Source organism: Carassius auratus, chromosome 21 (genome assembly GCF_003368295.1).
Source record: "Carassius auratus strain Wakin chromosome 21, ASM336829v1, whole genome shotgun sequence".
Taxonomy (NCBI): domain Eukaryota; kingdom Metazoa; phylum Chordata; class Actinopteri; order Cypriniformes; family Cyprinidae; genus Carassius; species Carassius auratus.
The window spans coordinates 18,607,086-18,720,421 of NC_039263.1; the positions used below are offsets into that span (position 1 = coordinate 18,607,086).

A 113,336-nucleotide genomic window follows, 5' to 3' on the forward strand; every position below is an offset into this window, starting at 1 on the left:
GAGCCAGGTCTAAGAGGGACTCCTGGACCAACTGGGAAGCCTGGACCACCAGTAAGTATGTGAGGGATCAAGTATTAACATTTGAGATTATTTCTTATTTTAAATTTTGACATTTTTTTGTCAATTCAGTGGATAAATGTAGTTTGGTTTCCACTGCTGTAACACTGTAAATTGCAATGTTGGGATGACTAATATTCCCAAACTTAATTTAGGGTCCCCCTGGTCCAGTAGGAGAAAAGGGACCACCAGGACCCCAGGTATATACAGTAACACTTCTTCAAAAAAATATTAGGTCCTGGCCTTACTAGTTCAGTGGAGTTTGATTTACCATAAAGCAGTGCTGGAATATAAAGTGCAAAATGTTTTCCCTTCAATTGAAAACCATGGGTTACATCTCTGCAGGGCCGTCAAGGAGATCCTGGGCATCGGGGAACAGATGGGCCATGTGTGAGCACACAATCAGCCCTTTCATTTACATTATATCACTATTTGGCTTATCATTTTTAAACACTTATTTGTTCTGACTGATTGTCTAATATAGGGTCCTCCAGGACTTCATGGGGTCAGTGGGGTCATTGGAAAACAAGGACCTCATGGAAGTAAAGGACCCCCAGGGGACCCTGGGCCAAATGGTCCCCCAGGTACTCCAGTAAGTGATAATTCTCCCTACCATACTTGATGAAAAGCTTTGTGACATGAAGATCATCAAGTTGAAATTGCTACAAATCTTTCTTCAGGGTCCACAGGGAGCAAATGGACTGCCAGGTATAGATGGGGAGAAAGGAGAAAAGGTGATTGAAGTGAATTACGAGATTTAGAGTATCACAAATTGTGCTACCTTGTGAAATTAATAAAAATGTCTGTAATTGCACAGGGAATGATGGGCCAACCTGGTGATGCCGGGCCTCTTGGACTGGAAGGGCCACAGGTTAGATTGCCATCTAGCTGCATAACTATTTGGTCTTTGTTCAGATGTCTTTGTTAGAGGCCATGCATTAAAGAGATTTTGTGGTTTTGTAGTATTTAAATGAAAAACGATAATACAACATAGTTATAGCTTTAAGAAACTGGTGGCAGCAGAGATGTGATGTAAGTTCTGTGACCTCTGCAGGGTACATCTGGTCCGGCAGGTTTGGAGGGGCCTTCTGGAAGAAAAGGTGATAAGGTATGGAGAAATAATTCTAGAATTATATTTCCTTGACACAGTAACATTTATAAAGGATTTTTTACCTTTTAACGTTTTGTTTTTTATTCTTAATTCAATGTAATGACAGGGGGACAGAGGTCCCTTTGGAAAGCCTGGTATTCAAGGACCAAAAGGAGACATTGGCCCTCCAGGTGCTAAAGGTCCAATGGGTCCACCAGGCCCAGCAGGCAGTGAGGTGTAGAGATCAATTTCTTAATGTTGGAACAACTGTGCAATTTAACCGTAAAGTCAGCTGTCTCAAAAACAACCAGTCTCACTGTCCCTGTAAGAGTAATATTGGGGTTTTCTCCTGTTGAAGGGGGATGCTGGTCCAGTTGGCGTTGCTGGTGGTGCTGGCTCTGAAGGACAGAAGGTCATTTATCTTTTATGGCTAGTGTCGTTTCACATGTGAAGATGTTGTTGTACTATATTTCATTGTTTTCCTCAGGGTGATATTGGCCCACGAGGATTTACTGGTTTAGAGGGGCCGTGGGGGGTTGTGGGGGAGAAGGGAGAGAGGGGGCTCAAGGGAGACAAGGGCCAGATAGGACTCCAGGTAAGTGCAAATCAGCTTTTCACATTATGTTTAATTAATATTTTTTGCCATTTGATTAACTACCATTCAAAGGTTTAAAAGAAATTATTACTTTTATTCAGTAAGGATGCATTAAGTTTATCAAAAGTGATAGTAAAGACACGTTGCCAATGAATTTTTTTACAATAATGTGATCAGTCATCATTGCCTTTGCAGGAATACATTACGTTTTAAAATATATTAAAATAGAAAATACAAATGCTGACAATTCAGCTTTGCCTTTCTGCCATGAAAGGAATAAATTATATTTTAAAATATTTTAAAATAATAAACATACATTGAAGTCATTTAAATTTATATTACTGTTTTGGTGTATATTTGATCAAATAAATGAAGCCTTGGTGAGCAAGAAACTTAAGAGCATAAGAGAAAACCCCAGAAATGTATAATGGTAGTGTAGGTATTTTTTCCAAATTTAAACGCTAAAATAAATGGTATTTTGTTTATGCTTGTTTTTGCCAATTTGTTTGTAATTATGTTTGAACGTTGGCTGTTTTTATGTTAGGGTGAGTCAGGCCTCATGGGTGGTGTTGGACCTCCTGGCCTAAAAGGTGTAGAGGTGAGTGTTGACCTGAGAATAATTGGCCCCTATATTCATATGTGATATGGCAACATAGTTAACGTTACTAATAAACAGTTCCTGTTTTCTTTCAGGGTGGACCAGGCCATCCAGGATTGGTGGGGCCCGATGGACCTCCGGGAAGCAAGGTAGCATGTTTGATTCTTAACTTAGAGCATTTTAGGATTATTTTATTTATTTTATGGTCTAAAATTAGGCTTCTCTTTTAGGGAGAGGTTGGGCCGAATGGTTTACTTGGTGAGCCAGGAGATACTGGACCTGAGGTTCTGATCAACTTGTAAACATATAACTGTATATGCGCATAACATGTAACATTTTTTACATTGAATTGGAATTCTTTGGATGTCAAAAGAATTGCTGATTTATTACTTATATCTGTGCTTCAGGGAATTGCCGGTCCCAAAGGCGTGCGAGGTGATGCAGGAAAAGCTGGGACACAGGTAAAGATAATTTCTTTGCATTTATATTCCTCCTCCAAATAATCTGTTCTAGGGAAACCGGGAAAAAACATATAAATTTTCTATCTCAAGAGTAACTCATTAATTTTCATATCTCGGCCTACAGGGAGGTGTTGGCTCAGTAGGTCCCCAAGGTCTTTTGGGCCCTAAAGGTCTCCCAGGGCCTGAAGGGGAGAAAGGAGACTCAGGAGATAAAGGAGAACCAGGGGTGGAAGTGAGTTTGTAATGAACTCCACTAAGATGGAAATTCATGATTGCTTCTTTAAATTGCCTGTAAATCCACTACATGTTCAAAATGAAGTCATTTCTTCCCTTTAGGGTCCAGACGGCCTACAAGGTATTCAAGGACCACCGGGACTGCCTGGTTTGGAGGTACAGACCACTAAATCAGAATATTTAACTTGTTTAACAAGGTGGTGTGGCGCTTTAGTCTTGTCTGTTTATATACAGGTACATCCCAATAAATTAGAATGTTGAGATGTTGTTAAATGTGAGCCAAAATCATCACAATTAAAAGAACCAAAGACTTAAACTACTTTAGCCTGTGTGCAGTGAATTTATTTAATACACACGTTTCTCAATTTGAGTTGAATTACTGAAATAAATGAACTTTTCCAATGATTAATCCAGTTATATCTATTTAAAACTCTGTTAGGGTCCCCAAGGTGAGGCAGGGGGACGTGGCTCACCAGGTCTGCCAGGAGCTCAGGTCAGTGAGATAAAATATTTAAGCAAAGAGAAAACAAATAGATTAACCTTATCTTAATTCTACCTTTGTTTTAACTCTGCTCCATCATCAAGGCCCTTAAAAAGTTTTGAATGTTGCAGGGCCGCATGGGTAACCCAGGACCTGAAGGAAGAGAAGGCATGAAAGGAGAGAAGGTAAGGTCACAATGTTCTTTTCTATGTCTTAATCCCTGCCTGCTATCTAAAATAAAAGTTCTCGCTCTTTGCCTTTGTCCTTGCTGTCAGATATGAGAACTGTGTTTGAGAATACAGATTTTATAGGACGCTTATCTGCAATTTCATTTTAAATTTGAATTTGCTTCTGGTTGCATTTTAGGGGAATCAAGGCAAAGATGGATCTCCTGGAAAAATGGGTCACATTGGACGGAGGGTAAGATGTGATCTTCTAGTACCCTCTTTGACTATTAAATGTTTCAAAATCTCAGTTAAAAGGAAAAGAATTTTAGCAACATTTTTGTGCAATGAATGTCCTATGGTTATTTTATACTCATGTATGTAATAATGCAGGGCAATCATTTGGAATATGGTGGTGATTATGATAACATGTTTTTTTGCTGCTTTACATCTAAAGGGTAAAAGAGGCAAGGCAGGGTTGAGGGGAACCAGAGGACCAAGAGGAGAAAAGGTCAGAGTTCAGAGATGATGTCAACAATGACAACATGGCATTAAATACAAGATGAGTCTAATTCTTGATTTTCAATTGGCCACATTATGTATTTCCTTTTTGGCTTCTCCTTGTCCAATAGGGAGAGAGGGGGGATGTAGGAGAGAAAGGACTTCCTGGATGGGGAGGAAGTATGGTAAGCTTGATACACTTGATATGCCCGGTCAGAACAATCAATATCATAGTTATCGTATACCTTGAATTAAAAAACATTGGTGGAATTGATAAAATGGAGAACCATTAACACAGTTCGAAATCATAATCATGTATTTTGTATGATTGACAGGGAATCCAAGGACTGAGAGGAGATCCTGGGGAGCAAGGTGTCAAAGGAGCAGAGGTGCTTTTAAAGTTTTACTCAGACAGGATTCTTTTAATGTAGAGACCTTAGAAATGCATGATTACTATTGATACTTTAACTTGTCCATAACAGGGTGAGAAAGGAGATCAGGGACCACTTGGTCCACCAGGGAAAGATGGCTTGAAGGTATAGTGTGTATCAACCACATTTAATGATTCTGCAGCCTATTCAGTACTCTTTTAAAAGTATTTATTTGTTCTTTTTAGGGGAGTATAGGACCTATTGGTCCTCCTGGACCCCCAGGACCAAAAGGAGATCAGGTAAAGTCAAAATATCTAATTAAACGTATTATTTTGCTTTTTGCCTTCACAGTAGTTATTGTAAGACAATGCTTATAATATTAATAATAATAAATATAAAATACAAAAATCTATTTTTACGTTTCATATTGACAGATGTACATATGTATTGCAGAACTGTCAATATTGATAAATCCTCCCAAATAATCTTCTTTTCCTTCACTTGCTTTGGTTGAAAGCATCTTCTGAATTATTAAATATTAAATGTGTTTGCCCTTTCCTTAAGGGAAATATTGGTCCTGCTGGGCCTAGAGGGGCACCTGGAATACCTGGACTACCGGTGAATGTCTTTTTTTTAATGTTTCATCATTTAAACTAATAGCAAGCTGTGCCTAATAAACTGTAGCCCAATTTGCATTAAACATCTGCTGCAGATGCATTTACATGTGCTCTGTCCTGTCAAGATATGAAAGCCTGGTTAGTTAATTCATTTTTAATGACAAAAGCAAGGACAGTGAAGCGCTTTATCGCAAGCACAGCCTGATTTTCTTCTTCTTCTTCTTCTTCGAAAGAGCATGAAGATAATTTATAATTTCTTTCTCTTTTATCTCTTACACCTTGCAGGGCTTGTTTGGAGACAAGGTATGAATTTTAATTTTCAAAGCTTTCTTTAGTCAGGTTAAAAGGAAATGTTGAATATTGATCAAAATAAAAATACATAAAATAATTTTATATTCAAGTTAACATTAATTAAGATTTGTTATTAAATATCTCTTTCACTTTGATCCTAGGGACTAAAGGGATTTCAGGGCCCTCCTGGACCCCCTGGAAGGAGGGGTTTGCCAGTAAGTTGACATCTTTTTTAGTAACAATATAAGAACTAATTTGTTTATTTATAATGTACTTTCTAATTTTAGGGTCCACCCGGGCCACCAGGGCCTGCTGGTGTTTCTGTGAACCTGACCCTGAGCCAGATCAAGGCAAGTTGTTTAAAGTCTTAGTGATGCTTTTACTCTGATTTGCTGTGCTGATCATTTAATAGCAAACATCACATGATTATGGTCAAAATTCACACACTAGCAAAAGTCACATAGTTCAATTTTGGGGTAAAAGTGAACAAAAATGTGTATATTCAGACACAACTGGACATATTACTGCGCATTTTCCACATTCTGAAACAATTGAAAAAGAACTGAAATTAGATTATTCAAACTAAGTAGTCTCAACTAAACCCACCAAGGATTTATAAAAATCAGATTTTCGTTGTGTGCATTTCTGTGTACATACAATTTTCTTTTTGTGTGATCAGTGCCCATTTTACTTTTTTCTGTCTTTGTTCATACTCTTTTATTTAAATGAAGAATAAAATTTGAAAGAAGGAATCAGATTTGTGTGTATTGAAATCATAGTAGAACTAAAATATGTGCTGAATAAGTGGCAGAACATCACAAAATCGAACTCTCTTATTCTTGGATCCTAACTGAAATTCAGATCACAAAAAAAGCAAATCAGTTTGGCTTACTTTTTCTTTTCCAACAGGATCTGATGTACAGTTCAGACAAGCCCAATTACCCTCTGATTCAAACACTGCTGGACTCTTTATACCATGACCTCCGGCTGCTGGTGGACCCTCCAGACGGTAGCAAGCAGCACCCAGCCTCTACCTGTCTGGAGCTGTGGCTGTGCCATCCCAACTACACCAGCGGTCAGAGCCCTATCTTTCATCTTTTCCACCTTACAAAGACATATCTTTTTGTTCTTGTTCCTTTTTGTCTTTGTGCTATCTTTGAGAAATCTTTCCGTTACAGTTGCATTTTTTTCTCTAAGACAGGGATTCCCAAAGTGTGGTGCGCGCACCCCCAGGGGTACGCGAGCTGCCACCAGGGGGTGTGCGAGATGAAAAATTTAATGGCGGTCTGTTTTTTTAAGTGGGATTTTTCCATACAATAAAAAACATGAACAGTAAACATTTACTTTGTAATCGCTTTTATTTTAAATAAAAAACTATAATTTATTAGTTTTCAATGGAAACTCACTGTTCTTCTTTTATGTACTGCCGGCTAGGCTATTTGCATGCCAACTCGTTTCATTCATTCCATAATATATATTATAAATATGCTTAACTGGCTGAAATCAGGGAAACTGTCAAGTGGGACATCTTATGATAGAGTTGTTAGTCAGGAGAAGAGGGGTCCAGAGATGTTTTGCCACATTTCTTCAATTAAGGATGATTGCTACGTAATATATGGTGTTTCCATTTGCTTGAACTTCAAGTAAGTTGCGGGGCAAACCGAAAATCCAACACTCTCCTTCACTACTGATACTGCGACTGATTCTTTTTCCTATGTGTTAATTCGCTGGCATTTTCCACCTTTCTTTTCTTTTTCTCCCTTAAAAACAAATTTGTCCATTCTGATTCTCAATTTTACCGAACTATAATGGCTGTTGATGACTCTTTGAATTGAATTCTGCCAAAGCGGGCACTTGTATGTGTTCGTTAAATGCGTAATGTTATGTGAGTAGGTCTGTCTGCCCATGTCTGAAAATAAATATACAGTACCTGTATGAAACAAAAAATAATTGAACATAAAAAACATTAGGCTATAGCTTATATTTCTTAAGTACATTTTTAAATTAATGTAAAAAAAAAAAAAAAAATATATATATATATATATATATATAATTAATTAATTGTGTTCAGCATGGTGGGCCGCATTTGAATTCGTGACAGGCTGCGGGTTGAGATGATGCTGCTGCTCGCTCCATCATCATTTAATAGGCCTAGCCTATTGCTGCAATGTTTCTTTTACGCGGCTGAAAATAACCGTGCTTTCTGTTACTGAGCCTGTGTCTGTCACTCGTCCTCTTAAAAGTGGAAGCTTGTGCTTAGCTTTGTTGCATTATATTGAAACTTTGTTGATGTTTTTATTGTCATGCGTGTTCTGGTTATTTGCGCATGATTAAACATGACTCTTTATATGGCGATAAAAGAAAGCTTTGTTGCGTTTTTTTAAAAAGTGGGGATTGGGGGTGCGCCAACCCGGTGGGGACATAGAAAGGGGTGCGCAAGAAAAAAAAGTTTGGGAACCGCTGCTCTAAGACACATACGCATAAGTTTCCTCTAAAACACACCCCGTTACATTAACCCCATTTTCACATGGCATTAAGATCTGTCTCAAGAGATAAAATCTAAGGTGAACAGCAATAAGGTGTATATGAGATCCAATTTTTTTTTGTACTTTAGAAGGTTAGTTAATATATCTGCTTAACTAAAAGAACCAAGTGTGTGAATTATTAAATATATTTGAACTGTATGTTGTTTTGGAAAAAATTACTTTTGTAACTTTTGCAGGATTCTACTATATTGACCCAAACCAAGGCAGTCCTTTAGATGCTCTTTTGGCCTACTGTAACTTCTCAGAGTCAGGAGCAGAGACCTGCCTTCACCCCAGAGATGCACATGTAATATCCTACTTAAAACCTTGCTACTGTGTTTCTTTAATCTAAAAAAATAATAATAATCGCTCATCCAATTTCCACAGCTTCCCATAAGGACTTGGCTGAATGACTCAGGGAATAACAGCAAGTTCTACTGGTTCAGTTCACTAGAGGGAGGTTTTCAAGTAAGTAGAACTGTTGGCTATTTTTTATTTCCTGTTGAATCAAAGTTTGAAACTTTTAGATTTTACTGAACTGTCCCTTTAATGCTTTAACATCTTTAATTCATTGTCCAGGTTAATAGCTGCTAATAATGTTGCTCTTATTACCCATAAAATTGTTGCTCTTTATTATTTGATGTTCAGTGTTAAGCCCTGTTGTTGTAGACGGTAAACTGTGTCCTTCAAATTTATCTATCAAACCCCATCTGTCTGTCTTCGGTCAGTTTGAGTATCCAGCCCTCAGTGTGGTTCAGCTGCGGTTCCTGCGACTCCAGAGCAACAGAGCAGAACAGAGGGTGACGTACTCCTGTTACCCTGGACAGCGACTGGGCCAGACACAGCGACAGGTCCAGTTCCTCACAGACTCCGGGAAGCAGAGCTATTTAGGAGAACTGCAGGATTGTGTGGTATGTGGATTCTAACACCACTAGTAATAAAATGTGTTATCAAATTTGTATTCGAATACGGTTCATTCATTGCTGTGGTGAGCCAATTTATTGCAATATGCACTACTGATCAAAAGCTTGGGGTCAATTGAATGAAGTCTCTTTTGGTCACCAGTGCTGCACTTATTTGATCAAAAATACAGTAAAAACTTTTTAACAAAATTTTAAACAAAAGCTGTTTCTATTTAAATGTATTTTAAAAATGTATTTGATTTCATTCTTGGGATGGCAAAGCTGAATTTACTTCTCAGAAACATTTCTTATCAAGGTTTCAAACAATTGCGCTTTACCTTTAACAAGCCTTTATGTTTGTGTTTGTTGTACCAGTCTGCAAAGGAAGTGGATCCCGGACCACGCGAGTCTGTGTTTCAGTTCGAGGACATGGACCTGCTTCCTCTACGTGACATAGGATTCTTGGGCAACAGCAGCTACGAGTTTGGCTTCACCATCGGCCCTGTGTGTTTCAGCTAGAGACACCCTGAATGATAACAATACATCCTGTGCATTTAACCTTAAAAACAAGCAACAAAGAGAAGATAACAGGACACTCTGAAGACACATGCGGCTTCTTCGGATCGTGGTAAAGGAAATACTCCAGACAGTGTCCTGTCTATCCCGGTGCTGCCAGACAAACGGACAATATCCTTTTTTGTTTACAGGGACTTTTGGCTTTGTTATTGATGTACTATTTTTATAATAATTTTATTTGTTTCAGCAATGTTTTTAATCACTAGCTGGTCTTGTAATAACATTGTAGATAAAGCTTGGATCGTATCAAGTGTAATGACAGGGTTCTGACGTGACCACTATGTGGTTGCATGGTCCACATTTCAGCTGTTTATGTACAAACGGTTGCCATGGATTAACCAGTTATTATTATAAAACTTTACATTATTAGGCTAGAGTATGAATGACAGTTCTTCCCCTCTCGTTTAAATGTCTAACTTGAATTGTAGGACTGATATAAACAAAGCGTCCCAGTGAGGACACAGCTAACCTTCCAATGAGGTTTGGATATCAGGAAGTCTGTGCTACCTTTGTTTTCTCTGTTCATGTCATGATTTGATTTCAGAAATGGTCTTAAATTTGTATGTTAAATAATGTATGGGTGCAAATATTTACAATACAGCAGTAAGAGTCGTTTCAGAAAGAGAAGAGTAATACAAACTGCAGCAAAGCTGGTTATTAATAGTGCAAGCAGTGATCTAATGTTGATATGAGACTGAAATTCAGTACACATGAATAAAGTCATAGAGACAGTGTCCTTTATTTCACATTTACTGTATGTAGGTCTCAGGGAAGCACTTACAAATTAGAAAATACACTCATGATATTGGAAATAGGTTAATTCATAGAATATGTTGAATGATATTAATCAAGCAAAGCCAAATTTAAGTGTTGTTCATCATTGTTTTAAAGCATTTATCATTAAAAACTTTTTAAATCACATAGAATTTAGGCACAGGTGCTTTGTTTTGATAAATGTTTTTGTTCGGTACATTTTGTAATGTAAATTGTGTTTTCTATGTATTTGTGGTGACATCAGAAATCACATGCTGGTCATCTGTTTCAGTATCAGCTATAAAATGTGCATTAATGTATCATTTAAATCGTGTTGGACAATTGTGTATATCATTGTGTGAAACACGAACGTTTCTTAAAAATGCTCTGTGAAGTTGCGTTTTCTTCTGTTCAAACAGCCGAACATGGCAATGAGCAAAACTGAAACCCAGCTAGAATTCAGAATTTAATTTTGCACAATGTGCCATAGATGTGCCCCCATTTGCCTGTATTTATTTTCAAAATGCAGTCGTTCATGTTTTGTGGTCTGTGTGGAAGGAGACGAAGTGGGAAATCTACTGCACACTGCATACCTGAAACTGCCATTTTCAGATCTGGTCACTGGGAATGCAAGGTGCCAGACTTTTAAGGATGTCATCCTGTATGTACAAATGTAGCTGAATTCTGCATTGTGCATTGTATTTATTTCACATATATACACTATTTTATTATACCATACATATATATATTATATATATCCTGATTAATCACATCCAAAATAAAAGTGAAAGTGACGTGACATACAGCCAAGTATGGTGACCCATACTCAGAATTCGTGCTCTGCATTTAACCCATCCAAAGTGCACACACCCAGAGCAGTGTGCAGCCATTTATGCTGCAGCACCCAGGGAGCTCAAGGGCAGCTCAGTCATGATATTGCATGATATTGCTAACCCACAACCTTAGGGTTAGGAGTTAAACTCTCTAACCACTAGGCCACGACTTCCCTCAAGATTCTGTTTACATAATATATGTGTACTGTTTATATTTATTATTCATATATAAATACACATGCATTTATATATTTCATTTTTTTTTATGTTTATATATTAAACATATATATTTATTATATAAATATATTAATATAGACGGAAATATTTTCAAAATGTGTACTGTATGTGTGTGTATTTAAATATACACAGAACACACACAATACATATTATGTAATTAAAAACAGTTACTTTGTATGAAATTTATCGTTTGAGAGCACTTATATATGCGTTTTTTCTGTTAGGCCTAAGTGCAAATCTTATGTTTAAGTGTATTAAAATACATAATATATAATATTAATATATAATATTATATTTACATACAATAAAATTTGGCTCCATTATGGGTGGATGGATGGGATTTATGCATATATTTAATGTATTATTTATTTTAGTTCTATATTTATAAACTATGTGCGTGTGGATAGGTTCCAATATATTATTTATACATACGTTTATACAGTATTAAAGCCAATTCAACTCTTATATTTAAGTGCATTAAAATTATTAATTTATAAAATATAATGATAAGTATATTACTGCCATTTTTATTTGGTTGTATGTAGCAGAATTCTACATGGGACGTTCACAGTTTCCAAATGTAGCTCTGTTTATTTGTGGTAACGTTGATTAATAACCAAGCGCTATAAAAATATAAAAACATTAAGTTGATAAACCACGCTATAATCAGTATAATTATGTCCTCTGGCATTTTTTTTATGCCTTAGTAAGGGAAGATCAGTTGTAAGGTGATGAACGTGTTAATAAAAGAGGGCGGAGTCCGAGCGAATGACGCGTGTGCGTGAGGATCACGTGAGTACGGAGCTGTCACATAAACATTTCCCTTCACACAGCTGTTTGATTATTAACAGCGGTTATGCTTATTTTTCGACTGATTGACACATTACGAATAGACTGCATATCAGCCTAAATGAGAATGAGCGTTTTGTGGGAGGAACACGCGGTTTGTAGGAGAGCAGCGTGATAGAGGTGAGATAGAGATCTGATAGCCACTCCTGCTGTCACCTACACACTGAGTGTACACTGTTACTAACCTACTCGCACAGTGGATGGGATGCATTGCATGGGCTGTGACCTGCTCCTCTTCATGCATATAGATCCTCCTCCTAACCAGGAGCAGCACGTTGTTCATAATAAGGTAAAACGAAAATACGTTTGGAGGCCACTTACTCCCTTACCTGAGCAGATGGGTTAAGCAGTTAATATAGAATCAGTGCATTGTTCTCTTTCTTTTTCATTTACTGTGCTTTATTGGTCTGACTACAAACGTTACATTTGTATTGCCAAAGCATTTGAAGCACAGCTGTGTACAATAAGAAATCGACCAATGTAATATAAAAATAGCTAGTATTGGTCCAGCACCATATATTCAAGTATTTTCTAAAGTGACTTTCTGTCAGTGATGAGGATTATAATTAAAAATAGATTTAGAAGCCATAAGTATAATTTTTTACTATACAAAAGCTTATGATTTTTGACCAATTTGGGCGCTGTCACCAAATGGAAATGATATTGTCAAGAAAATAAAAATGGGTATTGCATATGGCCCAAACTTTTCAGTTACCTCAGAAGATGCAGCCACATTTTATGACAAAATGTATAATGGCTGACAGCTTAAATGACTGACTTATGATTTTAGGCCAAAGTTTAAAGGTTCAAAATATATCAAAGTATATAAAAATATCAAGGTCAATGTTAATGTTGTAAATGTAAAAATAGTGGAATAGAGTTGGGTGAAAATTTTAAGCTGTCATATGACTCAACATAACCCACAGAATCCGATCAGATTTTCTATTCAGATCAGATTCTATTGATTGATTGATTGACAATGTTGTATTCTAAGAGTTTTCTTTGAATAGAAATTTACTGGTGTAGTATAAAACTAATGGCTAATGTGTAATTCAAAAGTTGTTTTGAGTTGATTCTTTTTAGTGAATCATTTGACTGGTTCACAGATCATTTGGAGCGATTCATTAAAGGCACAATAAGATTTTTTCTTTAATTAAAATATGCAAAATACACTAGAAAAGTGTTATATATTTTGCTTACTTGTGTACATGCATTATCCCAAATGTTTCGAAGAATGTTTAAATCCAGAGAAAAAAGCATTTTTAACTAGTGACACAGACCGTGTCAATGGTCTCATTGTGTCGCCTGCCGATGACATCACACACCCTCGATTTCCGGTTTTGTCTTGTAGAAAACATGGAAAGGTGCTTTAATATGGCATGTGTTTTATTAGACAGGTGACGACCGCACAGGGTAACAGTATAACAGAGCTTTCAAACGTATCTAGTATGATAAAACAGCACTGCTTTTTTCCCACATCCGCACAACCGGAAGGAGCGGAAGCAGTCGAATGTGGCATGATAAAAGCTCCGCTGCTTTCGAGCCATGCGTCGCGCTCATTCAGTGGCCCCGTTTTGCTCTGATGTCTATCAACTTCACCCTGCTTCATTCTACTACGTTAATAAATCATTAGCTCATCCATGAACATGATTTCTGCCCGAGTCTCCTCTGATTGCATCGGCTGTGAGGATGAAGACAACTCCTAATGATTCCACACTCAGTCCAGCCATCAACAAACTACGTTTGTTTGTTTGTTTCAAATACGCAACCTCTAGTGGAGAAAAAAAAACATTTAAGAAATTAAATCTTAAATCAATCTTTTTTTTTTAAAGAAATATTCAAATCCAGCAACAGGAAAGTCGTGGAAATGGTTTAAGAGTGTGGGAACCTTGTCTCAAACAGAGCTTGAAGCTCATTGCATACTAAAGTTACACACTCAGGGAATTTTGCTTGTAATTTGCATTTGGGACAACCTGCATTCAACCTTTTCCTGTATAAGCAGCATATGTGTGTCATCTTGGCAGGCCAGTGTCTTTAAATCTATTCCATCCCATAAGCTCAGGTTGGTACTGTATGATAGAAACCAGATGGATTTAGGCTAATGTTCCTAATCCCCTCTTACATGGCTCTCATGGCCCCGGGACAACAAGGTGAACGGCTCCGTCTCATGGTGCTGTTCTCAGATCAGATGGATGCCAGTGTGCTTCCCCCTGCCTTGATTTAGTCCAGAATTAGTCTGGTGGTAATTAATCTTCTGAACAGATCTGTATTTTACACCTTGATTCTCCTCAGGGACCTGCAAAGATCAGTGTCACTGGAACAACAGACCAGCTCATGTTTTGAAAAGTGATTTGTGGGAAAATCACTTGATATCTGTGTCATTCCTGTCTTTTTTTTTCCTCCCTCACCTATTTGATTCAGTGTTTTTGAGTGGTGGCTGTGTTCGAGATGTATTCGCCACAGAGGAAGGACTTTGTCTCTCTGACGCTGGGAGACCAGCACAGCCGCGGCTACACCAACGGCAAGCACCGGAGACAGTCCTGCTGGAGGGTTAGTGCCTGGGCATTTTCTTCTTAAAATGGCATCTAAACTCTTTACCTGGTTTTTGCAGGACAAAAATATGAAGCATTATGTATTTTTTATTCATTAACGGTGATGTTTGAAGGCTGATGGCTTCTGCCTCCTTTATTTGTTTGTGTTAATAAGTGCCATTTTCCTGTCTGCAAGATATCTTGAAATCTATTTAATATTCAGAGAACAGAATGCTGGCACTGCAGGTGTCGTGTTCAGTCTTAGGTGTCAAAACCCTAGATTTTTTTCACCCTCTTTTATTTAATCTACTAATTTGTATATAATCAATTATCTCCAAAAAGCAGACGTGTGCTCCCTGCTTAGCCCAAGCACATGTGTTTAGCTTTAATTCAAAATAAAATTCATATATTATATGAAATGCTGCTTAAGCATCAAATCGGCATATTAAAATGATTTCTGAAGAATCATGTGACACTCAAAAGTGAAGTAATGTCAAGTGAAAGTTTAGATTTGATATTATAAATGGCATTTCAAAATACAATGGTTCTTTTAACTTATAATATTTCACAATATAACTGTTTTTACTGTATTTTTTCATCAAATAAATGCAGTCTTGGTGAGCTTAAGAGACTTTCTTTTGAAAAACATTAAAAAGTCTAACTTACCCCAAACTTTTGAAAGGTATTGTATTTAATTTTTTTGTTCAAAGAAGATAGAAAATAACAATATGTGGGCGAGGAAACTAATAGATTTTTAAGACAATTATCCCTTTAATGTCTCCCATCATCTGAGATTCACGTCGAATGAATTAGTTCGGTTGATTAAATTATAAAGAGGTCTGTACTGAGAGAGAACCTGAGGGATAAATCATATTTTTGTTTCCATGCAGATGTATTTTTAGTACTGTATATTTGGCAGTCATTGCAGTTGCAAGCCATCAAATATAAAATTGCTGCACTTTCCTCCAATTGTCCTTGAATTTTTTGTTTGTTGTGGCAGAAATGGAAGCAGTTGTCTCGGCTTCAGCGTAGTCTGATTCTTTTCCTGCTGGCCTTCCTGTTCATCTGTGGGATTCTTTCTTATCCCAGCCTGACGGATCAATGGAGAGGTACTTCATACATTCACCTCTAATGATATTTCACTGGATATGAAAGGGGAAAACACAAAAGTTGGATGATTGGTGCAACCTCTGCCCATTTATATTAGCTACTGGGTGAAGATGTTTTATTAAACATCGCATTAATAATTCACATATTATGTATTTGTGTCTGTTTATTCTCCAGGACTCTCTGATAGATCATTGAAGGAGGACTGGGTTGAAATGGATAACGGAGGTCTCAGGCCCATTCCTCCTGGCCTCATCCAAAAGATCCCACCAGGAGTTGTCCCGGGGGTCCAGGACATCCCACCAGAAGTGATGCCAGAGATTCAAAGACCAAGCATTCCATTACTTCCCAAACCTCCAGCTATGGTTAGTAGGAATTAGGGTTGCAAAAAGGTGGAACATTTTCCAGTAAATTTCGGAAACATTCCAGAAATTTTGGAAACTTTCAAGAATTTATTTTGGAATATTCCAGGGATTTTTGGAAAGTTTCAGAAAATCTTCCACCCCTTTGCAACCCTAGTGGGTATACTTCTCAGATGTTACTGATACGCAAAATAGTATATTGTTCACTTTATCATTTCTTTACTCATTTGCAAAGGTTTTTTACAGCTCTGACTAAAAAGAGCAGAATTTTACTGTAAGTTTCTTAATTCAGTATTTAATATATTAATTATATTAATAAATTAAAATATACCAAAATTACAATTGCTTCTAAATTCCAAATAAAAGCTTTAAAAGTAATTTAAAAATAATTTAATATGAATATTTAATCATCTAAAAAGATACAAAAAGGTACAATTATTTTTAAATACAAAATTAAAGCATTATAAATAAATAAATTAATGAGCAAATATTAACAGTAATAAAGAAAGTGTACCAAAATTTGCTAGAATTTCTAAATTCTAAAAAAACAAGGGTTGAAGATTTTTTTAAATCAGTGCATTCACATTAATTGCCCTTCCTCATAAGATACTAGATTCTTCACCTACTCTTTTTATGTTGGGTGGTATGAATCTGCAGAGGAAGCCCCCTAGCAAGCGTGGTCCTCCAGTCCTACAGAAGCGAGGGAATGTGTCAGACTGGCAGGTGAAAGATGGAGAAGAAGCCATGGTCAAGAGAGATGAAGACGGAGGGAAAGAAGCAAAAACAGTCATTAGGTTTGGCTTATTACATTCAAGAAATTAGCCCATTTTCTGTGAGAGTTTTGAGAATGATGATTCGCCTGGGATTAGACATTGACATTTATTTGTTATTGGCTTAGTATTTTATATTAGTATAACCTTTTAATTAAGTAGAGGTATTAAAGCTCAGACTGTAATTATGAGTTTTATTGGCACTTATTGTAATTAGTCTCACTCTCATGCTTGGAGCTCCTTACAGTGACAGAAAGTGTGCTAAAAATATCACATTTTTTGTTTTATAAAAAGAAGGAATGTTAGAGTGAGTAAAAAATAACAGGATTTTCATTTTAGGATGACCTCTCTTTTTTAGAAAGAGCAGAGAAATAGACAACAGGAGCTGAAGATAAACACTCCTGTGGAGTGCTAGAGCTCTAGGGAAGAGTTTATTAACAGTTGAGCTGGTAACACAGCGGGTTTGAAGTGAGTTGTGATGAGCTTTCAGTTCCTCCAGCTGTGTCCTGTTACAGAACTCCATCTCCCGATCGTGTGTAATTGCGTTTTTTAATTGTGATGAGTGTGGGAGGAAGTGGTGCGATTACGGGTGTTGAATCTCTGGGTTGGATCTTCGATAAACTGCTGTCATAACTGATGCCAGTTTTTGGATTCCTAGCTGGCGTGGGGCGATGATCGAGGCGGAGCAGGGGACGGAGCTTCAGTCCACCGCCCATGGAAAAGAAGGAACCGTGGCTGATGTCGAGAAAGCTGCCAGCTTAACACCAGGTATCAGAATTGATCCTGTAATTTGAGGCATTTGTCCATGCCAAAGTTTGGCTTGTCTGTGATGGCTGATCTTTAACACGTGATCATCTGAATGTGTTTCTGTGACAGTCACAGTGAAGGCTGTGGATCGTGTGGAGGCGGTGAGGGAGGCCTTCAGGCACGCATGGAAGGGCTATAAGGCCTTTGCGTGGGGTCATGATGAACTGAAGCCCATGTCTAAGACCCATGGAGAGTGGTTCGGCCTGGGCCTAACTCTCATTGATGCACTGGACACCATGTGGATCCTGGGTCTGAAAGACGGTGAGTCGTATAATCACAGCTTCTGTCTGTTCCATGATCACTGTGCTCAGATTTCAGATGTATTCTTTTTTTCTTTCCTATTGTCAACATGAGGGTGTTTCTTCAGCCACAGGCACTTTTTAATTTCCCAGATGCTGATTTTTATTAAAACTGACCATTTTTCATTTTGTAATAGAAAGCCAGGCCACTGTAAATCTGAGTTGTATTTATTATTTATTTATTTTTGCGACCTTTCAAATGGCTTTCATGTATAGATTTTATAAAGAAGAATCAAGATAAACATAAAATGACTTTATTTTTTAAATATTTTTTTGTATGTAGTGTGTTCCAGTCAAGCTGCAATTTTGTCAATTACAATATGCAAATGAATTATTTATTTTTTTAATGAAAAAAAAAAAAATATGTATGTATTTGTATATATGTGTGTATGTATTTATGTATATGTATGTGTATATTAAGCAATAAAAACTTCAAATAATAATGGAAAAATAATATATTTTCCCTTTTCCCCCCTCTTTCTCTAATTCTTCCTGTAATAGAGTTTGAAGAGGCCAGGAAGTGGGTTGAGACAGAATTAGCCTTTTCCAAGAATGTGGATGTGAATCTTTTTGAGAGTACCATCCGTATATTGGGAGGTCTCTTGAGCACATACCACCTGACCGGAGACACTCTCTTCCTGGATAAAGCTGTGAGTACTTCATATCTTAGTAGCATCTCCATTATCATTCAGTTTTGTCCTAGTAAATGTAAAGTATAGCTTTAAAGGTTTATTTCAATGGACCACAGAACTCAATACATGTTGTGTCTCTTTTCTCACAGAAAGACATTGGATTCAGATTAATGCCTGCTTTCAAAACCCCATCTAAAATCCCCTACTCTGACGTGAACATCGGTAAAGGAACCGCTCATCCTCCACGATGGACCACTGACAGCACAGTCGCAGAGGTGACCAGCATTCAGCTGGAGTTCAGAGAGCTCAGCCGACTCACACAGGACCCACAGTACCAGGTACTATCTTTTCAACAACAACAAAAAAAAGTATTATTATTTTACTTTTTTATTTAAATGTGTGTGTGTGTGTATATATAATATATATATATATTTTTTTTGTTAATTCATTTCTTCTTTTTCACTAATATTTAAAAGCTTTTTTCTGTTTTTTTTTTTTTTTTTTTTAATTATTAATTATTAATTATTATTTTTTGCCCTCTGTTTTTAGAATGCAGTGGAGGAGGTGACCAGACAGGTTCACCGATTGGAGGGAAAGCGTGACGGTCTGGTTCCCATGTTCATCAACACAAACAGTGGGAAATTCACACGTCGAGGGGCCTTTACGCTGGGGGCCCGTGCGGACAGCTACTATGAGTACCTGCTCAAACAGTGGTTACAGGGTGGCAAGAAGGAGACTGAGTGAGTTAACAGCAGATTCAAATGCAGCTTTGGCTGATTTCAGTTCATAAATTCAGTGCTTGGACCGAGTGTCAATAGCCCATTGGTGCTTTTAGCTAATGGGTCCCAGGGAATTGACGATGCTCACTGAGCCTAATGTACTGAGGTTATGATTCTGGTCACACATGGGCTGATATGATTGATTAACATTGTCAGTCACTGAAAGGGTGAATTGCACCAGAAAAGTATATATATATAAAAAAAAAAAAGACTCGGAGCACGTTTTAATCATTACATAAGGACAGTTTTTTGAAAAGCGTAGACATGCTACTTAGCCTTGACAGTGATAAAGGTACAGGCATTGGAGAAACCTGGAGAGGACTTCAGTGCATTCACTATTGGAACATTTTATTCTGATGTTGGTGGAATTAGTTTTAAGAGGTCTTAAATTATATTTTGTATTTCAGGTGATTTTCTGTTTGAATGTCACCGTCTGCATTCTAGCACTTAAAAACCTCTTGTGAATTAGAATAAAGTTGAAGAGTGTAATTTGTGCACATCTAAGAACATCAAACAGTCACAAAAATAATCCTTCTTTTAAAAACAGACTTTCTGAACAACCATTGGATAATCAAACTGATTATATATATATATATATATATATATATATATATATATATATATATATATATATATATATATATATATATATATATAAACTGGTATACTAATGCAATATTTTTAACTGGATTTCCAGCATCACTATTACTCATACTTATTTAGTAGGAATCCACTTCATGCATTTTATGTATTTAATTCTTTTTTATTTAATTATTCTTTTTATTTTTTTATTATGGTCAGTCAATATTTTATTGAATGTTTCTTTCCTTTATTTTACATTTAATTTACCTGCTTTACACTCAAAAGGCAATTACTCATAATTTTAAAAAGGAAGAAAAAATAAATACATATATTATATTATATTATATACGCAATATGTATTATACTGATCAATATCAGTTGGACACTATTGGATATTTACTTCTGTATGCTTATTTTATCTATTATTACATTTAGATGACCTTTGCCATCATTTAATGCTTGAAATTAATTTAATAAAAATGCATTCTTTAGCAAATTTAAACAATGAATATCCATCTTTTAATGCCATTTTACTTTTGGAAATGTATACTATTTTTATACCATACATTATAATATTATGATGCCTAAAATCACTTGGCTTTTTTGAGGTGAGGTGTGCTATTACTTTTCTAACCAGTTGAACTGAAGTTTTGTTGTCTTATTGACAGTAAATGGGTGAAAAAGCCCCTGCAAGACACCAGCATTATGACAACAACTGTCACAGGCACGTTTTGCACATGTCCACCATTAGGGTTGGTGCCAAGGTGCCTTCGCTCCTGGGGAAATGCGACATCAGCCATTCTCTGCTTTTGACAGGATGTTATTCTGTCTTCCTGTTCTTTCTGCCGGAGCTTGACGAGTCATTGTCATTCACGTCAGTGCTTCTGCTCACACCTGAGTCTCGTTAGACTCCCGCTGTGTTGACATCACTTAAACTCGCTCCACAGTACTTTTTTCATAGGGTTCCGTTTTGAATAATTCAATAAAAAGGTGTCCACTGGGGTTCAGTAGACACTGACTCTTAATGACTATAGTCATTGATGTGGAAGCTGGTTCTTTTAAATGACCTCTGTATCCCGATTCCTGTCTGTGTAATCTCACAAAGACCTTAATGGGGTTGAAGTGAAGCTCTTTCTATATGTTTGGTTTTATGTATTATTGTACAGTTGCAATGCAGTAGCTCATTTTGCCTCTAGGGGGCAAACTTAATCACTTCAAATGCAGAGTGTGATGCATCTATATCTTTTCAGGCTGCTAGAGGACTATCTTCAGGCTATAGAGGGTGTCAGAAAGAATCTCTTGAGACAGACTTCTCCTAGTAAACTGACCTTCGTTGGGGAGCTGTCCAATGGCCATCTCAATCCTAAAATGGTGTGTCATAACTTCACCTCATTTTTGCTTCCAAGTGTCATTCTTAATGAATTGTTCATTGAAAAAAATGAAAAGAATGTTATTATTTGCTCACTCTCATGCTGTTCCAAACTTGTATGCTGTGTTTTTTCCCGTACAACAGAAACTTGGAAATGGCAAAAAAATATATACTTTCCACATTGAATAATAAAAAGATTCCACATGGAAAAATAACAGTATACGGATTTGGAAAAATTGTGATTTTTTTTTTTTTTTCTTTGGGATTATTATTTTTTTTTCATGGGGTTACACTATTAATAGCTTTAATCTGTACCACGCAGCACAGCATCTGATCCTATAATATCTAGGATTAAATCTTACTACAAATCTTAAATCTTAAAAAAAACTGTATCATATTTAATACATCAGGTTTTTATGACTCATGTAGTATAATATATAATAAAATATGGAACTCATCCTCAAGGAGAAAAAGAACAACAACACGCTTTTAATTCAGAGACCCAAACTGAGCACAAATATGCAATTTGATGTAGCTGCTAATATTTATGTGGTCAAAAAATAAAATACAATTCTAATAACTTTTAATGAAACACAATAAGATCTTTATAATAGTATCGCAGAAAATGTACATACAGTAAAATGCATATAAAGAAAATGCATATAGACGCTGTCTACCAATAATAAAAGTCTTAGTAAGCTATTTAATTCTTAGTTTTATCATCTAACCTCTTTAGTTTTAATTGTGCATATAATGCTATTTAATATACCATATTTTTCGGACTATGAGTCGCACCTAAGTATAAGTCACATCAGTCCAAAAATACGTCATGACGAGGAAAAAAACATAAGTCACACTGGACTATAAATCGCATTTATTTCGAACCAAGCACCAGGAGAAGCATTACCGTCTACAGCCGCCAGAGGGCGCTCTATGCTGCTCAGTGTAGATTACAGGAGCACTTTGGAGCAGCATAGAGCGCCCTCTGGCGGCTGTAGATGGCAATGTTTTATCTTGGTCCATTTCTCTCGGGGTTCATGTCAAATTAATTTTGATAAATAAGTTGCACCTGACTATAAGTCGCAGGACCAGCCAAACTATGTAAAAAAAGGTGCAACTTATAGTCCGGAAAATACGGTATATAAGAAACCTATGTACTATGAAACAGACACCTGGAGTTATGTAGAAGATTGTGTACATCAGGTTTCTCAGCAAAGTTTTGATCATGTTGATAATTTTCAGACATACGTTTTCGTATCAAATATGATACAATAGTCTTTGCAGGATTAAACTCTTTCTCCATCACAACACTCTCTCCATCTGATCCAGGATCATTTGGTGTGTTTTCTTCCTGGCACGCTGGCTCTCGGTGCTCACAACGGTCTGCCCGCTGATCACATGGACCTGGCTCTGCAGTTGATGGAGACGTGTCATCAGATGTATGCACAGATGGAGACGGGCCTGAGCCCAGAGATCGCTCACTTTAACCTGCAGTCCAACAACGGACGGGACATCGATGTGAAGGTACATTAACATGTACAGTCACCACTCATTTCTGACAATAAACTCCTTGGGCGGTTGGAGCCGTGGCCTTATACTGCTGATGCAGGCTTTTAGAATGGAGCCATCATTCATTTACTTTTCTTCATCTAGAAATGAAATGGTAATAAGCCCCCCAAATATTGGAGAAACTGTGTTCAGACTGTCCAATCAAGGCCTTTGTGTTTATCTTTTCTAGTATCTGTTCTGAAGAACATCTTTTCTGCACTCAGCACTGATGAGGATGACTTTTATAAAAATGTGGTGCCCTTTCACATGAACAGATATTTAACTCTCCCAGTATGTGTGTGCAGCCTGCAGACAGACACAACTTGCTGAGACCCGAGACCGTTGAGAGTCTGTTCTACATGTACAGATTCACCAAGGACAGCAAATACAGGGACTGGGGCTGGGACATACTGCAAAGTTTCAACAAGTACACCAGAGTGAGTAAGAACTACAAAATATTGTATGTATATTATGTATGTATATTTATGTATGTATGTAATGCATATGTGTGTTTGTGTGTATTTTATTTTTTACTGTAATTGTTATTTTAGTATTTTATATACCGTTATTATTTTTATTGATATTTTGAAGAGCTTTTATTTTTACTATTTCATCTTTAGTTCAACTCATTATATTCTAGTTTATTTTTCTTTAAGTTTTTTTTTTATTTTCTTAAGTTTTTTTTATATATATTTAGATATTTTATATACTAGTCTAACATTTCAAGTTTTTCTTTAAATTTGACTTTTTCATTGAATATTTATTTTATTTCATTTCAGCTTTATTTCAATTAATTAAAATGTGTTTTAATAGTTTTACATGTTTAATAATTAGATATATCATAGGTTTATATCAAATATTTTATGTCAGAGTTAAATATAACCTTAGGCAAACTTCAAAATTGATGCTTCAATTCACTTTTTAGTTTTTAGGGGATTTAAAATATTATAGAATTTTAATCTCATCCACTTATCTGTAATCAGCCATAAAATGACAGTAATTTTTAGTAAGTAATTTGACTTGTTGGTCCCATTCAGAAACATTTCATAGCCCAATGAACACAAACTTGACTTGCTTCTTACTTGCTTCCTGTCCCAGGTCCCCAGCGGGGGCTACACCTCCATAGGTAACGTCCGTGACCCCGTGAACCCCGTGCCCAGAGATAAGATGGAGAGTTTCTTCCTGGGCGAGACGCTGAAGTATCTCTTCCTCCTGTTCTCTGACGACAGCGAGCTGATCAGTCTGGATAAGTACGTGTTCAACACGGAGGCCCATCCACTGCCAATATGGCCCTCCACCTCATGAGGGTGAAGGCCAGAATTATGCTAATCCTCACTTGGTGTTGGCTTCAACCGGAAATGATGCAGGCTTCCACAGGAAGTGGCCCCTCAGAGTTTCTCTGTGGGAATGTTTCTGGTCTGAGGTGGCGTGTTCCACACCAATCTTTAACTGTGCACTTTAAATGTTTATTTAAATGTGGTGAGACCCAGAAGAACAGATTCTCTGGCAGTTTTACACATTATGGGTGGTGAAATACCACAAATATTGTTTCCTTACTTTTGAGCTCATGGAGTGCCTGCAAAGTGTGACACTCTTGCATGTTGGACAAAGCCATTCAGCTGCCGCAGTATTTAGATGTTCCATCTGCCATATTTGGGACAGAAACATTAGTGCCCGAGCGCCGTAAATCACACGGCAGGCACTTTGTAAAATAAAGACTTCTTTTTTTTGTTAACATCATTATTTCTGTGTGCACAGATGGATGCTCTCGATGTGAGTGGCTCGCCTTTATTTTTGAAGGCTGTTACAAAAAGACTCTACATGTCAATTTCTAAATGTTTCCCTTTTGTGCAAGTCAGGATGCATTAGGTAACATACTGAGTACTTTATCTTGAGATTTATTTGGGAACCCTCTGGGATTGTGTGTGTTTCGGTTATTCATGTTGATTTTAGTGTGTGTACTTCAGAGAACGCTAATGATTTGATGTAGTGGGTGCCACCCGGAGCCCTGCTAAGCTTTCCATCGATGTATGGTTTATTAGGATCGGACAATATTTGGCTGAGATATAACTATTTGAATACCTATCTGGAATCTGATGGTGCAAAAAAATCTAAATACTGCTGTCCAAATGAATTCTTAGCAATGATAAAGCTACAGAGTTTCCATGTCATATTAGAGCACAGTGGTAATCTATATCCACATGCTGCCATCCGTTTCAATATGTTTGATGATTGTAAGCATTAAATGATTCATTCACCCAGGAATGAAATGAAAACATCATTTACTTAACACAAACCTAAATTACATTCTTCACGGTCAATTAATTTCTTCTTTCTACGTTTCAAGAAAGAAAGTGTTACAGGTTTGGAATGACATGAGGGTGAATAAATAATCACAGACTATTTTTCAACATTTTTAGCTGCCCTGTTACTTTAAGATTGATAAATGTAGTCTGATATTTGCACAACTTCATTTCACATATAACTCCTAGTGCGTATCACCTGTTGAGTTTGTCTGTGCCGTCAAGTCTTTGTTTCTCCTGTCATCTCATGTGTCTTTGGTCAAACAGCAATCATCCATAGAAAACCTTCAGGCTTTCAGAAGGCGTCAGACAAGCACAAAATAATCCTTCATCTGAAACCATCCATTTTCAGGGTGATTGACATTTGCATTACATTGCATGTCTGTTCTGTGTCACATTCCTCTTGCTGCTTCTGGTGATACAGCATCAAAATCTGCATCGCTTGTGCCTTTCGATTTATAGTATACAGAGTGATCGCATGATAATGAGAGATTTCTCCCTGATTGCTTCTCTTGTCTCTTTGCTGCAATCAGCGGTTTGTGATTACCGTTTGTGCTCGCGAGCGAGTGTTAAATGAAGGAGCCCGGAGTGGACACGGATCTGATGAGGGTTTGTGAAGGTCAGGTTGTGTTCGATGTATTAATATCCAGCACAGCTGCACTGGTTTTCATAATGGTAAAGATACGAGGAGGTCTTTGAGGTTGTTGACATTTGTAAAGCATAACTAAAATAAGTTAATTGTTAAAGCAATAGTTTCCCCAAAAAATTATTCACCCTCAGGCATTCCAAGTTGTAATTGAGTTTGTTTCTTCATAAGAAAAGCTTTGGAGGAATTTAGCTTTAGATCACTTGCTCATCAGTGGATCCTCTGCAGTGAATGGGTGCTGTCAGAATGGGAGTGTGAATAGCTGATAAAACCATCACAATAATCCATAAGTTATCCACAGAACTCCAGGCCATCATAAAGATATGTTAACCTTAAACCATTGCTCTCGGATAAAATGAGTGCTCTTTACATAAAGAGTGAAAATCAGAAGAGAAATATGCACAGATCAAGTACTGTTCACAAGCCAACCGTTCTAAACAAATCTGTCTCTGGATTTTGATGTCAGAGGACGGAGGAAGCAATATTATAGATTATAGGCTCATGTTTTAGCCAGAAGCAATGGATTCCAGTTAAAATGCATTATTGATGGATTTTATAGCGGTTTCTGTAACTTTCATTCTGATGGCACCCATTCACTTCAGAGGATCCATTGGTCAGCAAGTGATGTGATGCAAAATGTCTTTAAATCTGTTCTACTGAAGACACAAACTCTTGGAGGCCTGAGAGTGAGTTAGTTTTCTGCAAATTGTCTGCATTTTTGGGCAAACTATTCCTTTAATAGCAATTGTCACACGTTTTTGTTGTTGATTTGTTTGGGGTTCTTTTGTGTTTTACGTGCCTTAATAATTTGATTTAGTTTTATTTAAAATAATATTTTAATGCATCACATTTTTATGTACTGAAATGAAAATTCAATCACCCTAATCACCCTTTGAGATTTCATATTATACAATGTGCTTTTCTACGGTTTATTTACAAAAGGGAGCTCATTCTTGTCTAGTGTGATTATGCATGCTTTTTCATATTTATTAAATCATGCATAATATTACATATTCATAATTTAAAATCCATGACAAAAAATGCTATCCTGCCAAATGACCCCTCTGATATTGAATATTGTAAACATTGTCCTTGTAAATACCTGTGGAAAAAACATGCCTTGCTGTATTGCAGAAACGTTCAGCAACAGTATCCTTAAAACAAGATCGATTTTTATTGGTAAGCAATACTGCTTGTATTAAAGTTTCTTGCACTGTTAAATGTGATGGGTCGATGCTGCGAGAACAAACTAAATATCAAAAAATAAAAATAAAGTTCATTCAAAATATATTCTTGTAAAACAAGTCAACACATTGTAATTTGTTGAAAGCATTACACATACCGTACAGTAGCAATTTTGCTTATCAAGTAAGTTCTTGTTTTAAGGATGTTTAAATATTTACTTTTTTTGTTGTTGTATTTGCACTACAGTTGGAAGTACAACTTTTTTTTCTGTGTATCGTCTTGAACTTATTCCTACATTAACAGCGTATAACAAAAATAAAATAAAATCGACAAGCAGAAGTTGTCTGTTCTTTTTTTTTTTTTTTTTATTGTCTGTGTTCTTTCTAACGAATGCAGAGATTTGTTTCCGCTGACAAACTTCAAATCATTGCAAGCAGTACAGCGCTTGCCATCGACTCAGATCTGTACCTCAGCCATGTACACGTTATCTCTGATCCCAGTCGGATGCCCATCGCAACCAGGGCAGAAACAGCACTGTGAGAATTTCCAATTTCCGCTGTGAACATTTTCTGTTGCTGACTTGTATGAGGGTTTTCAGTCATGCACTTTCTTGGTTGCCGATGCGAGGAAAATCGGACTCCTCTGACCTGTCTGCAGAATGTCAATGTCATGTTCACTCATGCATTTATGATAGAGAACTGCTGCCCAGAACTACTTTACATCACAACTTCCTATCATTTGAGAGCTTCAGAGCAAAAAGAACCATGTTTAATCCATCCAGTTGTGTTCAGTGTTTTTGTTGTGTAAAAGTGTCTAAACATCCTTTAAATTACAAGTTTTATCTGAGCAAAATTACATGGATTGTTTTATTTATTCTGTTTTAATATGATTTTAACATTAAATTCATTATTGATGGTTCAATTTCAAAGCTCAAAGTACACAAACATTTGGTTTTGAGAGCCAATGGTCTATATCCCAAAGCCGAGTTGGGAATTACCCAACTCAAATTCATCCACTTGCTTTGCTATAAGGTAGTTGGTCCAGCTGTGGAATACTGGCCTGATCTGGTTAAATTTGTTTCCAGAGTTCACAGTTTGAGCATGGCCAATTTTCTGCATGACGGTGAAGTGTGACAGGCCTGCAGCCGCTAGCTCTCCAGTGTTGAGAAACCGCTGTATAATTGCTTCCCTTCTCATCAGGAATGTTCCTGCTTCTTCAAACATCGTGGCATCTGTTGGTTCCACTGAGAAAAGGGCACCAAATTAAAGGAAGATGACATTTGTCTTGTAAGTTCAGCCAAATGAATTGAGTGAATGCTTGAGCTTTAATTGGATGTAGTCTTTTTTCCTAACATGGTTGACATCTCTTATGTGTTTGTTTGTTTTGTTGTGTCAAATTCATTCAAATTCATTCATTCCAGTTCTGATTTGGACTAGTTTTGCTTATAAACTGTGCATGATTTGTGTATATTTCTCTCCCGAATTAGACAAGGTGACTTTTTAATGGAGAAACCAATTTTTTTGTATAAAGGGCGGAAGGGTGTGAAGTTAAAAAGTATGCTATTTTTCACTTTACAAGTGGACTAAATGGACTGTGGATTACTCGTTATCGTCTCATTCTGATGGCACCCATTCATTTCAGAGAATGCATTCATGAGTAAGACATTTAATGCTAAATATCTACAATTGTGTTCAGATGAAGAAACCAACTCATTTACCTCTTAGATGGGCTGAGGGTGACTCAATTATCATTTTTATGTGATCCATTCCTTTAAAATAACTTTATCGATTTTGTTAGATTTGAATCACAAATTAAACTACAGCATGATAAAACGTATGTAATCAAATAAACAAAGGTTAAATATAAAACTATTAAAGTATAGTAACTAATTATATAGTCAAAAAATAAAAACAATTTAAGTTATTGTATACTTTTTAATGATAAATAAAACAATAGATTTGACAGACGGATGGATAGGAAATGTGATTATGCGCTCTGGGTTAACTTCACCTGAGTGGAACACAGGCACTTAATCAGGAAAGGGAATTCTTTGGAATTCTAATGGTTTGTCCCTTAATAGTGACAGCTAAATGTCCTCATTAAAGTGAGAAATGGCCACTGTTAGCCAGAAGTTTACAGCTGTTTGGGTGTGATGAGAGGGAGTTAAATAGACCCTCGGGTGCGGTTATGGGGTAAACACAAAATTCTGCCAGTATTCCAGCTTGTTTGGATACTGGGAAATCTGTGTGGAGCTGAGGGTGAAACGAGGGACACATTAGTAAAAGCTTCCAAACTGTCTGAAAGCCCTTGGCTAAAAGAGCAGCTGAACTTTGAAGGATCCTTTTTAAACGTCAAGGAAGGAGTAGATGGACTGGTAGCCCGGAAGTCAAGTTTACAGTGTATTTAAGTTGTTCTCTTTGACAGTCTCTCTATTGTGCTGAGTGAGAAATAGCTGTAAAGAGCTCAAAAAGAAGATCTGTCTGTATAACCAAAGTTGACGGTAGCCATTGACTTCAATATTATGAAAAATACAGGTTAACAGCATTTTTTTAAATATAGAAGAAGAAAGAAACCCTTTGATTTCAGACCCACTTCACATCCCTGCTACACAAAACTCAAAATACCTTTTTATTGTGAGTTCAGAAGTACAAGCACTAATTAGAAGGTTTCCATTCCAGTAAATTTGTAAGGAACAATTAAACAGAAGGATAAAGATGATAAAGACATTTTGGTGTCCTTCTGGGAGTGAGCGTTAATGGGCAACTAGCACTCATAAAGTCGGACTAAAAGGGTTTTGGGTATTGAAATGGGAATCTTCCAGACAGAGGAAGGAGGAGGTGATTTCAGACTTCAAGGTGAATGGAGAGAAGGACAGAATTAGAATCGGAGACTGACAGCAAGACGGAGAGAGATGTATTCACCTGCCGTATAAGGAGGTGGAAATGACTCTAAAAATCAGCTCACTCATGCAGTGAAGCACCGACTTCCTCCTCCTGCTGCAGGTACAGGGTTTGTCTGAAGAGGCCTTTGGTGCGTGGGCGTAATGCGTCACATACGGTCCCCGGTGGTCTGACAGCAGCTCCACAGGGACGGCCTGTCGGACTGACGATTATAAACTAAGGATAAACACAGCCACTCTCAGCTGAGCTGGGGAGCACGCGCTTAAATGAGCTGACAGGTGCGTGCGTGGTGCGTGCTCTTTGAAAGAGCTCCAGCTAGACCCGTAAGACAAAGACGCAGAATGACATGCATAATAAAAGGAAAGTTCAGCAGCAGATTAGAGTGGCTTAGACGATACCAAGAGCAGCATCAGTATGCCCGGCCGGTGCACATTATTTTGGCTAGAACACTCTCTTGCTGACAAAAAGAAGCCTGTCGACTTCATAAATTCAGCGGCTTATTAAAAGTTTGAGCTGTGAAAGCTATTTGAAATTTGTTTTGCTCCATATCTACTACGAATTTTGCCTTTAACGTGTGTGCAAAATTGCGTCACGCTCTGTCTGAGTGGAGCAGGGACAGAGTTTTCTGGAGAGGCTGTTGTGTAAATGAATATTGATCGACCTTTCTTGCCTTGTCAAAAATAATACTTTTTTTCTAATTTATGTTTTCTCATACTCAGGTGATCTCAGATTGTTTCTTAAAATAGACTTTGATATGATTAACAACCCATAATTATATTTTCCATAACTTGGCAATATTGGAAACGAATGGAACTAATCATGCAGAGCCATCTTAAGGTACTGCCTCTGATATTTGATTAATGATTCGTTTTTATTGACTTAAATAGCCTAATACGGCTTAATTTGCATATTCATTCAATTATGCAACAGGTTCTGAAAGTAAATAAAGTGGCAAGCAATTACAAATAAATTCATCACTACATTTATTTTACATTTATAACAAGTCATTTATTACTTTGTTCATATGATTAATTGATTGATTTATTGAGTTATTAATTGATTAACTGATTGGTCCTCCATATCAAATAGACTTTGATTGGACAAATACATCACGTATCGAGCGTGACGTGTTAACTGCCTGTCCATAGGTGAAAATATTGCGACGTTGATCAGCCAAGTCTTGTTTATTTCTCCAGTTTTCGTGTGTTTTTGCTGTTCTATGTTTTTAACAGTTTCCCTCAGATTTGACACTATAAAGTTCATGAATAGTTAAAAGCTAATGAAGGTCAGCACTGAGGTAGTTTGTAATTGGTTGTTTGTTGCGAAATATAATTAGCCTTAACGTTCACCGAGTCATTTGGCGCCACATTTTAAAACAAATTAACCAGTTTAATCCATGATTAAAAACGGGCTTTACGCGGTGTTAAAATAAATAAATAAATAAAAATACTCTAAGTAAAGGTTGTGTTTAATATCCTAAGTCATATAGTAGAAGAGACGAGTGCAGTGATATTCGGTTTATTAATTGTTGAATGTAGGCTACTGCATATTAATAGACTGATTGAAAACAAATAATTATTGCTTTCTTAAAAAAAAAAATAGAATATGTTTTTATACACCCACTTGAGTAGAGCCTGACAATCATGATAATATTTTCAAATCACATTTTCATGATTCAAAAAATATTATTATACAACTTTGATAATTCTGCTCATTTTCACATGGGACTCATTAATTGTTGCCTTGTGCATAACAAAAAACCTTAATAAGTGCTGCGAGTGCATTCCAACAAGTTGTTTCCCTGTCCCTATTAAATTTCATGCCATGTGGCAAGTTCCAAATTGAGCATCTTGCCTATTTGTTATTTCAGTGAATGCTTTTTAAAAGGGAGCAAAGCAAAGGTCACTTTAGCCAAATAGCCCAAAGCCATTTGTCTGAGAGGCAGCGGTTGGGACGGTACGGTTCATGTGCAGACAGCAGCCCTGCAGCTGTAAATAACAGTGTGCATGTAAAAATACTCACACAGGCTCTTAACATATGTATGCGTGCATATGCGTGAAAGAGCAACCCACGCTAATGGAGCCCCACTGAAGAATTTAAAGGTTCTAACCCTTGTTGCCATTTCCATATGGTACATGCTGGAAAACACAGAGATGGGGAAATGGTAGGTGCTACCTGCTAACCTGTACTCACACAATAAAAAAGATAGAGGGCTGTGTGGATCAAAGTGTGTTTTAACAATGCAGACAGATTCCAGGTTCATAAATTCCTATTGTTTTGGGCCATTTTTGTGGCATATCTGAATTTTGCAGAATTAGATTTAGGGGTGGGAGAAAAACCAAGTTTTCCTTATTTTATACTCAAAGCACTTTTTGTTTATTGATTGCAATGTGTTTCATTCTTACATTGTATTACTTCATATTTCCATGTTTTAAATCTATACTTAGTTAATAACTCTTAATTCTTAGTCAATTGTTTTGATTTATTATTAATTAATAATTATTTCAAAGTATATGAATGTAATTATTTCAGTGTATCATATCACTTCTGAAACATTTTAGTTGGACTTTCGTTTAATCCTTAAATCTAAAGTTTACTGTTCAAGACTCAGAATTACTCAGACTTGTAAATATTAAGATATATAAAAAGAAACAAAAATATTAAGAACAATAAAAAAAATCATGTGAATGTGGTAAATGGTTTTACAAACACAATGAAGCTGATGAATTTCTGTGAGTTGGCTAAAGATTCTCACCCCTACTGTACCTTTATGAAGCTTTAAAGCACCTTGGGAGACATGCCCTTAAGTTTAATAAGAACAGAAATGGTACAGACAGCCAGAATGAGGCAAACTAGTAAAGGTCAAGGGTGTTGCAAGAGAAAAGTGGTCACTGGATAGCTGCTAAGGTGGTCATCCTTGGCCATTTGGCTGTTTTTGCTGCAAATTGCTGTCTCTACTGAGAATTAGACATGCAGAGTCCCCACATAACCCTCTGCTGAGTACACAGTGTTGGATCGCTGCCATATTTGTGATGCCGATCATTTGTTTTATAAAGTGATAATGTTTATGTCCCACAATATGGTGGTGGTTTAAAGCCATTAAAGAGAGCTGATTACACTTTTTCTGAACAAAAGTGAAGACACAGCACAAGCAATCAATTCTTGTCATTATGGCTTTAATGGTATTTGTTACCACAAACTGTTAGATCAATACAAATGAAGAGACTTCCTGACATATTATATACAACCCATAATGTGAAATTGCTTTGCTGCAAGGATTCACTTCAAGATGGGATGAAATGAAAGCTTCGTGTTTGTTGAAACTGTAGAGACGCATTCATAATATGACATATTGTTTTTTCCCCTTCCCAGGTCAACCATGTTTTATGGACTGAGCATTATCCCGAAGCTTCATGTCAGGCTATGGCAAGAAAATATATGAGTAAGGGCACTGTTTGTAAGAATGACGATGAAATATAACATAATAGTGGTGCAACATATAACAAAGAGAATGGCACTAACAGCTGGGAGCTGTGGCAGGTCTCCCCGATGCTACAGTAAATAATGAACAATAAATATAACAGGTAATAAACATAAACAGTTATGAATATAATGCTAAAATGAAATATTGCAGGGCACATTGAGTGCAGTTCAAAATGATAAATGCACAAGCTGCTTCTTGAGGCGGGACATATGCTTAAATCTAGTCTTTATCTATTTATCTGCCCAGATCTTGTGTTAATCTATCTACAGTATTTTTAAAGAATAAATTGTATGTATTTATTTATTGCATAAATTAACTTTCCTTTCAACTTCACCTAAATAGCTCAGATTAAAGTTCATTTTCAGGACAATTAGTTATGTGTTTCTTGTTTTAAGGATGTTTAGATATTAATACTATACGAATAAACTGATTCAAAATTGTATTTAAACTATATTTTTGCCTATAAGCGGCATAATGTATACAATCTTGTCCTTAAAAGAGGTTTTACACAAGACAACTACATCTTTCAGATTAATTGTACCAAGTGACGCTTTATATTAAGATATTGACTTTTAATACTGTATATCAAAAAGTTCCTTGTTTATCCTAAACTGCCTGGAGGACAAAGCTAATATGGTTGAAAATTAGAGACAGTGCCAAAGAAATAGATCAGTTTATTGAAACCATCTATCTCTCTGTAAGGCCAAAGAATATGGATTATAATTTACATTAGCATTAAAAGTGGGGACTTTCACGTTCCTTCTCAGACCTCACCGGTTTCCAAGATCTGGCAGTGGAGGCAAATTGCCCTTGTAATTCAATGACATTACCTGAGCTGCTTGAACAAGTGAGTGACCGGCAGACAAATGAGATCCATATTGAGAAGCCTCATCTCCTTCAATCTCACAGATACATATTTACAGCCCACTTATCTCAAAGTCCTTATCTCTTCAGTATTTTTAGACCTGCCATTTACGGCTTTTAAAAGCAAACACTGTATTCTGCCTGGGTGTTTTTTTTTTTTTGTTTTGTTTTTTTTTTAGCAGAGTGTTTAGTTCCAACATCCACCAGCAGGGGCTGATGATAACCAGCCAACAGTACCTACAGGCCTACTAAAGGCTAACCAACTGTGTAACATTAATTTGGTGGTAAATAATGGCTTATAAATTAAAGGAATAGCTCACCAAAAAAAAAACAAAATTTAGCATGACAACACTTGCCTGATAAAAACAACACAGTAATCCATGAGAAATCCACACAATGGACTCCATTTCATTCTGTGTGTTTGTACTAAACAGATCCATCAAGTCAAATTAAACCAATATGTGGGTGAACACTGATGTGAGAGGACTAAAGGGTATGGACTTTTTCATTGAAGAAAGCATTATTAGGGATTATAGACTCATATTTTGGCCAGAAATGATGGTTTTAAGTTAAAACACCTTGAATTGTTTCTTACTGACAGGTAGTTTTATATTTCACAAGGTGTTGATGGACTGGAGTTTTACTATTCCATTAAGGTTGGATTAGGCTAAACTGTGACTATCGTAATTGCCTTTATCCACTTGATCAAGAGCTGCATGAAAGATGCAGTTGTTTATTAAGTATGAACACCAAAAATCGGTTTCTCTGGGGTCTTGAATAGTGTCTGTGTCAGAACTGTTCAAAGGACGAATCCATTCACGCTCTTCACCGGTACCTCCAGGTTGCTCTGAGTCACTCTTTCCTAAGCCTATTACATAATGTACTTAGCAGCTTTTTCTCAAAACAGAGATTAATACAGTCAGCCGGTGCAAAGATAAAACTCCCTGGTTTGACTGTGTATATATAAACAAATTCCAAGCGTCACCTGTGAATTTTCTTGTGCACATGCCCCTTATTAGTTCCCTGTCAAACTGACTATAGTGTTATTGTACGGTGCTTTATTCCTCAAGACATTTTTCAGCTTTGGCATGTGCAATAAGGTGCTGTTGTCTGCACTATAAATTGAAAATCAAATAGATAGCCAAAGTCATTAGCAGTGCTGATTCAGGCAGGGGGGTAGGGAGAGTTAATTAGATCTTTTTTCCAGTGCCTACCAAGCTGGAATTTAGCTCATTGTTACTCTGTCTATGTCCAGATCGGAGGCACGGCAGAGTAATCGTGTTTACCTTGCCACCTTGTCGCTTATACTTGGTAACTGCTTTAATTACGCCCATCAATCATTCACTGTCACCCTGTCCCTCCCTCCCTGACCTGTGTGTGTTGCTAAGCTCTGAGAAAATGACTAGACACCTCTTTATCTGATACAGGTGGACTAGGAATGTCTGATTAGTGCCTTTCCATGGGAATCGCGTGTTCAAAGCTCAGCTGGGTTGAGATTCTGACAAGGTATATCCAGCCATCATCTCTTGATGCACGTCACCATCGACACCTGTGCCAGTACTGGCCAGAAACCCATTCGGCTTTGGATGTGTGAATGCTGACTCAGATCTGTGCCAGGATTTCAGTGTTCTGCTTTATGGGATCAGTTTTGAATGCTGTAAAGGATTTTGATTTAAAGGCTTTCCATCATGTACTCTAGTAATGTGAACCGTACTAATGTGGCCGGAACTGTAAATGTTTATAGAGAAGTAAAACATGATTGAAGGATGCATCTAAAACCCTTGAGGGACATTGACTTTAGAGTATTAACCTGGTTTCTTGATTTACTAGTAGGTTATGTGTTTCTGTTTTAACCATTGTTTCTCTTGTTGAATTCATAGGTCAACTGCAACACCAACACACAATCAAAGCAAATGTGGAAGCAGATTGTTACAATTCAGATGAAGAATGGAGGAGATTAAAGTTGCATGAGCAATGCTATTTAGTAAAATGTTAGTAATGTGTTTATGCTGATTCGTGATAGTTTGCCTACTATAGAGTTATAACTGATAGATAGATAGATAGATAGATAGATTTACAAGATATTTACAAATTTGTTTAATTTATTCATTTAATATGAATAAAATAAAAAAACAATCTTTTTTATGACAAAAACGCAACAAAATTACTAAAAATGAAGTAAAGTTGAAATGAAAACGGAAAATACAACAATTGAAGCGAATTCAATAGTAATAATAAAAAAGCGACGATGGCTAGCGTTATCTCAGTGAAACTAAATAGCGTGGCTCTTAAAATAAGCAGATGGACTTGCAAGTCCTGCGCGTACCCGCCTCACTCGTGTGTTGTTGGTTACTAAGCAACTTACGCGCGCCACATAAGCTGCGTCATTTCCTGTGCAGGGACGCGTTGGAGAGAGCCAGTTCAGTCGATCCGCTTGCTCCTACTGAAGGCTAGACAACGAAGACAGCCGGTCTCCGTGCCGTTTTACTTTGTTTCTGTGCGCACTTACGCAACTAAGAACTTTCCTACCTGTTAGATTTTTTTTTCTGTCTATGGAATACACCTGGGGCACTTTCCAAAGGACTAAAGCGCGTTTCAACTTTATGTTATGAGCGTGTCTAAGGATATCAACTTCGCGTTTTAGTTTGGGTGCCATATCCTCCAAATACTGGACGAGTGGATTAAAACCGAACGCAAACCGGGGCTCTACTTTTAAAACTAATCAGCAGGAACACATTCATGTGATTATGGTGGTTGTAAAGCTCTGGATTTATGGGCAAAGATCCTAAACTCCCTCATAAGGGATTCACTGGTGACGACAGAGATATTGGAGAAGACACTGGCCACTTGACCCGTTCTCGCGAGCGCGAGACGCACCGGAGCGCGCTGCTTTCTGTCGGTGTTATTTGGAAGGTGTACATTCCTGTCTAATATATAGATTTAATTACGTTTTTAGGTTCTTTCTAAAGTTCTGGAGTTTAAAGTTTATAGAAATTTTATATTTCTATAAATTTAAAATGATGATGGGGTGGAATTTTGATTTTGATTGTATCATTAAATTCATATTCGTATGCCATTATGTCATGTAATGTTAATATTCAAACTTATCTGAAACTCAATTCCATTTGTCTGTCACTAAACTTTCGATATAGCCTACTACTAATAATATATCTGGAAACATTGAATGTTGATTTAAGTAAAAATAATGAATGAAAAATTATATTGTTTCATAAGAGTGAGAGATCACAGTGTTATCGATTCAGTTAACACATGACGTTAAATTCATGCAGCAAACATTAACTACACAACACAAAATGTAAAACATATGTAAAAACAGAATGCTACTTATAACAAACAAAATAAATTTAACCAGATTGTAACTAGACATTGACATTCAATTTTTAATTCCAAACTTTTTATTTATTTATTATTTTTTCTTTAGGACAATGGCCTAAATTGAATGTATTTGTTTGGTTTTGTAGGTCCTCTGTGACCCGTTTGGTCTATTATTAAGTATGACAGTGAACATCAAGGCATCGCAGTGCCATGCGCCGCTCCGCAGGCTCCTGTAGACTCGGTTCCGGTGCTACTGCAATGCTCGCCGGACCCCACCGCTTCCGTGAGGCTCTGTGATCCAGGCAAAGGGCGCGAGGATGAGCACAGATCTGGAGCGCCTGTCGCTCAACTCTTCCTCGGGCAACTCCGTTGCGTCTAGCGCGCGTACCCTTTCCGCCAACGTGAAGAAGCTTCACAACGCGCTCAACCTGCTGCTCAGCGACCTCGAGAGAGAGCAGTTCATCCACTGCCTCAACGTTTACCACTCCAAGCGCAATGTGTACGACCTGGTCCAGACGCTTAAAGTCATACTGAACGTTCCGAGCAAGCGTCAGCTTCTGCCCATGTTGCGGCTGGTTATCCCGCGCTCGGACCAGCTTCTGTTCGATCAGTACACATCAGAAGGGCTCTATTTGAAATCCGATGGTCTTGCGCGCAATGGTGACCAAGACGGTTCCCACGAGGCTGCTAATTCGAGTCCAACACACGGGGCTCACTTCTCACCTCCTTCCGCCTCTCAAGCCGCTCTGCGCGGGTCTCCTGACAATATCAGCACCAGCAGCGATGGGACAGCGACTCTTATTCCTTTACTGGGAAGAAATTTCTTACCGGAGCCCCCAGGAGAGATCCGACAGGTGACCCTCAAGCGTCACAAGAGCAACGAGGGTTTGGGATTTAGCATCCGGGGAGGATCCGAGCATGGAGTTGGGATCTACGTGTCACTGGTAGAACCGGGATCACTGGCTGAAAAGGAGGGTTTGAGAATTGGAGATCAGATAATGAAAGTTAATGACAAAGTGTTTGACCGGGTCACACATGCAGAGGCAGTTAAGGTAAGCAACCCCCCCCCCCCCCTTTTGTTTATAAATATATTTCTACGGTTAATTGAGTGTGACTAATATATGTGATAATTAAAAAAAATGTATTTAATTATTCCTTGACTGATTCATTCACACATGCTGTTGTTGATATGGGAACCAGTTTTTCTCTTTCCTTCTCTTAAAAACCAAATATTACTTCACCCACAGATTGCACCTACAGATTTCGTAGCCACATTTAGATCACCTGATTCTGACCAGTCATTTGACCACAGGGAACAGACTGCACTCCTTCTTTCTTAATTGATTATTAATGCAAGACAAGCAGCTGAAAGTGTCCCTTGAAGAATCAAAATGATAAATGCTCACTTTTATTGAGATGTGTTAGCCAGAAAAGCCTTTACAAATTGATGTTATTGATCAGTGTGTATATGGTTAAGCTATACTTAAACAATTGCATGTGGCTTATCAATTTTGTATCAGTAACATTTGTTGTTACATGAAGGTTTCTAGATATAACCAGTATTTCAGTCTAAAGGCATTTCATTGGGCTCATGTCATTAAAAAGAAGAGCTGACTTTGCCTAATCCTTCATCTAGTCACTAATCAAAATTTATACGAAACAATGCACAATGTTGGGCTACACGTGTGTTATTAATGAGAGTTTGTTCGCTGTCCATGGTGCTGAAACCAGAATTGTTCTAAATTACAATTTAGGTTTTTCCCAAGAATCGTATGGTTTGTCAGTTGTATTAAGACCACCCATCTTCATGTGCCACAGCACAGACACCGGTGGACCTCTCAGGAGAAACTCCAAGCACCATTTCTAAAAGGGCAATTCTCTGAAGTACCCATTAGTTCATACTAGAAATCTAAACAGTGCCAATAATAATAATAAGCAACAAGCTTTGATGCACTTAAAAAGCATATTGAAGTTCCTTAAGTGCACTTTGAGGCATCTTCAACAAGTGCTTAGACTTTCTCCAAAGGTTTCCACCAGTTTGTCAATCTTGGGAACCTCAAATGAGGCCTTAATTTTTGCAGTAATCATATTTTCGACGACATTACAAAACATGAAAGCATCTGAAAGTGAAGATAAGGCACATCCCAAGCATATTTCAAAGTACTGGCACATAGCCATTCCACTGATACTGCTTGTTTGACTCTCTCATATCCCCGTGTTTGGGAGTCTCTGTAGAGTTGTGTGCCAAGAGAAAATTATTAACATGAACAGTTTGCCGCCTTTCTGTATCATTGTTTCCCTCTTTCGCTGGGGGAAAACTGGCACAATTGAGCAGCAGGGTATAAATTCCTGCCATGCTTCCTTTCTTAAACAGAAGCTGGCAGAGGCGGGAGGCTGCTTCCACCCAGTTAATCATATTGATCTGCATGAGTAAATGGACGAGCCTCTCCCCCAGGCTGAACATGACCTTCCGCTTGTCTTGATGCTCTTGTGCTCATGTAATGCAGACATAGCCTGGGTAAAGACACTACAACTGTTTGAGCAGCCAGAACGGAGAGAGATAGATGGGGGTTTTGCTAGGTGCAGATAATTTCATCACAGTGTACATTTGATCGGTGTCTTCCTATGCTCCTTGAATTCTAGCAGGCATAGTTATCTCTTATTTTACTAGCCGAAGTAAGGACTTCTATTTTAGTTACAGTGAGGATTTCCTCTGGGCTCTGTTGACCTTTGTGATGTGTAAATGATCCCTGAACATTATCCGTTTTGCTTTTTCTTTCTTGGATTATTTTGGTGTTCTCAGACATAACCAACAAAATAATTCATCTTTTTTTATAGAAGTTGATGTGTAAATGAACCCTGAACATTATCCATTTTGCTTTTTCTTTCTTGGATTATTTTGGTGTTCTCAGACACAACCAACAAAATAATTCACCGTTTTTTATAGAAGTTGTGACAACTTCCAATGGAGCTAAAATTCTAGTTGGTGGGACTCATTGGTAAAAGTAACAGTATCTGTGTCGGAAATTGCATACTCTCTTCAGTGGGTGCTTCTTTTAAATAAGTAATTGCTTTGTGACCAATAAAAAGGTTCTTTATAGTATGAATGTAGTCTAATCATACAACATTCATCATGTTGTCATTATCATTTGACCTACCAGCTGGCATAACAGTAGGTATGCCATTCATAAATCCTCTCCCATGGCCTCACGGTATAGTGAAGTTTCCATTAAATGCACACTTGCAAGAATCTCACCAGAAGTTGGTCATCTGGTTACTTTTAGCCTACTGTTTGCCTGTGAAGTTCATACTAATCTTTTTGAACATGCTAACCTTTTTACATATGCTTACAGGTTTTTTTTTTCCCTCACTGCCTTTTAAAAATAAAGGATCTTTATTGGTATCAGTGGTTCCATGAAGAACTTTTGACATTCATGGAAACTTTACATCTTACAAAATCTCACTGAGAAACTGATAAGCACTGAGCCGATGCAAAATGGTTCTACTACCCCCACTGTGGAACCTTAATTTTTTTAAGAGTGTACTTATGCTATGTATAGGGAAGTATGCATATTTGGATGCAGTCACTGTTCCAACCTGTTGTCTTTCCATACAAGAAAACAAAAGAGCTGTGAGATCCAGCACAATTACAGCCAATCAGACCTAATTTTAGCAAGATTTTAGGCAAATGCGATTTCAGAATTGGTGGAGATATCCAGTCCAGTGCCAATGGCTGGTTAGAATTTTAAAAAATAATATCGCTGTATCATTTTGTATCTGGTAAGGAGGTTTGCTGAGGTTTGTGACCACAATGTTTTGATATGAGGAAGAAGCACTCTTGCAGGTGGTTGAGCTGGATGGACTGACATCATTATTTCTCTGCCTGTGCCTTCTAAACCTTTCTTTTTAGTATGTCTAGTTGTCTGTCTGACCAGCTGTCTCCATCTCTCTCTGTGGATCTTCAGACTCAGTGATGAGGATGAATTTTACATGCTGTAGGTGACCTGTCTTCATCATCTTTATAGTCTAAACTGAATGCGTGTGATGCCCTTTGGCACCTCATGATTGGTTGGTCTATCCACATGGCCTTCAGTGTTTGTTCACAGGGCTGCTATGACAGCCCATATGATCAATGATCTTTCCTCAGCTCCTGTTTCAAGGGTGACCTCATATAGGAGCACCAGATAAGTCGAGTTGATTGAATTTTAACGCTGTGACTGCCAGGGTGCCTGTGGCTCAAACTTAGAGGAGGCTGCTTCTTGCCTTTGTCTTGACACTGAGAGATGATTAAGACAGAACTGTTTACCAGCTAACAGTCAAATGCTGCTTTGCAATCTCAGTCAGAGCCAGGCTAGAAGATTCATCACTAGACCAATGCCTCTAAGTGTACGTGTCCACTTGTGTGGAGCTGAGTGAGCATTTTCAATTTGTTCATGGGAGCTGAGCAGCAAGTTCATTCAGGGCATTGAGAAACGGACAGCAGAGCGGTACATGCAGTGATAGAATCAGAAAGTTGAAAAATACTTAATGTTATGCAAATGAGAGGCGAAAAATGGAGGGTGGCCGTCACTGTGAGAAGGCGGCAGTGGCATCTGTAATAATTTTTTTAAGTGCATAGTGGATTTAGTGCATAAATCACATTGTTGCATAATACTGTATTAAATCAGATGTCAAATGCTGTTTACATGCTTTCATTGATTTTTAGTTATGTCACTTAAGTCTCACTTAAAAGTATAGTCCACTGAAACATAAACATTCTGCAATAATTTACTCACCCTCAACTCTTTCCAAAACTTTATGAGTTTCTTCTGCGCAACATAATAGAAGATATTTGAAAAATGTTGGTTACAAAACAGTTTAGTAGCTTTTGACATCCATTATTTTTCACCCTACAGTCAAGTTCTTGTAAAATAGGCCAGTCATTTACAAATGTCTGAATTTCATTGCATTAGATTCAAAATATCAAACCAAGTGTCATCTGATGCTAGATCTTTTCTATTATTCTTGTTTTGATAATTTGTTATGTAAAGCAAATACATTTATCACTTTCATGGCTAAAGCGTCCAAATATAGAGCTGTAATATTAATGCTTGTGAATGATACTTGTATTTTTGTGCATTTTTGTTTTTGTACTGTGGAAAGCTGTAAAGGGAAAGTTCACCCAAAAATTTGGTCATTGATCATTTCAAACCCGTAAGACCTTTATTCATCTTCAGAACACAAATTAAGATATTTTTTATGAAATCCGAGAGCTTTCTGAACCTGCATGGACAGCAATGTAATTACCACATTCAAGGCTCAGAAAGGTAGTAAGGACATTGTTAAAATAGTCCATGTGATATCAGTTGTCCAACCTTAATTTTATGAAACCATGTGAATACTTTTTGTGCACAAAGAAAACTAAAATAATGACTATATTCAGCAATTTCTTCTCTTTCATTTCAGTCTTCGATGCATGATCAGGTAAGTACCACGATGCATGTTATATTAGTTTTTTTGCACACAAAAAGTATTATTGTCTCAGATTAGGTGGAACACTTTTTTTAGTCCGTGCTCACTTGATCTCTTGTTCATTACATGGGTTTAGAGCAGGTGACTGACTGTCCCTTGTATTCTTCATCTTGATTTAGCCTCACCATAAAATGGAGAATATACACTGCCTTTCTCTGACAGACCTCATCAATTTGAGGCAGGGCAGGATTGATGCTCACTCATTACACCCTGTTGGGGACCTGTTGATATATGGCTGACTGACTGCAGATCATTGGCCCGCATTTCTGTGATTTTAAGACCACCCTCTCACAGCATGTGATATCTTTGATATACGGATCCCAGATTTGTCGCTTTTGTGTTTGTGAAATGACGCTGATAAATCACATGCCTGTTGGTGTTAAGGCTCTGTAGGTATGATCCTGGTAAGGGGTCGCATTTAGCAAATTCTTTGTGACTTACAAGGTTGTAGTTTATCAGTATGTGTATTTGTCAAATGTATTTGGTTTTGACTTTAAAAAGCTGCTGAATATCTGATAAATATATCCGCATTCAATATGTCTGGCATGTTGCACGTGAAAGCACAGTGCAGTAAAATTATAGTTTTTCACTTGCCAAAATACTCTCTAGACATTTTTATGGCTCTTAAGCCATTTTTGCTTTTTAAATTATTATACATATAAAGCAATTTTAGATGAATGAACCCCTCACTCTCTTCTCCTGTTTTCTAGCACTATCTTTCACATTCCCTCGCTCGCACACATACACAAGTGCTGAATTATTCTGTGAAGGGAAAAAGCGACGCCTGGACTTGACGTGGCAGTCTTTCTTTCATGCTGCAGAGAACTCGGGCTGGTTTTATTTATTTATTTATATTCAGACTAATGTAGTGAAAAACATACAGCATGAAATCCTCCACAAAAACCACACCAGGAAATGAGTTTGAGCTTTAGTCTGGTTACACAATCCTAATGTAGATTGAAATAATCGGTTGTTCTTATCAACTGTATTCTAAAGTCAGTTTGGATAAAAGATGAGGAACATATTGAGAATTTGATGGTTCCTAGTGAAAACATATGTATCAAAGTAATATGTATATTTAGGCTTTTATCCAAAACAGGCTGCATTGCATTCATATTTTAAAAAAAAAATATATATATATATATTATGTACTTGCTTACTGTCTGGATCACTCTTACCTTGTTACACAGTGTTTAAAACCAACCTCTGCTCACAAGTGACTTGTTCCTCTGTGTTTTGTGGTAGCAATATAATTAGCAATTCGAGCAGGAGAAGAAGCTTATAGCTAATTAATTGGACTCTCCACCCTGTTTTTGCCTTACATCTCCTCTGTCCTCGTTTGAGCCTTAAAGGAAGACCTAAGCATGTCATTTAATACATTTGAGCCTGACCCCTCCCCCACGTCCCATACCCAGCTTCCCATTGTCCTGTCTGGACCCAGACCATCTGTTGCACAAGCTCTTGTATCTGCAGCATGACTCGCCGCCTCTTATGAGAGGGAATAGATGAAGACATGAATTTCGCTGTGTCCACATTTCTAATGAGGCAGTGCAGTATTGATGATATGTGCGATCTTTTCCCATTGGCTGATCTCTTGGTTTTTACCTCTTATTGGCTGACGACTCTGTCATGGACTCCTGTTGGTAAATAATTAAAGAAGCTCCACCTTGTCTCAACAGACAGGAAAAGAGAGGAATGTGATGTGGATACTCTTGTAGAAAACTGTATTTAACTGGATTATTATAATTATTTAATTATTTTTATACAAACTAAAAATAAACATTACACATACACACACACACACAAACCCACGCACACACAGATATATATACTGTTTATATACACATGCATAATACATACACACACACACACACACACATAAAATGTGTATGTTTATGTAAATAATTTTATATGTAAAAATATTTTTACATATTTTAAAATGTATTTAAAAACCACAAAATTATAAATATATTGAATCATTTTCTCTCTCCTCCTCCTGATTTTTTCCCCCACTTGGTTAGTGTTTTACCTGTATACATGCCTTGAATGCTAAATGGAGTTTTCTGCATTATTTTCCCTGCTCATCTTTAGAAGCATGGTAACGTGTACATGCACACTCCATTTAAACTCGGGCCCATCCATGTAAGTATATAGTTTTTTTTATAGAAGATTTTTATTGATCCAAATGACATTTGTTAGGACATTCACACAGCGCCGCGGGCAAACCTACATCATGGGCCTGGATTTTTTTGCGCATATGTACTTGGATTTGTGTGCATGATTGCTGGCAAGAGCACAGGAAATTATCAAGCACAGCATGAACAGTCAGCATGTGGGTTTGTTTTGTTTGTTCCATCTGGTTTTTAGTGTCACGTGACTCTCTAATGACTGGTCTTTAGTGTTTGTTGAATATAGCAGCAACAGTAACAGTATGAGCTTTGCTGCTGAGACCGTCTGCTGGGTAAAAAACCATTAAATGACTAAATGGCCATCACTCTCTGAGTGAAGTTCACACTGAGCCTTAGTCAATGTGCATGTGACTCCTCTACAGACGTGAAACGCTCTTAACCAGAGTGACTGTACATGCTAATTTTCGCCAGGCTGCGTGTGAGTATTGACCTACGAAGGTTACTTTCATGCAGTTTTCTCTTTTATCTTTGTGCTTTTCAGCCTCTGTCACTGTCATCTGCCCCAGATTAATCATCAGTTCTATCGATCTGGAGTTTATTGGCAGAGGACATCATTCCTGATTTGCTCGATGGGTTTATAGCTGGCACTGTTCTATGGTTTGTTTTCATGCTAGGTCGGGTCACTGGGCCCATGGGCACCAGCTCACTGCCCTGTTTGTCAACTCACAGCATTAAAATGCCACATCACACAATCCTCATGGAGACCGTGTGTGGTGCTTTTTGTATTGATGTGTATTTGAGGTGTTTTGTTTACTTGTACAGTTCCATGCCATTCTGTATGCCCAGTTTTGTGGTTCAGAAAAGAAATATCTATATGCATGAACTAAAACAATGTTAAATATGAAAAGAATTTATATTATTAAAATAAAATGTTAATTATGCATTTTAATAATGTTTTTTAATTAATGCACATTTTAATAAATGTTTTAAATATGTTTAAAAGTTATGAAAGTTCCGATAAGTGTAAAATTAAAATGTAATAAAAACTACCTAGTTTGTCTGTTTGTGTTGGATATTTAATTGTACAATTGAATGTAAATTTTACCCTATTTCACATTTAAATGGTCTTTACATCTTAAAAATTCAGTTTAAAATACTAATAATGTAATAATAATGTTAAATGCAATCTTTATCAGATAAAAATCAATATTTATTTTTATTATATTTTGATGCCCAAATTCAGCTGTAGCATTAAAACACATATTATTATTATTTATTATTATTATTATTATTATGCATGTTTGACTGAAGACCTCTGCAGTATAGATCAAGACTTTTCTGATTCATGTGTAGAAAAAAAAACACAATTATAATCTAAAATAAACGACATATTTTGTATCATCGGTTGATCCTCCTGAATTTTCACACATGCCATGCCTTAAAGCAAAGTCCAGTTCTCTGCATTATCATCTTTAAATTATCATTTAAATTTTAGTTCTAGCATTTAAAACAATTATTAAAACAACAGATTTTATTTTTAATTTATTTTAAGAATTTTAAGTTTGGTGCACCAAAATGTGTAGAATTGTAATATTTTATGACACAATATTAACATTTAAACAAATGTATTCTATAAATGTATTTATAATGTGTTTTATTGGACTCTTTCCCAGCCCCCTGTTTGAAATTGCTCTCAAGTGTTGATGCATGTGATTATAACTGTGATGGGTTGAATGTTCAGTCAGATTTAAGGAATATATCCTTTTTAATCCATTGACGTTCTGGGACTCTGTTATAGAATAGTGCTTAAAACTGTCCTCCCAGAAGGATCAGGTCTGCTATCTTACTGAATAGAAATTGGCAGATTTAAAAGCACACACATATATTCAGATGAGAGGAATGACACATTGTTTGGTCACTGAGGATTTAGATTTAGAAAGATAATTAAGATGTTTCGGTCAGATTATTAAAATCACTTTTTAGCGAAGATGTGCCTTCAAAAGGACTAAAAGAAAAGAATTTAATTCCCCAAACATGGACTGTTTTCCCCTCTGATATGAGGAAATGAATAAGCGGAAAAGGGGTCAGAGGCATATGGAGATATTAATTCTGCACAGATGTGTGCAGGGTCATGAAGGGGCTCTATGTTTTATTATAACTCCCCTGGATTATGATGGAACGGCAGAAGCTGCTGTACCAGAGGACTTCAGTCAGCACCAGGTCCAGATAATTGATTTCAATCTGAGATTTATGTTTCAGCGAATGTCCGGAAAAAATGAGTTCTGTTCGTGGAAATGATGTCTAGCCTTCAGATCAGTGTCAGGGGTAGATATCCTTCATCCCATCCTGGAGGAGTTCAGACAGAATGCTGCATCCGAACCATGGACACAGGCTGATGAGTTTTTCCTTGTGGACCGCTGCCAGTGGAAGCTCATCTCCACAGGCTGGCTGGACCTTAAAGGCCTTACATCAGGGAAAAAAACTGCATCTGGGGAATTTTCTGCCTAGAGGAGGATGGGGGCGACAGGTTGTTGAGATTTATGATTGAAGGGCGCTATAATGAGAGGGCATGGATTTGATAGGTGATATAATTGTTCTGCCACTCAGGATCAGTAGACGACCTGCTCATACGTTCTTCATACAGACGGCTCACGCCTGATAATACAGTGCTCTGACTGATCTAGTCAATCTGACATGTGTCACATGTGGTGGATAAAGAGGTTTTGTAGTTTTGCACACAGATTTTTTTCTCTATCGTTTCTTTTCTATCTTATGCCACTAATTTTTCCCAAGGGTGGAGTGGCGGAGTGGATAAAGCTTAGAGTGTGTAATCAAACAATAGTTGGTTCGATTCCCACAAGTAGTAAGCCGTAAGCTTTCACAGTTTTGTCCTTGAGCAAAACACTTGACCTCAAGTTGCTTGAAGGGAAATGATTCCAGCTGCTACCTTTTTAGAGTTTCCTACATGTGTAAAATTCACTGCAATGATGCTAGGATGTTCTAGGGTGTGGAGATTTAATACAAATAAATGCAGGTAAATTGTCTTTTTTAATGTTTCAAAGATCTTTTCGCCATTCAGCATAACAGATAAAGATAAAATAAGCAGATCTTCTTATTTCTTTTACCCATTTTACCTAAGCAAATACTAAAGTGTTACTAACTAATTCCTTTGAAAGCTGTAAATGTTGACTAATATCACTGTCCTCTTGAAATGCAAGTCTAGAGCTCTGTGTTTTGTCCCTTTTCACGTTTCTTTTTTTACTCCCTGTTTGACATTGGGCAGGAGGCCCAGTGATGTTAATTTAGATCTAGCCCTTAGTTCTGACCCACATTAACCCACCCGCATAAGTTCAGACAGGATGGTGTGCTGACTGCTGAGTGAGCAAAATCTCCTTTCTCGTTCTTCCTGAAACACTGAAAGAATCAAAGGTTCGCTCCACAAGGGACGGAAGCGTTTGCACAGCAGTTAGCCACCTGTTTCTAATATCTCTCTATTATATGTACTTTCGCGATGAATTGCGCTTTGAGGAATGCTGGCAAGACACCAGAGCATATTTATCCCTCTCAATTTTCCTCCATATTATTCCACCCCAGCTGTTTACAGATCCAAGGCACATGCATGCAGTATTAAGGATTTTGGCCATGCTTTCTCGCAGCTTTTTCTGGAAGCAGATATTAACTCATGCCAATCAAAAAAATGCCGGCTCATGGTCTCATGCTTTTGCCATTTGGCTCTAGAGGATTGTTACCCAAGCCAAGCTTTTAGGCAGCATTTCTCAGTTTTTAATATTAAACTTCCAGCTTGTAATCTATTAAAATATGTTTTTCCTTAAATATGAAATTATATAGATGTAACTATGATTGTAATTAGTTTAATTTTATAATGTAATGCTTTTGAGCAAAAACCTCAAAGTCAGTTCTAAACTTCCAAAAACATGATCAGCAGTGATAATTATTGTAGATAAAAACCAACCCTTTTATTATTATATTAATTTTTTTTTTGTCATGACTTTTTTCTCTTGTGAGCACAAAGGGACTTATTATTTTTGCATATAATCAAAATGCATGGTGATGACTAATTGTCAACTTCAGATACAATTTTGCTTGGGTTATTAAACACATATAAACATTAAATTATTATAATAGAACAATATATTGTATAAATAACTACTATTTATTGCAAATTTTTTTGGCTCATTTCATGATACCTCTGGTGAGGTCACAAGGTCTTTTTTCTAATAGTGGTTTTAATGCAGATGTAAGCTTAGCCTATGTCTGTGTTCTCTAAAATAACATGACATCGCTCACTACTGTGTTTTTCTTCTGATTTGAACCTTTGTGTCAAGGGCTGTGCTGTTATGATGTAAACACTCTGACTTTACAGAGAGCTATGGTTAGCTTGTCCCTGATGGCCATCCTGCTGTGTGTCAGTGTTTCTGTGTGACAGGACGTTTCCTAGCAAAGGTGGGAACAGCTGTGTAGCAGGACTCAGGTAGACGCCACTTAATACAACTCCACCAGCTTAAATGATGCTCTAGAGAACAGAAGGGGAAAGACTTAAACATAAACAGCAAAGCAGGAAGTGAAGCTAAAGAGTTACAATTTGTTTCTTTCTTTTTTAGATTTCTTCCTTTCACTTTGTTTCTTAGCCTTGTCAAAAATGTATTTAAAATAGTAATGCACTGACGTTTAGGCAATTGAAAAAAAACAGTATTTAGCATTTCTTTAATGGCATGTTTTAACTGTCTGTTTCATGTATAGCTCCAACAGTTAAACACCAGTAGTCCTGGGTTGACAAAATACTTGTAAATCTTTATTTTAATAATTTTTAGTTTATGCTGATTTTAACTAATTCATGAACAAAATGTTCATACAAATATGGAAAATCCCCAAAAAAGATTACACAACAGAAACTTGCAGTCTTTATTTATTATTTCATGTTTAGTGCATTTATAAACCACACACATTTCAGGCCATGCAATATCTTTCTCAGTGTTGGAAATATTACTAATATCTCTTTAAGATCTCTTGTCCGATACATCAGTAAGATCATCTTTATATGGATAGATAATTATCATTGAAAAACCCAGACAAGCAAAAATTTGTTTTTGAAACCTGTTTTATTGTTTTAATCAATATTGATTTATAAATCAGCTTCCCAAGAAGAATCTTCATGGATGGTCATTGCTCTCTTACTCTCAGTCCTTCTTGTTTTCTTGGCTTCTTTATCGTAGCTCTCAATCTCAAGGCCAACAGGAACATTATAAGAGGGTGTGATGGATGAGACAATAGGAAAATGGAGGGAGAGATGGATATTAGGAAGATCACAAGCTCCTCTCACAAAGAACATTGGAGGATGAATCAGGAAAGAAGAGGGAGTGTGATGGACTGCTGATTAGAAAGAGGAATTAATGAGAGGGAATGGCTGGAGATTTATAAAACCACTAGATGGAGCGTAGCAGAACTGAACATAGGATAGAACACAGTTTTCTTTTTTATGTCTCAGTCTATCATGATTGAAAGTGTATTATGTGATTAAAGAATACTAATCTTACAGATGATGATATTCTCATTCACTAATAATTGCGTCCAAGTTGTAAGCTTTTTCAGTTTTAAATTCATGTTTTATAAAGTTCTGAGACATTTAAAACACAGAAGGGTGCAATGCATTGTGTACTTGAAATGCATCTAGACCGCTTCATGCTGTTTTCTTGCTGTGTTCAACATTCTGCTGGGCAGGAGGACCGTTGATGTTAAAGTAGATCTCGCCCTTGGCTCTGACCCACATTAACCCACCCGCATGGGCCTGAAGTAGGAGACGTGCTGAGTAAGCGTAACCTTCTCTCTCCCTCTTAGTCAAAACTTGAAAATAAAACAGTGGCACTCCATAAGAGAGGGAATGTTTGCACGGCAGTTAACAACCTTTATACATTGCAGGGGTGTCAAAGGCCTGTAGTAGTTTTTTATTCAGTAGCAGTTTCCATTTATACACACACAGTGTGTGTGTTTGTGTGTATACACTGACTGAATTTTCTGAAGACTGGAGTAACTGTGTAATGGAGTAATGATGCTGAAAATTCAGCTTTCACATCAGAAATAAACCACATTTTAAAATGTTAAAATAAAAAGAAGTTATATTTTAATATTTGCATGAGTCTTGTCATACAGGAATTTCTTTAAAAAATGCATGGCATATAAACACAATTAATTTTTAATTTTGAAGTTCGCAGTGCTCAAGGCTATGATGGCAGTAAAAATAGTAATTGTAATAAATAATTGAATTTCTCTATTGTTTCATTAATGTTATATTAATAGGATTGTAATTTAAAGTAGTCATTCCTATTTTCAACCTAACCTTGAGCTGAAGTTATTGAGCAGTAAATATTTTTATGTTTTAATAAATTGAACCTTTTTGATTCCATAAAGTCTGAAAATACTAAACTCATTGTGTTTTCCCACAATTTTTGTTATTAAATCACTCAAACGCATAAAAAGGGATTTGTTAGCTCCAGAAAAGCATGCATTGTGTGTTTTCCACTAGTACAGCAAGGCATATAAATTGCTGTTTTAGTGCTTGACACTCCGGGTCTCACTCATTGTGCATTTAGACCAGTCATTTAAAAATAGCACAGATGAACTGCTTGATCTGTATGCTGTTATTACAATTTTAACACCTGCATTTTTATATGTATGTGCGTGGTTATAGATTTAACTGCCAAAAGCTATTTCTGTAGTCTATAGTTATTTTTTTCCACAAGCAGAGAGGGTGAGACCCTAAATATTATCTTTTCTCCGTGAAGAACTTTCAGTGCTGCTCATTGAAATTGAAATCCCGGCGTTGCGGAGGCCAGGTCTGTTGATCCCTGAATACCGCTCTCATTGTCACATGGGCAGGCAGAGTGGTGCATGCTGGGAAGAAAGGTGCAGTGGAGGGGTTAAGAGGCACTTTGAGTCACACGGCTGCCTGCGTGAAGAGCTCTGAGCTACAATAGAAATATTCACAGCAGGTGCACTCAACAAACCTAAGGAGAACACGGAGGAAAGGAGAGGGTAGACGGAGCTTTTAAAATGGCATACCATGCGATTTGTCATTCCTCCTTCTTGTCTGGCTGGCTTTGATGAAACGCTGGGGGATTTTTTGTTAATTAAACAGGATTAGGTATAACCTAGAGATCAGGCTGTTCAATTATCATCCTCGCTGTTTTTTATTTCCTACAACCTCGCTCTTTGCTCCCACTTTGTAGGAAAAGATGTGTTGGCTTTTAATGATTTGCTGCATTTCATCTCAAAACCTAGAAGTGCTGCACTGGACAGCAGGAAGCACACGATATGCACAGGAAGAACAATGTCCCATTCGGTAATCAGCTTAACCCTGCACACACACGCTCTAAAAAAATACTCATTAGCTTCAATTAAGTTATCCAAGTATACAGGGGAGTAACTAATTAAAAGCTGCAAAACTGCTGCAAAACAGTGTAGCTTTTCCAGCACTTTGTTTTTAACAACTAGAAGTAATTATATGGCGCAAGACATATGCATTCTACAGAAGCTTTACATTCTTCTACTGAACACCAAAGATGATATTTAGAAGAACTGTTTTAGTCAATAAAATGTTCAAAATATATTTTATGTTCTACAGAAGCAAGAAAGTCAGAGTAGTTTGGGATGTTTATCCAGTAGTTCACCCAAAAATGAAAGTTCTGTCATCATTTACTCACCTTACTCACAAGTTGTTCCAAACCTCTATGAGTTTCTTTCTTTTATTGAACACAAAAGAAGATATTTAGAAGAAAACACAGCATGAAAGACAATGGGGTCCATTCTTTAATTATCTTTTTTATTATTATTCTCAGCAGAAAGAGAATTCTCTTTTTTTTTCATGGACTATCCCTTTAACAAAAGGTCAAACCAAAATGCAGAAAGTGAAATTGATTTCGCAGGCTGAATTTAAAGATAAATGATTAACACTTGAGGGCCTTATGAAAATATCCTGGGCCCGGTAGATTAAGAGCCCTGGAATAGAGTAAAATATTCTGAGATCAGTATTCATATTGATTATGTGATTCATGGGTTGTTATCTCTGTTTGGTCATTGTAGTGTGTTATATTTTGAGGAAGGAAGGGAAAGGCTTCAGAATTGAAAGATACAGTGGAGTGAGGGCAAAGAGGAAAAGCAGAAAACAGAGAGAAGCTCTTATTGGGCAGCTGTGTGACCAGCCATGCCACTCTACCACATCAAGTTCCTGTTCTCCCCCAAAAATATCTTCCCCTCTCTTCCTCTCTTCACATCACTTCACAAACCTCTATTCATAGCTTAATTTTTCTGTCTATTCCTCCATCCATCCATTCGTTTGTCTATCGTCCATCGGTCTGTCTATCCATCCATCCATCCATCCATCTGTCTACAAAGCTCTCTAACTATTCCACCATCTGTCTATTTTATCATCTATGCTTCTATCTTTTTGTTCCTGTCTGTATGTCTCTGTCTTTCTCTATCAGTCAATCTCTTTATCGTTTATCAATATGTCTGTCATTCTGTCTATCCATCCATTTGTCTCTGCTTGTATATGTATCCATGTCTGTCTGTCCATCTGTATCTAACATCCCTAGTGAAAAATAAATATACTTAATTGTATTTAAAATATATTTATTTCATGATAAGTATAGTAAAAATAGATTGACATCTATACTAACTGAAAATACACTCTAAATGTACTTCTTAGTGCACTACAAATTAATTTGTAAAATACTATACTTTTTACAAATGCATTTGGGGAAGGATGAAATATATTAATTCTTAATACGTTCTTAATTCCATCTACAACATGTGTAAAAAAGTGATTTTCATAATGGTGTTCTCTGAGCACAAAAATAAATAAATAATGAACACTTTAAATATGAACTACACACACCCATATACACCAACTGGATGAAACTTTTGAAAGAGGATGCTCACTTCATAACCCCATAATGGAATTTTAATATATGTCTGAGGGGATTGTTTGTACTGTATGTTGTCCGATAATTAAGGCTGCTGTATGAGTTCTCACCTAAAGGCCTGTTCACACCAAGCATGATAACTATAAAGATAACGCTAAAGATATAGTTCTAAAAATCGTTCTCAATATTAAAGAATAGCAGAGTCCACACTACAACTATAACGATAAAGGCATAGAGAAACGGTTTCGTTGGAATCATTTTCAGAATGATTTTTTTCCAGCTGATGAACGATACAAACATTGACATCCAATCAGAATCCACCCTGCTATAACGAGCTCGAGGATTTAAAGCGGCAGACGCACGTGCGCTCAGAATAAACAGACGATATCGTTCGCTGGTGTGGACGCTAATATCGTTATCTTTATGGTTGTCTTTATAGTTATCGTTCTTGGTGTGAATGGGGCTTTACACAAAAGACTATATCACATTCTGTGTATTGATATGTGTTTGTTCCTTCTCTCCTTAAAAGTGTCTTAAGTAATGTGATTTCACCATCAACCTAAATATAAGCTACATTGTGGTCAGTGAAGGGGGCTTGATAAGTTAGTTTCTCCTCACCTAACTTTCACAAGCTGTGAAATTCACCAACAATCGATTTTTGCTGTACTTTTGCTAATCATCTGAACTCGGTAGAGTGCACACTATTGGGAATCTGTGTTGCAGACTTGGCACATTTTTCTGAAGAAACCTTTGTTTAGAGTCTAGAAACTTGTTCCAGCTAAAGACAAAAGTCTCAACATGTATATAAAATTTGAGAACTTTTTGAGACTTTCTTTTTGGGCAAATCAAAGAAAACTTCCAAATGTAACTTTTGCCTACAGCACAAATGTTACAATGAGCAATTTGCAAATAAATATTTCATTGATTAAATATTGACGTAATACTTTAGTAATTTATGTTTTATTGACTCCTCTGTTGACCTGATATGATTAATAATACACTGTATTTAAGTTCTACTTGAGTATAAAAATAGTATAGATAAAAATAAATGTTCTGAGTTGCAAATAATTATAATTCATAACCATGCATTTTTATAATTATGACCTTTACCTTTTTTTAATAATTTTACCAAACTTCATATTTAGTGCTTTTCACAATTTTGCATGGTTGCAAAGCAGCTTTACATACATACAGAAAGTAGTTACAAAAGTAAAGTCGGTTTGAAATAATGAAAGACATCCACGTACTTGATCAGGGGGTTTATTTTAGTATATTACTAATACACTCCACTACACCAGTACCAACACGTTTTTTCTCCATTAATGGCTATTTAATGTCCCATACAGACAATGGCAACATTGCACTTTGAAATGTGAACTGCAGGACTTTTGACCTGTCAACATATTATGAATTACTAAACAAATTATTACAAATGATCCTGACCAGTCCTTAAAATTACACAAAAAATAAAATGTCAAATAACTTCAGAGACGTTAACTGCATGAAAAGTAACAATGTAAAATGTATGAAAATAATTTAGATTAATGCGTCACATTTAAATCCGCAGCATACTGCAAGACCGCCAAATCCTTTCCCTCGTGCAGTGCATTGAAAGTTGAAGCGTGCAGAGACAATGTTACGGATGGTTTTACTCCATCTGCATTCAATGAAACCTAAGCAGTTCTGCAAGATCACATTCTTCCACCACCTAACGAAACTGTGCCGCTTACTGTGCCTATATTAAGACTACTCAGCAACACACAGTCTTTAAATCCATATAGTTTGTGCTTTCATCAATGGAAAATGTCTGTTTTCTTGTAGTAGTACTTAGTAGTACAGTATAAAAACAACACAAATTAACCACAGTTCTGCCAAGAACTGCTTTGGTGGGGCATCTAATACATTGAGTGCACTTGTGTCACAGTTACCCGAGTTTGAATCCAGTCCATATAGTGTTTCCTGCTTTCATTGATCAAATGTCGGTGACGGAGTTAGCTGGTATGCTGGGAATGTCAGTAAAAGACAAATTGTAATGTGGTGCTGTAATTTATAAAAATGCATTATTTGTATTAAAAGCACAGAGGAATGTAATGTAATGCAATAACTAATGTTATTAGTAGAGTTGTTCCGATTCCGATACTAGTATCGGAAATATCTCCGATACCACAACAAATTCTGGCATCGGCATCGGCGAGTACATGAACCCATATACCGATCCGATACCATTTTCTTAAAAAAGACCTAGTTATGACCGCAAGCTTTGCCTAACCGCTGCACGGTTCTTCTTCGCTGCTCAAAATGCATTGAAAACACAGGAAGTTGTGCTGTGTTGCCACAAGCAACCCCTGTTTAGAGCAGCGAAGAAGAAATGAAAACGCGTTAGCAGCCCTGATCTATATATGACTGGATCACTCATCACATTCTAAACTGCCAAAACACAGTGAAGCCGCTACTATATTATAGATCAGTGGTTAGCAGTATGTCTCTGTAGTACCGGTAGTTACAGACTCTCGAGTATATTCAGTACCGGCAGCTGCGTTCAGTCGCTTCCGTGTAAGTCAAAGCGCAGGGCTCCAGACAGTAGCCGAATATATACTAGTGTCTGTGAATATTAAACTGCAAAATACTATTTAAATATTACTCCCGCAAAATCTACATCTCTGTGGGTGACTGGCACAGATGCGCGAGAGCTCGCTGTTTTGTAGTCTCTGCTGTGTGTCATGAGGACACGAACGCATAAACCGTTACTTCATGAGAATTTACCGTTTCATTTGAGAATACTGTCATATCATAAACACAGACACTCAAAGATCTTCATGGCAGCCCATTAAAATAAATGTTTGGTTTACATGAGTAAATTGACAATATATAAAGCTACTGTTGTAGCCTACAGTAATAATAATACGTCTCTATAATAATAATAATTATGCCTAGATGGTTGCTTGTTTTTTACTTGTTTTGTTGTAAAGAGATTATCTGATTAATAGATCTTTTTTGTTGCAGTTTTTTTATACAGTTATATTGTAAAACTTAAATACCTTTTTTAGTTTGCGGTGTTAGATTTTTGGCTGCATTTGAAGTTCTTTTTTGCATAAGAAAATAAATAATACTGTCAAATTCATGTTAGATAATAAAAATACTGTAATAAATACAGTAGTTCACCATGTATTTGTTCATGTTTTATTGAGGGATCTGTCTGAAGCACACCATAAAAAAATTCTAGCAATTTACACAGGGCTAGTAGTATATACAGCTGTATATACAGATATACACCCAGGTATCGGATCAGTACTCGGTATCGGCCGATACCCTGAGCCCAGGTATCGGAATCGGTATCGGGAAGAGAAAAAGGGTATCGGAACATCTCTAGTTATTAGCACACTTGAGATTTACTTTGAATGCATTTGCAGAGCATTTAAAAGTTACTAAAATTAAAGGATTGTATAACCTCAGTTATTAGTAAAATATTAATGCACGTTCAACACTCTTAAAGTCTAATTTTAATGTCAACAAAATAAATTTGAAGTTTATGCTGAATGAATTCTGCATTTAAAAACTTAATTATAAGAAGTGATATTTAAGTGTACTTAAGTGTACTTTAATAGTTCCACTTTAGCACAAATAAGTATATTTATTACAACTTCAGTTGTACTTAAGCACTGCTTTGGCACAACTAAATATGTTGTTCCAATTTAACAGACTTTAAATAAACCAATTTATAGTGTTCCACAAATACATTTAGTTATACTAAAGTGCATACGAATAAATAGTGCTTAAGTATACTATTTTTTTCACTAGGGTTTATCAATCTTTCTATCTATAGATCATCTATCTGTCTCTCTAAAATTCTTTAAATAATTTCATCTATTCCACTATCTTTCTATAGCTACCTCTCTCTATATTTATCTATCTGTCTCTCTTTGTCGTTTGTTGCGTCGCTCTGTCTGTCGGGGGAAGTCATAGCCTAATGGTTAGCGAGTCAGATTCGTAATCCAAAGGTTGGGAGTTTGAGTCTCAGATCTTTGACCTATGTGATCTAACTATTCTGTCTGTCTTTTTATTTTAGATATTTGCACATCCATCCATCCCCCCACTTTCCTATCTGTCAGTCCAGGAGTGCTTATTTTATGCCTTTGTAATTATGCACTCTGTCTCTCTATAATATCATGTATTAGCAAAAGCAACCTCCTTTAATGGAATCCAGCAGACATCGGACTAGCATACATGAAACCTGTTTTCATTCATTGTAATTCAGCTGTAAACTAGCCTTTAACGTACAAAAGCACATATATCTACTTCTTAAATTCCATTTGAGATTGGAGAAATTACAATTTGGATGGTAAAAGTTTTTTTAAAAATCTTTTTAAATCTAATTCTAAGACTATGAATGTCATTTAAAAAAAATATTTCTCCTGTAATTATGAGTGCCTGTAAAACAAATTTTTTGCTACTTTCCCAGTCAGATTACAGGACCAAACCTCACTATTGTATAAGCTTTGCACAACAGCAAAACCTGACTCCTAATTTTGTATCACTAAAACTTGATAGAGAGTGACAGAACACTTCCCTTTTCTCCTCCTCTCGTGTGTGTTGCAAGCCACCAGTGTATTTAGTAATGGATTGAGATGAAAGAATGGATGCTTTAAAATGATTATCGGTCCCCTGATGTCCTCAGCATAAATGGCTGTTAAGTCGTTCTCTGCAGGGGCTTATTGTACAAGCCTTGTTTATTGGTTTCTCATAGTCCAGTCATTACTTAATGACTTCCTCATAGGCTTTATGCTTAATGAACTTGCCTCGTGTAATTTAGCTCTGTGCCGAACAGAAAGGAACAAGAAAAACTCATTGGCTGTACAGTATGTGTGCCATGTCTTGTCACTTTTAGGTGCAGTTGGCTGATATGTTAATCAATGCTGGTGTGTTTGTGGATTCAGTATTTGTAATTAGGAAATCAGCCTTTGCTGTGAATTTCCTGCTATTTTTCTTGGCCGAGCGAAAATGTGGGGTTGGAAATATTGACCCGGCCTTCCGCCTTAGAAAATTGGCTCGCATTAGCCTAGACGAAACAACAACTAAAAAATGGCCCCTAAATGGATATTGATTTATTTTGTTGTAGAAGCCAGTGACTGCTTTTCTGCAGCTATAATATTGTGTACTTCTGAGGAGAGCTGTGTTTTTCATGAGAGTGCTTTCCCACTACAATGCAATCGGTCATTTAAGTGCCATGTGATCAACTTGTCATGCTGGAGATTTTCCATTGACTTCTATTGTTTATATATTGAGATAAATATACTATTTATCTGCTAAAAATACCCCTAAACATGTCCTAACCAGGGATGAAAAAGGTTGTTTCTGCATCATTGAGCTATTTAGTCCTGCCCACCATGAAATCTCATTGGTCCACCTCAACATAGCTGTTTATTGAACATTAAATATGTTGCTTTATTGTGAACAGGCAAATTTTTCTCTGGTTGGTCCCCATAATGCATATTCACCCTTATGGGGACATTTGGTCCCCACAATGTTGGCAAAACCTGGACTATACACACACACACTCCTGGAATGCTGTATTGTTAAAGCAAATGATACCTACGGACTGAAACTATTTAAGGTGCACACTTTTCCTATGCATTTAAATTAACCTTGGGAAATTGTCCTTTTCATAATTCTGAGAGAATGAATATGCTTTCAGATCATTCCTCACTCTGCTCAAAAGCCAGAACCTTTCATTCTCTGGACTGTAAGCCTTCAGACTGGGTTACTGTGACGTAAACCCTTCAGAACTCTGCCGTCTTACTCCATCCAACAGGCATAGTATTTGCTTTGTGCAAAATAAAAAAGTAGTTTTACTGTCATGATATGCATTTCCTTTCATATGGATCATTTTGATAGGACTGTGCATTTATGTGCACCAGTGCTGGGGACCAACTAACTAAATGTTGTAATGAAAATAAGTTACTTACTATATTTTTCACTAGCATGACAGTAGCAGTAGCTGAGCTGTTTTATAATGTGACGTTCCTGGAAAATCAAGCTGGGCCATTTCATATCAAATCAACAATATTTCAGAAACTTATATTTTAATTTTGAAGAAAGATATGCATAAATGGTGATGAAACCAAAATATGAAATGCCATGTGTGAATAATTGCCAAGTAATCAACTGTTTTGTAAAGGGGTCAAAATGACAATGTTCACCTTTGATTTGGAGCCAAATCAACTTTAGAAAACATTAGAAATTTTTTTTTGAAAACATCATTATTTTATTTTCATTAGATTGGTGGGTCTGTTAGTAAAATGTTTACTTTAGCAATCCTTGTTGCATTATATGCTAAAGCTGAACATTCAGAAATCCTTGTAACTCAAGAAGTATTAAAGATATGTTAATATCTCAGTTCTTTACTTTTCTTTTGGCATCTTAATTTTTAAGGTCTTTTATGATTCAGTTCCAGAGATATGGAGATCTATTAGTAAACTGACTGTTTGCAAAGACCTGCCCTCCTTAGTTACTTTTGCTGTCCCTGACAAACAATGCAGGTCTCACAATACACATCATGTTCTCACACAGTCACAAATACATCACGGAGCAATGAGGAAACTGACAGCACACTGACAGTGAAGACAGAGCCGGTTACTTCTGATATGAAACATGTCTCAGGAATCTTCGCTTTCAAATTTTGTCATTTTAAATGCAATTCATGTTCAAACACGTGAACCGATCGTCTTTTCATATTTACATAAAGCACGAAATGAACATGAATAAACATCAGAAAGTGTTCTATTTCATTCGCGGAACACACCAATATTCAAGTTTCAAGTTAAGCCTACCGAAGTTAATCTACTCTCCTGTCTGATTTGTGGTTAAGGCTAGAAGGGATACAGCTGTGGCTACTGGGCATGCACACTTACATATTTTCAGAACCAACAATATAATGTGAAACCTATGAAAATGGTTTTAAAAAGCACATTATTTCACAAAGTTTTTATCTCTTTAGAGTGTCATGGTGACCCTCTTTTTTCAGTAGAGGACCTGTAGTTTAATGAATGGGAAGAGGACATGAAGCAATAAGAAGTTAGCTGCATTGAATGAGCGCACATGTGCATATACAGCTCCCGATCCGTCCACAGAATAATAAGAGCACACATTTTAACCTATTATTTTCGAATTTAACACTCAGTATTTTAACTTCAGTGCTGCAAGCCATGCATACAGTGCCGGACATGACAGATTTTCTGGTATGCAAAACAAGTACTTAGCTTGTTCCTTAGTTTATTGCCGTTACTGTGACAGCCAAAAGCAGCACAGTTTAACCGTCTGCACGTTTATCCTTAGTTATACTGAAAAAGTGTTAATTCAGTCGATCTTTTACACCATTTCTATATGGATTTCTATGGAGACAGGCTGTTGCTGTCGGGCAATATGGTGGATCACAGCGACGGCAATCACGGCACATAATGACACAGTAACATAATAAAGCTACATTGCTATTTGTTATGTCACAATATGTTGCACATACAGAATTACAGTCCAGGAGATTGTTGCATCACATACACTTTCATGAACTATCTTTATTTTCATATTATGTGCAGTTCATATTCAAGTGTGTTTAGCCCAAACGGCAACTTCCCGCTCTCTCTCGTAAAGCCAACATGAAGTTAAACTGTAATTCGTTGACTGGCCGCTAGAGGCTGGCTTCTAAAGGGAGTCCATCCCGTAGACTCCCCATGTTAAAATGGCCAACTTTACAGCAGAAAAAAAAAAACACTTACAGCTTTGTTCAAAAAATTATTTTGGTCTATATAGCTAATAATGCCTTTCATGAGAACTGTAAGGGGGTTAATTATTTATAACTCATCCGTTTAAATTATACTAAACCTTAAAGTTCATCATAATTAAGGGCATGGCCACTTGAGTGACAGGTGGATTGCCGTTTGCTAACACTGCCATCGCGCTAGGTGGGCGTGGCTTCAGCAACCAGCTCCCGCTTTTTTGACATTTTCGATTATTTTTTGTTTTTTGGTAAATGTAATCAAAAGTCAAAGTACTTTTTAGAGCAGCTCCTATCTACTTGAATAGGAAATTATGTCCCAAATCTGTTGAAAAATGGTATCATAAATTTAGCTTAATGGTATTTAACTGACTTTCAAAAATATACATTTTTCATGCTGGTCCAGCTGGTGTATATTCTAGAATAAAAGTTAATTAGCTCTCTTAAATGTAAGGCTGAATTCTCTTTCTTTCAGCTGCAGTATTGAGCTTTGACATTTATCCTTTACATTTTTCTACATGTCCTTGTCATTTTGTTTCTAGATTAGCCTAGTGCAGTCTTTCATTAATATAACATCTTTTGACCAAATACAAACCCACTATAGCCTTCTGTAAAGTGTTTACCAGTTTGTTGAGTACTAGTCACAACCCTGAGGGTGAGGGTTAAGATAAGGTAAACAGAGAGTCAGGGAGTAAGCAGAGAGTGGAAATTATCCAGTAAACCCGCTGTATCTTTGTTTGCAGAGAGCTTAAGCTCTTGGCAGTGAAATCAGTGAGGTTGATTGGTTGAGGCTGATGTGGTGTGTGTAACTGTGAGATGATGGCTGAATTGATAAGCGGGACTTATCACCCAGACAGACCCAATGAGACATACGGTGAAACGCAACAGGATTGAACACTAAATTAAAGCACCACTAGAGAAGGGATCATGTAATTGAAGAGCTAGGTCAACACGCTAGTCCATCTCTTTCTCTTTTTTTCTCTTTGTTTTTCTCTCTCTAACTCTCATTTTCTTTTTCATCTTTGTGTGGGGCTTGATGTGAAGGAAATTGATCGGTGGTTGGTCAGAGATGAACCCACAGCTGTTTTGGAAATATTTTTGCTTTGGTTTGTGTTGCCGGGTGAGATTGCAGTGTTAGCTAGATCATGTGGAAGATATCAGACTTCCGCTTTCCTATTATCTAGCCCATGTCTTTTAGTATGTTTTTAAGAGTGTGTGTTCCACAGGAGCAACAACTCTTACTCCCACATACTGCTGTATTTAACTAAATTAAGGCATGTGTATAATGCAGTATAAATTTATTTATAATATATAAATGTAATATTTAATGTTATTTATTTCTGTCATTTTTATCAGCCATTACTGCACTCTTCATTGTCTAATATGTTATTTTGCTGTTCAAGAAGCATTTCTTATCAATGTTGAAAACTTTTTTTTATCCCTAAAAACTTTTTTGAAGATTTTTTAATATATATAAAAAAGTTCAGAAAAGCATAATTTAATTAAATTTAATTAATCATTTTCTGACTTTATAAATGTGTTTTACTTGATCAATTTAATGCACCTGCATTGAATACAAGCAGGGCTCTGAACCGGTTCAAGGAACGAAAACCGGAAACAAACGAAATTTTGACAGCAACAGAACCAGAACCAGAAACAGAAACTAAATTACATTTTATAGTTCCGAACAGAATTGAAAATTTGAAATGACCATTAACTGGTTAATAATGTTATTTTATCATTCCATTTAAGAATTGAAATTTGCTGTCAACCAATCACGAATTCCAATAGTACGTCCAATGCAATTGTGACGATGAAGCCAACGAGTGAAATGTCCGCTCAGCTGGGAACTCATCATAGGTAACTCACAATGGCAATGCACCGCCCTTAGAGTTTATCTGAGATTATGTCAGATGAATTCAACAGATCACATTCAGCTGCAGCACTTCTGTGAATGGAGGAAACAGAATAAGATTAATAAAAAGGAATAGGCATATACACGCTTTGGTATGACCATCGCGCACACACAACAGAATTTTGCTATATTGAAACCTGTTCATTATCAAAATAAAATAGAGTTAAAGAAACAAATAAAAAAGTTACACTGCTCCATTGTACAAAATATGTTGTGTTCAGCATGACCGCGCCTCACTTATATAGCCGATGTGAAGGATGATGTTTTATGTCGATGAAAGTACAAACACTATATAATAAATCATATTTTAGCATCCAGATACATCGGTATCAGATGTATCTTTCAAGCCCTGAAAACAAGTAGTGATTTGTTTCATAAAATAATAATTAGTGCTATAATTTCTAAAAGCAAGAATATCTCGTACAGCTTATCATGTTTTAATAATAAGGATTTTAAACAAAAAATAAGACAAAACTACAGATGTGTATGTAGTTTAAATTTGACTAAATTGCATCTTACACAGTTGAATTAGTCCTCTTCTGTTCTGATTCTTGCATGAGGATTGTTGCATCCTGTCTGCACCTGAAGGTGGACATATGTATCGAAGTGTGTCTGAACGTCAGGCAGGTATCTAGGAGATTATCTCTTGTATAATTTAATTTGGCTACCGTTTGCCGTGTGTGGTTTGATTCCCTGTGCTAACGCGGCCGCGCATGACTCAAGCACGTCTGATCCTTCCTCTCTCAAGCCGGTGGGTGGACCATAATTGGACCCAGTTGAAAAGGCCACTAGTGACACTGACAAGCCACTAATGAAGTGATCCGGACAGTCAGCCCATCTTTATGTGCTCAACCTAACTGGCTGATCCCACAGAAAAGGAAATAACACTCCAGGAGACAGAAATCAGGGCTAGAAACATAATTACAGCCTGATTTCTCACATAAACACATCCCACAAAGCACAGTGTGCTCAAAAATGAAATAAGGGTTTCTCAGAAGTAAACGGTGCTGGAATCAACATATGCACCTCCTGGAATGAACCGTGGTCTTTTTTTTTTGGGGAGTTGCTGGGAAAAGCTACTTTGATAGGGATGTTTTTATTTAAATAAAGGCTGTTATGTCAACTAAAATAGACCCATGTAGATATCCAAGAAAACCACAGTTAGCCTGGCTTCTCTCATGGGGTAAGACAATGTGTAATTATGTTGTTTGCTATGGGTTTCCTCTAGATATTCCTATGGAGTTTTACAACGGCTTTTTTATTTTTCAATTTATGACTAAAGGTCTGTGGTAAACATAACTACATGCAGTATTATGCTAGTACAAAACATACAGGTTTTTAAATCAAGCAAGCCTGTGTCTGAACTTGATTGCATTTGCATTTGAAATACTCTGCTATTACATGGCTGGCACCACTGGCCACTGTTTGAATCGTTGTGTCGGGTCATGTTAGTTCATGCGTGTGTGTTTTGTAGGTAAGCATCCCCTTTTTTGGTGCCCAGGTGGTGGAGTTAATTTTACGCACAGGTGACCACTGAACATACCAGAGATAGCAGCCTGTGGCAGTGTAGATCCAGAGGCAACACTTTATCTTTCTCCTGATACACAAACATATCAAATCAAACTCTGAATTCATACACCTCCCTTAGAGGATGCTGAAAATCAGATTGCAATTCAATGCATTGAAGAATAGCATCGCAACTCAAGAAATATAAGAAAAGAGAAAGAACAATGGACATAGTTTATATATACAGTAGTTATATAACATGCATTGTGACTTAAAAAGTGCTCTATCACATGCTTGTGAGGCCAGTTAAAGGGTTAAAACTCGGTTTGTGCCCTTGAGAAGCTCATTTTGAACTTGCTGCAGTGCTTTGGCAGGGTTGCAAGCAGTGATAAACACTCATCTTGATTCGTGCTATTTCTTTGATTTAAGGGTTATCCAAATCAGTGCTTTTCTGCTCTCTTTTCATCTGCTCCTCATCTTATTTCGAGGACGAGTGATTAACTACACTTTTTTCATAATAAAGAAGGAGTTCCATGCCTCTGTGTTCACTCTCCAGTCCCAGCAGAGGAGATGGATGGTTTTGAGCCCAGGGTCAACAGCTTTTCCTAGCCATTCACACACGCTCGCGGTATGGTCCCAGAGTCACTCTCTAGCTTGCCAGCACAAGCAGAGCACAAATAATGAACTGAGGTAACCTGTGCAGTGAGAGCTGGGGGACAGAAAGGTGTACTGAACTGTGGAAAGCTGTCATGACTGCTGCAGTCTGAAAAGAGGTATCTTCTATTGTGAGCTACATTTTTGTGAGACTGAATATAAAATGATAATGATTAAACACTGTGATGCCCCAAATTCACACCATTGGTTGAGCCAATGTTGTAGCATTGGCCTGGTTGAAATTCGTATTGATAGCAACACAGAATCACAGTATTTACACTTTTTAGGGAAATCAACCTACAAATGGCTTTCTTATGTCTTTACACCAGTGGTTCTCAACCAGGGGGTCAGGACCAACTAGGGGGCCTCAAAAAATATCAATAAAGATGACTTATTTATTAATTTTTTATTGAAGAACTAGAGTTTCCACAACCTTGCAAAACCTGGATATACTGTATGTGACCCTGGACCACAAAACCAGTCATAAGTTGCACGGGTATAATTGTAGCAATAGCCAAAATTAGCTATTTTTATTTTATTCCAAACATCATTAATATATTAAGTAAAGATCATGTTCCAAAAAGATATTTTGTAAATTTCCTACCATAAATATATCAAACTGTAATTTTTGAAACTTCATTTGGACAACTTTGAAGGTGATTTTCTCAATATTTAGTTTTTTGAGATTCCAAACCATAAATGGAAAGCTTATTTATACATTATACAAATCAATGGAAATATCAATTTCAAAAAGTTTACCCTTCTGACTGGTTTTGTGGTCCAGGGTTACATATGTGGTAGCGTGATTTTAAAAATGTGTTTTAAGTAATGTATAAAAATTTAAATAAAATAATAATTCTTATTAATTAAGTTTATATTGTTGAAATGTGAATAATGCAGTAGATCATAAATTACTGTAAAATTCGAGTATATGTTAAAAAAGAGTGGGAATTTTGCTTTTAAAGGTATAGTTCACCCGAAAATTAACATTTGCCAAAAATGTGCTCACGCTCGGGCCATCCAGGATGTAGATGTGCGTGTTTCTTCATCAGAACAGATTTGAGGGAATGTAGCTTTACATCACTTGCTCACCAGTGGATCCTCTGCAGTGAATTACAGACTTCACAGGAATAAATTCACACAAAAATGAAAATTCTGTTAATTTTCTGCCACCTTTCACCTCAGAAGCAAATACACACCGGGAGGTCCGGGAGCAAATGTAGAACAGCAGGCCATGGACACGAATAGTAGATATTTTTTCCTATTTCTCAATGTATCATTCTCAATTTCTTCATCTATCCCTCACTTCCAGGCAGAGAAAAAAATCAGATGTCATTCTATAACCAAATGTATAATACAGCACTGGCGAGCGCTGCCTGTGGCACCGTTTGCCAACACAATAATAAGATCTCACAGAAGAAATCTTATTTGAGTTTGCCCAACAGGACTACATCCAGCTGTTGTAATTACAGTCTTTTCTTGTTATGCATTTTCAATCTTTTACACTGAGCTAGTGGAAAAAAGATTGGGTGTCTCACACAGTATGAATTTGGTGCTGTTCTAAGTGCTTTTATCTGTTATATAAAGGTCATACGTTTATGTTTTGTTTGCTGTGAGTCTTTATGCTTGTGAATGCATTGTTTTGTTTGTCTCTAAAAGCATTTGCTCTGACATGTAGGACCAAGTATCCATGCTACGGACTGTTGGGAAAAGCATATCTCCTTTAGCATGACAGCTCTGGTAATGTCTGGGTGAAGGTGATTATAGGAGATGAAGCAACAGTAACATACAACACTGGTTCCTCAGCATATAAACTAATTCTCCGATCTCATTCAAATCTTATTTCTCATCAGGTTAGTCAAGTCTTAATATCTTTTGCAATTTTGCTTCTCCATTATATTGGTCTTGTTTTAAGGATGTTTAGATGGTTTTCAATGTGAAACGAGACAAAGATACCGATTAAGTAATGGTTTTTTTTTTTTTTGCAGTGTGGTACTTTGACAGGCTTCATACTGCATTTGCATACATTTGAGAGTCTGATTCGAGCTGTTTTTGCATTTTGAGGAGAGCATTAGTATGTTTATCCTGTTGCCTGTCATCTTTGATTTAACTGAAACAATTCTCCCTGACATAGACGTCTTCAACAAGCCCGGAGAGATGATACCGTTGTTTGTTAGTACTATATTTGTATGTCCCACAATGCTTTGTCTGTTTTTGTTTGCAAAAGCTCTTAAACTGTTTTCTCATGTTTCAGTCAAAGAGTGAAAAGTCTCCCTTAATCTTCTCCCTGATTCAAGCACCAAATCTGCCCTTAAGTCAAGCGCTCTCTTTTCTCACTCCTCTCTTTTCTATCCTGCTTGTGTATCCCCATGTGGTGGCGACCCCTGCTAAATAACTCATAAATAAGAATGAAAGATGAGACAAGAAGTTGGAAAGCAGGGAAAGGTGATTGATGGAAAGAAGGATACTTAGAGCGAGAAATGTTTGCTACAGCAGCTCGGCGTAGTCCGATCGATCCGTCCGGCATAAGATGCCAGAGCTCTGGACAGAACTGTTGAAAGATGTCAGTGCTCTCTAGAGCTGTCAAACTATATCAGACCTCACTGCCAGCAACACATGTTGTTCTCCAGATGACATTTCTGACAAATTCTGCCATTTTACCACTTAACTTTGAACATAATTCATTATCCTTTAGTGAGAAACTATTGTTTAAATTGAACGTTATTGTGCCCGGTCTCACATTATAAAGAATACATGAGAAATTGTTTTGTTATCGCTTTGGTAAATGAGATTTTGCTTATGCAGTAATGCCTAAGGGGAATACATGACTCATGGCAGTCACAGGTGAATGGACAGCCTGCTTGTCATAGCATGTTAACTGTGTTGGTGGGAATAAGCACTTTTTAAAGCAAAACAAACAAACAATTCCAGTTTCTGGAAATCGAGCATAGTGCTTTAAAGTTACTTGGTGCATTACTTTTACTTGAAATGTTGTCTTATAATCCATTACAGAGTTTATATCAGAGAATATTGTAACTTGTTCATTTAAAATTTTACTATCCCCACCTTAGTTGTGTATTTACAAGGCTCAAAACATTAGCCTAGAGTTCAGCTTGCGGTAAGCATGCCGCCTGGTTTAGATGCTTCAGTTAATATGGCTGTCATCATTTTTTAAATGGCTTCCATTTAGACACTACAATGTGGATGTTTATGCGGCTGTATAAAGTGCTTGAGTATCTAATGAGGCTGTGTTGTTTAGTTTATTATTCATTATCTGTTGCTGGCGCCAACACTAACCCAGGGTTGAAAGTGGTCTTAACTCTGTCTGGGTTAAAAAAAGGGTAATCCTGGGATAAGCATAGTCTGAGAAACCTTTGAGAAGGAGATTAAATTTAGATCTAATGGAAACTTTTAATGGAAAGACTTGTGATCCTCCTAGTAATTGCAAATGTGCCAAGTCTGCAATCAACTGTTACAGATTTCAGTTTGAACTCAAGATTCTTCTAAAACCAATCAGATTTCTCATCAGATTCTTCTAAAACCAAATGTTCTCAGCTATGCTATTCATATTAGTTTTATAGCTGTATGTTCGCAATCACTGTCTTATGTGGAACTACTTTTTCTTGTAAAGAGTTTTAGGAGAAACATCTGACAGTTCAGATGAATCTTTGATAGAAAGATACAGTATCTTAGGGTCGTCACATGTGGTTGCTGCAAGCTTCTTCATCGAATCTGCCGGCCGTACCGTTTTCAAGCCGGGCTCCTCTCACTCAGTGTGACACTGTGTTTCGTTGTGAAGGCGAAAGTACTTTGTTTGGCCTTCCAAAAGAGGACAGGACTAGAAATCAGTGGTTAAATTGTATTTATAACAGTTCGACCCCAATATTCAGATGTGTGCAACGCATTTTATGGTGGATTGTTTACTGATCTGCCGGAAGTTCTGACTCACAGACTGTAGGTAACTTTTTTTATATTTAAAGAATTTGCCATTGATGATTCAAACACGAGTTTTGAGCAGTGTAAAGTAGTGCTTATTTTTTGTAATTTTTCCAATCACAAATGCAGAAATGGCAATGCAACACATAAAAAGACAGTATAAGTCATTATAATCAGTAATTATGTCCCTACGTCATGCTGGGAGATGACATCACAGTATGGTGAGGGGCGTGACATTTCCGTCACATGAGCACCAAATCAACATATTAAGAACGAATGGCTGCTGAAAATTTGGCTTTGCGATAACAGGAGTTAATTGCATTTTAAAATATGCTTAAACAGAAAACAATTATTTAAATTAAAAAAATTTTTTCACAATATTACATTTTTACTGTATTATGGTGCTTAAAGATCATAACTCAGTACATGAAAGAACTGTATGATATAATCACACCTACACAAAAAATCATTATATACTGTATGAGCACAGAAACTGCCTGCTATCCATCTTATTGTCCTACATTGATTCTTAAATATTTTATATTCATTATCCTCCTGGTTTTCATCCTGAATCGCTCAATCACATGCAAATGTCTCCTGCATCCCTTCCTAGCTCGTCTGTGTGTAATCTCATAAAGGCATTCTGAGCACACGGCTCTGCTAACCAGACCCAATTACCCTTTGTGATCATCTAATTGGCCCCTTTTTGTTATGCTAATTCAAAGCAACAATCACAGATTGTCTGTTTATGTATGCATTTTGTGTTTGCTTCAATATCCATGCCAGCTGGTCATTGCTCTCGAACATCACATGCTCAGACATTCGGCATTTACGACTTGATTTCTCATTCTGCCCTCGGATGCTTTATCGGTCCCATTGGAAATGGCAGTAAATAAACAGAATGCCTGGCAGCTCAGTCTGTGCGTGTGTGTGTGTGTGTTTGTGTGTGTGTTTGTGTGTGTTGCTGTTCATGTGAATTGGTAAGGCCATCAGGCTCAGATCTGAAATGACTTGGAGTAATTAGCTTTAAGTGTTCATGGCCTTTAAAGTCAACATGAAATCAAAATTGACTATTTTCTTCCCTAATGTGCTTTCCTAGTCCTACGGTGTTGCTCCACCTCTATAATGTCAAATTTATGGAAGTAAAATGAGTTGCAAATGTTTTAGATTGAGTTTAAGTTGTCTGGATGAACTAAACCCAACATTTCCTTTCTCTCTATGTGGCATGAAACTTGCTTGGGGCTACATTAATGCATTTTCCCAAATTATTGGCATTATTGGCTTTCCTAAGGTGACATTGTGGCAAGAAGCATTTGATAAGCTGCCTGCTTTCTCTCCTTCTCCATCCCTCCATCTCCATCTCTCTCTCTCTCTCTCTCCTCCAACAGTATTCGGTTACTCCACTCATTTGTTGACACACTCCATCAGACAGTGTCACAGTCAGCACTTTAGAGCAGCGATGGTGCATTAAGAATCTCGCTGTCAGGCACTCTTTTATTTGTTAGTATTCACAGCAGGGACAAAGCTGTTTTTTATCTTCTCCTCTAGTCTGTTAAAGCAGTAGTTCACTGAAAAAGGAATATCATTTACTCACCCTCATGTTGTTCCAAAATCGTATGACTTTATTTCTTCTGTGGAATGTAAAAGAAAGAGTTCTGAAGAATGTACTCGTTTTTTTGTTGTTTTGTTTTTTCATGCAGTTACAGTGAATGGGACTTCCAAGCTTCAAGATACAAACAAAAAATTCATAAAAGCATCTAAATATGTTATAATATAATATTTAACAATAAACACTGCCATTCAAAAGGCTGGGTGCAGTCTTTTTTTTTTTTTTTAAGAAATGTATACTTTTATACAGCAAAAACACAATAATTTGATCAAAAGTAACAGAAAAGACTATTATATTTATTTAAAAATATTTTTAAAAAATGGCTGCTGAAAATTCAGCTTTGAATTTTAAAACAGATTAAAGCAGAAAACATTTTTTTTTATTGTAATAATATTTCACAATATTACTGTTTTACTGTATTGTAATTAAAATAAATGCACCTTTATTGTGAGCATAAGAGACGTTTAAAAACATAAAAAAATCGGACTTGTTTAAAATTATATGGACTACTGTTTTTATACTTGTGTGGGAATTTCTCTTTCATGTCAAGTGTTAGTCTGCATTCATTATAATTTCAGAGAGTAACCAGTACAGTTATTTAAAATTTTGTTTTTGTGTATAACACAAACAGGTTTGGAACAACATAAGGGTGCGAAAACATCAGAATGTAATTTTTGGATGAATTATCCCTTTAAGAAATTTGAATGATGTCTTTCATCTTTTCCCTTTCTCTTTTATCCCCTGTTCATTCTGATGTGTCTGCATTATATTTGTGTTTTCTCTGCATTCCCCTATCACCAAAAAACAACCCAGTCAAATCCCGTCCCAGGCAAGAAACGAAAGCAAATGCGGACCAGATTAACTACCAAATAAATCCAAACTTTGGGCTTTGAAACATTTTTGGGGATTAACAAAGCACCATTGGTGTTTATTTTCAATGGAAAGAGTGACTAACGAATTAGCAGTTTTATTTTGTTACACTTCTGGACCACAGTATTTTGCTACTTAACTCAGTAAACATTCAGCAGAACTGGGTCAGAGATACGCAATAGAAGCACGCCTGCAGACACAAACTCCCTAAACGTTTCTGAAGTGCATTGTGAGGGAGTCTGAGCTGCATAGGAAGTAGATGCAGTGAAGCCACCCTGAGAACAGGAAGTTCTCGGAGTTCAAGCCAATAATACGTTCTGGGGTTGCATTGGGAGGTGTGTGTTTAAAGGCAGTTTAGTGTATCTGTTTAAATGTGTGTGTGTTGTAGAAGAGAGAACAGTGTCATTTCACACTCAGCTGAACTTGTGGCGTCCCGCAGTGCCAGTAGTACTACCCTTGATCTGTGGAGTGATAGTGAGCATAGCAGGCCATCAGAGACCAATGAGGCAAACACCACAGGGACTTCCATGTTCCTCTGTATTGTATGTCTCTGAGCTCAGATCTGACCATGTGTTTTAGAAGTGTTGGAGCAAAACTTTATCTTTCAGTAGTTCAGCTCTTTTCAAAATAACATAGCTATTTCTAACTAGTAGCAATGTGTAGCTTTTTAAAAACTGATCTGTTTTATTGAATTGGTTTGTTCAAATAATTCATGTAAGCAAACTGCTTCTAAATTTATTCATCAGTTCATTTAAATTCTTGCACAGAATTGTCTACACCTCATTTAATAAATATTTTGTTAAATTCTCCTGGTTATTGCTTTGTTTTTTATTAATTAGTGTGTATTATATATAGTTGTATTTGGTGTATATTATTCAGTGAATCTGAACCCTATTTTAATGTCATTGGTGAACTGAAATCAAAAGGTTTAATTTACTGGGATGAATAAAAATATGCTTAAAAATATAGGCCAGATTTACTATACAGCGCAATTCCATAAAAGCGCAGATGAGAGGGGACAATTTTCCGTGTGATTTACTGACAATGTTCACACTTAAGAACACCAGTAGTTTGATGAGAAAAAATGTAAATTTTCACATTTTTAAATTTTTTGTCTGAAATGGAAATTACAACAAATGCATATTCAATAAGGTCAGGCGCAAAAATAAGTCTTTAGTAAATCCTTACAAAAGACAAAAATATAAAAGACTGTTTGCGCTGGCGTAGGCTGTTAGTAAATCTGTCCGCAAGTGTTAAAAATCTTAAAGATTTTCACTGTTTGAATTGGGCAAATTTAACATTTAATTTTAAATATACGTGAGATACTTTAAATTATTTATTTATTTATGTATGTTTATTTAATCTCATTTATAAATAAAATTATCTCTTTATTTAATTGTATTTGTCTATTTATAAAAATGTTACATGTTAAGTAATTTTTTTTATCTTTTTATTTATTTGTAACTTTTTATTTATTTTTTGTTTAATAATTATTTTATCTGTTTATTTATTACAGTTTTAAAGATAGTGCCTTCTTAAATAGTTTCAAAATTTAGCTTCAGAATGTGTATATATTTTTTTACATTTTAAATTATGTTTATCTGCTTATTTATTTTTCTCTATTTATTTATCCTTATTATTTACGTTTTTTCTCTATTTATTTAGCTATTTATTAATGATTATTTAAAAAAATAGCTTTTATTTAAAAAAAATTAAATAGCTTTAATTAATTTAGTTTTTTGTTAGTACACTTAAAAAATTTTTTTTAATTCATCCAGTATAAAAAGGGTAATGATTCACATCTAAATTATTTTAATTAAATGAATGAAACATTTTTCTTTTTTTTTCAGTTTAACTTTAAGTGTTTAACTGCTTTAAATTGTTGCTTGAGCTAATCTTGTAGCTTGAGCTAATCTTCAGTTTCCAGGTAGCTTTGTTGACTCTGTGTGCTACTTTGTTTGTGTACGGCATGCTTATTGATGGAGCATTTATCTTACAGAGTGAAAATGTTAGCATTTTTGCATGAATATCTTGACATTCCCATAACTGTCTCTGCTTTTTATCGCTTAGCAGATACGCTAGACTGATTGTTTGGCTATGTCTCCCTGTAACTGTCTTTAACAGGTGCTGAAGGGCAGCAAAAAGCTCTCCATGTCAGTGCGTTCTGTGGGACGGATCCCTGGGGGTTATGTCACAAATCATGTCTACACCTGGGTGGATCCACAGGGGCGCAGTGTGTCCCCACCCCCTGACCTGCTGGCAGAGCATCGCAGTGCAACCCTGCGCAGGTCCAACAGTCAGGGCCGCAGCCACATGCAGCTGTTGCAGGACGGTGATGAGAAGAAGGTGAAAGTTTACATCTAAATTTGTATACATTAATTAAATGCTAGCAGATAGTTTAATGTGTTCACTGTACATGAAGCACATGTAAAAGGGATATGACCAAATTCCATTTAAAAACTCACCAAAGCTGCATGTATTTGATTACAAATAGACTAAAAACAATGATATTACGGCCATATGACTTCCACAATCCAGAATTGCGAAATCCAGTCATAAAAAAATTCATTTTTCTGTATAACACAGAATGTCACGTAATTTGACAAATTTCAGATTAATAGATCAAAAGTAAGTCTGTATACTTAAATCAAATCATGGCATGGACTAGTGTCTGTGAATATTAAGCGGCAAAATATAATATAAATACGAATCCCTCATGTTTTGTGTTCTTCTGTGTGAATGAATGACACAGACGCACGGTTTTGTTTACTACACTTACTGAAGTGTGTATGACTCTCATGGTGATTTCAAAATGTATGATTTTTTTTAATTTAATAATTAAAAAGGTGGTCTAGAAAAAAAAAAAAAAAACATAAATATAAATAAAACAAGGCTCTATAATATTGTGAAATACATAGCAATTTGACATAAGTGATGGAAAAGCTACATTTTGAGCATTTTTACATTTTTATTTATTCAGTGTCTAATATGCTTATTTGCTGCTTGAGAAATGTTTTTCATTATTACTTCCTAATTTGTGTATGTATCTGTGTGTGTAAACCATATTTATTTGAAATAGATACAATCTTTTGTAACAAATTTCACGCCCCAAACTTGTTGATAGAAGTGTATTTTTATTTGAATCAATCATCATTGTACCCAATAAAAGGACAATGATTTTTCAGATATTGCCATCTTTGTGGGGAGATTTTGTCCCCATAAAATAGTGTTTACCTGAACCACACACACACACACATTCACAATCTTACAAAATAATGGTTATCATCTTAGATAAATCGCTTTTAGTATAAAAATAATTCAGTGCAGAGTTCTCCTAAAATAGTTTCTTCATGAAGCATGTTCATAAAGCAGTTTTGTCCCTGAAACAGATGAATAAACCTCCATTCGCTCCAAGTGGAAGACAACTACATAGTTATTGAGATACAGTAAACTGAAGAGAGAGAACTTCTGATTATTTGCATGTGCAAGAGTCTTTAAACACTCAATGTTAAAGCTGCGTTGTTTACAGCTCACCAGCTTCAATAAATGGATGTGGTGTTAAGTGCTCCTGTATACCGCAGGTTGAGTGTGGAAATGAGTTTCCACTGGTGCGTAAGAGAGGTGCCAATGAAGAATTTACTTTGTCTTTCATGAAAACTGTCTGTGCTATTATTTCCTTAAATCAAAGCTCTTTGTGTTATTTTTGCCAGCTGATGACAACCTTAGTGCTGTTGAAGTGCCAACGGACTGCTGGCCTTTTCTATAAGTCATTATTTATCCACTGTCACACACGCACATCTCCGCTAGCTAATGGGCAGAAGCACTTTAAAACTAAGCCTGATTTGGTTTACTTGGGATATTTTCTGTTACTTCTGATAAGCTTTTTGTGCTCATTTCACTCGATTAGTAAAAAAAAAAAACTGTAGCTATGTGTGTGAATTAGTGTGCGTGTTTGATTTGCATTTTACAGAAGTCTTTCTGGTAAACATACACAATGTGTACTCGACTGATAAACCCTTGACGTCGATGCATTTCCATTTCGAACAATACCGTCTATTAGGAGCAAATCCAAACCGGTGGATTAGTGTTTTGGGCTAGGTGTCTTTTATCGGCAAATTATTGAATATGTATGAAACATTAAGAAGCAGTAAATACAAGAGTCTGTTCCACAGTTACACAGTCTCCATCAGACCTGAACAAGTCTAAGACATCTGCAGTTGTACGCAGGTGCTCTGTTATGAATTTTAAACAATATGAATTAAATATATAAATCAGTGAAGGGTGAGAAAAAAAAAATTGTTTTGTTTGCACGTCATTATTTGCCTAAGGAACTGTGAGTGCACACTGTTAGTTGGACAAATTAAGCGATCAATCACTGTACATTGTCCATTTTGCCTCCTTTTAAATATGAGAACTTTTTTTCTGTCCGCTTCCCAAATAGCACTGTTCCTTACCTCTCTATTTTTTGTATTCTGTGCCAGAGGTCTGTGTGTGTAAAGCAGCAGGTGTGTAGTATTTGGACGCTTAAGCCACACTTCAGAATGTCTGAATGTAATGCATTTTTTTAAAATAAATAGAGAACAAGTGCTTGTCTTTAAATTATAATTCATAAGTCAGAAGTCTGTGTTCACGTAAGCTGCATTTATTTGATTAAAAAAAATGCAGTAAAGCTATAATATTGTGAAATATTATTACAGTTTAAAATAACTGGTTTCTAGACCAATTCAGTTTCTTATCTGGTGGCAGAAAATGATGGTTTTTAAGTAGCATTCTGTGGAGCCATGGAATAAAAGGTCAATTTCATTTTATATTTCACAATTCTGAATTAATCTCACAAAAACAACTAGTCATTCTCTTTCACGATAGTATTCTAAAAAAAATATTTGCATTCCGATGATATCTCAATATTTTTTTAAATGTTATTAATTCCTGCAATGACAAAACTGAAATATTAGCAGCGATAACTTCAGTCTTCTGTGTCGCATGAGCCATTCTAATTGATATGAGCGCTCAGGAAACAGTTCTATTAGTATCAATGCCGAAAACAATTAATATTACACCACGCAACTTATTTTTACGGAAACTGTGCTACACTTTTTCTGTCTGCTCCTCAGATTTGCCCTAGCACTATTACTCACCCCTCCGTAATTTCTTCTGTTCTCACCTGTGTGCCAGAATTTGTTAAATGTGGTTATAGGGGGAGAGTTTTATGAGCTGTTCATTCAGGTGTAAATCTGCCAAGGCCATTGGAGAGCGCACGCTCTTTCTCAGGCCCCGCAGCCGCTGGAAGCGAGCGCACTAGCGCAGCACGCCGACTTCATCAGCACTGCACAGCGCAGCAGAAATCTGCCTCGGTCCGCCCAGATTTACTACCCTCTTGTTCAGTCTCACAACGTGGTGAAGCAATTTGCAGGGTAATTCTAACGATTTCCTCGGTACCGAAATGAAAGTTGCGTAGAAAGCTCATTTGAAAGCCGAAGCCTGTTTAGCCCCTAGCACGCTTCGAAAGAAGAATCAAAAATAAATATAAGAAGCCATTCATGAGAGAGACATTTATAAATGTGTGGCATTATGAACAATGACACACACAAAACAGAGTATGGCCCTACGCCACCTTGACCTTTCAGGGATGGCTAGTGCTAACCTTTAAGCAGCGGGCTAGTGGGTGAAAGATGCTTTAGGTGGGCGCTGGTTTCGGATGTGACGGCGCACTGCCGCATTGATCTCCCAGAGTGCTCTGGTGACCCCGTCTGATTGGGTCTGTGGGGATTCTATGATGCATTCTAATCACAGCGCTATTGTTGCTTTTGTGTTCTGCGCATTGAAGAGGTCATGGGAGTCACATGAGTCCTTCTGCTGGTTCAGCAGAACTGTCGTTCGCTAAGGCGCATAGGTTGTTAGAGTCGAGAATTATAGTTGTAAGGCGCAGCAATGGCTGCTCTATAGTTGAGAGGTGAACAACACGTTGTGGTTGGGAAGTATTTTAATTTCCTTGTCGCTGTAATGTCAGTGCTACATTTCAGTGTGTTTGTGTGTGTAGAGCAGTCTGTGTGAAGTATTTGGATGCTTAAGCCAATCTTTAAAATGTCTGATTGCTAATGCATCAGATAAAATGTCAGTCAAAGTGTATTTATGTGAAATAATTTGTGCACAAACATGATACAAGATACACTACTGTTAAAAAGTTCATAAGTCTCTTGTGCTCACCAAGGCTGCGTTTATTTGATCCAACATACAGTAAAAACTATATTAAAATTGTAAAAATAAAAAAAAAATAACTGATTTCTGTTTTAATCTAGCCTGTTTTAGAATGTCATTTATTCATGTGATGGCAATGCTGAATTTTCAGCAGTCTTCAGTGCCACACGATCCTTAAGAAATCGTTCTAATATGCTGATTTGCAACTAAAGAGATTATTATTTTTAATGTAAAAAAAACAAACATTGTGTTGCTTGATATTTTTGTTGAATCCATGATACATCTTTTTTAAATCTTTGGAATATATAGGTATTTTAATTTTTTTAAATATAAAGTGTTCCTGTAGCTCAATTGGTAGAGCATTGCGCAAGGTTGGGGGTTCGATTCCCTGGGAACACACGATAGGTCGAAATTTATAGCCTGAAAGCACTGTAATTCGCTTTGCATAAAAGCGTCTAAATTTAAATTTAATTAAAAAAAAAAGTATTTTAATTTTAAATTTTTTAATTTAATAAAGGAAATGACACATGCATTTTTAAATGTGTAACTTGTGTATTTGATTTAGTTGTTAATCAGACCATCTCTTCCTCTTCGCAGGTAAATCTGGTTCTGGATGACGGCCGTTCTCTGGGTCTCATGATCCGCGGAGGGGCTGAATACTCTCTGGGTATCTACATCACAGGTGTGGACAGAGGCTCTGCCGCAGAGTGTGGAGGAATAAAGGTACAGTTTATGCGTTAATCCACATCCTTTCATTTGATCTATTTTTATAGCTTTTTGCTTCACTTGTCTTATCGTGTTCTCTAACTGTCCAAGAATTTCACACTCCTTAGTCTGTATTTCTCTCTCATTTCTTACGTTAATTGTTCCACAGCTCTTTGACATGTTAATTTTAATTTTCTTTTTCTGATATTTAAAGGTTTTCTTTGTTGCATTCAGTCTTTTGGATCCGGTTATTTCAGGCCTATACTGTGAGCAGCAGCCAGTGTGTTCTTTGAGGAAAACAGCTCAGTAAACAGACTTCATAATGTCTTCATGAAAAAGCAAAAATGTTGGTTGGGCGAGGCTAATAATCATTATCTCAGTGTAAAAACAAAAGAAGTCAATGAAAAGTCTCTACCAAAATACACTGTTCTTTGCCCACTGTCTAACAGGCATCCCACAAATCTGCTGATTTGTTGACTGATAAAACATGTTTGTATATTCTGTCCAAAGAGTCCGGGTGGTTTTACCTCTGCCCCGCTTTGATTTTAGCGCTTCCCTCAAGTGTGTTTGTGCATGAAAGAAAGAGAAAGAAATATTGGAGTCCACTGTGTGAAGTGCCTGTGATTTTTCCTCTAGCTATTCTTCTGTTGAATAATATGCCCAGACATCCTGCGTTTATTCCATTGCTAGTTTTTTCACCACATTTTTAGGTGAATATCATTATTATGTGGTGTCAGGGAAAGTTTTAAGCTCTTTTCAAGCTGGCAGTTCGCTTTGTGCTCAGCCTTTAGGTTCATGATGGGATTGAGAGGAGATGGCAGTTTAAAAGGAGGGTGATCCAGATACACTCGTGGAGAGAGAGAGCGTTGGAGAGAGTGCTGGATGTTTTATCTTCAGGCCATATGTCTGTTCGGAAAAGAGAGATGTGAGATGGATTTCTGGGCAGCGGTTTGGCAGGAAGCTGTGTTTCCAATGCCTCATAGCTGCTGTGGGAATCCATAAACATGAAAGCAAATAAACATGCATTTATCATGGCACATATGCCATATGAAATATAACATATACTGTATTAACCTTTAGAAGTTTGGGGTCAGTATTTTATTTTGAAAGAAATGTAATTATTTTATGTATTTTATATATTTTAGTAAATTGCAGCAGATAAGACATTTACAAAAATCCAACTTCTTTCAGAAACATTAAAAACTGTTTCCAAACTTTTGAAAAAAACAAACAAAAAAAAAACAATCTTTCTTTATTTCTTTCTTTGAAAGTATCTCTAGACAGCTAATATATCAACGTGAAAAATGATAGCAATGTTTGTGCACTGTATTCTACTTTTATAGTATATTTTTGTCTTTTTTGTAGCTTGACTGTCATGGTCGCTATGGTCTGTCTTTGTGAAATGAGCAAGTAAGCCTCAGTGTGTGTGAGCCACCACTCCAGAGTGAAAAAATAGCTTTCATCCAAATACCCCGGCACTCAGGGTGATTGTGTTATTATAGTGTTAGCAGCAGGTGAACCCCTGACCCACACCCCAATATAGACACTCTAGCAGAAAAACACAAATGCACAGATCAATGAACCCAGGCGGATGAAACATCTATTTCCTAACAGATCCCTTGAGATGGATTTAAGGCCAAGGGGTCTGTAGAGAGGTTTCCTTCAATAGGTGCAGCCCCATATACACTAACCTGTGTGAAAATTGGTATTGGCAACAAATCGCTTTTTGCTCAAAGCAGAAGTGATCCATCTTGGAATTACCGGACTTCATAAATATTAATGCTGTGTTCCATTCAATTGAGAAAGCTGGAGACTTTCAAATCGGAATTCACAAAGTGACTGCCAGTATGTGGCATAGAGATAGATTTTGATGTTAAAATGTTTTGTTATGCAGGGTTTAAAGGGATAATTCACCCAAAAATGAAAATTCTGTCATTAATTACTCACCCTCATGTCATTACAAACCCGTAAGACCTTTGTTCATCTTCAGAACACAAATTTAGATATGTTTGATGAAATCTGAGAGCTTTCTGACTAAGGTTGTGCAATTAATCACATTCGATTGTCATGCGCATCTCGTCAGTAAAGCCGGTCCGGTGATTAGTAGTCATCACCTGCTTTCAGATTGAGTGGCACTCATGACACAGAGCTGTAGTTCACTTACAATTAGGCAATATCACATTTATAATCTTAGATTAATCGCATTAGATGCAAAATTTGCAGTGTTGGGGGGCCTCCAGGGACGAGGTTGGGAACCGCTGATTTACGCGACCTTAAAAATTGTTGCACATCTGTATCAATTTCCTTCAGTCGTTTACACAAAAAATAAGTTATTTTGTAGAATATTGGTAACCAAACAGCTAATCCCAACCATTGACTTCCAAAGTATGGGAAAAATACTGTAGAATCCAATGACCACCTTTCTGCTGTTTGGTTATCAACTTTCTTCAAAATATCTTCTTTTGCATTCAACAGAAGAAAGAAACTGGCACAGGTTTGGAACAAGTGGAGGGTAAGTAAATGATTAAGTAGCTAAAAAGCTGAAAAGAGCTACTGATGTGTCCAAACCTGCATTCATTTTTTTCTTCTGTGGAACCCAAAATATGACTTTGAATACGGAACAATATATGTCAGTGGGGTCCAATGTTGTTTGGGCTCCAACTCTCTTCAGAATATCTTTTCTTTCTTATTCCACGCTGCCACAGAGGAATGTGCTTATCACACTCAGGACAGTCGTGATGGATGAATTTAGTCCTATCTCTGAAATGATTATGACCGCAGTAGCACTTTATTCCTCAGGCAACACCAGCACTTGTTTGCAAACAATATCTGTTGTCTTATCTCACTCACTCCCTGCCTTTATCTTTATCTCCAACCCTGGGGTTTAGGAGGTTGAACCAGAGGTGTAAAATGTTAGAGGTCTTCGCGGCGGATGCCGCTCGTAGAGTTTTAATTGGATGGAATAATGTGCTTGCACACTGAGCAGTCTCTCAGCTTCAGTGTTAAAGAGCACAAAATCCCTACTGACCCCTGAAGAGCTGGAGTTAATCAGTGTGCATTCACTCAAGCCTCAGCCTCTGTTTCTGTTTTCGTCTTCCTCTTATCTTGAATGTGCTTTTCTGGAGTGTTATTCTTTTATTTTGAATGCATATGTCTTACTGTCTGTGCTTGCTTTATTGCAGTCTCACTTTGGTCTTGTCCTCTATAACTGTACTAAATGTATAATGAGCTATACAATTAAAGCACTTCTTGGCTGTAGGATGGTAAGACACTTACTGGGAGTGGTGTTGCTGTTTGTAACGGTCAAATTACTAAAACCCATAAAAGTATCAAGGGTTTTTAGAGCTTCATTCAGTAACTGAGTTTTTAGTGAAACTCAGCTGCTTCATTAGCTGATATTGTCAACCTGAGGCCGAAGGTTCAGACACAGTTACTTTGAAGTCTTTTGATTCAGTAAATTGGACCCGTTAAACTTTCTATATTTCCATATATTATTTAATTTTTTACTTTATATTTTATTTTATTTTCAAAAGAAGAATTCCCATAAGTTGCATATATTTAAACTGTACATTTTTAATTTAATTTAATTTAATTTAATTTAATTTAATTTAATTTAATTTAATTTAATTTAATTTAATTTAATTTAATTTAATTTTTATTTTTATTTTATTTTATTTTATTTTATTTTATTTTATTTTATTTTATTTTTGTTCAAAGGAAGAAATCCACCATTCCCATCCTAAGCTGCATTTTTAAACTGTACATTTTATTTTATTTTTATTTGAAGTTAGAATTTTATTTTAGCTGATTTTAAGTGAAAATCATGGTATTGCCGTGAGATTCCTTGAAAATAATTACAAAACCTTAGAGACTCTTATGAAGTACAGCTTTCTTGTACCTTCAAATGACACACAGAATTGCTTGAATGTCTGTGATCTGCAGTCAGATGTCCCTGCACCTTTGCCCAACGTGCTTTCCACCTTAATAATATTTTATAGCTCATACTTTTTAAAGCTGTCATGATTCTTATCAGTCATATTGAGTGCCGGTTCCCTCTCTATTCAGCTGTCCACCCTGCATCACTAAAGCCAATTCACTTTGGTCCTTGAGGAGTTGAGAAGAAAGTCATTTGCTGTGGAAACTTTTGCTCAGGGGAACCGTACACTTTCACTGTGATATTTAGGGACATTTCTAGTTTGATCTCTTACTACCTTTACTAGAAAGCACATATCCACAGACAGATACCCATAGAAGAGGAGGCTGTTCATCATAAGAAAAATCCCTCCGGACTAATACAAGCCTTTTAGACTGTGAACGTGACTACTTTTGCACATTTGTAATCTATTTTGAAATGGTCACGCCTCTGTGTGATTGACAAATCCGGTAGTTTCACAGAAGAAGTGTCTGGACTCTGGGAGGATCTGTCTGTATTGCTGCTCCTGTCACTGTGAGTTAGTAATACTCAAACTTTAAGTACTCTTGGTGTAGCCATAAGTCTTAAACAGCCATTAAGTACAATGATGAATGAATGAACGGATGGGGTAAGCACCACTTTGTCCGTATTCAGAGCATGACCGTTCATTAGAGAATGGCAGGAAGAAAGACGGAGAGTAAGAAGGACAGAAACAATGATTAAAACCAGTATAAAAGAATAAAAAGACAAAAAGGTCAAATCTCTTATCCAAGTGAGTATACTGAATACTACAAGAAAAAAAAATGTTTTGATAACTTTATTTGAAATAATAGAATAAAACGAATTATAAAAGAAACAAAACTTGAACTGTGGTTGAAAAACTCTCAATGTCTATCTAAAGCAATTTAAAGTTCTTTTAAAATAACAGACTTAAATGCACAACAGCAACCTTGCAGGTGACAAAGTGAGTGTGTAAAGATAGAAATTTATAGTCTTGTATTTGGCTTACAGCTGCAACCTCTAAACTACTTTGCTAAATGAAGAACGAGTGATGCACTATGCTCTGACGTAGAGCAGATGTTATTCCTCTCACAGACCTGGATTTGTAACAAAGCATGATTGCCGTGTGCATTGGCCATGGTTTTTGATTGCTGTCCGGATATTGGAGCCATTTGGGAAAAACAAGCAGCCAAGCCCATTTCTCATCCGTCTTCTCTTCCATCATTTTCTTTCTCCTTCATCAGGAAAGAGAGAAATGTCAGGGATGCCGTGGTCGGGGCGGGCGCTTTTCCAAATGCCAAGCATTTTCCTCATTCACTCTCAAGGGCCTTTGCACTGACAGCAGTGATATCTCTGGAGGCCTCCCAAGTCTGTGCTGTTGGCTTCTTGTCGACTTCCTGTTCTCTCATTGGTAGTCGCAGCATCACGGTCGTTGCTCATTTGCATTAAGTTGTCTCTCATGTTGTTAAAAATCAAATGCTTGTTGAAAACAAATGACTGCCGGTTACTTCGCAGCTACTTCGTTCCTTCACTGACAGGGAGTGCAAAGTACAGTTAAAGGGAAGAGAGAGGCTGAACTGCAATGTTCACATGAGGATTATTCATCTTCATCCTGTCTTGATTATACTCCTCACATGATTCCAAGTCATGAGAAATCAGGACAGATTACAGTTTTTTTTTTTATGTTTTTTTTTAGGTTTGTTTGTTTGTTGCCAATATAGCTATATATATATATAGCTATATATTTCTTTTTATTAGCTATTAGCTATTTGGTGTTTTTTATTCTTTATTTTATTTTTATTTGTGATTTTTTTTTTTGTGGGATTTTGTAGTTTTAGTACTTCAACTTATTTATTTGAGTTGAATTAAATGTAAAATTAAATTAAACTTATGCATTTAGCAGACGCTTTTATCCAAAGCGACTTACAGTGCATTCAGGCTATCAATTTTAACCTATCATAGTTAGTTAGAGTTAGTTGGCCAGCCAGCATTCTATGTTTTCTATCACTTTTTTCCCCCTGATATTTATAATTAATTACATTTCATCTTTATTTCAATTACTGGCAACAGTTTTTAATAGTTTTAATTGTAGGTTTAGTTAAAAACAATGGACCATAGTACTTGTGCACTATATTTCAGGTCTTCTAAAGCAAAGTTTAAATATGTGCAATTCATATGGACCACTTTTATGATGCTATTTTTGCCATTTTATAGCCATTTATAGCACTGTTTTGTTTGGTTTTTAAAAAAAGCAACATGCAGTTTTTTAAATTTTTTAAATTTATATTTTTACTTTTTTTATAGCCTTTTATAGTACTGTTTATATATTTATATATATATATATATATATATATATATATATATATATATATATATATATATATATATATATATATATATATATATATATATATATATATATGAGCATTGACATTTTTGAGAATTCTCATTTTGTCTCTTGCAGAAAAAAGTTTTATAGCCATTTACAGCACTTTTTTTTTTTTTAAAGCAGCTTGGACATTTTTGAGAATTTCTCTTTTTGACTGTTTTGAAGTCATAGAGGTTTAGACTTAAATTTTTTGGTGATCTATTCCTTTAATATCCTTTCAAGGGTTTCTCTCTCACATGCCTCAGTGGTTTGATGTGTTTCCTGTAATAAGCGTATCTGGTGTCTCACAGCGTTTGAACACTCTGGAGTGATAAACTGAAAAGAAATGCCGGAAGATAAACCTGAGCTAATGATTGGCTGTTTCGCTAGGGAAAGCAAGAGCTTGAATTTGCCGCATCGATTTCAAACACCTCTCTTGTGTTCTTTGGGAAAACAAAGCTGTATTGCGTCTAAATTGATCAAGAGCACAATTTATTAATATCATGATTACTGCAAAGCCTCTTTAATTACCCTCAAGCGTCTTTGGGCGGGCAGTGGGGCAGGCGGCTATTGATCAATAAAGAAAGCTGGGATGAAACTGAGCGATAGTGATGAAAACAGAACAAGAGCAAGATAAAGAGAAATGGAACTAGTTTGCTTTTGTGACGAGTTAATCCCAGAGTAAGAGCTTCAAAATAGAAATATTTTACTCAGAGCCGGACTGACAAAAGAAGAAACAATGAGTGAGATAAATGAGTGACAAGCAGAAGGAGCATGGGGAAAAGATAAAGAGCAGATCAACGAGTGGGAGGATGAATGGATGAGATGAGGAGACTTGTCAGAACCATCCAGAAGAAATGTACCCTGTTTGTAGCACTAAAGCTACAGCATGTCTCTTTTTTTGGCATCTCTTCAGTTTCTCATCCAATACTGAGAAATGAAGCGATTGATTTAAGACATATTACATTTACAGTAAAAACAGGACTACATGCTTTGCCAAACTGGATTTTTTTTTGTAGCATGTGGTGGACTGAAATAAGAAGGCAAGATGTTCTCTTTCTTCTTTTTTTATCCAGTGTTATTATAGAGTTTGCAGGTTAAAGGCAATGAAAGGGTATCATGGGCTAGTGTTGTGGGTCGGGTAAAGAAATTGGCACTTTATTTGCAGAGCGGGTCATTTAAAACAAAAACAAATTCATGTATGTTGCGTGCAATTCCCTAAAGCCTATATTTAATGTTTGGAATATATGTTTATATTTTAATAGGTTCTTTGATAAGGTTACAATACAGTCTACGTAGCAACATAACTTGTGTGATGTCCCCGATGCGCTAGTCGTCTCAGTCTGGAAAAACATTTGAAAATTTAGGCTTTATGTGCCATTCAGAACCTACTGGGGTTTTCATTTCGCTGAAAAGTATCATTAGCACATTATTATAACTGAAATTGAAGTATTAATGAGATTAGTGGGAAAATGCCCTCTATATGTAAAAAAATTTATAAAATGCCCTTAGATAAAATATAAAAAACACGCAGATTTATGTCACAGCTTATAGAAAACTTATGAGAATATCGCTTTCGGAATAAGCCATATTTGCAAAAGAATATTCTATCAAGTAATATTTTAGCTTTAATTCAATCAATGAAAATTCATTTTTATAATAGTTTTAAATAACAAAAACATTTGAAAATGTAGGCTATATGTGCCATTCAGAATCAGCTATTATTTATAAGTATATAGCATAGTGTATTTTACTTGTGCTCTTTTTAAATTCTATTTATTAAGTGGGCATGAATATTTAAAATGTTTGTCTATGGGTGCGTTCCTTTCAGTAAGTCATCATAATTTTGACTTTCTTTTCTGCTGTTCCACAAATTTAACCTGACCACACCACTCTACCATGGTTGACTTCTGGATGTCCAGACTGCCCCATCTCCGGCCTCATCACAACCCCCCTTTACCTCCTGCCCTGCTCTGCCACCGCCAGCCCACCCACCTTCTCCTCTCTCTGCTCCATCATCTCCACAGGTCGGCGATCAGATCCTGGAAGTTAATGGCCGGAGTTTCCTCAGCATCCCACACGATGAGGCCGTGCGAGTGCTGAAGTCTTCACACCACCTGATGATGACTGTGAAGGATGTCGGGCGACTGCCGCATGCCCGCACTGTAGTGGGCGAGACAAAGTGGATCACAAGCTCACAGATTACAGACAGCTCGGCCAGCAGCAGTGTCACGGGGTGAGTGATGCGGTGATGGGAATGTGAGGAAACAAGGAAAGTTAGAGAGATAAAGGAGTCATGTCCATAGATGGGAAAGCTACAGTAGTAACTGGTTTCGTTCCTAGATGAATCAGTGTTTCTGAATATATATATATATATCAGCCAAGAGTCTGAAAATTTTTGCAACCGATTAGGAAAACAACTGATTAAAAAAAAACACTATTAATCCACCCATCTCCAGTCCATCAATTAACATCTAGTGTACTTTGCAAAAAACATGCAGCTTTTCACCTCACAAGATGTTACTTGCTGGACAGGTTTACTTGTGGATTAATGTCATGGTTTAATCAGCTGTTTGGTCTCTCATTCTAACGGCACCCATTCACTGCAGAGGATTCTTTAGTGAGCAAACAGTGTAATGCTAAATTTATTTTTCAGATGAAGAAACAAACTACTCTTGGATGACCTACAGATGAATATATTTTCAACAAATTTTCATTTTTGAGTGATTTGGTACAGTACAAAAAAAAAATAAAAGTATGCCAATGTCATTTACTGACAGTTTTGTTAGTGTCCAAAATCCAGATATTTTTAGTAAATGTTTGCCTATTATACATTTCTAGCAGTCTATTGCACATTAAGCAATACTAATGTTTCACCTAAAATAAATAGTTCGCTGATTTGTTAATTTGTTCTTAAATACAGCCAAAGTCATGCCTTGGTGCTGCGAATTAATGTTCTTGTTTAATAAAATTAAAATGTTCTGTACAGTTCAGACGCAGTAATTTAATTAGGACTGAGGTGAAGCTTCCAGGCTTAGTTTAATTTACTGTTATAAGAGCAGATTATACAATAGCTGCGTTTTAATTATTTAATTCTGAATATCAGCTTCTTTCCAAAACCCCCGGGCTGCTCGCATTTGGAGGACTGTAAATTAAGGAGTCATGTTCATGGGATTATTCCAGACACTGCTGGTCTTTCATGGCCTGTTTTTGGAGAATATGAATCTGTGAGTGTGTGCAATATGAACCTGTGAGCACACTAACGGATCATAAAGCAGCTCAGGTGTGTCTTGTGCCAGTTCTCTGGACCTTCTCTTTAATGGAGGTTAGCTGATGAGGTGAGCCAGGGGCTCTGCTGTCATGCCAAGGGGAAAATGCAAGGTGGCATTTTATAAAAAAAAAAAAAAGCTGATTATCAAGTTCAAGCTCAAGTCAAAGCCAAGGACAGAACTGCTACAGGGAAGTGTTTGTACCTATCATTGTTACCGACCAGTTTGACAATTTGATAAATAGCTGTTCTTGATATGACTGCAAAACTATTGCAGAGTAATACAAGAGACGTGAAGCACAGCTATGTTGGAAAACTATTGTCACAATCTTCAGTTATACAGTTTAGTGATCATTATACAAATGGTTTTGACCAGAGAATGCAGCGATTTGCCATTCAGCTGTGATAATGTAATCTGATGTAATATATAGGAATATATGAGAATTAAACTCCACCTTTCAAAAGTCATGGTGTCACACCCTAATCAGCTAATTACCTCAAAACACCTGCAAAGGTTTCCTGAGCCTTCAAATGGTCTCTCAGTCCGGGTCACTAGGCTACACAATCATGGGGAAGACTGCTGATCTGACAGATGTCCAGAAGACCCTAATTGACACCCTCCACAAGGAGAGTACGCCACAAAAGTTCATTGCTAAAGTACTGTACACACTGTACCTGTACTCACCGAGGCTGCATTTATTTGAAAAACTCATAAAAAAGTAAAAACTCATTTAAATAACTCTTTCAAACATGCAATTTATTCAGCAGCCGTTACTCCAGTCTTTAGAGTCACTAAATCTTACAGAAATCTTACAGAAACCAGAAACTAGATCACTTTCATACATGGCAGTGTGTCTGTGTCTCTGTATGATTCTGTGTCTATTTGTGGATGTTTGAGGAGATTGTAGAGCATGTATATGCTATTGATTTCTCCATGTTTACCTCTCTCTCACAGTCTCTCTCTGGACCAGGGAGCATCAGCATCAACAAAGGTGAGTACCATGTTTCTATATTTGAGCAAAATGTTCTTCACAGTTTAGTTTCAGCAGCGATAGAAGAGTGAGCAAGATAGTTAAGGTGATCTTTGAAGAGCGCTCTGCAAATGCTGGTGAGCTCTAGACCATTTAGGATAGATGTACCCTATTTATTGTCATTATAGAGGTGCTAACAAGAACTTATAATGGTCTTTTGCACTATGCGGTACATTTATCTTAATTAGATCTGTAAGATGATTCCAAATTAAATTTAAATGTAAACAAATGAATGGTACATTTACATTTAGTCATTTAGCAGACGCTTTTAAACAAAACGACTTACAAATGAGGACAACAGAAGCAATAAAAATTAACAAAAGAGCAATGATGTGCAGTTGCTATAAAAGGTCTCAGTTAGCTGAATGCAGTACATGTAGCAAGGTTGTTTTTTTATTATATAAGGAAAATATAGAAATAGAGATTATATAGAAAAAGATTGGCGCAATCTAGGTTAGAGGGACAAATAAAGATATGTGTTTTTAGCCGATTCTTGAAGATGGCCAAGGACTAAGTTGGGCAGGTCATTCCACCAGGAGGGAACATTTAATGTAAAAGTCTGTGAAAATGATTTTGTGACGTTTCAAGCGATGTTCACTTGCAGAATGCAAGCTTCTAGAGGGCACATAACTCTGAAGTAATGAATTTACATAAAGAGGTGCAAAGCCAGTGGTGGTTTTGTAGGCAAACTTTAATGCCTTGATTTTATACGAGCAGCTATTGGTAGCCAGTGCATATTGTTGCGCTTTATGGATTAATTAATTGTAAAGGTTTGATAGAACTGGCTGGAAGATCTGCTATAAGAGCATTGCAATAGCCCAGCCTGGAGAGAGCAATGTTAATGCATTCTATTAATAATTAAACATTTTAATAATAAAATACTCAATTGAAGTGTAATTCAATTACTTAAACTCATTTGCTGAACCTCTAAATGAAGATAATTAGTTACAGTACATACGTTAACTATAGAAATTACAAAACGTGTCTTTTTGTTCGCTCATCCCAAGACTCTTTGTAAGTGTCAGAGCTTGACCGGAACATACTTCTGAAAGTATTGTATACTTCTTGAACACTTCTTTACAAAGATATACAGTACAGACCAAAAGTTTGGACACACCTTCTCATTCAAAGAGTTTTCTTTATTTTCATGACTATGAAAATTGTAGAGTCACACCGAAGGCATCAAAACTATGAATTAACACATGTGGAATTATATATGGAATTATATACATGACAAAAGTGTGAAACAACTGAAAATATGTCATATTCTAGGTTCTTCAAAGTAGCCACCTTTTGCTTTGATTCCTGCTTTCCACACTCTTGGCGTTCTTTTGATGAGCTTCAAGAGGTCGTCACCTGAAATGCTCTTCCAACAGTCTTGAAGGAGTTCCCCGAGAGATGCTTAGCACTTGTTGGCCCTTTTGCCTTCTGTCTGCGGTCCAGCTCACCCCTAAACCATCTCAACTGGGTTCAGGTCCGGTGACTGTGGAGGACTCTCCTTCTTGGTCAAATAGCCCTTGAAGCCTTCAGTGTGACTCTACAATTTTCATAGCCATGAAAATAAAAAAAAAACTCTTTGAATGAGAAGGTGTGTCCAAAAGTTTTGATCTGTACTGCATATATATATTATTAAGTTACAGAGTTCAAAAGCTACAGAATAACAGGAATGCAGCCTAATCAAATCCCTCCAGGATCTTTTTTGCAGGTCTATTTATGTTCAAAGAGCCTCTCTTTTGTCCTCCATAGTGAGGATATTTTGTTGTTATGCAAATGAGCCATAGTGAGTGATTAAGCTGCATAATAGATCAGACTCGTGTATTTGCATTGCTTTGATAACCTAAAGAACATGAACTAAAGAACTTACCTTAGCCAGAGTAATCGCAAGAGAAAAGGAGTCAGAATCACAGGTCATTTCATATTTGGTCACATATCATTATTGGTTGATATGGGAACAGGGCGACTGTGGCTGTGACTCTAGGCAGGCAATCACACACCTGTTCCTGTACTGTGGCTAGAAAGAAAGAGGACGTTTGTGGACATAATGAGGAGAACAGAAAGACGTAGGAAGGACAAGAGATGGAAGAGAATGGGATGAAAGAGGAAGGTGGTATCGCTGTAAATTATCGTCTCGGTCTGGGTAAAGAGAGTGTCAGGTAGACGCTGCCAAGAGGCTTTGATCCCCTGGGCATATGGTATCCAAGGTGATCTGTATTCAGACTGGTTTCCGCAAAAGAAACATGCACTTAACATTCTTACCATCACTGTGTGTGTGTGTGTGTGTGTGTGTGTGTGTGTGTGTGTGTGCGTGTGTGTGTGTGTGTTTGAGACTGGTGTAAAGCCATATTGTAATATATGAGAGAACAGGAAGTAATAGAAGGGTCGATCTCTAATGCGGTACCTTTTGAACTGCGACTTTTAGAAAATGATTATGCTTATGAAATATAAAAATTTATTTCTATAATAGCATATACCACACTTTCAGATATGTTTTGATCCAGATCGGGTACTTAAACTTATTATTAACTTGATTAATGTTAGTCATTGGCAATTACAGGATATGTTACAGTACTTTGACTTTTAAGCATCTTTTTAAAATTATATTATAGTGATTTTCTAGATTAGTTTTTTTTCTGTTGCTTTTGAATCAGAAATGATATTACTTTCAGGGGGACAAAGGCAATAGTGAACTGTTTTTGTTAGTAAAGGGCAAAAAAATGTAATAAAAAAAAAGGATTTCTAAAATGAAGCAAATTGGGGACACATATAAATTGTTTATCAATTAAAACAATATTCTTAATAAAAACCTGTTTTGTTTAAAACCTTCTCCTGGGGAAAGGAAAAAATTAAGGAACACCTGGAATAGATTTTAGTAAATTGCCTGTTTAATTAGAGCAGCATCTGGGGGCACAGCAAAAAATATTAGTGAATTTATTTACAATTATCACTTTTTGATAAGTGGAAACAAACTAATAGAATTTTCATCCATAAAAATTGTGAGTGTAATGTTTATGAAATATATTTAAAGAATAGCTGACCCAAAAGAGCTAAGTTGAGTTGAAGTTTACTGACTTTTCTGCTTAGCAATACTAATTTTGAATTAATGCAGAAAGTGCATTGTAAGATAAAATATTCAAAACATATTCAATAATACTACACCAAATAATATATATATATATATATATATATATATATATATATATATATATATATATATATATATATATATATATATATATATATATATATATATATATATATAATGTATATGTATGTATGTATGTATGTGTGCGCATACACACACACCAAATAATATATATATATATATATATATATATATATATATATATATATATATATATATATATATATATGTATATGTATGTATGTATGTGTGCGCACACACACACACACACACATACAAATACATCCATCAATACATACAAAAAAAATAGCGATTTTATTTTTATAAAATAAGAATTATCATCAATAACTCAACCTCAGGGCATTCCAAAACCTATATGATTTTATTTCTTCTGTGGAAAATAAAAGGTGAGATTTTGAGAAATGTTTGAACATTTTGGTATTTAAAATAATAGCAACCAAAACGAGAAATTAAGACACAACTTTTCTGCATGAACTATCCCTTCGAGATGTTATATATTATATTATATGTTATAGAAATATGTTAGAGACACGAAAATGGCCTTCATAACAGGAATAACTCTTGTTAAAAATGAAAAAAATATGGATAGAAGAGAGTACAAGAATAGAAGGCATAAAAAGACAGGATGGGATAAGACAGAGGCGGAGAGATTGTGAAGAGGAATAAAAACAGCAAGGTGACCCACCCGATGATCAGGGTTTTACAAGGTCCTCCTCTGTAAGCCGAGGTTTATGCACAAAACAACGGATTCCAATAAAGCCTGGGCAGTGCGTGAGCTCTGACTTATTACGACGGGGCTGATTATTGCATACAGTGGGAATGACAGGCTAAAGGACACGGTTAGATGAAGTGTCTGGGCTCATGTCTGTGGGCTATGAGCTTTTGCAGTACTCACTTTGTATTCCAAAGACTCGCAGCTCTACGATGCTTCAGAGGACATTGATAAGTTACATACATCAGTTTGTGTGAGAGAGGCACAGTCAGTCATAAATCACTCCTGATATGTAGACATAAGTGTGTAATTGTATTTACGTTATGCAATTCCTATGAAATAACGGTTCATATTTTAATCATCACAGTAGCTGCAGTAAAAATGCATGTCGCAACAAACATGCATTGCTTAACAGAAGCAATTTTTTTTTTAAATAACATATTACAAATGTATATAACAAATACTTTTTTTAGTCTTTCAGTTCCCTTACAAGATTTTCCAGCGTTTGCCTGCAGAAGGATCCAGGCGTATAAATTGATAATCACATAAATGCTTCATTATGTTTTCATCAGTATACATTTAAAGCTCCCCGCAGACAATTAATAATTGGAAAAGTAATTGTGCGATGCTCAGTGAGCGGTGCTTTGATTAATTGTAGGTCAGGTTGGAGCAAGTTAAACTTGAAAATGATGATGTTTTGGTTTGTTATTACTTTTCAGAAACATTCTAAACTGTATCACACATTCAACAGACAGCAACCAGTTTACATCTGTAGCATTGACTGCAGCTGAAACTCATTTCTGATTCAGATATTTGAGAGTGGGTTCACGTCTGGTTGTATTTTACGCTCTCTGCCTAGTTTAACACTCGCAGTGCTCACAAAATACGAAAACAGAGTTACATAATGTAGGGTCACAACTGGGATCTGTCCAAGTCACATAAGAGAACTTCTGCAATATTACAATTACTCTGCCTCAGAAGTTTCCTGTAGTTGTGGGAAGTTTTTTGCTTATTTGCAGGTCAGAATTCCTCGCTGTGTGACCTTGTCGAGTCTTCGCTGAGTAAGGCGCTTTTTTCCACTGCCTAGATCCTAAGCGAGGCTTGCGTTGTATGACGCCAACCCCTTCTGTGCCAACTCATTGCAGCTTAAACCCATTTCAGCTGCCCTCATTTCGAAGCTAAGTGAATTCTCCAAATTGACATTGCCCTTTTAAGACCAGAACTACGGTGGCCCTCAGGGGTCTAGCACAATGGCATTAGCACAGTAAACAAAGCACAATAAAACATAAAAATATTGAACATTTCTGAAAATGGGACTGGAGGTTCCCCTGACAAATCCTAATACACTTAAAGACGAAAGGCGACATATAATTCATACACCACTACTGTTTTTTTTTTTTTTTGAACCTCTGCTGACACATGGTTTGACAAGCTGCTTTTTTAATGTTTGGTTTGGTCTGTGTACAAGAAAGCTTGCTTATCTGTGAGCGTGTATCTCCGGTGTGCCTTTAGGACATCTATTGACTGCTCGGCACTGCCACAGTTCTAAAGAGAGGTGTAAAAATCTATCACCGCTTTGGGAGAGACGTGCTCTTCGAAGCGCAGGACTTAATGTAGCTCAAGAGAGAGGAAATGAAGCTCCGATTTCGACATGGGCCATAGTCGAGTCGGGATGGTAATATTGTCTGAGAGGCGAGATGTTGAAGAGCTTAGTCATTCTCCCCATGCCGTCGGTAAGATTAAAACTCTGATAATGAGACAGATAGAGCTGTAACCGACAGCAGCTCCCGAACACAAACATTTGTCATTTTAATTAACGTCTAACCAAGGTGACACTGATCTTGATCATCTAATTATTTAATCTATTGCTGAGTGTCCTTATGTTTTAGCAGTTAGAGCTAATGTGACAGCAGGAGTGAGATTAATTTGTTTTCACATCATTTTGATGGAACAGAAAGACTTTAAAAGTCATGTTTTCATCTATCTAGCTATCTATCTATTGTTATATCAGTTCATCCATCCATCCATCTCAGATTGATTTTGGTTGTGTTGGTTCATTTATATTTTTATATTATTTTTTTATAATATTCAGTCCCACTTCAGGATGAACTACTCTGTGCTTTCCTGGCCTTCACTTTGCTGAACTTCTTCCAAGGACGAGCCTTCTTTTAGTCCAGAAGCATATCCCCTATAGGGCACCTTATTTCATTATTTTTACATTTGCATTCTATTTTATTTGAGAGAAAATTCCTTTCCACTCTTTTTAGAGGTGAGTCATCTCAAGTTTCTTTCAGATAAAGCTCAATCTAGGGATAAATTGTCTCATTCAAGCCCTATTCAAATCCACTGGGGTGTGATGTGTGGGAGCACGGCTGCAGTCTCACAACGCGGTTCGGGCGGACAAAACACTTGTTCTGATTGTGCTGTCCTAAAGTTATGATATTGATCAGCAATTATGTGTTCCTGTGATTAAAGAGGCTGCCAGTCGAGTGATGTCATAATGGGTAACCATAAAGGTTGTAACGCTACAGATGGCGCGTGATCGATCCCATCTTGGCCGCTATCATTCTAAAGGAATTATATAACCTCACATTTTTCTTGCTAGTTTATTGATCATCTTTTGTTGGAGAGATTCTGCTCCAGCTTTGCTTTTTGTAATAGAGCAGTGGAGCTGATATCCCAGAGTGCTGTGCAGGGCAGGGCTTTTGAACCTCTCAACATCAAACTAGACAGAGACGCTTGTGTTCTCATCTGAAAAAGTCTTATAGATACAATATATATATATATAGTACAGTTCAAAGGTTTGGAGGTCAGTAAGAAGAAATACTTGTGTGCAGCAAGGATGCATTAGGTTTATCAAAAGTGACAGGAAGAATTTACTCTGTTAACACACATCTATTTCAAATAAACACTGTTCTTTTGAACTTTCTATTTATCAAGGAATTCAGCAAAAATGTAATAAATTTACACAAAATAATGAAGTTTTCAGCATTAAAGGGACACTAAGTAGGAATTACTCCCATCTAGTGGTGAAATTGTATTTTGCATTCAAACTAATTTTGCTCTCCAGCGCCTCGCTTTTTCAAATGCGCGTTGCATCTACGGTAGGCGATATGTACCAAAAAGCTTTGACAGGATGTCTTCTAATAGCACAGGTGAACAGGTGTGTTATTTCAAACAAACTGCAACATGACAACTAACAAACGAATGTTACAGTATGAATTACTGACTGTGGAAAACATGAAATATTGTAATTAGTAGTTATGTCTAATTTATTCGTTATATTTTCTGAATTATATGCATTGTTAGATATAAAAAAAATATTAGAATATAGATTGTAACACTGACTTACCTGTCGAGAAGAAAACTGGCCACTTCAGCGTCTCTTTTGAAATCTTTATCCAGCATTAGCTCTTTCCACCTAGAAAAAGCTTCCCCGACATTAACTCTTGTTTTCTGTAATCTACGGTCACGTTTCCTTTTACGTTCTATTTTTGACTGTTTTGGCGACGATGTTTTCTTCTCCTGTGGCGCGGCATATGTATGGTCCATAATAAGAATGCAATCCAGACTTTTAAACTTGCCGGTGCAGTTTCAAGCGCCTCTCACTGCTCTGCACCTGCGTTTCTGGCTCTGACCGAAAACGCGCTGTGGAAACGCGTTGGCTTAGTACTTTTTGTCCCTCTCTGCTATTATAGTTTTGCAAGATGGCGGAACTACATGGAAGCCTCCGTCGACCTACCCGTCCCATGTATATAAAGATAATAAATTCTTCATTTACAAGGGTTAGTTTAAACATTGGCTTAGGTATTTTAACACCATTGAGGGCATATTTATGAATAAAAATATTGATTTTAGATAATAAAATACCTAAAAAGTTACTTATTGTCCCTTTAAAGCACTGGAGTAATGGCTGCTAAAAATTCAGATATAAATTAAATATACTCAAACAGAAAACAGTTCTTTTAAATTGTAATAATATTTCACAATATTACTTTTTGATTAAATAAATGTGGCCTTGATAAGCATTCTTTTAAAACATATAGAAATCCTACCATTTCTAAATAGTGTAAATTTATGTAAAAAAAAGTCTTACTGACCCAAACTTTATATATCTATGTGTGTGTGTGTGTGTTTATATATATATATATATATATATATATATATATATATATATATATATATATATATATATATATATATATATATATATATATATAATGAATCTTCGCTACAGTGGTTGGCCTCAGCAGTGTTTCAGAAACAGTTTGTTCTCTGGGTGAGGATGAATTTCAGTTCAACAGCATAGCTACTTCATAAGTTTATAACTAAGGGAATTTATGTGAAATCACTGGGTTTACAGAAAAGAAAGTGGAAATAAAGTAAATGGATGACATAAATTATAGTCTATGGACTCTGGCCCTGGTGAGATTAATGTATTAGGCATTTATTTTTTTAGGGTTTTTTTTCTGAACTTACACAAATTGTATTGTATTACATTCAATAATTTCCCAGGTATTTGTTCACTGTGCCGGTTCTGTTCTTAATTGTGTTCTTTTAGTCTCTAGCTTGGGTTTGCAAGAACAGCAACTTTCTCGACCAGTTATTCTTCAATGTCCAGGAAAGGACATTAGCCTCATGGGTCAAACCGGTCAGGGAAATTTCCTTCGAAATACTGTGAAAATAAATGGTCTGTCATTTGATGCAACGGAAATGCATTAGTTCCTGTGGGAGTGCTGTACGATAGAGCTTATCTAACTTGCAGCGTTTAAACACAAAACACACATTGTTCTAAAGAGAAAGAAAAGAATAAGGGCAAGAATAGTTCAGACACGTTCAGCATTCACTCACCTCAACCGCTGTCTCTGTCTGTATTGATCGAGCTCAGTTCAAAGCCTCGTGTCTTTTGACGCTTTGATAACATAGACACTAGTGCTGCTCGACTGCACCTGCAAACCAGACCGCTGACAAACATGCATCTCCACCCAACAACATTCAATAGGCTGTTCAAGCAGACATAAGTAGATGAAATGAATTTAAGGCATGCGATACACCACAGATCGATCTAAAGTGTACATCAAGCCCATCTCATAGGTCGGTGTGTAGCAAGCAAGTTAGTTATCAAGCTAGTTTTCCATATTGGTTTGATGGAGTGTTTTGGTATCTTGGAGAGCATGTCATTTCTAGGCTGAGCATTACACTGATCAATGATCATGTTGATTCTGGAGCAGTGCTTTTTGGTTAGGAGACTAATTAAAGGAAAAGCTGCTCTCGAGGAGAGAGGCTGAAACATGAGAGAGAGCAAATTGGGAGGAGGGTAAGAAACGCCATGGAGATGAGCGTTAGAATATCAGTAATGAACCAGAGACTTATCCAGTGATGTTGAAAGATTTCAAATGTGTGCTTTGAGGCTCAGTGAGCCACAGGTGTTTGAATATCAGTATTAATATTGCATTTCTTCTCTTGAAATATTTGCGTTTCTTCTTTTCACTATTGTCCTCAGGGTGGCTTTTATAAAGGTGTGGCGGGATCTCAGGTGACTCTGTCCAGTTTGGTGAATCAGAGCAGGGCCATGCTGGAGGAACAGGCCAGACATCTGCTGACCGAACCAGAGAGGCAGACCATGGGCTACTACATCCAGGAGTACCGCGATGGTCATATCGGTGTTGAGCAGCTGGTCATGGCCCTCTTTGAGCTGTTCAATACACATGCCAAGGTGGAGGCATTTAAATTACTAATGTTTTTGCTCACTAGTGTATTTCTTTAGTATTTATACTTTTATATTTATTGTTACAAAGAATTGAAAATGGAGTAAAAATAGTAATATAGAAATAGTAATTATAAAAAAAGATTTTCTTTTTATTTTAAGATTTAATATGGTATTTTTTAAAACTGTGCAAGTTTTTTGATTCTTTGTCATTTCATTTATTTTCTTATGATGATAATGCTGGTTTATGACAGTAAATTTATTAAGGATACACTATTGTTTTGCACAAATTATTACATTTACTTATCAAGGATGCATCAAAAAGTGAAAGAAACTTTATAATGTCACAAAAATGTCTTTTTTAAATATATGATGTTCTTTTGAATTTTCTATTCATCAGAATAAGAACCCTGTCTGTGTGTGTGTGTGTCTATATATATCTATATATATATATATCTATATATATATATAGATATATATATATATATAGATATATATATATTAAAAACAGAAAAAAAAATTGTTAAATTGCAATAATTTCACAACATACTTTAGTTTATAAAAGATTAAAAACCCTTATCATCTCTAAACTTTTTATATATTTTTTTTTTAATTAAAGACGTTTACTAGCTGAATGAATTATTAGTAATAATATACATAACTCTGACATTATCCAAAAGTGCCCTCAGTATATTGTGCCATCAATGTCTGGTGATTTAAAGCAAGTATAACCTTAAAATACATTCCCATTTATAAACATATTAAAGCCCCTGAGAGTAAAACAATCAACAGGAGCCCGGTCACATTCACGTCTCTGTATGTGTGTGTGTGTGTGTGTGTGTGTGTTTGCAGTTCTCTCTACTATCAGAGGTGAGGGGGCTCGTGACCCCTCAGGATGTGGAGAGATTTGATGCCCTGGTTTTGAGACGAGAGATTGAGGCCCTGAAGGCGAGGCAGGGTGGCGGAGCTGGGTTTCAAGACTCCTCCTCCATGGTCTCGTACCCTGATACACTGGCCTCTTCCTCAGCCAGCTTCATGACCAACACCACCCTCAGCTCCGCACGGGTAAGAAAGAACATCCATATATTCAAAATGACTTGATGAATCTCTATTGAACTCTTGTGTGCAATTATTATTGAATCCGACCCATTGTGTCTGCATCTATAATTTCAGACAGGAAGTGTTTAAGGCTGTGCATCTGTATTGCTGTGGGATGAGTGGATGGCATTGTTATTGTGTGTGACATAAAAAGCCGTTCACAAAATTGGTGGGCAATTTGGGCACAAAGAAGGTGTGTGCAGATTACTGGGATACAAAGATGAAGAGCTGTGGGAAACAGCTTTTGTCCTTTCTGTTGAAGGCTTTTACGTCCATCACTCGAAACCTGTCTGTCCTCCTTTCTCGCTCTGTCCAGCCATGTCTCACCTCAGCTCATCCACGTCTCGTTGTGAAAGCACAGCTGTTTAGATTCGTAGCCGTCTCAGGGGTGTGATGTTGCTGTGACAGATGGAGAAGAGTTTGCTGACAGATTTTTAAGCCTGCTGACTCCCAGTGTAAATTGCAGGAACAGTTTAACACCGCATTCCCTATCCCTCTCAATAAAACAGGAAAGACTCCTCTGGCTGATAGATTTGATGGAGGTAGGTTAAACAATCTCTCGCTTACCTTTTCAAAATGTACCATAGTAACCATAGTTCCCTCTATATTACCATAAAATACATTACTGACCTTAAGTACAGTATTAATGTTCAGCGCAGTTTGTCCCGCACCATTTCTACTGCTGATATGAATGATACATCAAATGATGCAGATTATTGAGAAGAGGTGTGCTATTACTTTTCAGAGCGATTAGATTTATGATTTTTGCCCAGCGAGCGACAAAATGGCTGAAAAAAATCACTTTTATTAACATTGAAGGAGGTACTTGAATGATATCTAGGGACTGGAATATCATAGAAAGTTATGATGGGGAACTTTTCGGATGGTAACCAATCACCCAGAACACCCGAGCTACTGCATAGCAACACAAGTCCACTCGGAACACCCTAGCAACTGCATAGTGACACTAAAAACCCTCATAGAACACCCTGGAAACTGCATAGCAATGTGAACAAATCCAATCAGAAAAGCCTAGCTACAGAGCAACACTAAATATCCACAAAACACATTAGCAACTGCATAGCAACACACAATAACAATAAAATCAGAAGACCTTAACAACTGCAAAGTAACACAAACAAATACAAACACAAGACCTTAGCAACTCCATAGCAACGCAAACAAATCCAGAGCACCTAAGCAACTGCATAGCAACACAAAAAATACATTCAGAGGACCTTAGCAACTGCATAGCAACAATACAAACAACTAGAGCGCCTTAAGAACTACAAACACAAAACAAATCCACGCAGAACACCTTAGCAACGGCATAGCAACACAAAAAATACAATCATAAGACCTTAGCAACTGCATAGCAACACAAAAAATACAATCAGAGGACCTCAGCAACTGCGTAGCAACAAAAATCATATCATGCAATTCATATATTTTTCCATTGCTAGTTACAAGGTCTGAATTACAGTATGTGATATAAATCAGAATGAAAGTCAATCGCAAGTTAATCATTTCGCAATTCTGAGAAAAAAAGTCATAATAGTGGTATATAAACTCACATTTGGGGGAAGAAAAGTAAGAATTTCGCGATATAAAATCAGACTTGAAAGAAAAAGTTTATAACTCACAATTTTGACTTTACATATTGCTATTCTGACTTTATAACTCGAAAAAGTCAGAATTGTGAGATGAAAACTCAATTATCTTTTTTTAGCTTCCATAACCAGTAACTATAACTGTGATATTTTGGTGGTAGATGTGGTTACTATGGTATTCGGTTTGGGTGTGTCTCTCTAGCCAACACACGTGTTAAACTAGAATGAGCTTGCTATGATGTGGGTTTGTTTTTAACACACTCATAAACAGGTAAGTTATACAGCACAGTCTACATTCTCTGCATGGGTTGATCCCTCGTGTCTGATATCTGTCTGTGTGTATCTGTGGGTTGTAGTGTTCTGACATAAGTACATGCATGCATGACGCAAATCAAAAATGTGTCTGTTGTGACACTGTCCCTTCACCATGGGTCATTTGTTTGTATATATGTACCTCTCTATATGTGTGTGTGTGTGTGTGTGTGTGCATGCACTTTGGAAATGAGTGAACGTATTTGTATGCAAGCTTTGTTCGTGGCCCTCCTCTGTGGATTGGTGTTGTTGTAAGCTTGCCAGCTCTGGCTCTGGTAATTACAAGAAGCAGCGGCGGCGGCCCACACTGCAGCCCCGCGGAGCTCCGCAGACGAAGCGTTCGCTCTGGGACTCTCATCCTTGTACCGCACCTCATCAGCCATATGCAGAGCTGTCACCACAGATAAGACCCCCCAGACGAAAAAAAAAAGAAGTCGTCTCGCAGAGAGCATCCTGATTTATGCTCCAGTGGAGCACAGCAGGGGATTGTGGGAAGGTGGAGGACCTGAGCCAGCACAGTGCAGTGTCTTTCTGAGTCGGCTGTTCTGTCTGTTTTAATTTGAAAGAAGGGAACGGAACATTGTGTCCAGCCAAATATTTAATGTCATTGGCTAATTTTTGCATTTGAAAGACTGGAGAATTTTTTTATTAATATTAATATTAATGAATTTTTGTTGAGTGAATGAATTTCACAATATTACTGTTTTTATAGGTTTGATCAAATAAATTGGTGAGCCTTAATGTGTGAGATTCCTTTAAATATATATATATATATATATATATATATATATATATATATATATATATATATATATATATCCTACAAACTTACTTTTTTTATGTTAGCGTATATACTTAGATGTACGGTTATGAAACTGTTACAAAACTTGCATAATTTTGATACTTGAAAATTATTATTAAAATTAAAATTATATAAAATTATTATTAAAATTATCACTGAAAATTATTTTTACTGAGAAAGTTCAGGAAAATTTAAGTGTTAAAAGCTCAGTTAAGGATTCATTAGATTGATTCAATCTGATAAATGAAGCTGTTCATTAAAATAACTCCTAGCTCATTTGTAACTCTTCATTAAAGGAACCGACTCATTTGTTCATGAATTCAGTTTAACGTGCATCATGAAATATAAATGTGGCATATGTGAATTCTAAACTGTACAATTATACAGCAAAAAGTACAATTATTACAGAAATGACAGCCAAAACACATAAAACAAATGAGTCCACAAGTGGTGAGCACATAAATAAAGTGAATTGATGAGGCTTTTGTTTTGGTGGAGGGGAGTTTTAATGAGGGGGACCACAGCTCTGAATACAATCAGCCGTCAACGTCACAACATCACCTCCCTCTTATTCCACCCAAGCACGCGAATCAGGGCTCCTCTTGCTCTCTGTTGGACAGAAAATGAACCCTGGATGCGAGATTGAAATGTAGGACTGTAAGTGCAATTGTGTTTTGATGCCTCTCTGTGAAATGGGCTCTCAACAAAATGCAGTTGGGATTGAACTTTTGTTTAGGGGATAAACACACAGCTGTGTTTTTCATTTGTTTCACAGTGTCTTGTTCTCGTTTTCTCTTTTGTTTTTCTCTCTCCCAGAACGATGGCATTGCAGAGAACAACGGGGAACAGTCTCTGGAGCATAGCAGTGCCCTGCCAGACATCTCTCTGGTAAGCCCTTCGGTTTGAGGAGGAACAGGAAAGATAAAAGAGGGGGAACAGAGAGGGAAAGGGGAGCGCTGGAATCTGCTGAGGTGTGGAATTATGACATTATGAGAACTGGCAGTGAACATCTTCAAAAGTACCAGGGGCAGATTATGACTGGTGTGATGATGGCTTTTGAATGAACCCCGAAATTTAAAACTCTCAACATAGGGGTAGGCGGTATGACAAAGTGTTATGTCACAGAAAATGTGATTTCTGTATCAAAATAACAATATATTTCATTTGTAGTTTTTCATTTTAATCTAGCAAATGGTATATGATAAAAGGATATAATCTAATGAGATCAATTTAATGTTTATTTCAATGTTTATTTTAATGAGATATTATATTAATACATTAAGTATTGTACTAATTCTTTTTGTGAATTTATAAATTCTAGTGTTAGTTTTTTTGTTTTTGTTTTTTTTTTGGTTATGTTTTGGTTTCAGCTTTATTTTTCACCTAATATTTAATTTAATTTATTCCAACTTCTTTTTTTTTTTCAATTGACCAAAATATTTTTAGTAGTTTTAGTTAATAATACCACTGATGAAAACCAAAAGATGAGATTCCTAATAGACAAATGATAAATCTGGCCTCAGCACAATAACAGATTATGAACAGATATGTGATTTTAAAACAGAAGACTTTCAAAACTAACATTACTAATGTTACTAACATACAAAACTAACAATACACACTTTTGACCACACATTGTGTATTAATGCAGCATGCTGATGTTGCTAAACCGTTCCTCATATGTCCCAGATGGATTAATCCTTCAGTCCTAATCTTTATTTACTCCGTGTATCTTGTCACTGTCATGTGAAGATACCGTACACAGAGCAGTCCTGCACATTGGTGAGAATATATCTACAGTACAACAGTATATAAAATCTCTTCTGTTGACATATTTTATACTGTCATGCCGCCCAGCTCTATCTCAAACGGTTGTAAAGGCTCGGCTACTCAGACAGCTGATGGTTGTTTGACGGAAAGAGTGAAAGAGAGAAATAGACAAGATGATGACACTTTCGCTGACGGCTGCCCGTTGTGAGAAAGATGGCAAAGGAAGATTGGGGTTTTTCTCAGAAAGTTTTCTGTTGGTAATCTGATGAAACCCCATCAAGCATCAGCACAGCTCTATCAGGCGCTTCCACAGGCGCAAGTCTGGATGATGTGAAAGTAAAGTTTCCAGTGAATTTCCAGACCCAGATGAAAAAAAGCACATGCAGATGACTCGCAATTCGGTTTGATTGCTTTCTGATGGCACTGACACCTCATTCATCTGGCTTCTGCTCATCCAGCCTAAGTTTGTTCATTTCCGTGGTTCTTTTTTTTTTTTTGTTTGTTTGTTTGTTTGTTTTCCATTTGGTCTGAATTCTTCTTGTCCTCAAAGCAGTGATTTGTGGGTACTTGTCACATGTTTTAATGTATGGGTGTGTATGGTGCATTATAAGCTGTGAAGACTGTGATCTCCTTTGAAATATAACCTGAAATATGGCTAACGCTCTCCTCTTTCACCCTAGGATGAGGTTCATTCCACCTCAGATCCCCCTCCTTCCTTTAAACCTCCTCCTCCCCCAGGGCTTCAGCGCCGGCCCAGTCGAAAAGCCACGCTTAGCAAACGTCCCTCTTCTAGCTCCTCCCAATCTGGCTTGTACTTCACTGCCCCTACTCGTTCCCAGACCAAAGAACCAAAACACTCAAAAGCGCCCAAACCTCACACATCTCCTCCTAATATCTTCAAGATAGACGTCCCAGCACCTCAGCTCTCAATAGTGAGTCAGCTTCCTATTGGACCATTCCCCCGGGTCCAGTCCCCTAGTAAGTTAAAGCCTGCTGTCCAATCCTCATCTCTGATTCCTCCACCCGCCCCTAATGTACCTGCACCACCTGGGCCACCGCCGCCGCCGCCGCCTCCTCCGCCTCCATGCCCAGATAAGCCCGCCCCTTCTTCCCCAGGATCCAATCAGCATTTTGTCATGGTAGAGGTGCATAGGCCTAACGCTGAGCCTGATGTGAACGAGGTTCGGCCGCTGCCACAGGCGCGAGGTGAGACTGGCCAGATCTGATGCATTGTGAGCAGCTGCAGATATTTCATGTTTCATTAACCAGCTGTCGATTTCTATCCAGTCTGGTAATTTAATGGCTAAAAATCAATTATCCTCAGTGCTCAAAAGGAAAAATGTTCATTTTGAAAGAATTCGTTCAGCCAGATATTAAAATTCGATCATTTTACTTCCTTTTTTTGTTTGTGTTTTTCTGTGTAATGTTTTAACAAAATAAGATACTAAAAACAATAAATAATAATAAGATAGTACATTTTAATGCTGGGGCCTGTTCTTCGTACGTTGCTTATTACACCCGAGATCAAATGACACATCCAAGATGATATCATCGTGCTAATCATGATCGGGCTAATTGGGTTCTTCAAACACACCTGTTGTGTATGATTAGTATCGTTGGATTGAGTTATCTGAGATAATTGCGCATTCATGTTTTGGCTTAAAAGGGGATATGTATCGATACTCGAAACCATGATCAGCAGTGCAGCGATTGGCTGGTGGCAAGACGGCAATGTAATGACATCATATGATTTAAAACGACACCCGACGAAAAACTTGACAAATTTCTGGACTTTTATAGGGAAACAGCCAAGTAAACAAAACGACATAAATGTTATAATAGATACATGAAACAGATAATAGATACATGTTTTTATTTTATTAGAATTTTTTTCATGATTCCCAATTATTTAGATTCGCAATTTATAATAGTTGTGCAGTCTTTACATTTATATTTCAATGTAGAAATTATCTGTTCATTTCATTTTATATTATATTTGTAAAGATTTGTTACGTGACAGCATTAATGAAAGTTTCTTAAGGGTCAATATCATGTTATCTGCATCTCCTGCTTTCCATCAAGCCACTCTTAAAATAGCAGTCATCACTCAAAATAATGCACGACTCTATTATAGCATAGCATGTATAGCATGTGTGTAAGACTCTAATACAATTATGAAGTAATAATTTTATGACAAATAAATATTTCAGTGAGTAAAACTGGCTGTCTAGTAGGCTGTTATGGACAACTCAGCATTTTTATATAATTTTTAAATCATTTTTTTAATGATTATTATTTTAAATTATTGTCCCTGGATCAGTACGATACTATTATAATAAAGTAGCGGTGGTAGCAGACATATTTTGAGTATCAGTTCTGGTTGAAAAGAAGCGATCTAATCCTGTTTACATGAAATAAGCTGCTCCTGAGCAGGTTTAAGCTTATGGACCTGTTGCTATGACAGCAGCTCCGGGATGAGCTTCGAAGAACCAAACGATCCAAGATCAGGCCAGATCGTCAACAATCAAATCCAGCTAACGTACGAAGAACGGGCCCCTGGTCTGAATAAGATATTTTATATGACAGATGTTTACATATAATCCACAAGATAGCATAATACCTGAATTTACCAAAATTACCACATTAAAAAGTTTATAACATTTGGTTCTTAAAAACCAAGGAATTTTTATGGTTGTTAAAATTGTTAATCTGCAGATTATGCAATGCCTATGTAAATGTATTACTTCAACTGTCTAACCCTAACTTGTCTATCTGTGTTTAGAAATATTATGTCTTTTAAAGCATTTAAACTTTTTCCTCTCGCGACAAGTCGGTAGGTTTACATATATTGCAGCCACCGCAATAGCCATTATTTTTAATCAAAGGAGATGTAGGCGTGTATCTTTAGTGAAGCAGCGTGGCATTGACACAAGCATTGACTAAAGTGACTGCGTCAGAGCGGTAATGTGGATGGGATAAATTAAATGAACACTTCAGAATCTCGCAAGAATTATTGGGACATCAGGATGCTTTTTGCATACTGTTTTAGAAACATTATAAATACCGATATACCGGAGGCATAGTTGGGTAAGAGTATGTGTTTTTGAATCAGCTCAACATAGTAAACATGTTTCATATCCTCTGATGGGATGAAATGATTACCTAGAGAAAATACAATTATAAATTAAGCCTGACCAAAAAACTGTTTGCTGGCAGTGACTTTTGGTAACTAGCGCTGACCATCCAGACAATAAATAGGGCAAATCGAGCAAAAGCGGTGTGTTCCAGAATTAAATCTAGTATTTGCTAAGTAAGACATGTATAAGTTAACCAGGCCTTGGCGCTGTTCACATGCTCTGAAAGACAGAGCTGACACACAATGTGTATTTAATACTTTAAATATTTCATTACGTGTTGTCAAGTATTCTTAGAAAAACTGTAGCTTGACTAAACAAAACCCCTCTACACTCGATTCTAATTGCATCTGAATGCACTTACTGTCACCGTCTTCTTGTAGGAGGGACATTATCCCAGCTGTCAGACAGTGGACAGACACTTAGTGAGGACAGCGGTGTAGACATTGCCGAATCTGGACGTCTCAGTAAGGATAGCAGCCCACGTCCCGCCCGCACCAGAGCCCCACGGGATGGGCACGGAGGAGAAGAAACATCTGCCAAACCGGTGAGACCGAGAGAAAGAGAGAGAGGGGGATGTGTTAATAACAGTGACAGAGAGTCAGTGTTAAAAGTGTAAATGAGAGTTAAGGAGTGTTGACAGAAGAGTGCAGTCGCATAATTTTGTTTCCTCCCCCTCCCTGGGACTGAGCGTGCTTGACTTTTAACAATTAATTTTCACTTTTCTTCTTTTGGTACATACATTTCCTTCAGTTTTTCTGTTCTTTCTTTGTTGACTCATCCATCTCATCTCATATCACTGATCCAACAGCTCTCTGAAAAACCAATCTCAGTGTGCTGAGTCAAGACACGTCTGTCTTCCTTTTGGCCGTCCTTTAGCTATTTGCTTCCTGGCTTTCTTATACGCATGAGCTGTGTTGTTGTTCTCGCAGAGTGAACTCATAGTGCTATCTGAGGACACTGTGGTTGGGGGTTAGCCACTTCCTGTGGCCCAATTTTAGGCCGTCAGACTCAAAGCAGTTTGCATCATCAAAGCCAAATGTGTCTTTGCTTCCTATCTCTGTTCCTTTTCATTCTCTCTCCCTCTCTTTGATTTGCTACTCTCCTGTCTTTCTTTTTCCATCCTGTCTCTAATCTGTCTGTAAATCTACCTTGCAGCCGGGTCTGTTGGAGCCCATGTCCACTCTAGTGAGAGTGGCGAAAAGCACCAGTACTCTGGGCATCGCAATAGAAGGCGGGGCAAACACACGTCAGCCCCTCCCACGCATTGTGACCATACAGGTGAGTAGCCCGTACAGGGTTCTGTTAAATACAGGGTTCAGAGGTAGAAAGTAAATGTTTTTTGTTTGTTTGTTTTTCTTAACCTGGACTTTCCACCTCTGACAGGGTTATTTTACATAAAATTAAAATAATTATATAAAAGTAATAATAATAAATATGTATATTTTTATATTTTCTTTTTAAATATATTTTGTTTACATTTCTATTTTTACAATTATAATAATAGTAATATTTAATAAAAATATATTTACAAATACACATATACAAATATACAATACATATATATGTACAGGAATATGCATTTTATATTTGTATTATTCTATAAAATATAAAAAAATAAAGAAATATATTTTTATTTATTTTGTTTATATCTATTTTTATTCTATAATAACATTAATATTATATATATATACACTGTAAAAAATAAAACCTTTCCAACTCAAAAATTTTCTCCTGTTGTAGTTCATCTAGCAATTCTGAACCTGAGTATGAATCACAATAGTACCCTGTGGTTCTTCGTATTGGGCAACTGCCAGGTTTTACAGATGATTATACAATTTCAAAACCCTCTGTCAGGTCTAAAGCAGATGTGTGCAGCCTGAGACAATGACAGACACAGAATGAGTCCCTATCCTAAGCTCCCTTATATATATAGGTCTATAAGAGCACCACCAGCTTTGCTGAATTAAATAATGAGCGCAGGAGTTGTGGGCAGCTGTAGCGCAGAAAGCAGGTGTTGATGTTTGAAGCCATTGTGGCAATGCATTATTCCTGGTTCTGTCTTTTCTAGTACTTAAAATCTCAAGCACTCTGTTGAACAGGCTTGTGGGAACACTGCTGGCTCGGTGTGCAATTTGTAGAGCGAGTTTATATGTGAAAGGTTTTCTATGTTTTTACGTGTGACTGTGCTGGAGGGGAAATAATGTGCATTTTAAGAAGGGGACGGCTTCGGCTGTGAAAGACGAATCTGAAATTACAGTGCCGCTGATTACCATTGATTTAGCATCAAATCAGCAGCTTATTAATAAAAGATTGAGAGAAGGGAGCAGAAGAACAGGAGAGCAAAAATAAGAATCTAAGAGACAGTGAAAGTAAGCTAGAAGAAAGGAAGTAAATGAAAGCGATTGAGAGACGTAGAAAGTGCGTCTGGGGAGGAGAGAAATGGACAGGCATGAGTGGGTTTTAATTCCCCGGCTGCAGTCGGTTCATCAGCGTCATAATGAAAATCCAACAACAAAAGCGACTGTAGATTAGATAATGTGGAGCTCTTTTGTTTCCATCATTTTTAGGTGGTGAATGAAAGAAGATGAGGTGCTGGTGAGATCTAAGTGGGTGACTCTTGCATTTCACCCTCTATTAGTTTACTACTTCCTCTTGCATAAGTGCTGTCATTCAATAAAGCAGACTCATGTATGATCAGTTGTTTAAAGCCAAGGATCAAAAGGGTTAAACTGGGATTTTGAAAGCTGAGGGACCCTATCCCCCAAAAATGCACAAATAAAACCGATTACAAAAAATGTATGATGTGGACTGTCAAATGAATATTGCACACACAAAAAAAAGACAGTTGCTTTTCTAGTGTTCAAATCTGTAATCTGATTGGTTGGATTTACGTAAATACCAGGTAGGTTCTTATGGCTTTTCAGTTTTTATTTTGTCCTGAGAAACAAAGGTACCATGTTGTTTACAGTTCAGAATTGTCTGTAGACACGGTTACGGATGTACAGAAATTCTGACTGCACAGACGACACACGTTTCTTTGGTGTTATCAAGTGTTCACAGAAACCGCTGCTGGATTATTTGAATGAGCTGGCATTTTCACTTAAAGGGACAGTTCACCCAAAAATGAAAATCCTCTCATCGTTTACTCATCCTCATGTAATTCCAAACGTATGATTTTCTTTCTCTTGTGGAACACAGAAGACATTTTGTAAAATTACTTTTTTTGTGAGTCCATGAAATGAGCCCAGTGCTGTTTACACCACAACATTCTATAAAATATCTTCTGCGTTCCACAGCAGAAAGAAAGTCATACAGGTTGAAACATCTGGGTGAATAAATGATGACAGAATTTTAATTTTTGGCTGAAATAGCCCTTTCATTGTTACTTTAGCATTATTTATATATAGTATTTATTAAGTAGTGTTTATGGTAATACTAGTAATGTTCCATTTGGTAACTATATTTAATGCATTAACTAACATTAACAGTGAGCAATACATTTGATACAGTATTTATTCATCTTTGTTAATGTTAATTAGCAGATGTCAAAAAAGGGAACCTTATTGTAAAATGTTGCGTTTTTATTTATACAGTGTACACTTCAGCGTTTTTAGAAACATCAGCTCACTAAATGAACAACTTCATTTCAGATTCAGACAATGTCCCAGATCTCTCTAATGTGATTTCACCTGGGTTTTTTGTAAACTATTGATCAGTTCTCCACCTGGGATCACTCAGAGGATGAATTGATTGTATTTTAATTTTCAAATTTGCTTTTCCTTCTTTGATTTCCCAGTTGAAAATGCACAAACAAATGGAATATATTCAATCTAAATTACATTTTTACCCAGAGGGAATATGACTTTCTACTCCAAGAGAAATCCACCAACCTGTGTACCTGTATTCAGCACCAAAAATGGACTGACAAGCATATTCTGCTTCTATATGAATGTAGCCGGTCTTATCTTCACACCCGGTCTTCAACTATCTCTCATTCTCTTTCCCACAGAGAGGCGGTTCGGCTCATAACTGTGGACAGCTGAAGGTGGGTCAGGTAATCCTAGAGGTGAATGGAGTGTCTCTCAGAGGAAAGGAACATCGGGAAGCCGCACGTCTCATCGCGGAGGCCTTTAAAACCAAAGAGAAGGACTACATTGACTTCTTGATCACAGAGTTCAATGTGGCTCTATAGGACCGTGCGAGTACCATGATGCTGGGACACTGGGACGCACCATGACATGTCTTGCCATGATTAACCTCCAGAATCCTATTACATGGTTCAGCTCATTCTCCTCTGTGATGTTTTGAAACTGTGTGGACCAACCCTGCATTGACCTTTCCAACAACAAATGCCAGGATAGAGCAAAAGTTCAGTCTGTTATGTTTGTTTAAGAAGATGGGACATCTTTTCAGTTGGCTTATTCTTTGAGTTTCTCTCTGACTGCAATATCACAAGAGACTCTCCGTCGAGCTTGGATGTGTGTTGTGTTCTCATGGAAATCGTTGTTTTTTAAAAGTCATAGCTATTTTATAAGAAATATGTAAAAATGGATCAAATGTGTTTAAATGATATATTTAAAGTTTAAGAGGTGCACATAACTACTGATTATAGCAAATAGTGATTAACTCCATAGAGATTCGAACTGAAGTGCTTCTCACTACAGAATTCTCTGAGCAGAACTGCTGAAACATCTGTCATCTGCCTTTTTTAAACTCGTCAGCCGGTTTCAGTTTTTGCTTGCTGTTTGTGCTGTTTTGCAGGGGGTTTTTTTTCTTTTTTTTGTAATTACTAAACCATGGCAATCAGTCATTAGGACAGAAATGCTGAGAGACAGCTACTGTGTTCAAATATCTAGTGAGCTGCCTACGTAGACAGCTTTTTTAAACATCATAGGCACTAACAATTTTAAGATGCCATGTTTTGGCCAACTTTTATGGAAGAAGCACAAGCATCAGGGCTCAACATTAAATAAGGATGGCTCAATGACTAGGAATTTGAAGACATGTCGTTCAAACGTTTGGGGTTGATACATTTTTCAAAGAAGTCTCTTATGCTCCCAAAAGCT

General features: G+C 36.8%; 3 protein-coding genes across 5 annotated transcripts in view; all 3 read left to right on the top strand.

Moving 5' to 3' along the window:
- Positions 1 to 10,602, top strand: part of LOC113038797 (collagen alpha-1(I) chain) — a 62,579-nt gene extending 51,977 nt beyond the window's left edge. Inside the window, exons 36-68 of the mRNA XM_026196465.1 lie at positions 1 to 51; positions 213 to 257; positions 403 to 447; positions 542 to 649; positions 738 to 791; positions 875 to 928; positions 1,112 to 1,165; positions 1,275 to 1,382; positions 1,506 to 1,559; positions 1,635 to 1,742; positions 2,287 to 2,340; positions 2,436 to 2,489; positions 2,571 to 2,624; positions 2,748 to 2,801; positions 2,926 to 3,033; positions 3,138 to 3,191; positions 3,475 to 3,528; positions 3,648 to 3,701; positions 3,883 to 3,936; positions 4,138 to 4,191; positions 4,313 to 4,366; positions 4,517 to 4,570; positions 4,664 to 4,717; positions 4,798 to 4,851; positions 5,117 to 5,170; positions 5,455 to 5,472; positions 5,622 to 5,675; positions 5,748 to 5,810; positions 6,370 to 6,535; positions 8,183 to 8,292; positions 8,373 to 8,453; positions 8,714 to 8,896; positions 9,263 to 10,602. The exon at positions 1 to 51 is cut by the window's left edge and continues 3 nt beyond it. Of these exons, the coding sequence (XP_026052250.1) occupies positions 1 to 51; positions 213 to 257; positions 403 to 447; positions 542 to 649; positions 738 to 791; positions 875 to 928; positions 1,112 to 1,165; positions 1,275 to 1,382; positions 1,506 to 1,559; positions 1,635 to 1,742; positions 2,287 to 2,340; positions 2,436 to 2,489; positions 2,571 to 2,624; positions 2,748 to 2,801; positions 2,926 to 3,033; positions 3,138 to 3,191; positions 3,475 to 3,528; positions 3,648 to 3,701; positions 3,883 to 3,936; positions 4,138 to 4,191; positions 4,313 to 4,366; positions 4,517 to 4,570; positions 4,664 to 4,717; positions 4,798 to 4,851; positions 5,117 to 5,170; positions 5,455 to 5,472; positions 5,622 to 5,675; positions 5,748 to 5,810; positions 6,370 to 6,535; positions 8,183 to 8,292; positions 8,373 to 8,453; positions 8,714 to 8,896; positions 9,263 to 9,406 (2,364 nt within the window). The 3' untranslated portion in view covers positions 9,407 to 10,602. The remainder of the gene's footprint in view (positions 52 to 212; positions 258 to 402; positions 448 to 541; positions 650 to 737; positions 792 to 874; positions 929 to 1,111; positions 1,166 to 1,274; positions 1,383 to 1,505; positions 1,560 to 1,634; positions 1,743 to 2,286; positions 2,341 to 2,435; positions 2,490 to 2,570; positions 2,625 to 2,747; positions 2,802 to 2,925; positions 3,034 to 3,137; positions 3,192 to 3,474; positions 3,529 to 3,647; positions 3,702 to 3,882; positions 3,937 to 4,137; positions 4,192 to 4,312; positions 4,367 to 4,516; positions 4,571 to 4,663; positions 4,718 to 4,797; positions 4,852 to 5,116; positions 5,171 to 5,454; positions 5,473 to 5,621; positions 5,676 to 5,747; positions 5,811 to 6,369; positions 6,536 to 8,182; positions 8,293 to 8,372; positions 8,454 to 8,713; positions 8,897 to 9,262) is intronic.
- A 1,455-nt stretch (positions 10,603 to 12,057) lies between these two features.
- On the top strand, positions 12,058 to 25,191 carry man1b1a (mannosidase, alpha, class 1B, member 1a). 3 transcript variants are annotated; one of them, XM_026196469.1, is made up of 14 exons: positions 12,058 to 12,078; positions 14,557 to 14,685; positions 15,667 to 15,775; positions 15,951 to 16,138; positions 16,793 to 16,929; positions 17,564 to 17,673; positions 17,782 to 17,973; positions 18,513 to 18,661; positions 18,793 to 18,981; positions 19,193 to 19,383; positions 21,255 to 21,375; positions 22,703 to 22,897; positions 23,227 to 23,358; positions 24,020 to 25,191. In XM_026196469.1, exons 2-14 carry the CDS (start codon positions 14,584 to 14,586, stop codon positions 24,224 to 24,226), a joined length of 2,022 nt encoding a protein of 673 aa, XP_026052254.1. In that variant the 5' UTR covers positions 12,058 to 12,078; positions 14,557 to 14,583; the 3' UTR covers positions 24,227 to 25,191. The 3 variants fall into 3 exon arrangements, with proteins under 3 accessions (XP_026052254.1, XP_026052252.1, XP_026052253.1); XM_026196467.1 differs by having other exon boundaries at positions 12,061 to 12,424; XM_026196468.1 differs by having other exon boundaries at positions 12,061 to 12,255.
- Positions 25,192 to 36,552: 11,361 nt separating this feature from the next.
- Positions 36,553 to 113,060, top strand: LOC113038799 (whirlin-like). The gene is made up of 13 exons (XM_026196470.1): positions 36,553 to 37,216; positions 37,786 to 38,691; positions 74,601 to 74,822; positions 79,272 to 79,397; positions 87,688 to 87,896; positions 89,884 to 89,920; positions 99,338 to 99,550; positions 100,394 to 100,606; positions 104,180 to 104,251; positions 105,814 to 106,339; positions 108,651 to 108,814; positions 109,426 to 109,548; positions 112,280 to 113,060. Exons 2-13 carry the CDS (start codon positions 37,957 to 37,959, stop codon positions 112,460 to 112,462), a joined length of 2,823 nt encoding a protein of 940 aa, XP_026052255.1. The 5' UTR covers positions 36,553 to 37,216; positions 37,786 to 37,956; the 3' UTR covers positions 112,463 to 113,060.
- The last annotated feature ends 276 nt before the right edge of the window (positions 113,061 to 113,336 follow it).

Bases quoted from the DNA above. Each gene is read 5' to 3' on its own strand.
- man1b1a (XM_026196469.1), top strand. From the start codon at position 14,584: ATGTATTCGCCACAGAGGAAGGACTTTGTCTCTCTGACGCTGGGAGAC. The intron at 16,930-17,563 runs GTTTGGCTTATT...TTGGATTCCTAG, and splicing joins GAAGCAAAAACAGTCATTAG to CTGGCGTGGGGCGATGATCG. The intron at 17,674-17,781 runs GTATCAGAATTG...TTTCTGTGACAG, and splicing joins AGCTGCCAGCTTAACACCAG to TCACAGTGAAGGCTGTGGAT.
- LOC113038799 (XM_026196470.1), top strand. From the start codon at position 37,957: ATGAGCACAGATCTGGAGCGCCTGTCGCTCAACTCTTCCTCGGGCAAC. The intron at 79,398-87,687 runs GTACAGTTTATG...TCATCTCCACAG, and splicing joins CAGAGTGTGGAGGAATAAAG to GTCGGCGATCAGATCCTGGA. The intron at 100,607-104,179 runs GTAAGAAAGAAC...TCTCTCTCCCAG, and splicing joins CCACCCTCAGCTCCGCACGG to AACGATGGCATTGCAGAGAA.